A 119,299-nucleotide genomic window follows, 5' to 3' on the forward strand; every position below is an offset into this window, starting at 1 on the left:
CTGAACATGCATCAAAGGGACAACGTACAGCTGTCACTAAGAGAAGAGTGCTCAGAGACGCTTTTTCTCCTTCTTCTTGCATGTATCCTGGAGTACATGAACTTCCTTGCTAATTTATGTTGGGGATTGGTCTTCAAACAATGTGTCGTTTTCCTCTTCTGGAAAACTGCCTTGGTCTCAAATAAACCAGGGGCTGAATTTGGAGGAACTGAAGTCTCATGTGCATTTATAGTGAGTGTCACGGTTTAGCCCCATCTAGCTAAAAGTCAGCAGCCAAAAACTGTGAAGTTGAGCTTCCAAAATCCTGCCCCGCCCCCTGATGAAAAGGGAGAGGGAAATGAGAGGAAGAAGACTTATGGGTTGGAAACTAAAACTACAGCTTTAATGAAATTATAACAATAACTATAATATTATTAATAACAACAAAAATAATTAGAAAGTAATAAAATATACACAAATATATGACATAGCGCCCCTACTCAACACCTTAATGATTATACATCACAACAAATACTGCAGAGCAGACACAAGGGAATGGATCCATGGCTAGGAAGGAGCTGAACTCAGGAACTTGATTCAGGAACACACAGATCCAGGATCAGGAACAACCAGACAGACGAGGTCCTCACTGGATGTCAGCCATCACAGAAGAGCATGAGACCACCGTGATCTCTCAGTGAATATGACGAATATGGAATACTCTTGGTCAGTTTAGGGTCTCCTGTCTTGTTTGCTCCTCCTCGCAGGTGCGGTCCTTTTCCTGCCAGCTTGAGGATGGCCTTGGTGTAAGTATTGGCCGTTTTGTGTACCAATGCCCTGTATTATCACTTAAAAGAAGAACACTGTCTCAAAAACATGCAGCTAGTTTTCAGAGAAATTAAGTTACTTACAGCAACTGAATTAATCATGAAACTGACTCTAATGTACCTCAAACAGTGGGGCAGTCACTAAGCAGTAAAGCAAAATTTTATGCACTTAAAAGGCAAGATATCTCAGATGGTTTCTGGCTGGCCTTTTAAGACATTCAAATTGATACAACTCCTGCTGGAACAGCCCATCTTAAAGCCCGTTGTACCCAGGGACTGGTGCAAGGAACGTGTATTTATACCCTTGTCTCATGTTTGGAAGCACCAAACCAGGCTTCATTGGGAAGACTGGACTGTCATTTCAGATGAGATGGGTTGTTCAAAGCACAGCTTTGTTCTACTTACAAGGTAAATGCTGATGCAATGAATGGGCACTTTTTGATTCTTGAGCTGGGCAGGTCTTTCTCCATGATTTTCCTCAGTATTGAATGCAAAGAGAATTACTGGTTTCCTCGAAGGATGCTGGAAGCCAGTAATTAGAATACAAGCAGGACACAACAGCTTGAATAAGAGAAGACCAAAACAGTGCAACCTAAGTTTCTTTTCCTCATCATCTTAATGCAGCTGAGCATTGCCTGTTCACCCCTCTACCCCACTATGTACAATATGGCTGGAGTGTACACAGGGGCGGACATCCCACTGCTCTGCTGCCGTGCTCTCAGCAATGGAGCACGCATCGAATCAACTGAGACTGGTAATAAGCAGAGGCAAATTTTGTGTGGTGGGACAAATAAAGGACTTTCTGCTTTCTAAACCTGAAATAGGCAGCTTCCTCAGGAACATTTTAGAGCTTTGGGCAAACTAAGGAACAAATCTGGGCAATGTGCAACTTAAGTGCTCCAATTTTTTTTAGAAAAAAAAGCACAGTGTCTTTAGTCAACTGTTACGAATCCATTCAATTATTACCTGACTGCACACACAAATGCAGAAAGCCCGGGAATGAGCGCAGGTTAAAGCAGTGCCTAAGAGTACTCTGGTACCTGCACAAGTCTTGCAAAGAGAGGCCTTATCTATCTCCTCGGTGCATTAACTGTCAGCTTCCCTACAGGCAACACTACATGGAATAGTTCCTTAGTTGGAATTTTCTCAGAGAAAAAAGGAGGGCTTGAACTTGTTTGAGAAGCTGGTAAACACTAGTATAAACAATTGGGGAGAAAAAAAAAAGATGTAATACTTTCTGTTCATAACTTTTATTATAAACACATAGATTAAATATTAACATAGGAAGTAGGAGACATTACTAGTTAAGCCTTTAAAAGGTTAGATGTCCTAAACCAGCCCCAAAAGTCCATTTAACACAGTATCCACTGAGTTGGTAATCTCTGTAGAACCACTTCTGTGGTAACTGAAGCCTCCAAAACACTGGGATATATTCCCTGTCCTCTCATTCAAATACAGCAGCACTCTGCATAAGAAAACAGGTAGTTTGCACTTTTGTTTGCTGCGGTTCAGCCACAACAAATAAAATAGATCCATGTATACAAGTAAAGATACTCCAAGAATATCAGCTTGGTCCAGACCCTTTTTTTGTTTTACCCAACAAGCAAGGCTCACCCCAAGTGTCATAACTGGATGGAAGTTAATGCTGTCAGTCAAGGTCCACTGGCCTACTGGAAGCTTTGCAATGAGTGTCAGCTAGGAGTGATGTTTGTCCTCCAGGTAACACGCAAAAACTTTTTCAGTTCACTTATAAAAACTGGTCAAAATGCTGATTATGTAAGAGCCTGGGAAAATCCTTTTAGTTTGCCAATTTTTAAAATATTAAATTTCAACAACAAAAATCTGGATGGTTGAAGTTTTAAAAGCTTCAATTATCAGATGATTTAAAAAAAATAATGTAGGAGATTCTATTCCTTCCTGATGCTTACTCAAATACAAAAAAATTAAAGGTGCTCTGAACATACGGGGTGCTTTCCTGTTAAGAGTGTTTTCTCTGCTCCCCAGTGGTCCTTTGTCTTCCAGCAGCGAGTGCCCTCACTGCCACTCTAGTTCACGTCAGATGTCTGAAGAGGATCCAAGTTATAAAAAACATACAGTTATTCAGCATCTATACAAACTTACGTATTTGTACAGCCCAGGCAGCCAAGACTAAGTGTGTATTAGTGAATTTAATGGCATATACAAATATTTTAAATCCAGAAGTTAAAGTAGTGCAAAGAGGTATGAGCTTTATATATTATCAATCATATACATGGCATTTTCCCACCTTAAAAATATCTATGAATAAACCCCTGAAAACATGGAAACTAACAGAAAAAAAACCTTAAGATTTTGTAGTAAAAATACAATTTGCAATAAAAATAGGGTAATCTCTTCTTTCTAGAAACAAGTAACAAAAATATACTCCCACACATAATTTTTCAGCATCTCAGACATGTAACAAATACTTCTGCAATAGCAGCCCATTTTTTAAACAAAGTCCCTTACTGTGCTGCATTATAATTAATATCAAAAAGCACTCATGCCAGTAAATATTTGCTTACTCCTTCGTACATGTTAGTCTGGCTTTTAGCAATGTAAGCAAATGCTAGAACATTGTTGATTAGATAGGAAGTGGTTTATGTATAAGAATTCTACATAATAAAATAATTTATCTAAAAATATTGGCCCTGATCCTAGGCAGGGCCATTGACTCTTTGTATTGTTCCATTGATTCCAAACAGAATTCACCCAAATGGAGCGTGTCTGGAAGGTTCCACTTGCAAAGACCATACTTAGAGAAACTTTCATTCTCTCTGTTTAGAGAGAAGGATGGGAAAAACCTGCAGGTATGGGGAAGTCAAGGTACTGAACAACCCTTCACCAAAGATAGCAATTAGAAAAGCCTTTGGGTGTTGTCTTATTGTATTGTCCCCTTTATGCCTCCTTCTAAGCCTTAGCTTTCCAACTTGCTCAGGCATGTGCTACTCCGATGAAATGGTTTCAACGGGGGTGCACCCCAGAGACTCAGAGGTACCTAGGATCAAGCCACTGACCAGACTGATTCCCATAGAGTTTGGAGTCTGCCAAAGACAAGATTGCAGATAAGGATGACATCGGTGACTAGTGACAAAGATGCCAATTCAAGCTGCTTCTTTCCAAGACTGGATTTCTGTTATATATTTTTCAATGCGGATTATTAAAAAATCAAGTGAGCACTTTCTCCAGTTCCTAAGTCTTCCCCTTAATAATATTTAGCCAGTATTTCTCTTGGTGAAATGGAATTTTCCCAGTTTCCATGGAGGTGTGATGCAGCGGAGAACTTCTGAAGAACTTGTATAGTCAATATTTTTGCTTTTATTTACACTATTTTAAACATCATAGAAATATCTTTGTAGAAAAATCAGTCCTGAGTTTCATCTCCAATCTTCATGATGGACCAATTCTGTACCACTTAACAACAACTTTTTCAGGGTTGGCAATAGTATCTTTCCACTGCTCTACTGCTTCACTGTTACTGCTGTCAGAACCTATCCAGATCTGCAGTAAGAGACAAAAAGAAAAATAAAATTGAGTTTACCTGATATAACACAGAAGCCCAGTCTTTATTAGCTCCAAATAAATACCACAGAGGTATAGAATGAGATACTACGTGTAGACTGTGACCAAAGCACCACAGCAGCAAATACAGTTCTGTTAGGACTAACATAACTTGGCTTTCAGCTAGGAACACAGGGAGTTTGGATTTAAATTTACCCTCTAAATAAACAGTTTAGAGAACTCACTACATATGAATATCTACTTAATAAGATGTATTTAGTCAAGCATTCCTTGCTCCATTCTAATACACATGCTGGGGGTCAACGGTTCATTAGGGCCAGTGATGGCTTTATGGATTCAAACTCCAGTTGGCTGCAAGCCACCTGGCACCATGGGATAGCTGTCCAGCATCTTCATGAGCATTTAAAATTGCATGCTCCAACAAAGAGGGCCAAACCTGCATTCCACAGAGGTTACTAATATGCCCGTACCACACAAAGTAAGGCAGTAAGAGTGCATTTTTCTCAGTATTCAATTAATTGATAGTGGTCATTAAATGAGGAAATGAGGTACAAATAGGCAATTTCCCCCCTGAACATTATCACCAGCCTCTTTTGCCAAAAGTATCCTGCTTAAGTAAGTAGGTATCATTGTTTACAGGACTCTATTTCCTCAAGTCTTCCAAGAATAAGTCCTTTTAAGACTTCTCAGAAACTTTCACCGTAAAGTACATTTAGCCTACACTGCTGAGGTGCGAGTCCTCAAGAAGTGTGAATAATGCCTTCCAGAATACCACAGACAGCTTATGTGTCATCCACAGAGATGCAATATACACCTTGCTCATGATTAAAGACATGCCTGTAAAAGCAGCCTAATCTAAGTATTGTCTGCTTAGAACAGCATCCAATTAAACATCATTCTCTGAAGAACAAAGTTAATAAATCCAGCTATATTCATCTTTTTTCCAGCTACCCAGCCAATTGCTTAAAGTACATTTTTTCCCTGAGCCATATTTTATGTTTTCATGTGTTATGTGGCGATGCCTGCATGCATGAGCTAAACCAACTTTTTCCAAATAACCTCAGAAGAGCAGAAGTACCTCATTTCCCCTCCCCAAAAATAAGATCCGTGATTAAATGTAACTCGTCAGATTGAGATGACCTAACATATGGCTAAGTGACTGCAAAACCTTACCCAGTTATTTCTGCCCCAAGGGAGCACAACTAGAAAGAACATTTTTTTTTCTTTTCCTCTTCCAAATCCAATTATCCAATTCTACCAACAGGAATCACAGGATGATGGAACACATGGGACACGACGCCCCACAAAATGGAGGAACTTCACATAACTCTTGCTGGCACATCATTTCTACAGCGCATCATCATCTCCCATAACTGCATGTCTTCAGCAGGTCCAAGAAACATCACCAGAATAGGACAGTACCATTTTCTGTACCTTCATTTGACAGGGGACATTACAGCTGGGGTCTCAAAATCAACTCTACACTATTCATTTATGAATATTTTAAAATTCTACCACTAAATCTAGCTGGGTCAGGGAAAGCACAGAGCATTAAGAACAGCACTGGCATACTAGGAAAACAAGAAAAGACGAGAAAGAAGGGATGGCATGATGGTAAATTAGAACAACCACGGGAAGAGGACAGAGAGAATAAAAAGAGACCAGACTACCCAGTTTTATGATGGTTAAATAAGTATGATCACACAAATGCTTTCAAAGAGATGCTCTGAAGTTCCAGCTGAAATGAAAAAAAAAGAGAGAAGAGAGAGGAAAAAAAGAACACTCAACTAAAATATAGAAAATAATTTGGTGTTTGTTCACCTATGTTATCACTTGACCATACATATTTAAAGCATTGTGCTGATTTCAGCATAGTTTTACCCAGGAAGGCAGTCTGATATTGTAGTGGTTGATACTTCCTTTTACGCACACCTGTTTTTAAGTGTGTTGGTATGGGGAGCCAACACACTCCCCCTTTCTGTACAGTGCACTGTCGGTTGGGGAGCTCCTGTGAGCACTGTGTTTGTTTTCTTTAGAAAGCCTAGAGGCAAGGAGGAGATCATATGTCTGTCTGTAGGAAGGAATCTTTCACTTAGTAATACTCCATACAAAAATGACAGAAGAATTTATTTTTAAAAACAAAATAAAATGTCAAGTCCCATTCTGATGTCAGTGCATGTTTAAAAGTCCCATACTATTCTTCCTTGGGTTACATCCAGAAGAGTTTATTAGAATTTACTATTTTGTTATAACCCACTTTGGTTAAAGCATTTTAAACTCACACCAAGAAACCTGTGGAACTGGATTTTAAATAAAGGATATCATGTTAGTTAGCAGAAACCAACCTGTCCTAGGAAGTGTTTTCTTCTCACTGAGCTTCTGCTGTAGAGCTTGATAAGAAAGCTAATTCCTTGTTCAGCCTGGCTAACTGGAAAAATCATCATTTCTCCCCACTTCACTTGACCATTAGTGGACTTCAGAAGACGAGTCTTCTTCTTATAGATCAGCCCTTCTGTACTAAACATTCCAACTTTCACAAAGAAATCTAGCACAAAAGGGAGGGAAAAAGACATAGCACACAAAGGGTTACTCACAAACACACCCAAAAAGGAACTGACAAGATCCACATGTATGGTTCAAATTGCAACAATTTCCCAAAAGTCTGGCCAAAAGAACTTTACAATAGCTTTCCCGACTAGTCACACAAAGGGAGTATGTTCAATAATATTGAATTGATTAACACAATATCCAAACAGCAAGTGCAAGCTAATGCTCTTGTATGTCAGGATTAATACTGGGATAAAAATCTTCCAAAATACATAAACATGTAGCTTCAAACCAAATAAAAAGTAATTAAGTATGACATCTGTGGAAACAAGCCTTGGCAATGGAAATCTACTGCACAATATGTTAGTCTGAGGTTCGTAAGGAATGTTATAAACTGCCAACCCATTTGAGCAGCAGTTTACCTGTTACAAATGCTTCTAGACAGCAGGCATGAGACAGTTGATGTAACTTACTTGAAGACAGCGGTGTAGACGAAGCTGGAAGGTTCTGTGCTTCAAGTATCTGTAACTGAATCCTCCTGTTTATTGCTTGAAAACAAGTTCCTACTTGAAGTTCTGCACAGCACACCTACAAGCAGAAGAATGTTGTCATAACATCTGGATTAAGTTGCTTACAAACTCAGGAAACACAGGAATTCTGTCATATGTTGGGCTCCCACAGTTCTATCTGGGATTTCCTGGACAGAAATATAAGCATGTGTTGTATACACAACCTGCAGATGCACTGTAAGTGTATTTGCACTTGTTAAAGCTGCAGTACATGTGCTCCTCGGAGGGATTGCTATGTGTGGGGCACGGATGGCCCTCATGGGCTGCAGCCAGAGATACTGGACAAGTAAAACAGTCCTTGGTTTTCAGCTTGGAAAGATTCCTTTATAGTAAGAGCAGACAAACACAAGGAGAACAGGGCATGCAGTTGTAGCTCTACTAAATGCAGGGCGTGGAAATGAGAGACCAGGTATGCTCCACAAACACAAAATCCTTTGGAGTTCTCCCACACCTTTGAATTTTGCAATATGGAGATACAAGCAATGCTTTCCTCTAGATATAAGGCCCCATCACTTAACGTCATGAACAGTTAGGGTGACTGCATGCTGTGGAGTTTTTACGTGCCTAAATAGCACGCCCCCCGCCCCCGACTCTGAACATACTGAGATATCCAGTCCTCTTTTTTTTCTTTTGAGTTTTGGCTAGTGGAAACATTGCACTATCTCACCCTCATTACTCTCCTGTCAGATGCTAACATAGCCTGAACACTGTAAGAACAGCAGGAGAAGGCCAGTGGAGACGCAGCTTTCCTGACAGCCTACATTTAAAAGGACTTTGCTAGTCCTGTTTCCCTTCAAGTTTTAACAAACTTCAGTGATTCAAAATGCACCAAGCAAGACATCAACAGGTAAAATAATCACAGAATCACAAGAATTGTTTAGATTGGAAAAGACACTTAAGATCAAAGTCCAGCCATAAACCTAACACTGCCAAGTCCATCACTAAACCATGTCCCTAAGCGCCACATCTACACGTCTTTCAAATACCTCCAGGGATGGTGACTCAACCACACCCCTGGGCAGCCTGTTTCAGTGCTTGACAAGCCTTTCAGTGAAGGAATACTTCCTAATATATAGTTTAAACCTCCCCTGGCACAACTTGAGGCCATTTCCTCTTGTTCTATCACTTGTTACTTAGGAGGAGAGATTGACACCCACCTCACTACAATCTCTGTTCAGGTAGTTGCAGAGAGTCATAAGGTCTCCCCTCAGCCTCCTCTGTCCAGGCTAAATGGTCCCAGTTCCCTCAGCCTCTCCTTGTAAGACTTGTGCTCCAGACCCTTCTCCAGCTTTGTTGCTCTTCTGTGGATGTGCTCCAGACCCTCAGTGTCTTTCAGTGGGGTAAGGGTCCCAAAACTGAGCACAGTATTCAAGGTGTGGCCTCCCTAGAGCTGAGTGTACATGGGAATAATCACTTCTCTATTCCCGCTGACCATACCATTTCTGTTACAATCTTTGAGGCCATTGGACTTCTTGGCCACCTGAGCACACTGTTGGCTCATATTCAGTTGGCCATTGACCAACACCCCCAGGTCCTTTTCCTCCAGGCACCTTTCCAGCCATCAGTCCCCAAGTCTATAGTGTTGCACAGGGTGGTTGTGATTCAAACGCAGGTCCTGGTACTCAGCCTTGTTGAGCCTCATACAATTGCCCACTGATCCAGCCTGTCCAGATCACTCTGTAGAGCAAGAGAAATCAGGCTCCAGTTCATCAGAGACCCAAATCCTCTTTGCAGCTCAGTCACAAAATTTCTGTGTAACCCTGAGAGGAAAGCCACTTACACAGCTCTGAGCTTTGGCTCTCTATTGGTAAGTGAGGGCAGTTTGCTGCCACACAGGGTAGTACAGAGCTGAATTCCAGCAGAGTCTGGAGGGCTCTCAGATATAACTATGAATAAAGCCAGTGCAGAGAGAGAAACTACGAGATGATTCAGTATTTACACTGGGATGAAGCAGTTTCTAAACGAGCTTCCTCTTTCACTTAATCTTATTGCTTTTGCAGCAATATGTTTATTCTTGTTAGAACTGAAAAATGTCAAGTGTAACATGTTAGAAATCAAGAGTATCATTTATATTGCTCAGATACACTTAGATAAAATTTGCTTTAGAATTGCTAATTCAAGTTTAATTTGTTGAAAATACAAATGTCTAGACAAAATCTGTAAAAGAAACAAACAAAGTGAGGGTGGGGGAAAAGAAATCCCACTGCGAAAACCACCTGCTTCTCATTATGCTAATGGAAATGAACTGTCTGAATTATTACTTCACAGCATGCAGCCTGAACATTAAATATATAACTATCTCTGCAGTTTCAAGCCACTGAAGATCTTAGCAGTTTTATTCCACAATAAAAACAGATTCAATTTACTCTGAGCTCTTGCTGCGAGTCCTAAGGATCTTCTGATGCTTTTTTGGTCAGAAAAGGCAGTTACCCAGTGTCCTTTGCTGAATGTTTCCCCAGAATGTCCCTCCCTCAAGCTGTGGGCCATGGTGTGGAAGAGCTTGCTCTAGCTCTTTTCCCAGAAACAGCTGCAGTTTATGACCAGAACAACTGTGTGCACAGTTCAAAAATCTGCATTTTTTTCCCCATCAAAATGTCTCTCCCCGAGAAAGTGGGGGAAAAGAAAACGAAAATCCCTGTTTATCCTTAACATTGAATTAGTACCAAGTTATATTACTTCCATTTCTAGCAACTCTTTCTAGGTGATACAACAACATACTTTTGCAGCATTGGCACTTACAGGTGCTTTGGAAGGTGGAGATATATCCAGCCAGTGACTTGACTCCTCTGAGCTGAGCTCCCGCAGTGCCAAGGAGCACTCTCCAATTGTTTTTTTCCTGGGAGTCTGTGTCTGGAGTTTAAATACCAATCTGACAGCCTGAAGGCTTTGCAGTTTAATAGCAAATACAAAAGTTTCCATAAATTCAATGTCCTAGAAAGAAAAACAGAGGGATAACATCATGATTATAAGAAAGTCACACAGAGCCTGAAACATTGAAACAAAGGCTTCCTGATATCATTTTAGGTTGCCATGGAAAAGTGTGCTTTTACAGTGGTAAGCCCCTCCAGAATTGCCACCTCACTGTCACACCCTAGCAGGGACAATGCTCTGGATTATTTTTCACTACCAGAATGAGTTGAGGCCATCTCTTCTGGAGCTTTACAACAGGATACACACATTCTCATAGCAAATTCTCTTGTGGGCTTTTGCTTCAGTGCCTCCTACTAATTTTATTTTCTTTCACCTTTGATTCACATTATGGAAGGTTTACCTTCCACCCCTCAATATTTCTTTACTGACAGGAGTCTTGTCCCATGCAACCAATTCTTACTACTTTCTGCAGAGAGGAAGCACGATTGTTGTCTCCTATCCTAGTGAGAGGCAGTAACATCCGCCTTCCCTGGGCTGTATGTGCACCTACAGGTACGCCCAGGCTTCCTCCAGTCCCCCACCCACCACTGAGTTGCCAAGGTCAGCAGCTCATGACTGAGTCCCCTGTGAGCATATCTGTTCTGCAGCCTTGGGAGAAAAGGAAGTCAACTGTACAATGCAAGAGAGGATAGAGGGGGACGAAGTGTAACGAGGCTTTTAATAGAATTTTGAGAATTTAGAGGAAAAAAACAACCCAATGACCTGAACCTGAGCTACCATAGCAAATACGGCATAAAGGTGGACGTTTGGTCCATTTTAAGAGTCCATTTACATTTTGCTTTTTTTTTTTTTTTTTTGCTTTTTTTTTTTTGAGAAAGAAGATTTCTTCATGTTTTCCTTGCCTCTACTTACATTGCACCCTTCCCTGGCAGAAGACTTGAACTGCACTGGTTTGGGCAGTGTGAGAATTCCCTTGACATAGATACGAGGATTTTCCCCACAGCTAGAAGGCCAGCTCAGGTCTTTGCACTGCAACATTGAAAACACAGTCAGTTAGACAATGTAAGACTCTGGCCTTCAGACAACTTAGAAACAGGGTCTTCTACACTGGTCTAGAATTATGCATAATTCCTGTAATATTGACTATGAATCAGAGCCAGTGTAATGACTGTGTCACTTCAGATCATTTAATAATTAATTTTCACAATCAGAGGGCAAAAAGTTATTTTACAGATTTGAATTATTTCATTATGTGGCAATTCGACAGCAGATAAATCATGAAATCCCTTATGTAGTATTTATCATTTGACGCTGTTATGAGGTTTCTGACTACTCAAAGTTCCACTGCCTAAAAATTATTCACAGTTCCTGGAAGTGTGTAAATCAGCCAACACAACAGGATCACATTAGCTAACAAAAAAGCCACGAGAAGCTATATGTCCTCAAAGTGCTATTATGGTTCTGCCCTGAAAGAACTGTTAGATTTAAGTCAGTTAAATACTGCTTCTGAAGTTTGCTGCCTCCAGATTTCCACAGGAAAAATTCCCACAGCAGGACCAGCCTCAGCGTTCTTCTTTCTGCTGAGCAGTTCCTGCCTCCACAATCAGAAGATATATATAGCTACATAAAGGGTTATATACTACTTATTACTATTGACTGCAGTAGAGCAGAGATCGTGAAAAAAGAAGAAAAACGATATTTGAATGAAGGCCAGTATTACATTTCACTGGACTTTATTAATATTAATACTTAGAAGTAATTTTCTTTATCTCCTAAAACTATTCCTTAAAGTAACAAACAGCTAAATCTAATCAGAATTAACAATAAATAAAATAGTCCTTTGAGTAAATAATAATCAAATTATTTGTATTTGCTTACACGTAAAACTGTGATCCAAATCTGTTCTACAGAAGAAACATAACACAACTTCACATTCAGTCTTCCAAAGTCTCGTTCATCACCTGATAATGTAATAGTATCTATGGAAGAAAGCCAATTAGTGTTTTTCGAAGTAATGCAGTATCTTAAAAGTTCATTCCAAGAATAAGGGAACTCATTAGTAGGTGAACTGCCTGTCTTTGAAAACTTCTCTCAAAATAAGTTTGAAACATCTTAACACCTACATCTTCAGGTCAAATTATCTGTGAAGTCCTGTCGCCTGACCTTCTGTACAGCTAAAAGTCCTCATGTCTATCTCAGTTATCTCTATTGAATTGAATAACTTGTGTTGCACTCAGAACAAGAAAAAAAACATGTGCCTGAGACACCCAGGAAACATCTATAATCTATCACTTCCCTCAGATTAATCACTTTCACTGAGAAGTTTATAAATCAGCCTGCTTGTTATCTTTCTCAGACTTCAATTCCAACCTAGTAAACATTTTATACTATGCTTTTCTCCAAATCAGAAGAGCCATTTAATATCCTGGATTTCTCTGTCATGACTGAAACTAGGTCATCACCTCCCAGTCTTCTTTTTGAGGGGACTGGGTGAAATTCTGGCTTCCAGCAGAGGGACCTTCATGGGGGCTTGACTCACTTTTAAGAGTTTATTTTGCAGTACCTCCACTTCTTCAGCATTCTTTCATAAATAAGGATACTAGGTTTGCATGCAATGTTCTTGCCTAATTCTCAGTGTAATATGGGTATTGGGTTCCAGGCACTTCCCACAAAAAAATTCTGATAGCATGAAAAAGGACAAGGCTGTGACCAAGGTGCTGCATTCTATCCTAACAGAACATTTGTAATTTCTTAGTTCACAGGGGTAGTAAATCAAGGGAAGAATTCTTCAAAAGCACGAGAACTCCTCAAAGGCTCATTTGTTCAATCTCCTGATAACAGGAAGGCAAAAGCCCAAAATTCTTAATTTCCAATTACAAAATAATCTCCAAACTGATTTGCTAATCTGATTAATCTCAAATAAAAAAATATTAAAGAATCAGTAACAGTAGAGAGAGCTTAATGTTTTAAGTGCACAGGGAAATATTTAATCACAAGGTAAACAAAATAAAGCATTACCCAGACTCCTGTTACTGCCCTGCGAATCCTTCCTGGAAGAGGTACTGCTAGGTACACTAGAGAGTGAATCATATCTCTGTGGGGGCAAAAAAGAAGTCACTTCATTCAGAGCAACAGTTGCAAAAAGGTAGAGAGATCCTACCATCAGACAAGACAGGATGAAAACAAAACAACATGCAATTTCAAGTAATTGTCTCCTTCCCTACTAATCTCTTGATCCAGCAGCACGGAATTACTAGTTTGACGCAAAGAGCTGATACAGGACACATATGGCCATCACAGATTTTGTGGCTTACTGATATACATGCAACTTCATCTCTATGGAAAAGATGATTATTCAGAAAAAAAAGAAAAAGGCAGTATTTTTTTCATCTATGGAAACTTCTAGTGTTCCGCTATTTAACTGATGAAGAAACCACAAGATGATAAGTTACGATCTCGTCTGTCTTGTCCTGCCTAACAGCCTACTCAGGTTTCCAAACAGCCCAGCCAGCCTAGCAGGAGTCAGAGGAAGCATCAGGAAATAACCTCTTGAAGTTGGTCAAGACATCAAACTTTTCCCTCTAGTCCTTCCAGTCCACAGTAAAATGCCCTTCAGTGTTTACTTTGAAAATACATGACAGGAACAGATACACCAAGTAAGCTGAGTTTTCAGGGCAACTCACCTTCATGAATCGATGAGGTGGGCTTCTTAGATCGAACATTGAACGGCTGACATAAAATGAGCCAGGCAAAGCACTAGGTCTTAAATCACTAACTAAAGAGACAAAGAGAACAATACAAACATGTAAGTATCTTTGTTTAAAAAAATAATTTAAAAGCTTTTTTAAAAAATTTAAGTAGACCTATGGCAGTATTGAAATCTAGCTAAATACCATCTAAGGAAGGATGTCAGCACCCTTCCCAAAACACTCTCCTGAAATGACAAAATGAAGAACAAGCCATTAAAATATCTTCATCAATGCCATCTTTGAAATAGTTCAAACTTACTTGGTCACACTGGTAGGACTGGTAGAATGGGGAGCCTGCCTCAAGGTTATTTTCACGAGGGAAATGTTTTTTTAGCAGATGGTTTAGCGAAACAGAAAAGCTTTGCTTTAAATCCAGTCAGCCAGAACTGGGATGTTGTCCGGTCTCCTTTTTAAAAATTTTCCACAAATTTTGCCCAGCGGTAAAACCACGCTGCCTGCTGAACTTGGCCTCGTCTCCCTGGCGTTACTGATCACGGTGTCAAACAACCATACTCTGCACCCTTACTAGATCTCAGAAAAAGTAAGTCTTAACTCTAAGGTGACACATACTTGTTACTAGCACAAAAGCAAGACCTTAATTTTGTAGAAGGGTAGTTTCCACAGCAGTTCAGGGTGGTTAGTAGATTCTATCAGCTTTCACTTGACCTTGAAGCAGTGCAGAGCTAAAGAACATTGTTTAAGCATGTTATGCAGCAACAGCAGAAAATGAGAGCTGAACTAATGCCACTATTTCAGGAATCTTTGTTCACTCCAGTAATATTCAAGGGGTTTTTAAAGCCTCCTGACTTCAAAACTGACCCATACTGAAATGAATCAAAGCAGCATGGTTTAACCTTGAGGACTATATGATGCAACAGATTACTTTTTGTTGCAGTGCTGTGTTATGGTATTTCAGATGACTTCCATTACAATTCACTGATCATATCTTAATAGAATTACATCACTTGTTACTGACTATTTCCTTTTAATTGCTATCGAAAGAAATAGCCAATTATGCTTATTGTCAGATGTGACAACAAAGAATAATTCTTTCCTTTTCCCTACGAAAAAAAGAGAAAAAATGATGAAGAATGTTTCAACAGCCCGTGGGAGGGAAAGGAAAGTAACAACATCATTTAGATAAAATTTAATGAAGGTCTGTATGTCTGGCGTGAGTTCTAAATTCTCTCTTGTGCAGACACAAAAGGGCTGAGCTCTTCACTGAGTCTGGTACAGAAATACCATTATAATGTCATATGAGGCCTAGAAAGTTTGTTTGATGTAATGGTAGCAAACAGAAGAGACCTTCCCATTGCTTGACTTGAAATTGATTATGTTGGAAAGTAATTCCATATTCTGTACTCATGACCTTCACAAACCACTGGGAAACATCCACTCTATACTAGAGGTTACAAGTCACCAAAATGCTTTAAAGGCAGTCTGACCAGCTGTTCCTAATAAAGCTGTCTAAAATATTCAAAGAACATGGGGACAGTGAGGGGAAGAGATGGTGTCTTTTTCAAAAACTTTTGTTTTCATTGGAAAAATATTACAGTTTTTACACCGAGAAAGCTGTCTGTAAATGATAAAAAAGCGGAAAAATTTTACCCAAAATTATATGTTGCTTATGAATAATAATCAGAATTTTGGAAAAATATTAATCAATTTATTTTTCAAGTTTTGTGTTCTGGTTTTGTTCTTATTTTGTTGGTTTTTTTTGTTTTTAAGTAAAGAGGAGTGCCTTCACATGAAAACTCAAGAATTTCCCTTCATACCTTCCAAATAAACATTTTCTATAGTTCTAAACCCGTATACATGAAAAGTATCCTTGCACTTGCTGCAACAAAATAAGAGTTTTGCTTAAATAATCTGTAGAAACACATAAAGAGAATCATCCAGCTTTTGCGACAGCTGTCAAAAATTCTGAAGGAAGATGGCATTTTAGAACTGTACTCTAGACACACCTAAGTGACATTCATGTGTTTAAGCTTACTAAGACATAACTAGTGCATGTTTACTTAGCTTGAAGATAAATGGAAAAAGAGATGATGAACTGAAGGGAAGATGTTCAAGTTTTATTAAACCCATTTGGCTCCCATCACAGGTGTTTACAAAGCCTAGCAAAACCATATGCATTAAAGGCTGCTAAAATTCTACATGTGGTTTTTTTCCTCTTAAAAAAATATGTATGGTACTAGTGTTTTCATGTAGTTTCTATGGTGATTCAAAATTATTTTTATAAGAGTACACGTACTGAGACTTTTCCCCAGCTGTAAAATAAGCACTCTATACCATTCTAAATAAAACATCTTCAAAAATGCATGCTGTTGCCAGCTTCCGATTCAACAGAGGTGTTTACATGTCTCAGTATATGAGTCTTCTGAATGTGTTTGCCTTAGCAATCACTTACAGCAAGCAACACTTAGTCACCTACTACACTCTAAACAATGTTCATTATGGGATACATACAGCAATGAACAGCCAGAAGAAAATTTTTATTAATACCTCTGTAGCCAACACTTTCTATCTACACTTTTACTATCTCCCAGCCTTCGCCATTCTTAAACACATAATGAGAAATGGGAACATTTCTGCACATCCAAAAGCAAACTACAAAAAAGCTGGCATATAGCATCACTTCTCACGTTCCATCTCCTTATTATCATCTGCTCCTGAAGGCTTTTTGGTGCTTGTTCCTCTCTCTATATGTATACTCCTCAGGCACTCCTCCACTCAACATACTGCCTGACTTCCCTTTTCCATTTCCCTCAAAAACTCCTGTTACTGCTAGCTGGAATCGTGAGTCCCGCAGCCTGTATTGGATTTCAGGCAGCTCCACTAGCTTGCTTTGCCAATTTGCTTTACCTTCGTGTGATGCAAGCAAGTCCCCAAAGACAGAAAGGAACAGCACAGCTGGAAATCAAGTAGAGCTGTCTCTACAGACTGATTCGCTAACCAAGCATACAGACCAGTTTGAGAACTGCTACACTCAAAACACATCTTCCGTAGAATTTTCTTGGCTTTCTTCTCTTACCTATAAATTTGAGAAAAGAAGGAAGACAGAAAAGTAAGGGTGTGGTCCTTCTCACCTGATCCATACAATTTCCCATTATCAGACTTTGCTTGGAAGCGCCTAATCAGATCTGGCGAAATCCGATGCTCCAAATAGAATGGGTTGTACACGTCATAGCTGGGCCATTGGTACATGCCATGCATTTCTGCTTTCCGGTCACCCAATGAGGCTCTGGCAGATTCTGCGGAGCACAAGTAAACATCAAATGCAAAAGTTTCAGACATAACACATGCTGGCTGGCTTCATAAGGCAGGCAGAATGCCTTCAGGGCAAAGGACAAAATATTTCAATATTATCTACTTCAGGAAAAGGAAAAAAAAAAGAAAAAGCAAAGAAAACATACATATGCATTATCTCAGATTTCCAGAGTGTGCTAGCAAATGCTGGAATTAAACTGGCCATAAAAAGCTATGCATACTCTCTCTTGGAGTTCCACAATAAATGCCGAACTAGTTAAAAATACAGAAGGATAGACAGCAAGACAGAAATGAACATGAAAAGTAAGGCCATGTGTACAGAAAACCTCTGACTTATTTGGCTACCTACCCCCACAACATTCCCACTCAGCTCATGGGCCCCTAGACCTTCAGGAGGGTCTTGTATGGAAAGATAATGCAACTTGTGACTGCAGTCTCCTTGTCATCCAGTTTCCACAGCAAATCTGTCAGTGGTATAATCACTGGTCCAAATGACTTGAATTGTTGGCTGGGGCACAAGTAGACAGATCTGAGAATGCTTGAATCCCAGCCCTTTTACTCAGCCCAATATAGCACAGCTGCCCTATTTGCCTTGCCTTTACTTACAATTATTTGACAAAAAAACATAACTCATCTTGGTCAGCAGAACAGTAAAGAACATTTCTGTAGTGCTTCACTTTGTCTGGAGCGAAAATAAGCCATATATAGCAGTACAGTGGAGAATGAGGATAGATGACATGAACTCTGCCAAGCTCTGACATTTGCATTCTTCACTTCACGTCCCTAGATTTCAATCTATCTGTTAAAAAGTTCTTTTAAAGAGCATTCAGCTCTGCAAGTGTGTTGTACCAGAAGAGAGAAGCTATTGCTGCTGTAAAATCCTTTCCTCCAGGTATTAGTAGAGTAAATAAAAAAGAATAACTAAAACAGTAAGATAGAAAATTGCTACACAGCAGATGATGGAAAACCTAGTGTTCCAGACCAGGAGCACACTCCTTCCTGCTAGCTTACTTTAGCGAGAGCATGAGACACGCTGCAGTAAGCATTGACGACAAAGGCTGCCAGAACTTAACTGCTTTCAGAAGGGATGCCAAGAGCTAATACTGAGCATGTCCCGTTTCACTAGAGGAACATGGTCAGACATGCACAGAAAATGGAGTGGAACTGAGAGCAGAACTTGGACTTCTACAGATACTTAACAACAGTCTAGGAAGCAAATACTATAAATATATTTTTTTAATACGCTTCAGCTAATGTGAAGAAGGAATGACAACACACTCAATGCTTACAGTAAATCTCCCTAAAAAGCTAACTTTGCATTTTTAAACATAACTTTAAAGAAGCTTAAAAAGATGTACTTTAAAAAAAAAATTATTTATATTTGGAAAGAGAAATGGAAATCACTTACTGGACATGAGTCACTTTTCAAATGTTTGTTCAAGAATTTAAACTATTTGCTCAAGAGAGACAATTATGAAGAGTCAGGTCATCCTGCCAGAAGAGCTACCAGCTTTACAGCCTAAGGGCCACCTGTTCACCAGGTCCTTCAGAAATGATGATGAAGCAGATTTCCCAAGGAAGTCAAATCACTGGTTTATAAGTCACTGACTGTAAGATTGTGTAGAACAGTATGAACAAAGAAAACATTTATCTGAAGTTTGTTAGACACATCTTCCTTGTTCCTGGAGAACATTCATGCCTCGGAGTCTCTGATGCACTACTCTGTACAGTACCTTGAGGATGACGTAGGACAAAGTAAGGTAGAGTCTGAACACAGACCTAGGGAGAAAGGGGATTGCCAGCATAACGTCCTGCATTTCCATACCTTGTCCAAGTACACACTTATAAGAACTAGTTACTGAAGTAGCAGGGAAGTGGGGAGGCTGAAAGAGATCACGCTTCGAGATGAGTAAGGCCTCATATGTTCTACTTTCAACTGTTAGGTTGCCTGACCATGTTTGGTGAGGTGGACACCACAAATACACTAAAATGATTGGACACAGAATGACCAATCTGTTCTGAAAAGCCCTGCTAGCCTGATTAGCCTGGCTCTGGGGCAGTGTTACCAGCAGGGGCTTTTGAGGGTCAAGAGGAAGTTTGGTAATAGGCATGCAGGAGGAGGAAAGAAGCCACAGCAAGAACCTGGGGAGAAGAGAGAAGGCTGGGAATAAAACCATACACACACAAAAACTGTTAGGTAGTTCTGCATCGGTTATTACGCAACCTGTGGCTGACTTTTTTCAGTTATTAAGCCTTCCACCCTCAGAAAAGAAATGCAGCCACTAAAAGAATATTATCAGCTTATCATGTCCTTGAGTCAAAGCAACTCTACAGAAAATAACTGTTCAAGTATGCCCCTGTGCCAAAACCTTCCCTTATCTGATTCTAGGCATCTCCTGGCAGGACCAAGAGCCTAGGGACAGCATATGCTCTGTAACTTATGGTGCTGGGCCAGGCTCCTATTCATTTAAAATGCCACTGTGCCTACATTACATGTACATCATTGTGGCAGTCTGAGCATGGGACTATGTGGCAGAGGCTGAAGTACAAGATTATTGTGAGGCAAAGAATCACAGTATTGTGTGCAGCTTTATACCACTGAGATCTGTGATCCCTCGCCTCCCAAAGAGCAGCAAAAAGAGCAGGAAACGGTAGGAGAATAAAATTCCATGATGCACTAGCACATACTATCTACTGGTGAAATTTGAAAAGAAAACTGTGTTAGCATGTTAAAACCTGTCAGTACATTAAATATGAAAGCCAGACCATACTCCTTCTTTAATTGAATGATCCAGAAGCTGAAGATGTGTTAGGTCTTTCCTTGCGTTTCCTTTAAGTGTCTTCCATTACTTTTGAGTATGAGTACTGGTGTTTAATCCTCCCTTCCACTTTTATTCATGCAACATCACCAAGATGCATACTAGGATGACATCCTTCACAAAACTTCTCTGGATATTCAGAGAGAAAATAAACAAGACCAGGCTTCTAGTAAAGTTCTGCAAATATATATTTTCAGTAGGAACACCTGACAACTTTCAAGGAGTAGCAGAAGATAAACAAATATTTCAGCAATGCTGTTTACCTTGAATACCTCCAGCATGTGAGATACTAGGAAGGTTCTTTGGCTGTACATAAGCCAATCTGAACGGAGGGACCACAAAAGGTACTTCCTGACCATCCAGGGGCAGTTTAGACAGCAGATAATCCTCTGAACAGCCAACTTGACGCTTCACTGACACAGAAGACAATGGAGGCTTCTCTACAATAGTTGGCTTGCTTGCAGCTCCTGCTTCAGATCCCGGCACCATGGAAACTGCTACAAATAAAGAAAAACAGATAGTCCGTATGTGCCTTAAGTTTTGAACAATACTACGAAAAGACTTCTTTCATTTAATAGTATCTGTGCTTGATATATTACCTAATGGCTCCTAGTATTCAGTTTTACCAGCATTCAGGACTAGCACCTGGAAAAAGTATTAATCCTCATGACACCTGTACTGATCCAAACTCTTTGTTGCTTAAGCTTCTATATTTATAGCTACCTTCCTCTTAAGTGAATTTTAACAAGAGGTAGACTTGTCTCATAGAATAGCTCTTCAAACAACTAAGACACCAAAGAAAATCCTAACAGCAAATCCACAGGGAGTTAAAAAAAAATTAAAAAAAAAAAAAAAGTGTTCACTCTTAAGATTTTGAAAGATACAAAACCTTTACACAGACTTGGGTAAAAAAGTTGGCTTTTTTTGGACAGCATTCCAGGCTGCAAGGAGCAGACTTCAGATAACTGTATTTTTCAGTTCCAATTCCAATTCATAATACTAACAAGCATATGTTCAGTCTCCAAGTGGAGGCATGGAAAGAATTTTGGATGTTGTAAAAGAATTCAAGATTATCAGAGGTGACACAGTCATTTTATTAATGGGAAATCTCATCATTAATGAAGCCAGAACAGCAACCTCCTTAGTTGATGTCATTATGTAGGAACTTACAATCTTTCATTCCTCTATCCATGCAGAAACACCGTTTACAGCAGTTTTTTATGCATTCTGTTGCCATTGTTTTCAGTTGCAATTTAGAGGATACCACAATCAAAGATCCAATGTAGCCATCAGACCTGAAAAGCACAACAAAATAAACCATATTAGATGGGAATAACTGAAATAAAAATGCAGTATCATCTATTTAATAAAAGACTGATTATTGGACACAGTCCCAGGGTCAATGAGAGCATTACTTCAGTCATAAAAGTGTTAGAGCCATCAAATTTCTTTCACTGAGACAAATAATTTTTTATATAAAAGCATGAAACACGAGCAAATAATTTTAAAGTAGAGTATCCAAGTAATTCAGTGTCCCACTCAGGTCCCCGTCTTTCAGGAACACTGAAATTCTCCTCATATTTGTGTGTGTCACTGGGCTTTGGAGTTTGCTCAGCTTTACAGCTGTTTGGATGTGGTCTTGTCAAGTAATTTGCAAGATATGTTTTTTATCCAATTTCCCTTGTTCGTGTTTCTCCTGTTCTCTTTTACTCAGGCACTATTTTCATATACGTCCATATGCGTTTACATATTTCACTCAACATGCTCCCTACTTTACACTTAAAAACACTCTTCATGAATGATGCCAAAATTGCTGCCTTTGAGGAACTACTGCTTTCTCATAATTGTACACACATGAAACCAAAGACCTGCTTTATTATATAATTGTCTGCTATGCATACAGAGAGTGCTGACTTCCAGCAAAATAAGAGGCATGTAATCTACTAAACAATGAGAACAAGTCTATAACAGCTGGTTAACATTAAAAGAACTTTATGACAATTCTAACTGGCCTCATTTAAATGTCTTTATCCATATCCTTCTGTTCTCTTTTCAGAGAGACAGACAGCTGTGTTGCCTCATGTCCAAAACATTAGTTGTCTAAGTCTAGTCCTTTTACATGTACCTAAAGTACACAAGGTTCTTTGTAGAACATACCAAGACATGATTCCAGCTCCACAAAGGTTAGAAGATGATACCAAACAGAGCATGAACATAAGTTGAAGGGATGGGAAAGGCAGCAAATGAGAGAAAGGAAGAAGGCACAGAGAGATGAAAATTACACAAAAATGGACACGTTTTAGTCATTATCTCAATTGCAAGAAATTGCTGAAAGCTTCTGTGCTCCAGCACAGAAGCCATTCCCACCTGCAGCTTGAACAGTGCCATCATTTTCTTTGTATGTATATTCAAAGACAGCTAGGGAACCACGTGAAAACTGTTAATAGAAATAACATTAATATCAAAAAAAACTTCCCTTTCAAAAACCCCTCAAAACTGTGATGGATGCCAGGTAGAGATATTAAGCTCCATCACTAATTTAGAAAACATGCTTTCTTGTTGTAGTATTACTTATTTCCACAGGTAGGGTACAACTGAAAGTTATCAACAGACATCTCGCTTTGCAAATACTGACCAAAACCAGCACATATTTACCAACTGGCTCTTTTGCACTCTACAGTACCTCAGCACTGCTACTTACATTTAAAGTTATGGGTTTTGCAAAGTCACTGAGAGCACATGGCTTCATGAGGAAGCCTTGAATTGACTTGCTATGTTTAAAATACAAGTGTGAAATACAATGAAGATGTATTAACGAAGATTTCAGTTACAACTACATAACTGTTCCTGAAGTATTCTTAATCATGAGCTATCTGAGAACTGATTAGAAGGAAATTCTTAAAATATATTTCCATTAGATCTAAATCTAAGTAAGCCACAACAAGGACCTAAGGGAGTATTTGGTTTAATACAATTTCACTGAATAATTTTTTGCTGGTTTTACCACTAAGTGACATTAATTATTTCCTCTAATTTTATACTGCTTTTTGTGCTCAGTAGATAAAAATTAACAAAATGCAAGTGACCTCTCAGAAGTACCCAAATAGTGGCATAGAGATTACAGCGTAGTCTCTAATCAGACAGAGGAGGGGTGCAACACCTTGATTTAAAAGGGACACCACTACTCTGCACAGAATCCATAACTCACTACTTGCCCTGATCTCAATACTGCCTGTGAGCGTAATACAGTATGCAATCTGCATCAAAAAATCTTCAGAGGTGATGCTACTGACTCCAGAACCTGCTCTGGATCTTTACAGAAGCACAAAGAGACACACAGGAATTTCTCATTACATTCTCCACATTTCTAAGGATCAAATTTTCACCGCTGCTCCTCCCTCAGTTGCACACTCATGATAGCCAGGCTTGCTAGAATTCGAAGTTTACTTGAAGGCTTCCTTACAGTGATTTTCCTTCCCAGCTGTTATCAGTACACAGCTGGAGTTAATATGATTTACTCTTGTTCACCACATTTAAACTGGGCTGAAACAGCTGCTTTATTTGCTCTAAGCTTTGCAACAATGGTATCAGCCTCAATGGCAGTTTCTGCAGGCGGAAAAGTCTTTTATCTCAAAATGTCCAGATTAAATTTATTCCCTACTGCTAGAGAAGAAACCAAAATATTAGTAACTGCCCTGCTTTACAGCTTCATGAAGTGGGAAAATTAGTTTTTCTGCATCAGAGAAATTTCAGTTCATGGTAGTTATTTCCTTCCTCAGAACTTTAGCTGGAACCATTAATGTGACCAAGTAAGCAAATGTAAATCATCTGTCACAAGCAGCGGCCTTTCCATGACAATACTGAATGCTTTATTTAGAAAGAAAGGGCTACATATGGGTATTGAGGATCTAACAGTAATAATGCAATTCTACATTTTTTGCACTTCTAGCATTAAAAAAAGATGTTTTTCACAGTGAGACCAAGTAACCTGTGGTGGTCTTTGACCATTATCTTCCTCCCACCCTGGCCATTTATCAACATGCAAACATTTTTTGTCTATCTAAAGACAAATACAAGTGCATACGCTATTTAGAGATAATTTTTTTTGTAGGCAAGGTAGTTATCAGTAGCCAATGCCAACGTATATAGAATCATAGCTTAGTGTTTCCAACTCAGTTTGAGCTTAAATACAGTATTTTGAAAATAAAGTTCCAAGAGTAATACTTTCCACTTTTTTATGGTTAAAAATGTACTGGTTTCAGTGGTAAAATTTGCATTTGTGTTCCTAGACCTATACAACAACCACGTTACAAAGAAATGACAGCATTTGCTGAAGGACAGATCGATTTGATGCAGATTTCTGCTTAGAGCACTTTGTTTTGTTCATGAAATCATAAATAGGATGGTCTCAATTACTTTATAAGGATTTATTTCACCTAATTAAGCTACAGAGATAAGTATATTTAGTTTTTCCAGTTCAGAAGAGCAATCCTGGCAGTAAATTAGATGTCTTGGCTCCTAGTTCACTTATTTTCTCATATCTGTATTTCCCAAGCTGTCTATGGTTTACACAACTTTCACAGTATGCAAAAGTTTTGTCTGAACCATGTGGGACAGACAGAGATGTAGCAGGTTCTATTATATATTTTATTTACTACAAATTAATTAAAATCTTGTGGACAATTAAGCAAGTACTTTGTGATCTTGACAGAAGCTGACATTTCTACGAAAGACTAAACTTCTCCAACATGCTAGAACCTTTTGCTGGTGTTAGCTACACAAAAATCCTCAGTATATTATTTAACAGTTGCTGAAAGGTTGTAATAACATACATTGTTCTGGGAGTAAATTTACCAAATAGACCTGAACCACACAAGATGTTTGTTAGATGGACTACCAAATTCCAAAGTAGTACTGACTTCCCAGCAATGCCATCCATCTTAACAAAACGTTAGGATTCCTTGACTCTAACTTTTGGGGGTCAGTTTTTGTTAGACAAAATGCATACGTCAGAGACACTCTCCAGTTTGGAGATATTAGACTAAGAATAGGACAGAGGAACAGCAGAATTATCCTCCATTTGCATATCACAAACATGAGATAAATTAAATCACTTGCATCAAAAGAGGGAGCTGAACACAGATCTTGTCACTGTCTCAGATTCTGTCTCTTTCTTGGTGTTTTGTACCAGTTTCAGTGAGTTTTTTCATTTCTCTCTTCCCAGTATCATGGCAAAATAAAATAATCAAATGTAACGCAGCAACAGTCTTTCCCCACTAAGGCAGAAGGAGAGCCAAGGTTATTAGAACATCCTGGAACCAAAGTTTAAAAACCAACCACACACACACACACACAGAGCCTAGAGAATTACAATCACTACTATTTTAATGGGTCTAGATGGAGAACATAAATTATCTCAATGATTTCCAGATTACTTTGATAGAAATTTTGAATGAGCTAAAATCAGATAAACAGAGTATCAAAGATGTCAGTTCCAGATGCCTCCAGAATGACTACAAGACAGAGATGTTTGGAGAAGAAAGTAAATATTTTCAACAACTCATTAAATAAAAAGAACATGATAGAAAACGGATGATCACATTGCTAAATATGAAAAGCTGAAAGCTGTCTGAAATGTCAGGTCTTTGCTGCCTTATGATGAAAGGGTGTGTTTTGCAATTAGTCTGTAGGCTGTCAATGTATTTTACTGCATTTAGGAGTATGCTCCATAGGAGTTGGTCAGATAACACATTTAGAACTAGGCAACAGACACAAAGGTGAAATAGCTGATCTCAAACCAGGCAAGCTGGCTAAACCACAGCTTTCAAGTGTTATGAGATTTATTGCCAGCTATAAATGTATAAAGCACATTCTCAGATCTGTGTTCCAGAAACACGTCATGGCAAAATTTCTAGTAGCAATAGGCCTCACAAAGTGGGAGGTGTAAAATAAAATATCCAGGAACAGGGATTATTGGTTGTTATTAAGCATCTGGGACAGATTCTCCAATGACATTAAGAGTCTACAGCTCCAGTAGCCCCAGTGGAGCCATGACTTGTCCTGTGGAGAAAGCGAGCTCAAGCTTGCCGGGTCACACCTCAGCCAAGAACCACATTTATCCTACCTCTGTGCCTTTCTGCCTTTCAGGTCCGGGAGATGCAGTCGATCCCAGTCATAGAAATCCTTCAAAGAGTATTACAATCCTACCACAGGTCTCCAGACACAAAACCACAGCACAGCAAAAGCTGCTTCTGCTGCAGGTCAGATGGATTCTCTTTTGATGGTGGAGATGCTGCAAAAGTTTTAACTTCCACAGCCAGCAGTTTTGTAGTTTTGTTTCTAGAAGCTGTGCACCAGTTGGAGCACAGCTCTTTGTCTGAAGAGGGGTCACTTGTGAGCACTGCATCTCAAAAACAGCAAGCACTAGTAAAACACCTTAAATAGTTTGCAGTAATTTGCCTCCAGGTACTTTGCTATGGTAGCAGCAAGGACAGCACATGCACCCACCTACACCAAAGTGCCCTATAGGGGCATACACTTGCCGAAGTCCACAGTGTTAAAAAAAAAATGCCCTGTTTTTTTGGGAACTGTAGGCAGGTCTGATTTGTGCCACCCATACAGGATAGAAAGGCAATTCAAGTGGGTCCGAGCATGTGAAAACACAGGACACAAGCTTTTGTTCCTATTCATTATAAACCTAGGCAGCAGTAGCATGTCTGGAGGAAGAGAACAAGAAAAAAGGAAACAAAAAATGTCACGTGAATACATACCTATCATGTGCATGATAAATGGCTCCTATCTATGCCTGTTTCAGGAGAACCTCACAACAGTGGTATTTGCAGTAACCAGTGGGTGGGTGGTGTATATACATTCCTTCTCTGTTTGCAATCACAGCTCTGGGGAAAGCATGAAAGCTCTGAGAATCTGCACACAGAGATTATTCCAGTTCTTCTGCCATCCAAGGAAATGAAGAAAACATTCTTTTGTGCCTGGAAAGAGAAGAGATTTCACCCTGAATGCAGCAGATTACAAAGGAGATGCTGAAATAACACAACAGAAAAGGAGAAATTAAGAGAAGGCTTTTGAAGGACACAGCCAGAAAGGCATTCTGGTGAGAGACTTACAGTTTGACAGAAACAGGATGAAGAGATGCAAAGCCCTCCCAGTGCAGCAAATAAATGAAGAAAAACTGTAATTACATACTTAAAACTGCAAAAACAGACTATGCATCATTAACCTAGTTTAGACGCTAGGGTTTTATAATGGACCGTTGCATATCTTTCCTGGGGCAAAGAGTCATGGTGGTGTTTAAGTAGCTACACAGTTAAACCTGGTAACAGAAATAGATGGTAAAAGTTGCTGCGAATGTCACGCTTCGTGATGCAAACAAACCACTAACTGCCTAGGCACAGGAAGCACCTTCCTGCACTGGTAAACGATGGCACAACAGCCCTTCAGGGAAGCCCTATGGGTTTCTCTCACTGATCCCAGAAACAGGAAACAGAACTGAATGGACCATTGGTCCAAACCAGCGCAGTCCTTTCCAGGAGCAAACTCCTCTCAATCATTTACAGTTTGCTAAAGCAGAATCTTACTTTTGAAGACCAGAAGGCCCATTAAGCTGAACAACAGTGTACGTCCCAAACAGAGCAACTTAAGTAGGAAGGTATTTGGGTTTTATATCAGAAAATATTCCAATAGACGATGCCTTTCACTTTTAAGATTTTAACTCTATTTCCAATGCAAGTTTTAATGCCTTGGCTATATTAAGAGTGTTCATTATCAGTAGTAGTCTTCTCTTCATTCAGATCTTGAAAGATTAGAATCTGACTTTTTCTTATATTTCTGTTCAGTAAGCTAAGCGGACCAAAGCAAGCCATGCAGACAAGTTTAAACCTGTAGGTTTTAATCATCTGAGTCTATTTTGTACAGTTCTTCTCAAAACATTATCCTACTTCTCTGACCAGTTTTATTCAGGCTGATACCACAACTGAACTATGCACCTCAGACTCAATGTCACAGGATAATCTAAGGTGAGAACGTATTTCATCAATTAACACTTGTAAGGGCAAGATTGCTTTCATTGCCACAGTACTGTATTGAGATCCCACACTGCTACTGGTCCACCATTGCCTCTGCATTCTCCTGAATACACTCTGCATGAGCGGAGAAGAGGAGGAGGATGGGAGCCTGTAGAGAACATCTCCACAGTCCCTCTGGTCATTGCTGCAGCATTCAGATTAGATACCGTTTACTGGGCTCTCCTAGAGGTAATGGCAGCACGTAAAGTTTAAAAAACCTGTAATCAGCAGGGGTGCTCAATACTTCACTACTATCAGTCAGGATGTGATAACTGTACAAAAATATTACTCATTCACCTTTAGCAGGCTTCTCCTGAGGCAAAGAAACCACCTCGGAAGTCAATGCTTTGCCGAACTGTTCTCATAACGGTAAAGCAGAGCTTACTATGATCCCATGATCTGCTTTGTATGCTGTTCTGCCGAGAAAGTCTAGCTCTACTGAATCAGGAACAGCCACGTCTTCCTAAATGCAGTTGTGAGAGACCATGCTGCATCCCAGTGCAATTTTCCCTTCTCCCTCCAGCTTCTCTGCCCAGGCGAAGATGATCTAATATATGTCTCTCTTTGTGCAGGCCCTGAGATGAACCCTATGGAAAGAGCATTTGTGCAATCTAGCTGTGGACTCCTTCAGCTCAGCAGCTGCTTCTTCCCAGGACTCCAGACTGGAGGAGGCCAAATGGCCTTCAGCACATCCGCACACGCAGCCCAGGCACAGACCACCAGACAGAATACGTCATGAAGAACTAATTGCTCTTGCCTACTTCCCTGAAGAAAAATAAAGCTGAGCAGGTGTGTGTGCTGGAGCTATTGCACTAGAGGAACAACTGCCTCTGCTTTCCAGGCACCCCTTGGAGAAGGGGAACAAGCCCTGGCATGAGTACATGATCCAAAGTCGTCCTACTAACACGGCCCCCAGGGACACCCTGACTCTGGCTTAGGCTTGCACCTGCAGCCCTGAAATGCAGACTTAATCCAAGCCTGCCCCAGTACGCAGAAGATTAATAACATCATTTACAAGGGCCAAAAGAACAATTTTCATAAATCTGAGCCAATTTTTCTCATGCAAGATTTATATTTGAATTAAGAAGGGAACGTTATAAATCTATCCCATGATAAATCTTAAAACTTGGGATTTTAATATGCTGAATCCCCTATGCTCTAGGCTGTAAAAGTTGATAGTGTTTCTTCCTAATGCTGCACTAGGCAAGTAACCAATTCATTCAATTACCGAACTGACAACACTGTTCCTGCAAAATGCAGATAAATTCACTGACTTGGACAGAGATGTACAATATGGTATGTATTGGGGCAGTAAACACAAAAGAATAAATCCATTATGTTGGACTACAGATCATTTTGGACTCAGATGGAAAACAGCAAAGCAAGAGTTGAAGTCAGGACACCAGAAAAGAAAATTTAAGAGACTAAAGTCTCTGTAAAAAGAACTTGGCTTTTGATGAGAACATGGAAAGAATTCCATGTAAGATAAGTCCTTTGCTCTAAGCAGATTAGGAAAAAATCATGACAATCACCGACGGTTACTTTATAATCTAACTTAAAACGTAAGACTTCCTTTATGTATTCTGTATCAGGTTTTAATCCATTTTTTTCCTCCTTCTGCAGTAACGCCAGGAAGCCACAAAAATAGAACTTTCAGCAGTCCCTCTATAGCCCTGATACCAAAGAGAACTGGAAACATCTGGATGCATTTTTCAACAGGACAGCCAAGAAGAAGGTATTTTAGGCAAAAGCATCTGCCTGTGCTGTGGGGTTGCCTAACATGGTTAAACATGTCTAGCTTTGAAAAGATGGGCCTTGGAAACCAACTCAATGCAACACTGAGAACACTGAATGGCATCCAGGATTTCTCAGCCTCTGCCATGACCACAGAGCCACACAGAAAACACATGGGTAGACAAGTAATATCCATATGGCTGATGAAAAATAGCTCTTCCTGTATACATGAAAAAAGAAGAAAACCCAAACAGTTTTTCATGGAAAAATACAGTTGCATTACCATTAAAAGAATTTTATAGTAACCCTGTTGGCCTACAAGAGTCAGGATGGAGTATTTCTTTATATATACATGCACACAAACATCTCCTGCTCTATTTTGGGTAAAAAAGGTTTTTATTAGTTATTTTACATTAATAATTTGTTATTTTACATATCGTTATTCTCCTGTTTCATGATGAAAACAAAAACCTTATTTTATGGAGTTTCCACAAAATGAGTATTCCCTGTTCAGCAGTTCTGCCCTTCATTGTCACACTTTGTAACCGGTTGCAACATTGTGGGGAATAAAAGGAAATAAAAGTAGTATTAAAAAAAGGCTAAGAGACTATGGCTGAGATTAGGCAAGGAAACAGGTGACTCCAGCATATTTGATACATAAAAACAGATTAAATGAATGACTCGAGAACAGGAAATGAGAAGTAATCTTAATTAATTCAAACCCAACCCAGACTGGGAGTATGGCTCTGCAGTGCATGTGCACTGAGCTCAACAAGCTACCTAAACACACTTCAAAATAAAGGCAGGAGGATCCTCCCTTTATAAGGCATAACTATTTATTATTTTTTTGCTTTAAATTGATGAAGCCATGTTTAACAGCGCCAGCAGTACCCCTCAAAAAGCTGTACTGGCTGGAGCAGCTGGCAGGTGCCCAAGTGAGTAAATGGTGAACAGGCACTGCATAAAAGAATTATTTGTAAATAATTCTGTGTATACATTGGGAGAAAGAAGAAGAAATCAGAAGTGTCTCAACTTTCTGGGAACATCTAACATCCCAATTATTATTGGCCAAATGCTGCTACAACTATGGGGCACAGTGATAAGGCTCCACGCCCTTCTGAGAAGACAGAGGTCCCTAGAGCAGCAGTTGGCAACATAAGCTTATCATTCTCTTTTCCCCCACTCAGGACAGATTTGCTTAAAAAAACCTCAATACCTACACCATGAATGTATGGAGAAGGGGTGTGTTATCCTACTGAGTTGAAATCAACACTCTTTGCAGGAGATTTCTGACTCATGATCTAAAACATCGGTGAGATGAAATCTGGAAGTACATGTACCACTGAACTGAATGAAAGCCAGGAGAACACAGGGAAATGTTCTGGGTTTGATCGAGGTTTTATAGAGGGAATTTTAGCTACTCCAGTCACTGCTTAGCAAAGAACCTAAATGAGAGACTGACAGATAGTTCTCAATCTAGAGGCCAAAAATCCCATTTTGCAGAAGTTAATTGGAATAAAAACCCCAAACCTAAACCAGAACTAAGAGGTTTTGAATTCTCCTCTATTGTGAAATTAAACTGGTCTTGAGAATACTTTGTCGTGACCTAGTCTTAAACAACATTCTAGTTCAGTCTTAAACAACATTCTATGCATCTCTGATGCAGGAAGCACAACTAGTTTTTGTACCAGTTCACTGCTAACCACAAAAGCACTGCTGGCTCAAGCTACTTTCAAACCTCCTTCTGACCAACCCTGCTCTCTGCAGTATGGCAGGTGCTTTACTCATTGGAAGAGTTACATACACAGTGGACTGGATGGCTTAATTTTGCAAAGACAACCCTTTCTTAGCCCCCATTTACCAGCCTCCTCCAGCCTCTGCCAAGCCCAGGTCCAGGGCTGGGCCATTTCTGGGCTGCATGGACAACCTGATGCTGTGCACACTAGTCTAGCTTCAATGAGCATGGTGGACAGGCTCACATCAAGCCCCCTCCGCCCGGAGGCAGGAGGGCTCCCTGTGAGCAACAGGTTGCATTCCTGCAGGTGGAAGACACCCTCCCACCGCTCTGGTGATGAGGCTGTCCTGCAAATTCCAAGCAGCCTTCCAGCTCTCCATGCTTCAGATGAAGCTGAGGTGCTGCACGTGCGCATCCCAAGCACGCTGTGCCAATGAGGCTACGTGGGCTCCAGGGCCTGGCTCACCATGCTCTGCCTTGCCCTTTGCTCCAGAAAGCTGAGCAGGGAGCCAGGCACCCATCTGCCCAGGCTGGAGTGCACCGTATATGCCAGGTTAATTTAAGAGTCCAATACGCTTTGAGGCCATTAGGTCATGGTCCTTTCAGATTGCTTTCTTGGATGCAATTCTTTTTTCAAAGATGGTTTAATTGCCAAAGCAGCACCTCTAGAACTTGCTCTTCAGGCCAGATCCAAAGCTCATTGCAATGTCCACAACCCCCCCCTCCAAATACCAAGGGCCTTCATCTGAGACCTAATTATCTTTTCTCTCCACTTTAAGCATGGCTATTAGATCACTGAAAAACAAAGCTTCAAAACAAAATCATCGGGGTACAATTGACAGGAAAGATAAGCATCAGAATTCTGACATAATTTTTTAGGGGAGTATTGAATTAATGTGGAGAGAGGCAAACAAACACTTGTACTGAGCTTAAGAAAAGTGTCCTCACTAATACTACATGGATTGATGTATTAACGTAGTAAGAGATATGGTACAATACAGATGATTTCAAACCAAACCCAGAATTTGAACCTTTTCCCATATAAGGCTCCTCGGTTTAGGTCTGAAGATTCATCCCAGCTGCAAAAGGTTATCAACATCATTTTTCTCTGCATAAGAAATTTTGCTGAAGGAGCCTGCACAGCATTATTAGCCAGAATGACAACATGGCTTAACCCAAACTCAGCCTGTCCTACATAACGTCAGAGCCTTTGCCTTTTGCTTTAAAAAGATGAGATCCTAGGTTCTCTGCTGACAGAGATTGGGTGTTGTCCTACTTAGATTAGAGAGAGAATATTTACCAGATTTAAGGTATCTTGGGAGATAGCAATTCAGAGTAAACAAAGACTTTTTTATAAATTGAAACAAAAGTCCAAAGTGGGGAGTGTTAGGTCAGGATATGCATCACGCTAAATTCACTAAATGAAGTAACATTTTTATTCAAGCAATCAAGTTCAATAAATGTTCCACCAAAGTTGAAGGGTACTTCTGGTATAAGCCAGAGCAGGTAGGATTCACAGGGAGATGGCAGCTGAAGTCTAGCTTCCTAGTGGAGGCTGCTAAGGCTCTGCCCACCAAACATGGAGGCCGCATCCACCTCTCCTGAAATTCCCTGAAGGGCTCACTGCTTCTGAGAGAGGCAATTCGGCTCTCCCTTGCCAACAACTGTTCCTGTTGGAGCTAGTAAACATGCAGCTGCATGATGACTTGGCCTAGCTCACTGGTTAGATGAAAACTTAACCACTAAAATAAACAAACATTTTGTAAAAAAAAAAAAAAGTAGTTTTCCAACTCCCCTCATGACTGACTGCACCAGGTGGGGTCAGAACGCGCACTGGGGAACACGGTGGGGGGGCCATAGCAGGACTGCCCTTTTCACAGCCAACCCACAACTCTGGGGAGTGCATTTAGAGTAAGTACATCTGAAACTGAAAACATCTACCAGGACGATAAACAGAGGCTGAGCAAAAAGCAAGCCAGCTGATATGAAACACAAGTGACAGAACAAACAAGTAAAATCACTGAGCTGAATGATTAGGACAAAGAAAGAGAGACTAGAATTTAGGCTTTTCCTCTATCACTGTGAATTAATAGCCTACGCACAGAGGACTGACTGAACAGCCCTGCCCACAACATCCACCCATAGCATAAGAAGAAATAGGACTTAGTCACCTGTGGATCCATCACCTAAATTAAGTGTAGGGAAGGGCAATGGAATTGATGGGACTTCTGTGGAGTCCAACAAACCCTCTGCAGTGTTTTTAGTAGGTTTGACTTTTATAAGTATTTGCAAGTATCAAGGAACACTGTAATAATATTTTGTTTTCCCTTGAAATTAAATCTTGCTTAACCACATTCATTCTGCAAATATATTTTTAATGCTTAATATGCAGCAGGAATAAGAACTAGAAATCAAAATTCCCCACTCCTGGATTCATGAGCTAGCCACTGAATTGTAGGATCGCATCTCACCCAATGAATATTTCTGTATTGAAGGCAAGGCGAAACAGTTTCATAAGTAAGGAGGCAGAGACCACCAGCCCAGAACAACACACAAGATTATGGCTTTAGCACTCTCTTGAGAAATGAAAGATGTAAATTGAGACCTTGGCTCTTCACATCTGAGTAACAGCTCTAGACAACACCTAGGAACAATACACGCTCTGGAGCCTGTCCAGAGAAGAGCAACAAAGCTGGTGAGGGGGCTGGAGAACAAGTCTTACGAGGAGCAGCTGAGAGAGCTGGGGTTGTTTAGCCTGGAGAAGAGGAGGCTGAGGGGAGACCTTATTACTCTCTACAACTACCTGAAAGGAGGTTGTGGAGAGGAGGGAGCTGGCCTTTTCTCCCAAGTGACAGGGGACAGGACAAGGGGGAATGGCCTCAAGCTCCCCTAGGGAGCTGGATATCAGAAAAAAATTCTTCACAGCAAGAATCATCAGGCACTGGAACAGGCTGCCCAGGGAGGTGGTGGAGACACCTTCCCTGGAGGTGTTTAAGGAACGGGTGGATGAAGTGCTTAGGGACATGGTTTAAGGGATTGTTAGGAATGGTTGGACTCAATGATCCAGTGGGTCCTTTCCAACCTGGTGATTCTATGATTCTGTGAATAATAATAAAGAAAAAAAAAAAGGCAAAATACTCCCCGCATACTAAACGGTTCTGATCATCTACAAGTGATCTGAAGACACTTGTGCTCCCTAAGAGCAACTTGTCAAGGAACACCTCACTTCTGCATCCCTGGACAGCTGGGGCAGCTAACTAATCAATACTGTAAAAACTAAAGGCCCACCGAGCAGCAGACCTCAATGCATCCAGCGAATATTACTGGGGAAAATACTGATTGTGCATAGATCAGGGACTGAGGGTTAGAACTGCAAGGATCTAACTCCGAGGAGCAGGTGCCCATGGGACCATTTAGATGCCCAAGCACTTCACGCCTGCAGCCTAGTGTATGTCCCTTGAGATCTAGTTCTCATCCTGCACAATTACAATGGCACTGACTGGAAGTGTACATTGTGGGAATGGCCCCGATATTGACCTTCCCATTCTAGAGGAATGCATCACCTGAGACATTGGGTACATTTCCACATCAAAGGAAAGTTACAAGACCAGCTTAATTTAAGGTAATATTTATTTCAGACTTCTGTTTAATAACTAGAGTGATCTGAACCACCCAGGAATCCAGCTGTAAGATATGCATTAAAAAAGTACACTGTGGCTTTTGAACCAGACAGTCTGAAACTGCTAATGATCGTTGCTGCTGCTTTCACAGTGCTCAAGGATACAGCAGGTTGTACCTTCAGTAAATATAATGTATTTACTAATGCTAAATTCACGCAGGACAGAGGAGAAACTGTCTAACTATATTCACAACTTCCTTCTGAGTTTTGGCTAAACCATATCTCTAATTACCTTAAATGCTCCTAGTGAAGGTGATCTCATTAATTATTTCTTGCCTGTGGTAACACTTAGATGTTAATTGACATAGAACATTTTGATATTACAAGGACAATTTTTTATAGCAATACCAGTTTGCGACTGTTTTAAGTACAGTTTAATCTATGGCCTAGGTTATATAAAAATTTAATTTTATAGTAGTTGAATAAAATTACTATTTTTCTACCTGCCTCCATTTCTCAACATCTGTCGCTTGGTAGAAAATATAGTCCCAAGCCAACTCGTGGAAGCACACTGTGAAATTACCACCCATACAGCCATAAACAAACCACACCAAGAACTGAAAGGTCTTCACTCTAAAACCCCTCCTGATCCTGTAGGGTGGTGGCGAGGCATTACGGGCATGCTGCATCACCCGTGACACAAACTGCTTGGTAACATGCTGCAAGTTTAAGCCTACTTACAAACACCAGGTAGATCAATTTGCTGGCATCGTTAACAAGTCCTGACCTTAAAAACGTGCCATCCCATTCGATATACCCATCAGAACGCACCACATGAAATAGCTTTTACAGGTTTGTAAAAGTGATCTTTAGGTTTTTTGTTTCCCAGGCAGAAAACAATACTTTCCAGACTGTGAAGGTACCGGCTGTGTGTTCACGTTTAAGTGCTCAAAGTATCAACACACAGGGTGATGATGTTCATCATCACAGGATCATCACAGAACCATAGAATACTCTGGGTTGTAAGGGGCCTTAAAGATCACCCAGTTCCAACCCATGGCAGGGACATCCCACCAGGCCAGGCTGCCCAAGGCCCCATCCAACCTGGCCTTGAACACCTCCAGGGATGGGGCAGCCACGACTTCCCTGGGCAACCTGTGCCAGTGCCTCACCACCCTCAGCATGAAAAAAATTCTTCCTTACGTCTAGCCTAAATCTGCCCTCTCCAGTTTATACCCATTGCCCCTCGTCCTATCACTACAGCCCTTTGTAAATAGGCCCTCCCCAGCCTTCTCGTAGCCCCTTCAGGTACTGGAAGGTCGCCATAAGGTCTCCTCGGAGCCTTCTCTTCTCCAGGCTGAACAACCCCAACTCTCTCAGCCCTAGGGAAAAGCAAGACAGCCCGACAGCAGGCAGCCTTCCTTGGGTTGGAACCGGATGATCTTTAAGGTCGCTTCCAACGCAAACTATCCTATGGTTCTCTGACTCAGACCCCGCCGGTCCCCCGCCGCGGAGCCGCCCCGCTCGCCCCCCGCTGCCCGTACCTGCTGCTGCCTCGGCGGCCGCCGCGCTGCCCCGCGCTCAGCCCCGGGCTCAGCCCCGCCCGCCAGGTGCACCGCCCGCTCGCCCAGCCCCAGCGTCCCCGCCCCGCCGGGAGGCTGCAAAAAGAGCTGCGGGGCTCTGCTCCTGCTCGGCTGGGAGCGAAACCGCCCGGGAGGTATTTTAGCAAGGAGAGAAAAGTGATTTTTTTAAAAATTTATTTTTATTTTTTAACTGGTCTTAGTAAATGGCACGTCCACCTGAAATCCCAGTTGTGGAATCCTCAGCATAAGAAGGATATGGAGCTGTTGGAGCGGGTCCAGAGGAGGCTACAAAGATGATCAGAGGGCTGGAGCACCTCCTGTACGAGGACAGGCTGAGAGAGTTGGGTTTATTCAGCCCGGAGAAGGCTCTGAGGAGACCTTATAGAGACCTTCCATTACCTGAAAGGGCTACAGGAAAGCTGGAGAGGGACTGTTTACAAAGGCTTGTAGTGATAGGACGAGGGGTGATGGGTATGAACTGGAGAGGGGCAGATTTAGACTAAATGTAAGGAAGAATTTCTTCACTCTGTGCCAGTGCCTCACCACTCTTAGGTTGTCCAGGGAAGCTGTGGATGCCCCATCCCTGGAGGTGTTCAAGGCCAGGTTGGATGGGGCCTTGGGCAGCCTGGCCTGGTGGGAGGTGTCCCTGCCCATGGCAGGGGGTTGGAACTGGATGATCTTTTAAGTTTCCTTCCAACCCAAACCATTCTATGGTTCTATTCTATGATTCAAGTTAGGTTTTATGTAGACACTTGAGAGAAAGCCCCTGCCATAGCGTGCCTGTTCTGTACGATAACTTATGGATCACACAGGGTGGATTGGTTCAGGAGTGTCAGCAGGAAATTCTGGCTCAGAAATTTCCCTGCAAGAAGCAAAGGTTTTGTGAGTCTCAAAGTGGTCACATCTCCATCTCCCTCTTTCCTCCCTAGTCAGGTCTCTGACAAAGAGCTGGAAGTGCTAAAATACCCCAGGAATCAAATGTGAGTAGGAAAGTGGACCTGCGTTTCTAGGAAAAAAGGAGTCTTTCCTCATAGAAATGCAGTATCCACTCTAGGAGTTCTAAAATTTCCAGCCAGTGTTTTGCATGGTTGTCCTGATAGCTCTGGAACTCCAGCCTTTTGTGAACTCCCCATCCACCAAGACTGTAGTTTTTCTATGATGATGTTTTTTACTTTAAATTTAATAGCTAACTTAGACTTTCACTCCTGTCATCATGCAGTGTCATGCAGCTACTTTGAGCTCCAGAGCCTCTGTAAAGGGAAACTCTGCCAAAAGCACAGACTCGTAATACCTGAGCTAACAAAGCATCTCTGTTCATCTTTGCACAGAGCCAGTCGCACAGTGTTGGAGTATGACATAGCAGAGCAGCTCTGATTCCTGCTAATGGAGCTCATGAGATTATGCGTGATCTCTGTTTTAAAGAAATACCAGTAGTCTGGTATGCTTCCAACATTGTCTGAGCTGTCCTGAGGTGCTCATTAAGCACACATTTCAAAGCTTCTCACTGAATTAATTTACATAATCAAACAGCTTTGTTTTCACTCTTTGGAGAAGTGTACTGTTTGACTACCTATAAGGTCCCTGCATGAAAGTCACTGTTATTGGGTTATGTCAGCGTTTTCATGCTCAGGGTTTTTTCAGGCTCTTCAGCAACTTCCAGTTCTGCCTGAGTGGCTCTCTGGCTGCTGGAATCAGCAGTTTGGTGACATCCAGCCTCTGGCACTGCCGGTTGCCTCTCTGATGAAGGAAAAGACATTATACGTAGTATTTTTGACAAGGCAGTAAAAGGCAAAAAACAGTTTGCAAGACCACCTTCCTTCCTTCTTAAGGCAAGGTTATCCTCTGTAATTTGAGGGTGCCTCTTCTCACATCCTCGGGGCTCTTTTGACTCTAGCAATTGCTGATCTCTCCATAACTGAACCTTGCTGAAGAAACCTGCTGATATTCCCATGCCTTCCTGACACCAGCTCTCAGACCCTCTCTCCTGTGTCTATCCCAGACTGTCAATGCAACCACTTGTCCCCACTAGTTCCCAGTGTTCTGCAGCAGCTCTTTCCTCCTCATGTTGCTTCTGCTTAGAACATCCCAGGTGCTAGGACAAGGCTAATAAACCAGGCTGGCTCTGGCTGGCTGTGCCAAACCATGGTGCTCTCAGCTCCAGAAATGCAAGGCTGAGACACTTGAGCAGCCCTCGGCAAAGCCTACAGAGGAGAATTTATTAGTCTGAGCTACGCTTCACCTCTCATATCCGCCAGCAAGGCCTGTCTAATCTGTTTTGAACCTCTGCACAGCACACTTTTTCACTCGTTGTTGAGGCTGTTTATATTATTGGATTACAATTTCCCAGTATTGTTCTCGGTGAAAGAAGAGTAGCTAGAAGAGAAGACTGTAGAGTGTAGTTACAAGCAGGAGCTTATCATCTTTTGGCCTTGAACCTTTAGAAAGTAGACTTAAAGCAATAAAACCCCTATGTATAAATATTGGCACGGATGTTCTTGAGTAATTCTTTATATCTCCAAAAGTTTTCAGACAAAGACTCTTTTTTCTACTTTGTGCAAATACTCTGTTGAACAAGGTGTTAAGCAGGAATGCTGATGGAGGCTGCAGCTTTACATAAATCAAGCCTGAATTCTCCCTCGTGATCCTTTGCATCAGAAACCCGATCCCACTTGTGCACATTTAATGAATCATGCAAACTTCCATATTAAAAATCGAGCAGTTCAGAGGTTGAATCATGTTTTCCCAGAGCAGACTGAGATCTTCCAAGCAAAAAAGTAGAAAACATCATTTCTTAGTAGTTCTCGCCTAGTCTGCAGGAGATCAAATGTGATTAAGCAGTTGATTGCAAATAGTTTCCCCAGCTATTCTGAGAATCCATCAGAACAAGCAAGCATCTAACACTACTGCTTGTGAAATAGTTTAGTTTCAGAAACTAACACAAATTCATGTACTTATGAATAGACTTAAAATCCAGTGTATACTGCAATAGCCAAGTGATGAGCTTAGCTATTGCGACCTAAAAGCAGGGCGTTATCAGGACATGTCCAACACATAGTACACAGTGTCACACAGCCAGACTATTTGTGTAGACACTAAATTAAGTTTTCTCACTGAGAGACTTTTTGAGAGATAAAAAATGATTTTGCAAACTTAGATTTCATTGAGATATCGTAGTCAGGCTTCAGCTGAAGTCTCTAAGCAGTTAATACACCTTCATTGTAAACAACTTCTGCAGCCAGAGGCTTTTACTACCATAAAAGTTTTTTCAGCAATAATCTTTATTCCCTGAGGTTTCATTGGGAGAAACATGAAACCATTTCCTCATCCTCCCTGTCCTACTCTCAGCTGGAGCCTGGCTTTTTCCATTCCCATCATAACCTCTGGGTTTAGCAGACACCTTCCCTCTCTACTACAGATGCTGGGTGGGGTCCACACACTTCATTATAGAAAGCTGCTATAATTCAGTCTGACACTATTATTTTTTGTTTTCCCTTTTTTTCAAATGCATGGTTAATGTCATGCTTTCCTGACAACGCTTGCTGTAATTCTGTCCACCATCTGAGACTGCAGCCAGTTGCCTCCTCCCACAGTGCTGCAGAAGAACAGCTTTATTGCAAAATGTCTCGCATCTTTTGAAAATGTTCCTGGGATGCCTAGAGGAGCAATTGCGTGGAGATATTTTGTTGTCCAAATTAGACTCTCTCTTTATCTTAATTAGATTTGATGTACTGTGAATTTATAGAGATGTTCTGTCTTGTTATGTCTTGCCTTATGCTATAAGCCAGATTTTCTTTGTACACAAACACATTATTAATATACATTCTGAGGTGGGCTCACCCTTTGTACACCAGAACACTATGGTCCTGCATCTCCACAGCCAGTCCCACATGTGTGTGGACTGCAGCAATTGCTCCTGAGCTACTTGGCAGTCTTCAACCTTGTGAATGGCTGCTAACCCCAGACTTGTTCAAAGCAAGGTGAGGTTCCTGTAAGGGTAACCACTGAAGCACAGGGATTCTGTGCTAGGCCTAGGCTGGAGATTTCATGATATTAGCCTCAGCCTGGCGTGACAAAGAGGGGTGTCTATGGGTGCATATTTATGCAGGAGCAAAAGGTTCCTTGGGAGACATTTCTTGATGTTGCTACTGTCTAGGAATCTAAGACAACGAATCCAATAAACTCAGGAGGCATTATAAACCTTCCTGTACAGTTGACAAAAGGAGGAAACAGAGCCAAGGCATTCTCCTTCCAGTGATTTCCAATTGGATCCTTTTCTTGCCTGGCCTCATTAAGAGCACAGGTTTGGGAGTACATTGTCACACGGGCTGAAAAAAGATCATAGGGTTAGATATTATAAACATATTGACACCTTCGGACATTTTCTAGAAGTCTTATACCTGCAAGATTGTGGGTAGACAGTGCTACCTTGCCTTTAAAATGAGCATGCTACATGCAAAAATCACATTGCATATAAAATCTGTAGTTTGGATTCAAACAATTCCAGTAGTTTCCTATTTGATTTGGTGCTTTAAGCCAACATATTTAGTGTTTGTCTGGATCCATACAGTCTGCTGTTTGAAAACTGCATTTTCAGGGTAAAGGGTAAAAGAGGAAGGAAGAACCTGATCTGCTGCTGATTTCAGGAACGACTTGAAATCTGAGATATCTTGAAGTTCCTGTCTACCTCTCAGTGCAGTAGTTGGACTCAGTTCAATAACAGGGTTTCAAACTGTTCCCAAACCTTTATTGTTAGGGAAAGAAAACCCCAGCAAAACAGGAAAGACCTGTTTCAGGAAGACTGTATCACTGAAGAAGGTCCCACGGAGCACCTGACTCTGAAATACGCTTATTTATTATAAATAATTTCCATGGCGTCACATTAACAAACATACAAACATAAAAGGTCATGAACTCCTGTATTTGAAGCAAATGTGTTTGACATCTGGGATCTGGCAGAAGTTCCTCCTGTGGGATAGATTGTTTGCGCAGAGCTTTATTGAAGAATAATATTAAGAATGAATTACGAAATATTAGTGTAACCTAGTAAGAAATTATTATACTTTACAAGCCAGAGACATAATAGATCTCACAGAACTATTTTAGTTCCTCTGATTCGAAAGCAAATCAAGAAATGATAAGCTGCAACCAGCTTATAGTGAAAATCTGTGGGGTTTGAGCACTGTAAATGAGTTGCGAAGAGAGGTCCAAAAGCAGGCAGTCACTTAAATGCAGATCTGTAATTTTCCTGTATGAAGGGAGCGAGGAGGGAATTGGCAGAGAGCCTGGGTAGCTGGGGAAGCCAAGGGCTGAAGGAGAGGCCAGGCCACCCCTTTGCATCCCCAGCTGGGGAGCAGGATGGGCAGGCAGTCCCAGCCCTGGGCACCAGGCACCCCCCTAGGGCTGGGAATTACAGCAGGGCTGTGGGGAGCTGGAGACCATCACACCTAGTTTCTCTCTCTCTCTTTCTCCTCTCTTTTTCATGAGGCCAATGAAAACCTCATGGGACCAGCCTTTTCCCCAGACTCAAGGCATGCTCCCTGGGCTATTTGTAAAGCTCATATCTGCAGGAGGTGCTCTTGCTTGTGACACTGCCCAGAAATGCCTCTTTCAAGGTGGAAGAGGTGATGAGAGGCAACTCCTCAAGCCCTCCTATCTTCTTGGGGCCAAGCAAAGGGCAGAGCAGGCAGCCAACACGGGGACAGGAGATGTCCAAATGCCTACCTAGCTCCTTTCCTTTCTTTTTTGGGACCTCAGATGCCACTGTGCCCTGCCCTGTGCTTTCATGCTGTCATCTCCTTGGGGTCTGCTCAGGGCCCCAGAGCTGGCCTGTCTCCCAAAAAACCACACAGGCCTGCCCAGGATGAGCAGATGTTCACCTCCCCAGGACACAGAGGCCAGCCATGTGTCACCCGCACACAGAGCCAGGGCAACACACAGAAGGTCCTTCCTGAAAGGGACTGAGTCAAGAAACATGCCCAACCTTTGAAGCACAAAAAATTGCCTACTGTTTTCATTTGTAAAACTCTTCTTTTTTTTTTTTCCCTTCAGTTTTCAGAGGAAAGCAAACTTCATTTTCCTTGCTTAAAGGACATTAGGGCAAAAAGCCATCCCAGAAACCACAACACTTCAAAGTTTGCTTGCCCCATGGGCACAGGGGGAGCTGGGAAGAACACCCATGGAGGCCAGTAACCACTCACCCACAGAAGCTGGAGAGCTGTTCTTTCATCTAAAATTGTTTGGTCTGAAATGACAGCACACGGTGACCTAGCTAAAGCTTTGAGCTTGTCCCTCAGGGAAAGGCATGGAGGCAGAAACTGGCCAGTCTGGGTTGGTACTTAAGACCACTTAAAAAACAGTATAACTAGAAACAGGGGTTACAAGCCCACTCTACCCTAATTTTAACACTTTAATCCAGCTGCAAGGTGTTTGGCCAGGTTCCCAGACAAACAGAACAATATACAGCCAACCTGCTCCCCACTCCACTGGCCTTCACTTTGCAGCTCCACTGGCAGCATTGGCTGCTCCTCACCAGTGCACTCAGAATCACTGGGAAGCAAACACACTGCAGCCACACCCTTACTGATATCACTAGAGATTTTAAGGTAGGAAAAAGGATACGCTCTTACCCTGTGGCAGAGAATTATGCATATTTAGCTTATGTTTGGTTATACACATAAATATCCAGAGAGGGGAGAACATGCAGCTCTTCAGAGACTGCTCTGCGGAACAGATTGGAGTGGGTTACCTTCTTGGTACAACTTGATCATACAGCCAAGCTGAATGGCACAAGTGTCATGAACCTGTGTTTTAACAAAAAGTTTAACAGCTGTGAACTGCAGAATGTTTATTTTTCTGGACAGTATTTTCTTGACAGATTATTTTCAAGAATCCTCAGTCAGCAGTAATAAATATTAGTACAAGTATTTGTTTGCAGGACACAGTAGCTTTGACATGTTGTTTCTCTGTGCTCCCCAAACCAAAAAAATTTACAGTGTATGACTAAGGCTGGCCTTCCACGGTGAGCAAATATCCACTCGCCTCCAATATTCCTCTTAGCTCTGTAAAAACTACATCATATGGTAGCAAGGAATTCAAGGGTGAGGGGTTAATCATTTCACTGCAGCTCAGGGATTAACTGCACATTAAGAACACGTGCACTTGTATCCAAGTGATATAATGAGAAATGTGGTAGGAGATGGAAGGTGCACTCATTCAAGCAAGCAAGGATTTATTGTACTAGTTCTTCAAGATCCTAGGGAACCTAACTGAACATTTCTCAGCCAATGCGCTGGCTGCTTCCTTGGTTAAACTGATATGGGGATCTCATGACTGAATAGGATTTTCATTGGCAGGCAGATGGAGGTTGTGTTTTAGTACTGGATCTTGGAAAGCCTTGGCAATCATACTGTAATGGTGTGGTGACTGAACTGTGTAAGGGCCCAGGAAAGGAGAAATAACACAGCTAGAAACAGAAAAAAAATGGAAATGCAGATGTACCATTAAAGATCAGCAATCAGCTGCCATTTGGGACAGTCCTTACTAACAGTGGCACAGACTATGAACCCTTGTATTGGTGTGAAAGAGCTGAGTTCACACATGCTGTCCTAATGAGTTACTGGTGTGCGAAAATGCTCACCTGTATGAGATGGGGAGCTGCCATCCAGCTTCCTGGAAAACCACAGAGGGCTCATTTTTTCCATCACTGATGTGGCTATGTGCAGGCTGATGTTGAGGACATTTTAACAGTGTTCAGCAACACCTGCAGGGCCAAGGAGTAACTGGTGCCACCAAAAACAGAAAGGGAAGGAGAAGGCAGGAGTTCTGGTACTTAGAATACAGCCCATGGGACTTCTCAAGGAAATATGATTCATAGCTCACCCTTAAGGAAGTGCAGCAGGAGTTTAAAACCCTGCAGGATATCAGTTTTACAGCCCAGCCAAACCCCATCTCTTCAGCAGCATTGTGTCCTTTACCAGCTGGCTGCACAGCACTGACAAAAGAGAAAGTACAACCTTTTTCTCCTGTCCACACTTATGAGTCAGCTCTGGAGTTACCATTGCCTTATCCGCAGGGCTTTTGCTGAACAAAGAGCCCCTTGGCTGGGAGGATACTATCAGAGCAGATTTTTCTTGCATTGTGAAAAGAGCAAAGAAGGGAAGGGAGGTCACACTATTCAGTCCCATGTGCAACCCCTTCTAAGACAAACAATGTCAGCATGTATGATAAGAGCAACCTGAAAAGTACACTGTAAGCAGATAAAGAAGGATGCAGTGGCTCAAGTCTGGAAACCTCAGAGTAGGCTGCTAGAGCTGTATACTAAGAGTTAGATTTGAACAACTTTATTCCCCAAATTGTCCATTATCCTCCAAAGTAAGAGGAAAGCCCAGCTGCTTGGTGGTTTCACTGGTCAGGCAGCTTCTACCAAAGCACCCTTTGTTAGAAGGGGTCACTGAAGAACCAGAATTCTTTGGTCATGGGTCACAGAGCTACTTTCTCATTTTATTTGAGCAGTTCTAGAGAGTGGTTTGCTTCTCCTGAAATTTTGCAGCCCAGCATCCCTGCACTTGGCCTCTTCTCATTTGCTTTGCATGTGTACCCGTTTCATTTCAGTGTAATTTTTGTTGAGCATGTGATTCAGTATTAATGCATTTGCAGCGTAGTGAAGGGAAATGACGTGTCCTTGTGATACTGTAAATGAGTAGCGGCAGTTCCTTTGAGTTCAAAACAACTATAAAGATCTTAATTGGCTTTCTGAGTGGATTGTAAATAATCACAAGCCCAGTGAATGGCGTATTACCTACCTCACCTCTACAGTGAGTTATTTGAGTGATAAGAATGTGAGAGAGCAAATGTGTGACAGCAAATGTGTACCTTAAGTTCATTCACTTCCCACAAAGCAAACCAGAGCCAGGCTTGGCTGCCCTTTCGATTTGCTGAAATAAGAATATTCCACCTGCGAAACACAAACTCAACCAACCAACAGCCAAACCCCATTAGGCATGGGTCATTGAGTATGGTGTGGGTGGAAAAACCTTTCTTGTACTAAAGTCACAAGCTATGTAGTGCATGTGGGAGTGAAAACTAGCTACTAGTTAATGATTTATGTATGAGGAAACCAGTTCAGTCTAAATTATCTTATATTAACATTGCCTGTTAAAGCCACAAATTTACTCTGCTAAGCTAAGCCAAATTCTGCCCATAGCCTTATGTTTACTGCACAAACCCTTGCCTTCACTGCTCCATGTTGTGCCTCCAAGACACAGAGCAGCCGAGGTGGGAGGGTGGCACTGCATCAGGCTGGAAGGAGGACTTGTTCCTGGGATCCTCTGGGAACACCTGCAAGGCTGCAGCGTGCAATCTGTCCATCCTCCCATACGACCTCCAAACGTGCTCAGTAAACATGACTGGTGCTTAAGGGCACTGGGTAAGGGAGCCATCCCCACCATCAGAAGCAATGACCTGCTCCAGCCTTCAGTGGAGTTGCACGGGAAAGCAATGCCTCAGATATTGTCAAGCTCCTGGTACAGATAAAGTAGTAGTACACAAAATGATAATTTCAGCCTTATTATGCATAAACCCAGCAGGCAATGAAGGTAAAAGACACACATGTACCTCCGAGTACGGACAAGCTTACAACATAAAAACTGTAAAAGAAAATTAGCCTCTTGAGAATTAATTGTATTTTGCTTTGAAGTTTTCTCTGATACTATATGTATGTTACTAGTGTTTATGACCAATGGGTATATTAGTATCATTGATCCTTGTTCAACTTGCTTTGCAAAGGGTTTATATGATTCTGGCATGAATTCTTGCAATGATCCCATATGATCACTACTAAATCAGGCAATCATAAAAATAAACTATAATTCAATTATAATTTTTGTTAGCAATGTATTTTTTTTTTATTTTAAAAAGCTTTAAAATTGACCCTGCTGGCATATTCAATGTAAATTGTTCACAAGTTGTAAAACAATACAGGAATTAAAACTTCATTTTCAGCTACAAATGAAGTAAAAGTTAAAGAGGCAGGATGAGGGACACCAAAACCATCCATTTTAAATTACAATGTTCATCTTTTGAAAAGAATGAAGACTACAAAATATAGCATGTTTATTATCTAGACAGCCTGAAAGTAAGGGTTAGGGAAATGTTTAAGCAGAAGTTCTGTGGAGTATCTGTCAAGCTGGGAAGTGACTCCTCCCTGAACCTGTACTGGTTGCAGGAGAAACTATTGGTATAAGGTGGTGCTATACATGTTATACGGTAAATTGCACTTATAGGCTTCCAGTGTCCAGTGCATCTCATTAGGTGACAGGTTGGCCAGGGCAGTGTGATTTTTTTCAAAAACTGGCGCCTCATTCAAACACATGAATGCTGCCCTCCCGTTTTTATTGCAGTGACTGTTACCACTTTTCTGTCTTTCACAGGCCCAAGCAAAGCTACAATGCTTTGTACAGCAAGAGAGAGACTTGTCCCAGAGATCCTGAACACTGAGAGCATTCCTTAGTACTTTTACGCACTCGTGGTTCATCCTTCCCTTCTCTCTGGCCATGCCTGCCTCTTCCTTGACCCATCTGTCAGCCAGCCATTGTGTCTGTACCCTGGTAAGGGTCAACCATGCTTAATCCTGCTAGTGGGAGACAGGGTTTCTGGAGGTCAAGGATTGAACTCTTCCTTTTCCAGGTGTTGCATGGGATGTCTTTGTTCCAGAGCTGTTTATAGGCTACATGGGCACTTATCTTTCTAAACAGATAATATTTTTAATATTTTTGGTGTCTGGTTGATGACTTTGTTCCATAGCAATGACATCATAACCAAGGCACTGAAGGTTAACTAACGAGCAAGTCCTTTTCTATTAAGTTTCTGGCTCAGCTGTAATTTTATCCCTCAGTAATTCTCTTTTTTTCTTCTATGGGAATGACTTTATGGTGGTGTAATCCAAGTGCTGTCACAGCATCGTAACACACCAAATAATCAGATTGGGTAATTCTAAGTGAGCATAACCCTGGGGAATGGCAGAGGAATGTGCTAGGTCTTACTGCAGGTAGTGTGCATGTGGTGGGTAACAGCTTGGTCCTGTTGTTTTAAATTTTCCATAGGTGTATAAGCACAATGAGAAATTTTATACACGTTATGAGGTAAGTGTCCACCTGACATCATTAAGAAGTCAATGAAGATATCTCTCCCCAAGGTGAGGGCATATTTCTATGAGTTTTGTGCCTTCCTCAGTGACCTGGGATGCAGACTTGGGCTCACAGGTCTTTCTGATCACTGTAGGAGCCCCAGGATCTCTGTAGAGCACCTGCTGTTGTTTTGGAAGCAGCCAGTTTTTCTGTCTCCCTTCCCTACCTGAATGGCATCAGATGTCAAAGGAATATTTTTAAAATATGAACTCAATTCAGGTTTTCTTGCGGATACTGATTTGAATAATAAGTCTGTGTAATCTTGGCAGGCCTTCTGTCTCTTTGTTTGCATTTCACAAGCAAAATGTTTCTTGAAAACAACGAGTTATTATGAATACTGGATAATTGGTGCTGGAGTTTTGAATTGTGCTTGCATTGAGTGTAGGCAGCCAGGAAACACCATATGTTTTGAGGATTTTGTCAAAACTAACTTTTGTAGTTATGATTCACATGTTGAATACAGAACATTTGCAGCAAGTTGCTGATGAAAAATCTCCAGATCAAGGTCCCAGTCTTGAAAAACACATGCACATGCATTACTTTGAACACTGCAAAATCTTAACAAAGTCAACATGATTCCTTTTAGGTTACAGAGAGCAGCAGTTTCTATGAATGATGCATAAGCCCCAACTCTGCAAAGGCCTGGGTATAGCTTGATGTTTTAAAACATGTAGAGTCAAGTGCCTGCATAGGTCTTTGAAGAAAAGTGGTGAAGAAGCATTAATGGAAACACATCAGTGAATAGCTTGAAATACCAGAGGAAATTTTGAAGTGTCAAAGACATCTCAGGAAATCTGAGAGTACCCAAAGATAGCGCTGATGGAGAAAGAGATAATGCAATCATACTACTATTTATTTACTGGAAACAATCTTTCAGCTCTACTGTAAAGTTAATACTTATCTGTTTACATTTATACCACTGACACTGAGATTTAAGACTTATAATAAAACAGCTAAACCTGGACCTGATGTGAGGTGGTTAGCAATCACTGACTTCAGCATAGTGGTGATCACATTGTACTCTCTCTGACTAGGCCAAGTACCTTGTTTGCAAACTGGGAAAACTTCATCCAAGATGTGAAGAGCTTAAGGATATGTTGTATAAGCGTGCCCTTATCAGCCTTCTTAAAAAGCCTTAAGACCATCAAGCCAGCAGGATACAGATGCAATTGCAGGAAAGAAGTTATTCCTCAGGTTCAAAAAGAACATATGCGGCAAGTTGCTGACGAAAAATCTCCAGATTAAGTTCCCAGTCTTGAAAAACACATGCATGTGCATTACTTTAACACTGCAGAATCCCAAGGAAGTCAACATAATCCCTTCAAACTTGGAGGGTTGTGGTTTTTCTTTAAAATCCTCTTCATAAAGCCAGGCTCTGCCAGCAGGCTAGACAGTCTCTTCAGCCATTCAGGCTTAATAGTTCGCTGTAAGGGTGCCTCCTGACAAAAGCAGCATGTGGGTCAACAACAGTGCCTGCATTTCCAGTGAAACACACGACGAACTTATACAGATGCTAGGTGCAAAGGAACCCAGCAGAGAAATAATGGTTGTCTCTTGGCTGTTGGAAAAGTAACTGAGGTCAGTCAGAACCTAGGAGAAACATATAGCCCACAGCTGATCTCCAAAAAAACAAGATGAAAAACGTTATGTAGTGCCACAGCAGGAGAGCTCACTCAACATGTGCTTGCATGCCTGACCATAACGAGACCACTTGTCCAGGACAAACTCAAAAGGGAGAATGAGTGACGACTGGGACCCAGGAGGGAATGAGAGATTGAATATTTCAGGAATTTGTGGTTGCTGAAATGTTTTCTGAAGATCGCTTTGCTACCCAGCTATGTTCCTCAATTCTTACACCAAGCTGGGTGCATCACTATTCTCTTGCAGGTGTAAAAACGTTACCTGCCTTGTACGCAAACTTTCCCTCATGTGATTTCACCAATATTAGTTGAGTTACACGGGGGTATCTGTCTGGCCAATGGAAACCACTAGAGGGGTCTCAGAAGTTTGAGCTAAGAACTGGAACAGGTGAGATTTCCACCTCTGATGTGAACACACTTATAAACATCAGACAGATGCAGTCTGCTCTGAAACAGGTGAGGATAAAGATCACTGAAGGATCAGATACATCCCTGCACAAATACCTCTGAATCATTACACTGCCTACAGGACTCACCCTTCAGCGCAGGTCACCTTTCTGGGCAGGCTTTCTGAAGAATCTCCAAAGCTCTAGTGATAATCAGCAGCCTTGGTCCTCATACATGGCACCCGCTTTGGGGTTGAGCTACTCGGAACTGGTTCAAAGACTTAAAACAACAAAATGTGATGGGTGTAAATCACTTTTCTGCACTCATGTTAGATGAGGAAATAAAATTTTCTTGTGCCATGTTATCTTACAACTCTTTGACTTCCAAGTGCAGAGCTGTGCTACCACAACTAGTTTTAGCTTCTGTAAATTTTCCTTGCATACAGATACATGCACAGCATTACACACACAAAAGGAAGATCCTAAGGATATTTTTTATCTTTTCATTAAAGAGCAGCAGCCATGCAAATTAACACCAGCTGAGGATTTTGTCCATCCAGGATAGAGATTTATTTTAACATTAGTGCCTGTCAGACTTGAATAAAGTTAGGGCATACTTCTATTCCTATTTTTTCCAAATCTTTGTGCTGTGGAATTTTCATTGGGTTCTAATGCAGCTACATATGATGGAAGAAACTTAGTACAATATTCTGTGAATAAAACAGACTGGAGAACTCGACTGACCACAAACTATGCTGATTGTATTGCTCTGTGTGCTCTAGACAGAGAAAAAGAATATGCAAGTTCTGCTAATGTTGATACCACGTTTATGAGATAATGAAAGTTGACTCTTGTAAAAGCTGAGCCAAAAAAAAAAAAAAAAAAGGTAAATATGAGTATAGACCCTAATTTGAAACAGAGAAAGCCCTATGTAAATGGCCCTGGACACTACAGTCAATGATGGTGTGTGAACAGGTACTCAAAGAAGCTTAATGGTTCTCAACAAAGTTATTATTGACAGAGCAGCATAAGTTGAAAAACAATTCTGCGGGATTCAGCAAACTTTTAGGTGAAATACCATTTTGTTGTGTGTCAAAAAAAGTCAGTCCCCTAAAAATATCTCAAAGTCATGTAAGACAGATCACAGATGATAGGACCCATTCAGCTCTACAGCACTGGATCATTCATCTCTTGCCATTCTTCTCCCTTTCACACCTAACCCAACTGCATGAACCACTCAGTTTGTTTATCAGAATAAATTCTCCTTCCCAGTCATTGTGATCTGTATCAAAGATGACTGCCATTTCTGCTTTTGTTTACTTTTATTTCAATTATTGCACTGGTAATAGGTGCTGTACAAACACAGAGTGAGAGACTGTCTTTCTCCTGGGGACCTTTATTTAAACTGACATGACAGGAAGATATGACAGGCAGAAGAGACAAAGAGCTGTCCCTCTCCAGCTCAGCCAGGGAATGGTTCTGCCATCCTGGTGAGAGGCAGAGGGAAGCCATGCATATGCAGAGCAGAGTCAGTGTCTTCTTCTGGTGCTGGCCAGAATATCATATATTAACCATATGGTAAAACACTTTGTCTTAGAAAATCCTCTGCAATAGATTGGAATAAAGAATACTTTTCTGACCTGGAATTCTATCTGCTTTTAGACAGGCCTGGCCTCAACGGAGAACATAAATATATGCAGCAGTTGCAAGTTTGCATTTTTAACTTTCATGCTGTAAAAACCTGACGAGCCTGTGATGGTCTATTGGAAACAGACCCCTGACTAGGAAATGGTGAGTTTAGATGTTATAAACTGCTAGTAATTTATTATTTTGAGATTGGCATATATTTTGGCAAAGTTAAAGTTGGCTGGAGTGATAGCGAGTGATGAAAGATGTTATGGCCATTGAGAAGTGGCTGAATTCCTTTGTTTCCAGACTTTCACTTTTTTTTAGGGCACAGAATGTTTATATAGAAAGTGCAATATTGTTTTATGAGTACTTGCTGGATCCTGCTAAAACCAAGCATTCAAGCTTTACTCTTTTAACAAAGTGTTTTGTTACAGAATGCCTCTGGGTTTTGATGTTTCTAAACTAGGGTTAAATCAGGTTGGTATGTGGGGGCCATGGGAGAATAGCCAAGAAGTGAGAAACTGTCTGATGTCTAACAGGGTGCGCTTCCTCTCCAGAAGGTGATGTGACAGCAGGAAGAGAGAGGACTCCTCCACTGGACATGAAGAAGACATAGCATAGGGGCACAAAAGGGGGAAAGAAGAGCCTTTTAGGCACTGGGGAAACTTTCAGCACGTTAAAAGTTCAACGTCTTTAATGCAAGACAATGTCTGCTCCTTGTCTGCTCTCTAGGCCACCAGAGCCTGCTTGTTTCCCACGTCTCAACTCCATCATCTGGGACACATGAGCACTTTTAGCCCCATGGTTATGAACTAGTTATGGTTATGACCTCCTTCCTGGTCATCTCTGTTTTCCCCTCCAAAGCTGTGGTACACCATGAACCATGATACAGTCAGGAAATACATTCTTGTTTCTGATACTTCTCTGCACATTTCCTCTACATTTATCTTCTCCAAGTCGGCTATTCAGAAAACTCATTGGCTTCCTGCCCTCAGCTTGGCCCACTGAACCCTGGAGTCAGGCTCCAGCCTTTTTGTTTTTACAACAAAGGACAGCCTGCGTACATAGTTCTGAGCTACAGGATCCCAGGACATTGTAGCAACATGGAGAAAAAATTAAATCGTTAAGAAATGGAAGCAGCTAAAGCACACTCAACTGAGCATTTTGTTGCTGTGAGCCATTGCATCAGAGTACAAGCTGAGTACAAGAAAAAGAGCAGAGTCTCCACTAAAACTAGGGGAAAACAACAGAAAAACAACAGAGTAACTCACAGAGCTTGTCAGGAACAAGACAGTCAATTTTCTAAATGTGTCATGCAGTCTGTTTTGTGATAACTATCTAAGTCTGTATTCACCCATTTAATACCCCACTTTAATGAAAACCTCACATAATGCTTCTACTCTTCTCCAGCCTGCTTGCATTACAATCTTCATAAACTCCTTTTCCAAAGTAGCATTAAACACTTTCAGCCCTCAAAAAGATGAAGTAAAGGTTATCTTTCCTGCCCCAGTGAAGCTGAAGAGCAAAAATGCGCCAATAAGGAAAAAGCAGAGCGAACAAGCAAAAGAGTTAGCTTCAGAGAAATTTAAGAACAAGGCATATGAACACTCATCCCTACTAAAATAAAAGACCAGAATGCCTGTGGCTTCATCAAGGTAAGCATTATATCCCCAAACTATGTTGCTTTTTCCCAAACTCCTAAGCTTATCTATAGATTTAGCTTAGCACTGTGAGGCCTCAGCTGGAATACTTTTCACAGTTTTGGGCACTGCACTTTAAGAAAGATGTGAACCAACTGGAGACAATCCAGACGAGAGCAACAAAAATGATCAAAGGTCCAGAAAATGTGATGTATGAGGAAAGACCAAAAGAATTGGGTTTGTTTAGACTAGAGAGAAACACTCTGAGGGGAAACATGACAACAGTCTTCAGACATGTTAAAGACTGCTGCAAAGGGCAAGACAAACTGTTCTTTATTTCTAGTCAAAGTAGGCTAAAAAGCAATAGACATATTACAATGGTGGAGATTCAGATTAGACTTTAGGAGAAATTTTCTATTGGTTACAGGAGTTACGCCTGAGAAGATACTGCCTATGGAAACTGTGGGACCTCATTGTTTGACGTCTAGTACGGGTATGGTGGGGTCTGCTTTGTGGCAGAGGCATGAACAGTAAAACTGGTCCAAATCCATTTCAGCTTATTTTCCCCAGTGTTAGGAATGGAGGAGAGATGCTGCACATAAACAGAACAATTCATTTTTTCTGAAGGAGCTTGGACGAGGCTGAGCTGAGTGGTCCTTGACCAGGAGACTATTTGCAGCCTTAAGTGCAGTTAGTATCACTACCTTATAACCATTACAAATTGTTCCCAATTACCTCAATCAGGAAAACGTGAAAAAATAAAGTTCTGATTCTTATCTGCTCTAAAATCCCTGGACACTATTCTGGCAGTGGAGGCCTGTGTTAAAGGGTCTGCGTGTAATTAACACCCTCAGCATTGTGAAACATACCAACCAGTGATAGATTCTATGAACTCTGTTATACAGAAAGATTTAATACAGGAAGGGACCCAAACATGTGACACTTGGTTAGAAAGTGGAAGATTACATAATACAACATGTATTTTGGAATGAATTTTAGCTATAAAATAGAATCAAAGAAAAAACAGGTGAAATTAAGACAAATGCAGGGTAAATTGAGACAAAGTGCCTGACTGATAATTCCAGAGATAACTGGGAATTTAAGTTAGCACTTCTGAGAGTCCTGGTTTCAATAGGTGGCTTTTTGTTTCTGTTTCTGCTTGTTTGTCTGCTTTCCATTTATAATGAGAAAAAAAAAAAAGGCAAGATTGCAAAAGCCAGCTTTTTCCTCAGTTCCTTTGGTGCTTTTTGCTAAGCAGCCTTGGAGCTACAAAGGTTCACAGTCTTTCAAACATAGACTCATACCCTAGAAGTGTTTACAATGGAAAGAAGAGTCCTTAAAATAGAAGACCACATAGAAAATCGTACAGGATCTGCTGCCAATACATCTTCAGATGTCTCCGTCCTGGTACGTACTGTGCATGGAGAGGTTTCCCTCCTCAGAGAGGCATAGGTCACCGGATGTGTAGAAATACTGGTTTGGTTTGGAGCTGCTATATGTACTGGCTTCTGAGGAGAGAGTTCTGCAGAGGAGGAACTGTCTCTTTTGTTTTAATGTTTCCAGGGGACAAACTCAAGGTTTAGAAGGAGTATTGTGATACGTATATCCTCAGTCGGATGACAGAGCTTCCTCTGAAGTTGATGACAGTGTTAACAGTGATCATTTCCAAGTCCAGCTCAACAGTACGGGGCCCCTTCACAGGGCGGGTCATCACCAGAGTAGCACTGATCGGTCCTGTTTGCTGTGCACAAAACAACAGAAAACAAGTAAGAGTTAAAACTATTATCTCAGGTGAGACCACATTATGGTTGTGGTCTTTTAGCAGTCAAAACAACACTGTTTGTTGCTGCATTGTTAGAAGCTACTGCAATTCATAGGAGAGACTGCTTCATTTGAGCATTTGGCTCCATGTCAGTATTTTGTACGAACCATCATCTCCCACAGTCTGTAAAGCCTTTGGGAGCCCTGCACATAAAGGAGATATTGAACATAGAAATTTGCTATTACCCAAATGGAAAAAGATTATAAAACATGGATTTATGGTATGCACAAGCACCAACACCGTTCTGCGCGTGTGTAAAGTATTATTGTGTTTGATGTAAAGTGCAGCGAACAATGAGAAAGGGCTGAGTGAACAGAGCCTGGAGAACAAATGTGATGTGAACAGGACCAGGGTTTGTTGTATTGATACCATGAAAAGCCAGACTCAATAATCTATGCCAATTTGATTATTAAGTAAGCTATCCTTTATTGCAACATCGGGCATTCAGGGCATAGCTCCACCTAATGTGCATGCAACTTCTAGCACAATACACAAAGTCTATATACAATCAAAGCATACATATTCATCACTTTTCCTGGAACACGTGTGTCTATTATAATAAGTTCCCGGAATTTCTTTCCATAAGGTTCCTCCCCTTAGCGCACACGCTCTGCCCTCTGGGGTTCTTGGGCTGGAGGCTTTTGGAGGAAGGCTTACAGTCTTCTTCACAGTGAACTTATCAATTCTCCTTCTTGCACATGCTCTTAGACACCTTGGGCACCTCTTCAAGATTGCACCTGGTCCTAGCTGGTTCTTCTTTCTCTTATCATTGCATTAGTCCTTGTTATCTGGCTTAATTAGATACAGTCACATACTTTCCCATTCTTTCTAATGGCAGCCTTGTTGAAATCCCTTATGTAAGCATAACTATCCAGGCACAGGCCAGCTAAAAGTTATTATTCAAGCTAATAGAATATTTTAGTTCTAGAATCATAGAGTCATAGAATCATAGAATGTTTTGGGTTGGAAGGGACCTTAAAGATCACCCAGTTCCAAACCCCCTGCCTTGGGCAGGGACACCTCCCACCACACCAGGCTGCCCAAGGCCCCATCCAACCTGACCTTGAACACCTCCAGGAATGGGGCATCCACAACTTACCTGGGCAACCTGTGCCAGTGCTTCACCTCTCTCATGGTGAAGAAATTGTTCCTTATATCAAGGCTAAATCTACCCCTCTACAGTTTATTTCCGTTCCCCCTCGTCCTATCACCACAAGCCTTTATGAATTCTTCTTCTCTAGCTTTCTTGTAGCCCCTTCAGGTACTGGAAGGTCGCTATAAGGTCTCCTTGGAGCCTTCTCTTCTCCAGGCTGAACAACTCTCTCCGCCTATCCTCACAGCAGAGGTGCTCCAGCTCTCTGATCATCTGTGTGGCCCTCTTCTGGATCCGTTCCAACAGCTCCATATCCTTCTTATGTTGAGGATTCCAGAACTGGACACAGTATTCCAGATGAGGTCTCACAGGAGAAGAAGAGAGGGGCAGAATCCCCTCCCTTGAGGGGATTCTTTTTTTGATGCAGCCCAGGATACAGTTGGCCTTCTGGGCTGCGAGCGCACATTGCGGCTCATATCAGCTCTCATTGACCAGCACCCACAAGTCCTCCTTCGCAGGGCTGCTCTCAATCACATCATCCCCCATTGTGTACTGAAATCAGAGATTACCCCGACCCAGGTGTGGGACTTTGCACTAGTCACAAAAACTATGCATACTATTCAAATATACAACAGGTTAGTAACTTAAAACAAATCATCTCTTCCTTCAGTACAATTGTGTACATTAACGTTGCAAAGCCTTAGCCTCTGAAGACAGCTTTAAATCTGTGAAGGCACTTCAGAAAAATCTGTCTTTTAGTAAGTGGAAGCAGACCTTTGAGATATCTGGCCAGAACAGTGGATTATGAGCATTTAAAAGCAGAGCTTCTGACGTTAAAACCAAGTGCACTTTGTTTGCCAGCTGAAACTGACGTACGCGGAGGAGGACGTGCCTTTTATCACGGGGCTGAGGTTTCGCGTTCCCCGTGCCCGGAGGAGCCCGAGGCCGCCTGCAGAGGGGCGGGCGCTCCTGCCTCAGCCCCGACCGCTCCGCTCCCTCTTCCCAAAGCAACCAAGAAGCACCCCCTGCTGGCTGCCGGCCGGGCAGGGAGCGGCACGTCGGGACAACGGGGGCCCGCAGGGTGGTTTAGGGGACACCCACGAGTCCTTGGGAGAGCTGGCAGATCTTTGAGAGGTCGTGGAGAACAAGAGAGGTGCTCGAGGAGCAAGTAACAAGTGGTAGGACGAGAGGAGATGGCCTCGGGTTGCACCAGGGGAGGTTTAGGCTGGATATTAGGGAAAATTTCAGTACTGAAAGAGTGGTGAAGCACTGGAAGAGGCTGCCTGGAGAAGTGGTGGAGTCACCATCCTTTGAGGTGTTCAAAAAACATGCAGATGTGGTGCTTTGGGTCACAGTTGAGTAGGCACGGCAGTTTTGGATGGAGTGCTGGGCCTCACAAACATAGAATCATAGAATTGTAGAATCATTAGGTTGGAAAAGACCTCTTAGATCATTGAGTGCACCCTCAGCAAATTTGCAGATGACACTAAGCTGGGTGGAAGTGTGGATCTGCTGGAGGGTAGGGAGGCTCTGCAAAGGGATCTGAACAGGCTGGACCACTGGGCTGAGACCAATGGCATGAGGTTCAACAAGGCCAAATGCCGGGTCCTGCACTTGGGGCACAACAACCCTATGCAGTGCTACAGACTGGGGGAAGAGTGGGTGGAGAGCTGCATGGAAGAGAAGGACCTGAGGATAAAGGTTGACAGCTGACTGAACATGAGCCAGCAGTGTGCCCAGGTGGCCAAGAAGGCCAATGGCATCTTGACTTGTATGACCAGCAACAGTGTGACCAGCAGGTCCCGGGAGGTTATTCTCCCTCTGTACTCAGCACTGGGGAGACCACACCTTGAGTACAGTGTTCGGTTCTGGGCCCCTCACCACAAGAAGGATTTTGAGGCTCTGGAGTGTGTCCAGAGAAGAGCAACGAAGCTGGTGAGGGGGCTGGAGAACAAGTCTTATGAGGAGCAGCTGAGAGAGCTGGAGTTGTTTAGCCTGGAGAAGAGGAGGCTGAGGGGAGACCTTATTGCTCTCTACGACTACCTAAAAGGAGGTTGTGGAGAGGAGGGAGCTGGCCTTTTCTCCCAAGTGACAGGGGACAGGACAAGGGGGAATGGCCTCAAGCTCTGCCAGGGGAGTTTCAGGCTGGATATCAGAAAAAAAAATTCTTTACGGAAAGAGTCATCGGGCACTGGAACAGGCTGCCCAGGGAGGTGGTGGAGACACCTTCCCTGGAGGTGTTTAAGGAACAGGTGGATGAAGTGCTTAGGGACATGGTTTAAGGGAGTTTTAGGAATGGTTGGACTCGATGATCCAGTGGGTCCTTTCCAACCTGGTGATTCTATGATTCTATGATTGAGTCCAACCATTCCTATCTGCCACTAAACCATGCCCTTGAGCACCTCATCTACCTATCTTTTAAACACCTCCAGGGATGATGACTCCACCACTTCCCTGGGCAGCCTCTGCCAGTGCCTGATGACCCTTTCAGTGAAAATTTTTTTCTTGATGTCTAGTCTGAACCTCCCCTGGCACAGCTTGAGGCCATTCCCTCTTGTCCTGTCCTCTGTCACTTGGGAGAAGAGGCCAGCACCCTCCTCTCTACAGCCCTTTTCAGGTAGTTGTAGAGAGCAATAACATCTCCCCTCAGCCTCCTCTTCTCGAGGCTAAACAACCCCAGTTCCCTCAGCCGCTCCTCGTAAGACTTGTTCTCCAGCCCCTTCACCAGCTTTGTTGCTCTTCTCTGGACACACTCCAATCCTAGAGATCTTTTCCAACCTAAATGATTCAATGGTTCTGTGACTGGAATCTTCACTAGGGCAAGAAGGAGGACTCAGGAAGCTTCAAGTCAGTCAGCCTGGCCTCCATCCCTAGAAAGGTGGTGAAACAACTCATTCTGGATGTCATCTCCAAGCATCTCTAGGAAAAGAAGGTTATCAGGAGTGTTCAACATGGGTTCACTAAGGGGATATCATGCTTGACCAATCTCCTCTGATGACATAACTGGCTGGGTAGATGAGAGGAGAGCAGCAGATGTTGTCCACCTTGACTTCAGCAAGGCTTTTGACACTGTCTCCCAGAACATCGTCATAAGTCACCTTAGGAAGTGTGGGTTGATTAGATGAGTGGACAGTGAGATAGACTGAGAACTGGCAGAGCCCAGAGGGTTGTGATTGGTGGCACAGAATCTAGCTGGAAGCCTGTAGCCAGCAGTATTCCCCATGGGTTGCTACTTGGCCCAGTCTTTTTCAATCTATTCATCAGTGACCCAGATTAGAGGATAGTGGGTGTCCTCAGCAAGCTTGCCAATGACACTAAACTGGGAGGAATGGCTGGTACACTGGAAGGCTCTGCTGCCATTCAGGTAGGCCTGGACAGACTGGAGAGCTGGATGGAGAAGAACCTAATTAGGTACAACAAAGACAAGTGTAGGGTTCTGCACCTAGGGAGGATCACCGGTACAAGGTTAGGGGCCGACCTGCTGGAAAGCAGTTCTGCAGAGAAAGACCTGAGAGCCCTGGTAGACAAATTAAGTAAGAGCCAGCAATGTGCCCTCATGATCAAGAAGGCCAGTGGTATCCTGAGGTGCATCAGGAAGAGTGTGGCTAGCAGGTCTAGGGAGATTCTCCTCCCCCTCTAATCTGTCCTAGTGAGGCCCTGTCTGGAGTACTGTGTCCAGTTCGATGCTCCCCAGCTCAAGAAAGACATGGCACTACTGGAGAGAGTCCAGCAGAGGGCCACAAAGATGATTAGGGGACCGGAGCACCTCTTTTATGAGGAGAGGCTGAGTGGGCTCGGTCTGTTTAGCCTGGAGAAGACTGAGAGAGAATCTTATCAATGCTTATAAATATCTAAAGGTTGGATGTCAAGAGGATAAGGTCAGGTGATTTTCAATGGTTCCATGTTGCAAAACAAGGAGCAGTGAGTACAAACTGGAACACAAGTAGTTACACCTGTACACGAGGCAAAACTTTACTGTGAGGGTGACAGAGCACTGGAAAAGGCTGCTCAGAGAGGTTGTTCTCTGGAGATATTCAAAACCTGCCTCGATACATTCCTGCTGCAGGTGAACTTGCTTTAGCTGGGGAGTTGGACTAGCTCATCTCCAGAGGTCCCTTCCAATCCAGACCATTCTGTGATTCTTTGACACAACAAATGGCTATGTGATAAATAAATAAAACTAGCAGACTCAAGCAACAATGCTGGTCACTGGAGCCTTAGCATATGTCGGATTGACCCAGATGAGTGGAAAATTGGGTAGGATCAATAACGACTTTGCAGCAGGAAAGATCTTGTGTGATGTAAGTGGTTATTCCTGGACCACTTGTTTTTTTGGGATTTTAAAACATTTTCCTTCTTTTAACAGTGGGAATCTGAGGCTCTCGGAAGAAATGCGTATTGGAATCTGTCAAAATCTCTCATGCACCAGTTTCTGTGATGTATGGGAACCATCAATAACTACTGGTCATAACAATGTGAATAGAAAAGGCAAGTTTTGCTTTGGGTTAAAAATCAAACTTCTGAATATCAAAGGGTGCGCCTCATGCTGTACAGACACTTCCCGTTGCCCCTGTGTGTCAGAGGTGCAGTGAAGATGACTAGGCAGCAGAGACGTCTTCTGAGGAAAATTCTGATTAAGCAAAAAGAAGTAGTTGTGTTTTCTCTAACAATGGCTACATAAAATGTGTGCTCTCAGTGAAGAAATATGTAACAAATAAAAGCAAATAATGCAGAAAGTAAATTCTTGGGACAGAGGGAGGATTTTCTGCTTACTTTTTTGTTTCCCAAGTTTTTGATTTCCAGTGAAATGTTTAAAAAAAAAATGAGAAATTGACTTTTTCTCAGCGACAAGTACTGATTGTCCATCAAATAAAAAAGATGTTTGGCACTATAGCTTCTCTTGAGCATGGGAGACATCAGCTATTTTTAAACATGGGTACAGCCCTGGACTTCCCTGAACCTAATGCCTCATAAAACAAGCATTTTTGCTTTGGGTAGGTTACCTTCCTGAAATAGCCAGCAGCCCCTTCAGGTTGGTATACCGCTCTGCATATCTGCATGTAAAAATGCCTCTACTTAAGGTTTAAAATTATATTCATTAAAAACTGAGTTCTGCTATCAGAAGAATATTCAGCTAATAAGAAGATACTCCACGTTTTTTCTCAATGAGCACCAGACTTACCCGCATGTAGAATTCCCTGCCTTCATTCCCTGATTTGATTTGGAAGATGTAATAGGCTCCAGGGTAACGAGTTGTTGCTTGCATCTGAAAGATGTCAGAAGGCACAGACCGTCCGGATACCATATCCATCACTCTGTACAAGATGGTGAATGGCTGATCTCTGCAACCGGCATTTTCAGCTGGACACATGCAGCGGCTAATTGTCAGAGATAGGATTGTCATCAGAGATTACAGATTGCTGTAATATTTGATTGTCTATATGCAAATACAGCTGCATAAATAAACAAACAACTAAAGTCATCAACCAGCCAGAAGAATCAATGACATTTGTAATGAATTTTCTCACTTTTAGTGTTCTCTGTACTGCTATTCTGGCCTACCTACATCCCTGCCCTCTTTTTCTTGTCTTTTAGGCCAAAATATCTTGGCATTCTTTGTCTCCTTAGATCACTCGAAAATCTGTACTTTCTTTAAAACAGGTCTGCAGCTGTAGTAGTACATGTTTGTTCTGGTAGTGATTTAAACTGAACTGTCCCCAAAATAACGTTAGTTGCTGGATCATTTCACTGATGGTACTGCATAAATGTTGTGTTCTTTGTTTAACAGTCTCCTACATGCTACATGAAAACATACAGTGAGACACCCTGGATCAAACCAAAGCTCTAGCATCAAATGCGGAGCTGTGAGGAAGAGCAGAATAGCAAGCCAAGCATATGGCACTTTCACCAACAGCCTCCAATTGTTTGGGATTCAGGAAGTTCTTGGAACAAAGCTGTCTTCTGTATATTCATCAGCCTTTAACGTGTTTCATATCCATCAGCTTGTTCAGCTTTTCCTTATCCCCAGAGGAATGTTTGGCAACCATGACTGCCTGTGGCCAGGAGCTCCACAGCCCCCTTCATCTCTCTCTGCGCTGAGCTTTGCTGACTTTGTCTGATGCTCCCAGCTTTTCTATCAAAAGGAGAGCAATCAGCCAATTCCTGCTTATCCTCTTTACAGAACTCATGGTTTCATGTTTCACCCTGTTCATGGCTGAAGAGTCCTAACTTAGTTGTTTCTCACAAGGAAGCTATTCCATATTTTTGATCTTTCTCATTGCTCTTTAGGAACCTTTGTCCAGTTATATTTCTTTTGAGAGGATGAGGGAGGAATTGCACAGTCTTGAGGAGATGAGTACACAATGGCATGTGCTCTAAGGATACTCTCTACCTATTAATACCTCAAATTCAGATTGCTCTTCTGACGTCTAGTAAGTACTGCAGATCATGGAACTATCTGTAACAACCATTAAACCTCATTTTAGATGGAATATGATCAGATGAGTGCTCTTTATTTAATTTGTGAATTTTGGATTGTCTTTTTACTTTACATTCATCTACACAGAATTTCATCTGCCATTTTTTATTGCACAGACTTTGAGGCTTTTTCTGCAATTCTTTTCTGCCCGCGCTTTTCTCTACTGTCCTCATACTCTTGCAGACATTGCCCATCTTATAGTTTATCCTTTTTCCAAGGCTGCTTATCAATACATTGGACAAAGTAGGTCTAGTTCAGACCTCTGCAGAACTTCACGGTGAAAGTTGACAATTTAATACTGTACTCTGTTTGGGTTTTATCTTTCAGCCTCTTATTATTCTGTGCCAGACAACTCTCTTACTTATGGCTGCTTAATGTTCACCATAACCTTATGTGAGATTCTTTTCTGAAGCCCTTGGAAACCCAAAGAGACTGCACCAGCCCATATGCCCTAGCCACATGCTGCTGATTTCTTCAGAGAACTTTATTAAAGTTGTGAGGCAGGGTGTCCCTTTATAAAAGCCATGTTGAGGACCTTACTGGAAAAGAATTGGGTCTTTTTGCCTGTTTTTTCTATAACCTCCACTGACACCCATTTCAGACAGTTCATCAGGCATGTGCCCCATAAAAAGGCTTTTGGCATTATAAGCACCCAATTCCTTCCACAGAAAACACAGATGCAAGGAATTCATTTGGCTGACCACTTCAAGACATATGCTACAAATTAAATGTAGTCACATCTAGACATGAGCCAAAGCCACCAAACACAAAGCTCAGAGATCAAGAGTTTGGATGCAATTTGACCTGCAGGGACTCTATAGTTAGAGTCTGGGAAATTTGGGTGCAGAGGCATCAGATAGTCCAACTTTCAGTATAAGACTGTACCACCACTGAAGGCAGGTGAACTCAGAACCAGAAGAACAGAATGATTCCTGTCCTCAGCTGCCCTAGTTCAGAAAGCAATGTAAAGACATGAATAATTATAATGGAAAGATGATTCTTCATCACTTGCCTTTCTGTAAAGGCTACCAAGCAATCCCCAGTAATTTGGTTCAGTGCAAACACTATGGATGAAATAATGTGGGAGGCAAATATAGAGATCTGTCTGGAGCTGAAATATTTTGAGCCCTAGGCAAGTGCCTATAAAAATGTAAGAAAAACAGGTAATTTTTAGAAATGTGGGGGTTTATTTTTTTTCTTGCTCAAATAATTCCAAATTTAGTAACAGTCTAATAGCCCAATCCAGAAATACCCAATTTCTGGACAAGGCAAAGAACTCTTTGGACTTTTTGGTACATTTAACCTTTAAGCAGTAGGAAACTACTTGCATCTTGCTATAACTATCATCTAATATTTTGAAGTAGGCAAGTTAATATTTACAGGAAATACTCATATGACAAAAAGGCAGCTTTTGAGCATATATGAAGTCAGTTATTAATGTAAGTAAATGTCTCTTACTACTTTACAAACCTTGCTATTTTTTCTACTCACTGATAAGTGTTTGTTCCAGTCTTACTTCCTACACATCTGAGTATCATATCATAATCTTCCTGGTAAACTGGTAAGAAATTGCAATTTATTATTTTTATAAAGCACACCAATGGTAAATGCAGCAACAGCATGTATGTATAGCTCTCTAGACACACTTCATGGCTGTGTTGTAAAAATGCAGCTTATTTAGTTCACTCTAGATATGCTTCGCACAGACAAAATTTGCTTTTGTGGCTGCGGGTATGTTACTCACTTCTCATTAATCTGGATATAAGGATCCTCGCATCTTACTGGGTCTAAACATTTATATTCTCCTGGGATATTGAAACATGTTTGCTGTGGAGTGCAGGTGAAGTTTCTGGTTTCACATTCATTGATATCTAAAACACAAGAAACAAGAGAAAGGCTAAAGCAGGGAAATATGTGCAAGACATCACTCTTACAAACTGGTTTCCATTGTAGGGAATAGCCCCAAAATGCATAGCAATCTTGCACATGAGAAGTCGCCTTTTGATAACTGGCCCCTCTTTTAAGATCAGTTTCTATCCATTCATTTCTGCTTATCAGAGTGTTCCTATATGCTAAGCGCATAGAAAAGAAGTTGACTGCTCAAGCTCTCTGACCTTAGACACTGGGAAAACTAGAGAGCAACATGCAGCAGAGAGAACATCTGAGGGCTTTCCTGTGTAGCTGTTTCCTGATCAGTAAAATCTTACTTACATTGATACACCAACTGACCTCAGAATCACAGAATCACAAGGTTGGAAAGGACCCATTGGATCATCGAGTCCAACCATTCCTAATACTCCCTAAACCATGTCCCTAAGCACTTCATCAAAGACCTCAGTGGGACTATTCATGTGATGATGTTCTTACCAGAATTACGTAATTGGCCCCTATGAGTCTTTCACTGTGCAGTGCCAAGACCAAGCATCTCAATTCTTGAAAACCTCATTCCAGACACAGAACCTATTTTCTAGGCCCCTTGGCTTCTAATTGGCACAGGAATGTTCTCACCTTGGCAGCTTCTACTATCGTCAAGCAAGTTGTAGCCCGAAGGACAGGTACAGTAGTAAGAACCAGGTGCATTCACACATTCATGCTGGCAGAGGAACTCTGAGAAGCTGCATTCATCCATATCTGCAGTGGTAAAACAATGTTTAATGTCTAGGGCTTTGGGGTCAAAAGAGCAATCCTGTAGAAGAGGCATGGCTATCCAGACAACGTGCCCACCCTCCAGCTCCCTAGAGCTCTGTAGCAACCTTGCAAAATGCTGTACAACAAGGTCTCAATTAAACATTTTCCTCCTCAGGAAACCAAAGCTGCTCTGGGGCTTTTATTTATTCATTTATTTATTTTATTTTCAAATACCTTTCACCAGTTGTCCATATATTCAGTTCTGTTTTACGTTAGAGATAGAGCTATTCCAACAACAAAGCTGTTACTGCAATTTGAAAGGAGACACTTTGCAGTGGTTTTCTTTTTTTTTTTTCTGGAGAGCAAATTTCCCTTTCCCAAGGCCACATGGGTCCCAGCATAACTCCTTGCAGCCAGCCGCGGCTGTTTGGTGCTTCTTAAGCCTCTAGACAGTTAGTTCCAAGGCATTCCAGCAAGACTGCAGAGCTCATTGCCGCTTGGGTCAGACCTACTGGAAGGCCTAGCTATCTCCCAGATAGCCAAGAAGCTAAGCAGTCTGTCAAATCTCTGATTGAAACCCAAAATTATACTCTTTTCCCTTCACACTTATGAATTTACCAGTCATTGTATTCTACAGAACTATGGTTAAGTGAGAAAGAGCTGCACATTGAGGCATGGCTGACTGAGGGGAAAACTCATGCAAAGGCACTAGAGGGGAAAACACATGTAAAGACTGAGGGAGGCTGCAGTTAATCATTTCCTTATTTCCCTGTCCAGAGGAAGAAAGAAACAAAGGCCAGAGCCGAAGCCAGGAACTCCCAAGTTCTTATTCCCAGCTCCTACATGCTTACTCTCCCGGGCAAATCACTTTTACTCCTCAGACTGAATTTCCCTTTCTTCTAAATTGGACTAAGTCCATTTGTCCACTTTTGGTGTTTTCTGAAGATAGATAGGAAAGTATTTGAAGTTCAAATATGTTAAAGTGGCTTTATGGGTGCAACCACATTGTCAAAAGAGAGATGAAAGGAATGCTACACCTGCATGGTCTTGTTATTGTGTGACTTGCCCCAGTGAGTTTGTTGAAAAAAAAACACCTTTCTGACAGAACAGGGCTGACTCTGTAAAGGAACTGAGATATCATCCACCCACTCAAGGTGTCCTAGCCCAGTGCTCCAACGCATCAGATTAATATAACCTGTGCTCAGGTGCTGCCAAGATCTCTAGGGACTTAAAGCCCCAAGGGTCCTACATTTCTGCTGCTGAGCTCACACAGGACAGACATATCTTTGCTGTTCCTAAACACTTCTGGCATTCTGCTGACTACTCTCAGAGGACAACATGGTTTGCATTTCAGAGCACACCTAATCAAGAGAGGAAGAGCTCTGTGACTGGAAAACAATGCCTGTGTTGGAAAAACCAGATTGAAATCTCTGGCTCTTTCCTTGAACCGAGACAGAGATGCCTCCCATGTTCAATGTAAGCTGACTGCTAGGCCACGGACTAATCCACTGGCTCTAGAACTATATCTGGATCCTGGGTGTCTCATAGGAGTGTCCTCCTAACCAGATATCACTTTGCAAGCCCCAGCGATGTCTAGTGGTTGCTTGTGAATTGGAAAAAAACTCATCCAGAGAAATCTGAACTGCTTTGACAAGCATTTTCTTGCACAGAATTGTCAAGAAAAGGTCGTCTGCTCTAAGTCTGGGTAGTGGAAAGTCCTTTTTGTCGTCTTAACTCTTAGACACGAATGAGGCTCAAGTACCACCTCCTCTGTCACCATTTTGTACTGGAAATGTTTGTGGGGCGTTGCATTGAACTTAACTGGTTCTGGCCCTCAAATATCTCAGGAGAACATAAAAAGGCATGGGAGTTTAACTTAGAAGTAGAAATTCCATTAGAAAGCAGAGAACTCAGGTGCTCTAGCTGTAAAAGTTAAAAGCATAAAGCACTTTCAAGATTTAAGACTTTGTTCTTTTCTGTATAATAAGGAGATTTGCAGGGAAGAACCACTTTTGAAACACTAATCTATACACTTACTGCGTAGCACATCTCTCGAAAACAGCATGTTACATCTGTTTACTGTAAATTAAAAAACAAGTATTTTCCAGTGTGTTTTTCCTTCCAAGAAATATTGGCTGCATTCTCTAATTTTGTCAGGCTGTAGGAACACTGGGCACAGAAATAATTTGTGCCTTCAATTAAAATAAAGCAATAAAATAAAAACAGAAACAAGAGAGGAAAAAGCACAATGACATAAGCACAGTTTCTTCTGCAATGTGCTGAACAGATTAGCAATTGCTGTTCTAAGAAACCATATATTTTTTTCTGAAGTGTAGCCAGAGCCATACAGGATAAAGTGAGGAAGGCTTCAGACAGAAGTGTGGAGTTGTAAAAGCAAGAGAAATACATGCATTCAACAGACAACTGGAGAAGTGCTTTATATAAAGTATTTCTTTAATCATGGAGGAATGTTCTAGGACAGTCCCTGCCCTATGTGCTTCAATAAAGCTTCCTGTTCAGCATTTAGAAGGCATTTTATTATATTTTGCTGTTATCACAGAGCTTTTTTATGTTTAGCTTATTTCTTTAAAACCATTTGCATCCCTCCTCCATTGTGCTTTTCTGGGTGTTTGCTGTGTGCTTTATCTGGAAAAATACAAGAGTTACAGCTATCCTGCTCTTAACCATGGACCAAGGCAAAATATCTTTTTTAAAAGCCTGTACAAAACAAAACATCGGAAGAAGAAAACTTAATAAAATTAAAGAAACTAAAACAGTAAATAACTAAAGACAGTTACCACTGCAGTTAATTCCATCAGCTTCTAGTTCATAGCCAGGTTCACAGCGGCAGAGAAAAGAGCCGTAGGTATTGACACAGGTCTGAGTGCAAGGATTTTCGCTTGTACATTCGTTCAGATCTACGGGAAACCAATGCCCAATGTATCAGTGACTTGCCTCCAAACTCTATTTTCAATTCATTACTGTAAAGCATTTCAAGGAGATTAGATGTGCAGCCAGAATGATTTTTTTCTGAAAAAATACAACCAAGTAAGCATTGTTTATTGGGACTCAGGCTGATGCCTAGAAATAGCTTGTTGGAACCAAAATGTGTGTAAGTGAAGCATTTTGGGAATGCCTTCAATCAAAAAAATAACATTGAAGATGGGGATTAAATATATTACAAATGCTTCTGTTTTCATCTTGCAGTTTTGAAACCATTGAACTGATTTTGTTGTAACAGACCTGAGGAAATATGCATCAGGATGTACTCAAGGAAGGTAATGCAATGAGGAACGGTCCATATGGAAACCTGGGGCTATGACTAAATCAATTTTTTTTTTCCCCTTTTAGGGCATTAGCATCTTCTGGAGAGTCCTCACATCATTATCACAGACCATTCCCTGCAGAATGTGGCAAGATGCTCTCTGCTTAGCTAGAGAGACGCTTTAGGAAGAGGTTGTGTTGACTTTGATTCGGGTAGCACATCACGGCAAAAGGTGGTCTAATGCTCAGGACACAAGTCTGGAGCCTGGGAGACTCAGATCTAATTTGCTGATCTGACAGAGTTTTTCCGTCTCAAGTGGGTCACACAGCCTCAGATTTTAAAAGTAACTTCAGTACCTAAACTCTCTGTAATTAAGGAGAATTGAGTAAATCTGTATTTTAGGGAACTTGGGCCTCTGTGCATATTTCTTCTGGTACACTGGTCGTGTTGCACCCGTACCCCTCCAAGGTACTGTGATGTTACAGAAATATCTTAGGCTGACAAACTTTCAATTGAGCACTTTCCAAAGCAATGTTGGAAAAGTTACTTTTATTTTAAAAACAAAGCAAGTTTTAAGGGGTTGTGATGAAAGATTTCAGTCACAGTTGACCATATACAGTACCTTGGCACGATCTTCCATCATCATTGAGGGTAAAGCCTGGGTTGCACGTACAGGAGTAGGAACCAGGCACGTTGGCACACAGCTGCTGGCAGTAGCCGTAGCGACATTCATCTATATCTACAGATGGGAAAGATGGAAAGCAGAGTTGTCTGCATTTTCACATGCAGGGACAAAGCAGCACACACATTGAGTTAACAGTACCAATAACAGCATATTGGTTGCAGATCTAACAGACAGTCTTTCCGGTGTTCAGACCCAGAGCTATACATTTCTACCCAAAATAATTCAGTAACATGTTTTTATCCACAGATGACACCTCTCAGTATGTCCTATGAACTTATTGTCATTGCTGCAGTCTTCAGTTTAATGTGATGTCATCAGGAAGCCCAGAGTCAGTCCCTTTGAGCAGTTACCTCAAAGCATACTTGACAGCTGGCACAGCCCATCAGCACAAGCACAGACAATACTGTGGCAAATATTTGTCAGAATCAAGGCAGAAATCTTTTTTCTTCCATTTATACTGAAGCTACTCACTAGAAGAGCAAGAAGTATTTGCTAATAAATTCTTCTTTTTTTACAGAGGATATTCTTTACAGACTTATTTTTTTCCCCCCAATATTCACATTCAGGTTTTATATGGATACTTAACTGACTCTAAAAAAATAGTACATTTACTGCCAAAATAACTGCTTGGGCTGAATTGTAGCAGTAAAAATACATGCAACTGTCTGTTGTAAGCACAAGAAAACACTGTAAGATAAGTATAAAATGCTGTAAGATATGTATATAGTGCTAGAAAAATTTTGCTCTTGGCCCAAGAACTGGAATGAAATGCCTGCAGCAGTTCTCCTTTCCAAGGCTTTATATTTCCTTTAGTATCAACTGGCTTTTGATTTTTGGAGATATTTTTATGGCTGCTTTCAAAGCTTTGCATCTTTCCAATGGTGCTTCTAAATATCAAGTTCATGTTTAGATTTTTCTCGTGGGCCAGTAAAGTAAGATTTCAGAGCAATTCTTACTGCTCCTTCAGTACTCATCCCAGCTGATCTGAAGAGCCATTGCAATGACAGCAGATGGGAGAGAAGGTACTGGAAGACACTCTCTGTATAAATGCTTGCTGTAAATATGGCCATGGTGGAACAGCTTGTTGAAACAGCATATTATTCTCTTTTTTTCCCAAAACCCCTTAAAACAGAACTATGTCTAGAAAAAAAATATCGTTATATAAAAGTCTGGGGACAAGTTGGAAAAATAACAATCCTATCTGACTAAAGACTCCCTCAAGGAGGGAGGGTTCTGAACATCCATCCCTAGGACTCTCAAGGGAGTATCAAGTAATAGCATTCAGTCAGCGAAATGATAACCCACGAAGATGAGATCATTCAAATAAATGATTCCTCAAGGGTCTGCTTTGAAAAAATGATGCCTGCACTCATTTTCAGCAATGTGGAGGACCTGCAGCTTCTATTGAGTTTACTGGAAATTGTGTGTGCTCCACACTGAAAGACAGCTTGTGCAGTTTCCCAAAACTTCAGAAAGCTGCAGTATCTGAATTAGATCTTCTACGATCTTCAAAATCTTCCCAGCAGGCCTGCAGAGTCCATTTCTGTTCCTGTTAAACTAGTCTTGTATGAGTGTAGTTTGATGCAGTTCTATAGATGTGGAGCTAAGTTTGTGCAGTAGAGGAACAAGTACATCATCTCCAGTCAGTTTGCTGAAAGGAGCAAAGCAGGGAGGCACAGGTTTCTGTGAAACGACCCCCACTGTAGGTTCCAACACATCTGAAAATAAAAATGAGAGGATTCTCCCTATGATTAACATGTATACAAATACATCTGCATGAATTTCAGTGGTTCATTGTTTGTTAGCTGGATTGGCTGCTGCCTATTCTAGTGGTAAATACTAAGAATATGTTGGGAAACTGATATCTGAAATGACTGGAACATTTACATGATGTGGTAATACCACAAAAATAACAATGTTGTGAATCTGCTGTATAAGTAGCTACATCCTGCAATTCAAGTTTATGTTGCTGGCCTCCTTGGCGAAGTTTTGCTATAGAAAGTCTCCGGAAACCATTCTGAAAACTTTAGGTCTTGTAAATACTCCATCTGTGTAAAATAGCAAGGATGTTGATACTCAGTTTTACAATTAAGAGCTTTTATTTCCCACTATATTCTAAATAGCAAAACAACTCAAAGGCCAGGATCAGCTACAGTATGTACACCAGCAGTAGGCTTGGCCCAAATCCTGCGAAATATGCCACTGATTTTAAGTAAATTAATATCTCATTTCACTGCCACACTACATTAAGTTCAACACATGCTTTGGCTTTTGCAGGACTGTTATCTCAAGAGTGCTACATTTTTAGGATAAGGACTTTCATAGAGCTGCTTCTTGTGGGTAGGCCATGTAGACTGGCTCCTCCTGTATAATTTTACTGGGGTAATTACAATAAATAGAAACGTAGCTTTTTGTAACTGTCCTTTAGTAACTGCACCAAAAAGCCTGTCTCTAAAAACCCAGCCCTCTGATTACATTACGTGGTCTTAGCAAAAGTCACTTCTCCAAGGCCAGTGGAAAGTACAGAAAGCTGAGACTTCTGGCACTTAGGGAAAAACGTAGTGACTCTAAATGCAATTTGCTTTTAGCTTTTTGCATTGCCTTTTAATAATCCACCCCATGGTTATTAAAGTGGGCAACACTGGGATGTCATTGCCTGTTTTAAACGGTATAAGCAGATACTCAAATCAGTTCAGCAATGCAGCCTCTTCAGTTCTCTGAAAGCAGTAAAGTTCTTTAAATCCACGTCCAAATCCTGAATGCTGCACTCAACCCTTTAGTCTGAGCTATAACTGGGAGAAGTGGATGGGTAACACAACAGACAGTGTAGAGCAGAATCCCCCTCCCTGCCCTCCCTCATCCCCACTCAATCACGTATGCCTATACAACCACTGGCAGAAACTTTTTTTCCCCAAGAGAATAGGAATTGTCAGAGATTTTGGAACAAGGGGCTTGGAGACGTCATATCCCAGGGGAGCTATGAGACAGTGACTCCCCAAAGCAGCTGTGGCTGCACAGATGAGGCTCAGCTCTGTCCCTGCCAGGTGAGTTACACAGCAGCCGTTTGCAGTAGTTTGGAAAGCAGCCCTGAGTCAGTCCTTCACTGGAATTGGTACTTGGGAGGAGAAGGCTGGAAAAGAACTGGAGAAGTTCCATGGATGAATGGGCAGGGAAAGCCCATTCTCCTTCCAGCAGAGGTGTTGTGACAGGATGGTTCAGCTCCACAGAGCTGGCAGGCAAACTGAGGCAAAAAAAGAAATGAGCAAACATTTAAAAAACACAGTTGTAGCCTATCTGCTAGGTCCTATCTGTGCACCCAAAATTAACATCTACTTCATCATCCCATGGGCATGTCACAAGAGGCTGGAGGAGGGGGGAGCTGGAAGGTTTTTCTGTGCTGTTTGTTAAAGGATGTCTGAGCTAAAGGAAAACCAGACATTGCTGCAAGGAAAATAATAATAACGAAATAAAACTATTTGGAAGCTACCGAAATGGCACCCAGTTCAGAGGTAGTTTTTTTTCACCCCTAGGCAAAAGGATTGGTTGAATCCAGGGATTTACTGGCCTGTTTCTTGGTATCAAATACCGATCCCTTTGGATCCAGACTGTCACGATATTGAGGCTCTGGAGCATGCCCAGAGAAGAGCAACAAAGCTGGTGAGGGGCTGGAGAACAAGTCTTACGGGGAGCGGCTGAGAGAGCTGGGGTTGTTTAGCCTTGAGGGGAGGAGGCTGAGGGGAGACCTTATTACTCTCTACAACTGCCTGAAAGGAGGTTGTGGAGAGGAGGGAGCTGGCCTCTTCTCCCATGTGACAGGGGACAGGACAAGGGGGAATGGCCTCAAGCTCCGCCAGGGGAGGTTCAGGCTGGACATCAGGAAAAAATTTTTCACTGAAGGGGTCATTGGGCCCTGGAACAGGCTGCCCAGGGAGGTGGTTGAGTTACCTTCCCTGGAGGTGTTTAAGGGACAGGTGGATGAGGTGCTGAGAGGCATGGTTTAAGGGATTGTTAGGAATGGTTGGACTCGATGATCCAGTGAGTCCTTTCCAACTTAGTGGTTCTATGATTCTATGATGTGGAAAGGACAGGTCTGTTTGGGAACAGATTTTTTTGTGCGCATGCCTGTGACTGATCTTATATGAAAGGAAGTCCTTCAGACTGGGAATATCAAAATCCCAGGGGTAACATGGATGTTAGTCATATGGCATTTACATCTACATTTTTGTTCCATGAGAGAGTGTCTCTGCCAAGCACACAGTTGGCACTCACAAAGATGAAAGACATTGGTTTCCATGTAGCTGAAGGCTTAACCATGTACCTGACAAAGATGCCCAGTGACGGTATTTCAGCTGTTCACAGGTACACACACAGACATACACAAATCTCATATTGCATGAGGTTTTTACCTAAACACTGGCCTTCTAGCAGCCAGTATCCTTCTGTGCAGGAACAAGTATAGCCCCCCTCAGTATTTATGCAGATCTGGGTGGGGTTACACTGGTGAGAATCTGAAGCACATTCATCCACATCTGCAAAACACAAATACAGCAAGAAAATATTAGAAATGGCAACAACAGAAAATTGCTCACTGGGACTTGCACTTACAATGTGTCCCCTGTCTCTGTGTGGTGGTTTAGAGAGAATAACCATAAACTGTAGCGAAGTTGGAAGAGTGAATATCTGAGGGTAGTGAGAACTGAGAGTTCTTATCAAGTCTCTCCCTTTTGCAGATGACAGTGTTTCTCAGAGCTCCTCAAGAAGGGGATTGCACTACCTCAAGTTTTTTATTAATTCCACATTTGCTTTGTCACCGAACTGCAATTTCCACACTACAGGGCAGTGTGCAGCCCTAGGGAAAGGCCGCTGGAAGTGGTACATAACCCCAGTGTGGAGTAAGAGATGAACAGGAGTTTGAGATGTATAAACACAACCCAGACATGAAAAATTTACTTCCTACCCCCACCAACACAGATTATCTCACTGTAATTTTTCTGACAGAATGTTGAACCAAAACCAACCTTTACCTGACAAAAAAAATGTATAGTTCCCTGGAATCAATTTCCTGATAATAAAACTCTTTTCTTCTTATTTTTTTTTTACCATCCTTACTATTTTTAATGTATCTGGCTTTTTATTACAACCCTTTAGGGTGTTTTTGTTGTGGGTTATTATTATTTTTTTTTTTGCAAGGGAGGTGAATAGCGTTCCTACATTTATATAAGCCAGGACACTGGAGCCTGACTAATTAAAAATTCCTTTCAGAGTCATAAGTTCAATTTGAATCCCTCCTTGCTCAATCTCTTCCCTGAGGTTTCTGGCATCGCAATTGCCTCTAGATGTCAGAAATGGAAATATCAAAAGATAAATTGTGTCATTTTTTCAACGAACACAGATTTCTATGTTTTATTTATTGACACCTAAATAATTTTTTATTCTAGCATACTGTGCACTGGCCTTTGTTGAAGTACTATGTCATCTGAGCAATGCCACTCCCTTGATCCCTCCTTGATTCTCATTAACCCAGACTTCATTGTGTCACAACTGAACCCTCTGGGCTGGAACAGGCAACAGAGGGCAGGAATTACACCTCAGTATCTGTCCCCGAGGCACCTAGAACAGCCAGTCAGCTGCAAAATCCCAGCAGTCATGAAATAACTGACCCAATCTACCACAGCAACATATCTAATATGTTTGGGTATGCAAACTGATAGATACATATTTTATGTATGGAGTGAGTTTAGAGTTCTTATCTTGCCAACGTCTGTACCAAAGCAATTTATGGTGAGTCAAAGGTGGTAAGATAACAAGAGTGACACAATTAGATGTAATTAACTCTGTCAGAAATTGTTTCTTATATATTTATAGGCCAGATGAATGTTGGCAAAATGGTTGGGGAAGTGGGAAAGGCGTAAGATAACAAGTCTAGACCATATAGGTACATAGACATGTTGTTCAGTCCAGCTAGTGCTTCTGTGCTTAGGCTAAAAATTCTGGATCCTCCCTTCATACAATGTAGCACACATAATTGGTAGTATTTGAACACAGATTTTATCTAATAATAAATTTAATAAGAATTACATTAACGTTTCCTAAATGATAAAAGCTTCCTATTTGTCATGTTTGCTTATTGTTTTAGGAGTCGACCTTGGGATCTGGCCAATTCTGTCATTTCTATCCTACCACAAGCTTAAAAAGATTTTAATTTTCCATGCTCCCTACTTCCTGTAATATTAAGAGGTGAAGCACAGTGGAGATAAAATGAGGGTTGGGGTCCTACCACCACATTTGGTAGCAATGCTGCTTGAGGACTGTAGATCCTCCACTCTCTTTATTGCTTCTTTCTTTCAGGGATACAACAAGCATCTTTCATTAAAAAGCAACAGGTGGCTACAGGATAAGTTTTGTTCCTGAGTCATCTTTATAGTAGTTACATGAGCGGTGGTACAATCACTCCGGAAAACTGAGACATTGATCCTCTTTTCTTTGCTATCTACCAAGCAGACTTCTTTGCTTTCTGTCTGTCTTCACCTTTTGTATTAGTATTGGAGACATACTTCCATTTTTACAATGAAGCCTACCAGTGGAGTTTCTGCCATCCTCAGAAAACCTGAACAGTCTGAAGTTGTTTGAGGAGAACACCTTTACTCCTTGCATTTTACACTGAATAAGACTTCACTGACTTCATCAATGAAGTTTAATGCAACCGTGAGTTATAAACAGCTTTACTGATAGCATCTAGTCTTTTTGCTCAGGCCTGAGAGCGCACACCTGGTTCTACACCACATGTCTCTGTCTTTCTCTTAAATTGCACATTACCAGGATGCACCATTAAACTCTGACAGACCCAGCCAATGCAATCAAATCAATTATTTTTGGCAAGCAGCCTTCTCAGTTCAAAGAGGTAGTATGATCTCAGTCTGTCTGGCAGGGGTCGTTTACATTACATGGGCTCACTAAGTGAAAACTGGTATTTACACACTGAGAAAAATGTTGGTGCAACATTTGGCTAACCATTAGGTACCCTCTTGAAGACTACCAGAGCTCAAAGACAGAGGGTGCCTTGCCCAGCCCATTTACACAGTGTGACATACAGTAAGAACTGGTGTGATTGATAAGTCAAAGCTAGATGTTTTACAGGCAAAGGAAAAAAAAAAAAACAAACCCTAGATTATTTCCACTCAGGAGAAAACTAGCCGTAAAACTTTGAGAGACTGCCTTTAATGGATTCACTAGACTTAAGTGCCAGCAGAAATTATATAAAAACACTCCCAAGCATTTTGGTTGAGTGGAAAATTGCAAGTGGAAACAACCTGACAGCTAGTCAATAATGCATTATTCATTTCTTGTTCTGCTTGCACAGCTCATTTCTGTCCTGTTCAATTGCAAATCTTAAGTGTGTTAATGCCCTGGGAATATTACTTCAAAGCTCATTCATACCACCTCTGCCCTTGTGATGGGTCATACACAATACTAGATCAAAACTGTGATGATAAATGTGCATTATACTAAATTGTAAATGCTTTTTAGGTTCAAAGCAGATAAAACAAAATCAGAGAATAAAAAATTGTAAGGACTTCTCCATACAAGGATAGCACATGTGGCTAGGAAGTCCCTGAGATGCGGTTTTCTGGAGCCTGGAGTAGTGCCTCTGGCCCAACAAAACTTTTCTTTCCAAAAAATACCTTCATGAGTTCTGAGACCCAAAGTAAAACCTAATCAGCTGGAGAGCAAAAGCATTATTAAAGTGAAGCAACAAACAGCTAGAACCCTAGAAACTCCACTGTCCCCCACTGAAGATATTACTAGATTGTGATGTTTGATGATTTTGGCATCAGTGCCATGAAAGCATCAGATAGGGTCACCCATTACTAATAACTAAGGATGCTTTTTATTATACTGGACTTGCTTTTAGTACTTTTCACCAAGATCCTTACAAAACTTTACCTGCATGCCAAGAACAAGCCTAGGTTTTACTAATAGGTAGTGTCATTGAATAAATCTTCTGTGATTTGGGCTAGATTACTCAGCATGTGGCTACAAGAATTGCAATAAGGTGAACTAGAAAGCAAATATAAATTAGATTTATTCTCACTGAAAACAGATTAGTTACTGTTGTAGTTACTGTGCAGCACGAAGAACAAGCACAGTGGCAGTGACCACACTGTAACTCACGTGATGAGAATTTACCCTCTGAGAACTCATCCTTGGCTCTTCATCTTCCACTGCCCTGCTTCCTATTTGAAAAGTGGGAATAACAATATTGTAGTCTGGTCTCTGTCACTGTTTAGCATCTAAAACTGTTCAGGGCAAGGCCTGTCCTCTTGTATTCAAAGCCGATTCACAGTTAGACCATTTTAATTTGAAGCCTTCCAATCCTAGTACAAATGAAACTGTGCTATGAAGCCCTGCTATGTCCCACTTGGTGATAAATAAAAGTGCGCTTGGATTTTAACCAGGAAATTCAAGACTGAGAGTTAAAGGACTAGCTTGTGACCACTCAACAAGACAAAAGCAAGAACAGGTCACAGACATTTCTAACTTCCTGTAGCCCAGTACAACCTGCTCCTATTACATGAACACTTAAAGATGCAGCTTTTTATGAAATTTGTGCAGCCTTTACATTGGCTAATGAGATTGAAGTAAAAGATTAACCATCATTCTGAAAACATTATGTTCTACTAGGAGAAGTCAGAGGCATTAAAGACTCTTTCAGTTAAACTCTGTGCTACTCAGAATGTTACTTTTCTATCCTAATGGTAGATTCCAGTAGTTACTGAAAGATTCCAGTAGGTACTGAAAGAGAAAGAGTATTGACACAGTCTGTGACAAAATGAGTGATCTGGCTACCACACCTCTTCTTGCCCTTACAAACAGGATTGGGATTGATCCTGTGAAATTACATGTAAAAACAAGAGGAAGCTAAAAATCATCATACCTAATAATTTGGAATAAGTCCAAGTTTTTCCTAGTGACTCTTGGCAACTCTTTAGAGGTTCCTGATTTTGAGAGAACAGCCATTCAGCACTTAAAACCACATTTAAGAATGAAGGTAGGTCAGGATGGATTTCTGTTCAAAACTTCTTTTGCCAAGGAGCGCTGGGCCAACACTGGCCCTGGATATCTCTGCGCCTAACTATGCTGGTGTGTGCTATCAAATTAGAAGCCATCTATATTCTCTCATCCATCCTTCCAGTTGTTGCGTTTGGACAGAAGTCCAGACTGAAATTAAAGTTTAACCTGAAGTGGGAAGAATTCAATGTGTTACTTCCCAACCAAGTACTGAGAACAACCACATGGCCTATCCAGACCACTGCCTTCTGCCTCCTGAGAAATACCACCTAGAATGAATACAGTGTTTCATGGCTTTTAAAGATCTTTGGTTTACTGAATAAAAGAGAGTATAAGTAAGTAGGTGGCATCTCCATATACATTAGTCAGGAAGTCCTTGCTCCAAGAGCCTGAGCTGAATACTGCAAATTTAACCACATCCCTCTCTCCACATCCCTCTCTCTTAGCTCAGCGTGTCTGCCTTAAAAATTTATGGCTATGGTGGTTTGGTCTAGCAACCCTGGGGTGTGATGTTCTGTTTACTTGACATTTTGACAGAGTTGAGGTGGATGGGGCAATGGGCTTTCATTTGGGGATTGGAAGGGTGGAGAAAGTGTTTTTTTATGTTTCTGGCTGACTGGTTGCCTTTTGTGGGATGTGATGTGCTGGTGCTTTGTTTTTATTGGTACAGATCTTGTTTTTAATGGATGGCAAAATGCCTGGTGACTGGATAGATATCATTTACGATGTCAAAATAAATAAATGAACTAATTGTGTTTAGCATGCAAATTACTATCTTTGTGTTTTATTATCTGTAAAAGCTAGCAGTAATCTTCCTGAATTCTGTAGAATTTAGCCACATCATAGAACAATGAATGAAATTTTTAATTCACTGCCCATAAATTTTTTAAAAATGGAATAACTTAAAAGCCATGCATGCAAAAAAAAGGAGCAGCATATTAATGTAGTCAGAAAGAAAACCTAAATGTCAAACTGCAGCACAACACCACATCTCACAAGGGAAGCTAATACTTATCAGAAGGCGTAGTAATCTTTTATACTGACTCATGTGCACAATGAATGCAGGACTGAGGCTGTTCTCATTTGTATCAATAATATTGCAAGAAATCACAGCATACAAAGAAAAAAAATACTCTAATCCATTGAATTAAGAGCAGACATATTCAATACCGCCCAAATCAAAGAGGCTAAACTAGGAGATCAGAAATATCAAGAGAGAATCATCAATATGGAATCATGCTATGAGCATCTACAGGATCCTAAGGATCTGATTTTGTTCTGCTATTTTCCACATTTGGGGTAAAATGCAGAGGATCACAAGCTGGTGAAGCTAAGAACTAAAAAGTGAACAGAACCTTACATAAAAGTAATTTGCTAGGTGCTCTGGGCATGTTTGAAAGTGCCTTTCAAGGCAGACAAATGCAAGGTCATATCAAGAGTAAAAAAGTGTTTGTCATGAGAAGAGCTCTGGGGTCATTAAAGATAATCACTTGAACATGAACTTCTCCTGACACAGTGCTGCTGAAAGGACAAGTGTAAATTTGAAAACACCAAGTAGATACAGGAAATTGTTCTTACCACTGTATATTGCATTAGTAAACATAATTACTGAAATACATTTCTAGTGTAAACACTTCAAAAAGTGATATTGCAAAGAGATCAGGAAATCTCCAAGGAGTAATTTCAAGTTATGGAAATTTGTCTCAGAGCAAGATAATGCTCCATTTAATAATACGTTTAAGAAAAGATTCAAGGTGTATTTGCCTGTGATCTATAAACACCTTCATGCAAGTAAAGTTTTTGGATGGAGATGGTCACTAAAGCTAGCAAAAGACAATGGGATGAAATTCAGAGTTTAGAAGACAAATTCAAAATAAAAATAAGGCACAAACTTTAATAGCACTACTGATTAACCATGTGAAAAACGTAATAAAGCACATTCTAGATATTCCCTTACTTTAGAGCCTTATACCTGAGCAGTATTTCTTGTTTGAAATTTGCTGTAGCAAAAACTTCGTGCTTGAAACACCAATTACTAGGTGAAGTTCCATGTCCTGTGTCACAAAAAATAAGGATTATGTGATCAAAGCACTGTTTTAAAGTCTTCACGGAATGATTTAGCATTATTCAATGTTTAGTTATTTTTATCCCTATCCATAACCATCACACCTGAGATTTTCTGCTTACCTTACACCTTTTTTTTCATTTCCTAGGCCACTAGGAGACCTTGGCCAGTGAAACTACTGAAAATGGAGATAGGGATTTGTAAAGTTCTTCCAAGTGGTTTCTCTTTTGCAAAGATTTAAACGTATGCATGTGCAATTTTTACTTTCTTGTTTGTACTTTTATCAATAAATTTGATTTTCAGTGAGAGATATCATACCTCTAATGTTTGTAATAACTGCAGAAAAAACATGGAAAACTTAGAAAATGTTAATAACATCCTTACACTAGAGGATACTGAATCATCAGCCTAAAGAAGTTGGGTGTGCCAGCCACCTTCCTGTCAAGACACACAGAATTGTTATATCTTTATGAAGCATGAAGCAAGATAATGAGGAAGAGTGCAAGTTATTGCCACAGATAATCTGCTGAATCAAAGAGTCCAGAGAAGACTAAACTACAGATTAGAGGAAGTGGACATGCAGGAAGCAGGAGATTGTTTGGCAAGCTAAGTGGCTTTAAGAGCCGAAAAGCCAGGGGAGAAAACCAGCAGGCAACAGGAAAAGGAGAGAGGTGCCTATGAGCAGGAAACACCTGCCCGCTGGAAGGTAAGGTTAAAAAACTGCAAGCAAAGACAGTTTGCCTTTCTTTTACTTAGAAAGACAGGGCTTTGTGGATAAAGAGGACTTTATACATTAAAGAACACAGAGGGAAACAAAGTCCTTAAGATCAGCTCATCAGTTCAGAGACAGTATCAGAATTCTTCAGGAAAAGATTTTCTTGACAAAAAGCTACATTTAACAGAAAAAAAAAAAAGTTAAATAAATGTATTTATGAGTTTCATTTTGGCATTTATGAGCAGCATGTCTGTGGTTACATATTACATGACAGAGTGAACGCCTTGTGGAAAGTCTACCAAAGAAGCTCCATCTCATGGAGATGATTTTAACCTGCTACTATGGGAGCAATGGAGTCCACTGCCTTGTTAAGGCTGTCCACTGGTGTTGAATGTGGTGGGATCCATGGCCGCACTCATGCTCAGGATGCTGTGACTGTTTTACTCTCTCCATGACAGCTCCTTTCCTTGCTGGCTGACAAGGTCACAACACCCCTAGCAGAGAGCTATCATGGAAGAACATGGAATTATCATCTCTGGGCTAGAACCACATTCTTGGAGACTTTGGTGATTAGAAGAGAAACTTTGCTTGGACTCTGTATTAAAGGGAGAAGCCAATGTGGACAGCAGATTTCCAGGACGATATGCTTTTGGCAATGTACACTCTTTCACAGATGGACTGTTACATTTTGTTCTATTTGGAACATATTTAGCATGCATGACTTCCTTTCTTAAGTAATGAATTCTGATAATCATGCCACAAATTTCTGTGGGTCACAGTAGTAGCTATGACTGTGTTTCCTTCTTTTGATCAACCATTGATAAAAGTGGGTATGTTTTTGCCATCATGATTATTTGCGAGCTGTTAGCACCACGGGGTTCAGCGCAGTAAGGCTGAGGATTAATTTGGCAGTTGTGAGAGCACAGGTCTTGCAGATCAAAAGTAGTTTGCCATGGAAGAATTCTTCCCCCTTCTACTAGGAGGTGTGGATGATTTAGAAGCCCTATTTCTTTATTTTATTCTGTCTGTATTTTAGTCCCACCGTTATACCATCAGAACCCCAGGAGCTCACCCTGCTCTTAAGATACGAAGTTCTTGCAGAGAGGCTCAAGGCTACGAGCTTGTTCCAGAATTTCTGTCTGCTCAAACAATGAAGTTCGTTCAGTCATTTATGACCCTTGGGGCTCAGTTTTAAAATAATACAAAGACTGGATGTCTATTTTTTATAGGAATAATTGCAGGCCAGGACTAAACATCCGAGCTCAGTAATGTGGATATCAGTTCCAAGATTACTTGGAACAAAGCACTTACCCCAAATTTCTCCCCTACTCCTTATTTGGACACTGAGAAATAATTTCCTCAGTAGTAGATTTTTACTCAGTGAAATCACATGTTTTCTCAAAACTTTTTTTTCTCAAGATAATTACATTTGATAAGAAAAGGGGAGAAATAACAATGCCACATTCCTAAAGTGCAGACTGAAGCCAAATTCAAACTGGTGCTGTGTGGGGTCAGTGTTTTTTTCCAAGGACAACTGACCCTGCTAAGCTTGGATACAACCCAAGATCAACTCCTTAAACACCTGTTTAATTGCATATTTCAGTGTATAAGGGCTGACTATTGATTGCTTAATTAATTTTCTGTCTGCATCCCACATACATTATGTTATTGGTTGATTGCTAAATAAGGATTAAAGTGTTTTTCTCACATAGATGGTAAGCCTGGAACTGGATGCTAGATAGTGTGAGGCATGAATCTGTAATGCTACTCCTTCTGCCTGGTATGAAAATTACTCAACATGTGTCACAGGTTCTAGATGTTGTGCCAGCTATCTAAGACTTTTAAGCTGCCACGTTTTTAACATTACTCCAAGATGATAAACAACAGCTAAACTGCGAAAGGACTTTGCTCCCTGAGCACAATTCTAGTCCTGCTTTTGTGACTGAGTTTTATAGGACAGCCATACAGACAAGTGCATAGGAAGGGGCAGCAGCATCTTCCGATTCTGCTTGGAACAGACCTGTGGATCGTTCATATACTTGGCATCACCTGCATGACCACAGCTCCTGACCCCCACTGATTCCCAGGGCTCTCTGTTGGTGCGAGATTGCACCCGGTTGTGTGCAAGATTGCACCTGGACTATTCATGGTGTCCCAGGAGAGCTTTTGCACAAATGCACAGTCTGCATGTTAATGCTGGGATTTGAAATAAGACAAACTGCTGATTTCAGTTAAAGGCCTTGCTTAAACATGGAATTCCCATGGACTGGAGCATAACTGTGCCCTCTGGATTCATGATTCCTTGTTGCATGTTCTGCACAACTTATGAAATCCAGGGTCAGTGCACATGATTTGGGAATCTCAGTTATTTCCTCGCTGCACTTGCACTATTCCAAGGAGCTGTGGTACAGCAGAACAAGGGTGACAGAGCTGGAGTGGGGTAGAGATGTGTAAACATCCCACTGATGACACTGAACCTGCTGAATTAAGAGGTACCAACCAACATGGTTTCATCTTCATCAGCAGGAAACATGTTTTTTTGCTGAATAGGGTGTTACTGTTGTACTACCCATTTCTCAAAACTGCCTTTTTTGTCTGATCATATGATACACTGAGATTTGCTGGTAGGGTGGTGAGCGAAGCCTTACTGAGAATGCTTCCAGCTGCTGGGAGGTTATGTAAGTGACACTTCCTACTGCAATGGAAATGGAAAAGATGTGCTATCAGAGCCAGGAAATGCACAGTAAGAAATTAAAACATATTTCTAGCAAAAGGTCCTTACTGTCCTCCCTTTGCTGCATGATATGAAATATTTTCATGCAAGAGCCTCTAGAGAAGATTTATAAAATTTAACAGAAGAGGAGTAGAAATATTAACACTGAAAAAGTGAATTTTCTATGGCTGAATTGTATATTTTCTATGCAGTTCTATGGGATAGTTTAAAAAGACACTGTAGGAAGGAATACATTAAATATACAGGATTTTAAAGTGCTATTTATAAAGCTTTTGAACATGTCTGCGAAATCCTATTGACTTCTCCTCCAAAGAATTCTTTCAAAGACTTTTCTGTTACGGTACAGAGCATGAAACCAAAAGAAGAGAACTGCTATTCCCACTTTTGCTCCCTGGAGAGCTTTGAGAAATCACTAGCACAAATAGTCCAGCCAGCTGTTTTAGCCAATTGGTGGTCAGTTTACATTTCCTCTAATAAGTGAACCTCTTGACCGTACATTTTAACTGAGTCATTAAGACTTTCTTTTCCAAGTGTTTTGGCAGCCTAAAGAGATCTGAGACTGTGAGTAGACCACAATAACTAGTAAAGAGAACAGCCCTACTTTTAATACAGCAGAAGAAATTGATCCAAATGGATCCAGAAATTAAAGCCACAATGAAAAAAAAGGGATGCAAATATCCACCTGCAAGATATAACAGAAAATTTTATTGGAAGGGTTACATCTTCCATTAAAATGTAGCCACTTCTGACATGCGACATGACAAAAGCTTTAACTGTTGCTCAAGCATTTTGTGCAAACTGTGGGAATGAAGTATCGGAGACCTGAAAATACAGGAGAGATTCAGGGCATGTGATATGTACATACTCCTAGAGACAATTCATTATGGATGTTCCAGTTGATCTCACAGGATACTTTGAAGTCTTCAGTGTATATGAAAAAAAGAGGATCCCATACAGGTATGTAAACACAGGCTCATTATGGGGAACTGGAGTAGTAATATCAGATTCATCACTAATCACTTACAAAGCTTCAGCAATCATCATCAGCATCTCATTCAGGAATGGGCTGAATTCAAAACTGCTTGGCTTGAGCATGGAAGAAGGTTCCAGCCGGAGGTGGCATAGCTGTGGATTGCCTTTTGTCACTTGAACTGCATAAGTCAAACACATGTTCAATGGCGACTACGGTGCTTTGTCTTCCTCCAGGAATCTAAAACCTTATTTCCTGAACCTAAGTGATAAAACCAGATAAAAGGGCCTGGCTACACCCACAGTGCTTGCAGAACACGCTGTCTCTGGACAGTGGGGCAGCTTTATGTTTGCTTTAGAGGCTCTGTAGACCTGACCGGTTATCCATGACTCAGTTCTCACAACACAAATGTGCCCAGGCACAGCCACAAGCTCTGCAGGCAGCGGGAATTAGAAGTCCTTCCTAGGAAGGCAGAGCTGCAGATCTCTGCCCATGGCAGCAACCCTTGCCAGCTTCTCTAGGAGAAATTGTGATTGACTATGAAGAGACTGCTATGCTTGGCACTAAGGACAGTGGGGAGCTTGTAGGGGGAGAACGTTGTTTTTCACATTTCATCTGAGTTTCAAAGCTGTCTGTGTGTCAGCATGCTTTGTAACAATCTCAAAAGTGCCACAAAGCCTAGGTAATTCTTGTATAAATGTTATGGCCTTTTGAGCAATTTGGTAAGCAAAGAACGGGTAGTGGACAAAAGCCAGTGGAGAAGAAAAATCTTTGAGAATTATCCTTTGCAAACACTGGCTTCCAGGCCCAGACAGCTGTGTCCTCATTACTGCTAATAGCAAAGAGCTATGCATGTTGGGCAACATTCCCCTTTGAGTGTATACATAGCAAGCCATCTATTTATTTATTTCTGTGGTGGTGATCTTTGGAAAATGCCTATAATCTGTGCTCAAATAACCAGCTTTAACTCAGATTTGGCATTCACTGTTTTATAATGATGGAGCCACATTTGCTTGCAATGTTCCAAAAATTGGCGCCAGCCAACCGGGTTGCAAACCGTCCTGGAGAGATGAAAATTGTGTGGATATGGGAGGTTTACTTTGTTCCAATTAGCGTGTGATGTGAATGTCTACTGGCAATTCTCCTGTTCTGCTTACTCTCAGTTCATAGCTCCCTGGAAAAAAAGGTATTCCATCTCAAAGGGCTTTTCCCCTTTATTTTTGCCTTTCTTTTTTCTTCCTTTCTTCCTTTCTTTCTTTCTCTCACTCTCTCCCTGTTTTAAAACTCATTCAGTTACCTATAGTGTGTAAAATAAGACAAAAACTTCCAAGAATTGTTAAATCCTGAGATAACAAGTCCTCAAAGCAGATGTGCTAAGGCTTTAGAGACAAAAGTTGTGTTTCGTTCAGCCCCAAAACTATCAGTTTTGAGCAAGACCACAACAGGTTCTGGATGGTTGTGAAACTTCTAGGCAGGACCAGATGTGAAGCAACAATGAACATTTCTAATAAAAATTAACTAACACTTGCAGGAGTCCTGGCTCCTGCCTGTCAATCAACAAATCAATTGAGACAAGGACAGATCTTCTTCCCATGTGCTGATCCTGGAGGATCAGTTGATCTGGGTGGTCTTGACTGAATTTGCACTCCGTGAAACTTAAGATTCAGTTCACTGAAAAGCTGAGAGTAATTTCTTAATTTCTGATTGTTGCTTCTACTTCACCATGTTAGCTACTATCCAAAGATCGTACAGCACTTCAAAATCAATGCTAAAACTCGAAGTCTATGCAACAAAGAATATCACTTTAATTTTTGGGGAGCCATAGATAAAATAAAGACAAGAACTAGTGTCAGAGACAGATTCCTGCACTTCAGGCACTGCAGTCTCAGAACTATTGCACAAGGCATGTTGGAGTTAACCTCTGGAAATCATCAGGGGCAATTCAGTGAGGTTGCTCAAGGTCTTTTCCAGCTGTGGCTTGAGTTTCTCCAAGGATACAACCTGTAGCCACGGACTTTATTAATCTGTGTTCCAGTGTTTGACCACCTTCACAGTGATAACGCTTGTCCTTGTATCTTGTAAGAATTTTTCATGTTGAGACTTTTTACTATTCCTCTCCGTATGTACCTCTGGAATGAATCTGGCTTAATTTTCTCTATACGCTCACATTAGACAATTGAAGACAGCAGCAATACAATTGCCTCACCAGCCTTATCTTCTTAAGGCAAAGTAAATCCACTTCTCTCAACCTTTCCTTGTATTTATGTGTTCCCACTCTTTAACTACCATAGTGGTCCTTTGTTGGATGCCCTTCAGTATGTCCATATCTTTCTTATACCAACGAACCAGTATGACTGGGAGAATTGCATGCCTTTGAAGGCAACAGAAATCCACTGCACACTGAAACCTCTCCTGGAAGGAGATAAAAGAAAATACTTAGGATGTTTGTATTTACAGATTAGTTGTGAACCTTATTATCAGTGTGGTCCATCACAACAGCAATATTTCGTGAATCTCTGCTTCATTTTCTAGAAACTGTTGAAGTGGGAGAACTATTCCATTGGATGTTCTACAAACACAGCTAGAACAAGGACTACCCTACTTAGACACAGAGGTCTGCACATTTTTGTCCCCAAAGATTCAAGGGAACTCTACCTTCTTTGCTCCAGAATTCAGAAATTACTGACTAAAGGTTGAACATGTGGCCAGTCATATTACCAATGTCACAGTTATATTACCGATGTCACAATGTACCAGCTGTCACAGTAACTATGAAAGTTCAGAAAGACACATGTTCCTACTGAGCATTCCAAGCCAAATGGTTCCCCAAGTAGCTTGGCCTGAAAAAGCATATTCTTTTCAGGTAATTATAAAAAAAAAAAAAACAAAAAAAAAACCAAAGTAAAAAAAATAAACAAAGAAAGACAGCTTTCCTAGCCAGAAGGAACATTTAATGTCTGTGGTTACTCCTGGAGCAAACTCTTGGTCTTGCTCTACACATGGCACATCCCAGTCAACTTTCCATCACGTGAGTCTACACTAGTGAAAAGCTGAATTTCATGTTTTCCTGTATCATGGTATGTTTCTTTATTAGCTCCTTATTTCCACAAGGTGTCTGGTCACAGTTATACGAGAGAGCAAGCACATTTTAGAAGGGACTGTCTCCAGCACAGAAGCATGCCTGGCAAATCCCTCACATGATCAGTATTTTACCGTTTGTATTCTTTCTGATCATCTCCAATCAAATACTGCAGATAGTGCTTAATTCAGTGTTTCACGTCACTCTCCAGGTCAGGGAATGAACCATGGATAGATCATGTATTTCTGAGTTTCATGTCCCAAGCTTCTCACCACCAGCATGAAATTTTGGTGCAGCAGTGCGATGGTATTTTGTATCTTGTGGCAATATACATCCCTTACCAGCTTCAGACTGCACATGACCTAGTAGGCCGTTAATGGATATACTGCACATTGTCAGCTACTAATTATAATTAGAAGTATTCTCAAGTCTGTATAGGACACATCTATGCCTTAGGTCTCTGGTCTTAAATCTACACGCAAGTCTTCAAAACTGCCTGGGAATATGGAGATTAAATTTTCATTTTTTTCCAATTAAAATCATAAGTGGTGTTAGAAGTCTTATGTGTAACTTGTAAAAATAGTCATATTTTTTTCTTGCAACTTTTCATCTATGACTAGCTAAATATCCTGAAAATGTTAATGAGCCAAAAAAACCAAAACAAAACAAAAAATCTCCACTGATTTCATTAAGTATTTCATCCCAAAATTGAATGTACTACCTGAATGACATAATAAAGGATTAACAAAACCATATCTTCAAATAGCACTGATTTAGTAGGGAAGAACACCTGCTTCCTAAAGCTGGCATCCTACGATCTTTTGGGATGACTACATGAAACCAACTGATAGTTGTTAATGCAGACTTCTTGGCTATTTCATCACAAAGTCAACCTTGATTTTAACTAAAATAATTTCAATCTGCTTCTGAACTAAAGCTCCAGATGCAATGCTTAGTGATTTACTTGCAACAAGTGTTGTATATATTGCTACAATCTGCCTATGAAATATATGAGTATGATCCAAGGCTGCTCCAGACTATGCCTGGTCTTGGGCTGAACCACAGGGGTTGGGATAGTAGGAAATTAGCAGTGTGCTATAGATTTCGGACCACACTCCTCTACCTGGCCCAGTTCCTGCTTCAGGAGCAAGGAGCGGTAGTCTGGCAAACTGACCTTTGGAACGGGGGTGACAGGCTACCCATGCAAGCTATATGAGCTTTGCCTTGCTCCACCATAGTGACAATACCTGTTATTTAATGGGTGGAAGTTCTTACCCATGCTATGAACTTTTTCTGCAGTGTTGGATAAAGAAAATAGTTTTCTTTTGTGCCTCTATGCACACTGGAAGCTGGAAATACATCAAAGGACTCAAAAGTACAGCAGCTTAAAGACACCTGATAACATCTATTCCACCCTCAATTTGTACAAGACTCTTTCTTGCTAACTATGGTTTCAGATAGTTTTTAGATGCTTCGGCTGATATGTTTTGTGCTATTCCTGCACTACAACTCACCTAGTGTATTCCTGATGCACTGCGCTGTCATAAAGATCTTCAGTATGTTCAGTCTAAAAGCAATTTTCTCTCATTTCAGTAAATTATACCATGTTCAGCAATAATCATTCTTTTGCACCATACTTCTGTTTCTCTGACATTTACAGTTCCAATTTCTGTCATCTTATGCTAAGCTTTACAATCTACTTAACTCTTTTAATGAAAGTCAGCCTCAGTAATGCCCCCAATTTACTATTGCTCTATACCGAGATTTCCATAAACTTAACTACATTTATCTGGCAGTAAAGTACTGACACTTAAGGTCAGTAAGTTGGACCTGTTCTTGGCAGAATGTATCAAAAGACTATTCCCTCTCTGTTCTGGGATGAGAAGTCCTAACAACACTACCAGAAACTTCTTTTAATTTCCTGACCATGACTGTAGCTTTTCTAGACTTCCGCATATTACTGTTTGTACAACTTTCCCATTCAGTGTCATCTATAGATATGTCAGGGTTACACCATGAAACTAGTTAATGTCTTTGATCCAACCAGCCATTTACTGGCTCACCAGCTAAAGCTTCATTAAGCTCATGTTGCTGGCTGGAAAACAAGAATTTGACTTCACAAAAAAAAAGTAAATTAGAAAATGGAATCGAACTCCAAATATTAGAACAAAGCAGACTTCTTTTTTTTGGTGGAAAAACAAAACAAAACCCAAATCAAACACCACAGCTAGTGTCAGACCAAGCAGCAGACCATGGACTCATTCAGACCCTGCAAGTTTATGAGGCACTTCTTTCCCCGTTCTCCTAGACTGTCCCTGTTTAACTGAAGCACTTTTTGTATATTCAGTATCTGAATTCCTCATGAACACAAACAGCTTTATTCTTACTTCAGTGGCATATAGTTGATGTAGACGTGAGCCATAGAAAAGCTAAGGAAATTTTCCACAAGGACTTATGACTTGGTATATACACACTTGCAGGTGCTTAAATGAAGACACTGTACACACCTTGACTTTCAGAAAGGGCTGAATGCCTCTGCCTGAAAACCTAGACTCCTCAAGGGTTTCCAGCTGGTTGTTCAGAAATAGACATTGCTCAAATAAGTAGTCAATTCTGGAAACAATGTTGAGTACGCCAGTGCGAGGCCGTAGAAGCAGCCAGTGGCAAAGATTGCAGATCAAAGGGCATTTATGTACAAAACTTCCACTGACGATGAAGGTCAGTAAGTGGAAGGGACCTTAACCAAACTTTGGGGACCTGGGCTTTCATTTCAGCTGTCCTGTCACCTATACCACTGCCCCATCATCTGGCCCATTTCGCCCCTCACATTGCAGCGTATCCTTATACCCCAGGGTGCATGAAACCATGAGTGATGGTTTGAGAACAACTAAAAGCAGAGAGGATTTTTCTGGTGTTAAAGCTGAAGATGGACTTCAGCGCATTTTGTCATACCCAATGGGCAGCACATTCCAATCAAGAGGCAGAAGACCAAAAGTACTCCCCTGAACTAGGCTGGTGATCATAGAATCATAGAATCACCAGGTTGGAAGGGACCCACTGGATCATCGAGTCCAACCACTCCTAACAATCCCTAAACCATGCCCCTCGGCACCTCATCCACCCGTCCTTTAAACACCTCCAGGGAAGGTGACTCAACCACCTCCCTGGGCAGCCTGTTCCAGTGCCCAATGACCCTTTCCATGAAAAACTTTTTTCTGACATCCAGCCTGAAGCTCCCCTGGTGGAACTTGAGGTCATTGCCCCTTGTCCTGTCCCCTGTCACTTGGGAGAAGAGGCCAGCTCCCTCCTCTCCACAACCTCCTTTCAGGTAGTTGTAGACAGCAATGAGGTCTCCCCTCAGACTCCTCTTCTCCAGGCTAAACAACCCCAGCTCTCTTAGCTGCTCCTCATAAGGCTTGTTCTCCAGCCCCTGCACCAGCTTCGTTACTCTTCTCTGGACATGCTCCCATGTGCAACTCCCATTCATCCTCTGGTGATCCTATTTTCTTTGAAAAATTCTCTCATCTCATTGAAGTACTAAAATGGGAAGCTAGTCAATCGGCTGATGAAGGGGTCGGAGCATGTCAAACTCCACACAACATCAGGCAGCTCTTCTGTTTCTGCACGGCAGTTCTGTCATGGGTCTCGTGTCTTAGGGACAAGACAAAGGAGCAAAGCCAGCACGTTACCTCTGCCTATAGAGTCTGACAAAACATGCAGTCCATCTGGCTCATTTAGATTGGCAAAGGAGCCAATTCATATTTTCTATATATTTTGGCTTAACAACTTGATTGTGACATGCAACCATGGCAAATTTCAGGCTGGAACCAAGCGAAAAGAAACGAAGCTTACCCAAAAAATATAAGGGAGAGGCCAAGAAAAATGGTGACTTTTAAGTCATTGAGTATATTGCCATCTCTAGACACTGTGGATGCTGCAAATATATGAAAAAATTAACACATGCCTGAGCAGAGTGCTAGTGCTATGAAGGGCACTGAAAATAAATAAGCCTGCGAGGTAAGGAGAGACACTCTATCACATACTGAACTCTGCACGTTATGCCTCAGGGAGGTAAAGAAGGCATCACTCATGCAACTGAAGTCCCTGAGGGTCCCAGCAGAAAACTATGCATGGACACAGCCAAAACAGACACCCACAGGAAAATGAGAGAAGAACAAGCCACAGAGCCCATGGACTGGGGAAGGGTATTCATGAAGCCTGTCAGTCTTCCAGCACCGTCAAGTGACTTAATTTTCTTTTAAGTCCTTTGATTGTTTAGTTGGCAGGACCGTCTTGCATGACAGCTATCCCTGAAAGGAAAGCTTACAAAATCTGCTCCAGAGCAGACAGAGCTAATCGGTACATAGTGGCTTTAACTGATCTGGCACTGCTGAAATCCCTGGAAGTAAGACATAATAAAGGCAAGGCAGCCACAAAGCCCTATGTATCAAATCGCTGTTAGCAGTGAGTCTAAGGAATCATTCAGAGATTAACAGCAGGGGTGAGAGCCCTACCCTGGCCAGCACATGCCTGAGGATATGGCAGGCTGGGCACCATCACTGCTTCTCTGAAGTGAGTCAGACGTAACCTCCTGCCAACTAGCTCTTGCTAACAACTCAAGTCTGTGTATCATCTGACTCGGAGCCCAGTGACCAATAACCCCCATACAGACACCAAGCCTAACCAAGGCCACTAAACCAACCAAAACCCAGAGTATCAGTTAAACCTCTCTCTCTTGTGTACCCTTTCCCTCTGCAGTTTACAAAGCTCAAGGGAGGTGGGATTCCTGGGCCCTTGCCACCTTGTATACCAAAGTATCATATAATTCCAAGAAAGAGAGAAAACTGAAACACATAATGAAATAGAGACGTCACAATCTAGAGATATTTTAACCTTCCCGTGTCTGGACTGAGGCCTGCACATCTAACAAGACACAGACATTGTCCCCTCTGTGCTTATGCCCTTTTTCTGCTTACAAACCAGTTATGATTTGTAATGCGACATATTCTCATTCAGCTGTCCTGCCCCAAATGCCACTGTTCTTCCTTCTTTGCTCTCAGCCTCAGTACAGACAGAACCAAAAAACTTTTAATTTCCCCTAATAAGCAGGTGAAGACACTTCCACAGACAGAATCTATCTAGCTCAAGCTGAAGTTGAAGGCAAATTCAAATGCTTCTGGTGGCCACAGTTTTTAATCATAAGGTGATCTTCTGACCAGCTATCTATTCTTCCCTCACAATATATAGGAAATCTTTGTCATGGTATCAGGAGTCTGGCAGTAAGAAAACGTGGTACCAAACTCCCTGAGCATAAGCTACTTATGGTCAGTGGCTTAGGCACAAGACAGATTAATTTAAACCTAATAAATACACTGCAAGAACTTCTGCTCCAAGACCTCAAAATTTTCACTAAAGTCAGTGGGGACCGTAATCAGAGGTCTCACAATTTTGATCTCTGGTTCACCGCCCTCCTATCTACCAAAAGTATGACTATAGTTTAGTCAAGTTCAGCTGTGGCTGCAATTGTGTTTATTTTCCATTCTCACATGACCACACATAAATGTCAGTGACGCTTGAAAGGCACTGACATGCAGCATGATGGACTTGCCCCTACTATTATACTTTGCCATTCCCAGAAGCCTGCTGTTTTTAATTCCAGTACACAGAGATGCCAGTTTTCATAACATGCCAACCTTCTTGGCTTGCAAGTTACATTCTCTGGTTCAACTTTACTGATTTCTTTGTGAGTAGTAGAATCTTCACAAATAAACAAACCACTTGCTTGTGCTTTAACCACCAGACCGTACTCCTCCCACACTGTACTTAGTGAGGAATGAAAGAAGGAATAACCCACAGAAGGCTCAGTTTACCCTGGTAAAGACAGGTACACACAGCAGCCTTTCCTACCAAGTCAACTCCTCCACTATGAATGGATTCACCTCAGTGAAAAGGAGCATTTCTACCTTCATTCTCCTTGGTAAATTCTGCTGGGAGAGGATACATCTATTTATGGTCAGATTTCTGTAGGAATGACCCAAATGATGGACCCTACTGCACAGAGTAGTTGAATGTTGCCTTTCCTCAGACTGAGCCCATACTGTGAGTTATTCCCATGGTTTCTTGAGGGAGAAAGGAGCTCTGAGTGTTTTTGGACATACTTTTTTACCCATGAGTATTCTATGGTCAGCTCATGATTATCTTTATGAAGTTGTTGGGGTTGTGACTAGATTCAGGCCATCAGATCAGAAGCACTGAGGCTGGACCCAGAAGAATTATAGTTATGTTTGTCTGGAACTGTGCAATTTGAGTTTATCCAAAGCGAGAGCGATACATTAAGTTTGTCTGTACTCTACAATGCTAATAATTCTTCTTCTGTTAGTCCCCTGGCATGTGGTCTTCTGTCTTAATGTACAGTCTGTATTTTCCATGTTTCTATCACATTGGATAATTAGGTAATCAAGAGTCAATCATCTTGAATTGTTCTAAAACATGAAATGAGCAGAGCAAAATTAGATGGTGACTGAAAACAATAGGATCAAATGACCACTGAAAGCTTTTGTAGTGCAGTTATTGCTGAAGTAAATAGGAAAAACTGATAAAGTTCTGGATTTTCCTCTTTCCTCAATCTATGCAGAAACGAAAAAAAAAAAGTGCCCAGTGATTTTCAACCAGTTTAGCACACTAGGGAAGTAATCAAGTTCCACATGTCTCACTTTGAACTTTACTGTTGTAGGATTATTAAACTGGGTCTTTTTTTCTGCCCCTGTTTACATATTTTTACATTATACTTGTCAGAGAGTTATCTCAGTACCTACCATCTACTTCTAAAATTATTCTTGGTACAATCCTGAATATTAATTATTATTTCAGTTAGCACAGAATGAGCTGAAGCCCCAAAATACCCAGCACGTTTGTCTATGGCAAAGCCAGCAACTGAATGCAAGATCCTGCAAAGCAAGCCTCTGAATCATCTCAGGAGGCACCAACTACAGCTTCCTCCTGAGATGATTCAGAGGCAACTTTTCTGTTGCTATGGCAGTATGAGGTCCAAATTTATATTTCCTCATACAAAACTCTACAGGAAAATCATCTTAAGAGTGAAGGCTACACATCATGGCCCTTACTTTAATCAGAAGTTGGTATCAATTACACATCCATTCAGTAGGCTGCTCTCAGCCTCTTGCAGAACCCGTTTTCCTGCAATCTTCCCTTTTGATTTTGGTTAGTTTGGACATGACAGCAGTGCTGCCCTAACAGAAATCATGCATAGCCTTCAGGAACTGTCCCCATGGAATAGAAAAAGAGTTTGTCTAACAAACCAAATGAAAAAGGGAAAGACACAGGACTGAACAAAATAAGGTTAATAAAGGCAATGGAGGAGTTGATTCCATTTGTTTTTCCTTTAAACAGCCCCTTCCTGGGCATAATCTCCTTGCAGCATTCCCCTCCTTTTAGTCCTCCTGTTGCTTTATGGCCAAAGTGTTCACTTTAGAAAAGCCACTGTTAGGAGGCAGCCTACTTCAGTGGCTAAGCGACTGGATAAGGAATTCTGGGCTCTATCACCACCATAGCCATGGGCCTTTCACAAGATCTGAGCTTCCTCTCAGCTATTTGTATCTTCATTTCACTCCCTTTTCCCCAGTACAGCGACATCTTGTTCCTTTATTTTGCTTGAAAGCTCATCTAAGCATAGGTTGTCCTTAAGGGGGTTGCACACAGGGCAGGGCAGGTCAGTACGTTTGCAGGTTTGGATGTGGGTTTTAGGTATGCTTGCAATATAAATGATAATGATCTAAACACCATCTGTGTTAAAGTAATGTTTTGAAGGAAGAAATATCACTCCATGCATGTAGGACTGGGGAATTTTGGAGGTCCTGGCAGTCTTCAATAAGTGAGGAAAGGTGAAGCAATGACTACTTCACAGATGAGGCCTTGAAGAACAATTCTCTCTTACGCTTAGAAAGAACACCCTTACATTTCCCTCTGTTTTCATGCTTCTTCCTTTTATCTTTTGCTTAAAAGATAAAGATGCTGATTGGGGATTTTTATTGTTATTATACTGGGTTCATGTGGCAAGGTTTTGGTAGCGGGGCCCATTCCTCACCAGCTGTGTAGGAGGTAGAGAATTGAGGAGTAAGGATAATCCTGGGAGGAAGAGAGGGGAGGGGAAGGTGTATTAAGGTTTTGTGTTTATTTCTCATTATCCTACTCTGATTTGATTGGTAATAAATTAAATGAGTGTTCTTAAGCTGAGTCTCTTTAATGACAGTAATTTCTGAGTGACCTTCCTGTCCTTGTCTCAATCCACAAGTATTCTGTTACATATTCTTTCCTCTGCCCTGCTGAGGAGGGGAGCGATAGAGCAGCTTTGGTGGGCACCTGGCACCCAGCCAGGGTCAACTCACCACGTGTATTAACTCCTCTGGCCTCCTCCTTTTTTTCTGTCTCTAGGTCACTCTCATCTTGCCTTATGCTTGTACCTTTCCTAACATTTACTGCTCTGTCTTTGCTATCTCCGTTCTCTGATCCCTCCATTCAAACCTTCCTAGATGTCTCCCCGCTCCCGTCATCTCCTCTCATTGTGCACATGCATTAATAGGAGAGAAAGCAAAAATAAGAGCCCACCCATTACAGTTCTTTCCACAATGCCTAGAAGGATCTGTGTGTGAGGCATGTTTTATAGATCATTGTAAATTAGGAAACAGTAAGGTGGAGTGAAGGGAAATTGGAAAGAGCTCTTAGCTCATGCATACATAATGCAAGAACATGGGTCCTCGCTCCAGTTTATTCTTGCCAACAGTTACCAGAGCAAGTTCCTTGAACAGAAAGCCATTATTATGACTAACCATTCAGTATTTTTGGAGAAGTAACATTAGAAGACAAACAGTTCAAACAGAGCTCTTGCGCTAGATGTTCTTTGATTTTTCCTTTATGTGGTCTTTTATTCCAGTGTTAATTGTGGTAATAAATCATTCCCAACCTACTTTGGAGTGAGTTTACACAGACTTCATGCTGTTGAAAACACAGTACATTTACACATAGAAGATATAAAGCATTCAGCAACTCCAGGGGTAAAAATACCATATATCAGGAATCAAACACACAAAAGATTTAAAAAGTAATTATCACTAAAATATTTCCCTGACTGTTGCCACAAACGGCTACAGCCACTTCTGAAACATGCAGAGGACACTGGAGTGGGCAAAGTGGTCACCAACAGGTATCTATGGGAGGAACTTGTGCCAGGAAAACCTTTTTGTTTTCATGAAGGATGAGATCTGGAGATAAAAGTCTTGTTAAGATTGGGCGGTGAACAGAATGGGGAAAGGCGTGTGCACCTAACTCCTCTGTATGACCATCCAGGTGATAAAGGGTGATGCCAAAATGGCTTGAAAGGGAGAAGAATTGCTTATATTTATTTTTTTTTTGCTGTGTTGGAATATATCGGCCCGCACCTGGCATGGAGAATATTATTTGAACCACCTGGGGTGCACATTCCTCTGAGAGCCTTGGCAAACAGGCCATGTGCCAGACTGGGACAGAGCGACCCTCTCGCAGCCTTTCTACATGTATTTCAGCTCTAGCAAAGGGGAGGGAGGCTGATAAAAAAAGAAAGAGCTTGTTAAATCTCATGCAGCTTTCAGATCAAATTTTTATTCTGTTTCACTTTGGAATTCTCTTGAACAAGCTCAGTGCTTCAAAGCTGAGGCTGCAAATCTCCCAGGGAAGGTTTCTGTGTTTAATAAGCTGTTTTGACTGGAATTCAAAGAGAAAGTAAAGATTTCTGTTGGCCTAGCTGCAGAAAATGTGGCCCAGGCCTGTAACCCCATATCTGACCAGACAAAAATGTGTACTCTGTTAAAAATTGGAGATTTCTCAGAAATACTGGCCTTAGGATAGCTCTGGTTCCCCTGAAGTCAACAGCAAAAAGTCCCATCATCTGCAATGGAAATACCTGTGACTAATTGTATTTGGAAAGAAGGTGCTGGGAGGCTGTGCCAGAACACCAATACAGCAAACCTGTAAGTTATATAGCGGCTCAGCTACCGGGTAAAATAGCTTCCAGTTTACTCTTTTCAACCATTCCACCACAAAATTAACCCTTGAGGGGCTTTGTATCTTAAGAGCATGCTGAATGCTGACAAGGAGGGAAGAGCAGAGCAACTAAAATACTATTAAAGTGGTGCAATGCTTATGATTAACTTATAATAACATGGAGCCTTGACTCATGCAATTCAGACTTTCTTGAATGACCTGAGCAAAATTTTGGTGGTTTCTGAGGATCTTGTCAAGGTTCTCTGGTGCCTCATCTCCAAGACCTGCACGTTACCCCTGTTTACTGCACAAGAACTCCTGGAAACAGGGAACCAGTCCTTCCTGCCACCACTGCAGTGAGACACGTACTCATGACACTTCCCTTGGTGCTCATATTTTCCATCCTAAGGCACATAGACACAAAAATAAATCCTGCATCAAGACAGAGGGTGTCTCCAGAGGATTTCACTAAATGAAAAATGAAATCTAACCCCAGCAGAGACGCCCTCCTTCTGACAGGTCTAATTTCCTTTAAGTTTTCTTTTTCTTCCTCTAACACAAGTATGTTCCACCATCTGAACAAATTCAAACCTGATGTAGACTTTCAAAAACTGTTTCCAGCTAACTATGGTACTCAAATGGCAATTGGTCCTTTCCCATCTATTTTTTTTAATGCCTCTATTCACCAAACTTTCCCTCACAATAAAATTCCCATACTGGAAGTTAAAGTGACAGAAGTGAACAGCCCTGACTGAAGAAAGCATTAGTCCTCACATTTCTGCCAATGTAGGTAAGAACATATATGTCCTTTGCAGGCTGGAATATCCAATGTAAAAGTTTCCAAAATCCACCTGTTTTAATCAGTATGGTTTGCATGCAACCTGAAGAGAGTAAAATATAGAGCTTTCATTTCCCCTTTGATTTCAGAACTTCTTTTTCACTAACTGCCCCTTTTCCTGATTCATCCACGTCAAAGTTAACAGAAATAAAACACTTCTGGAAGCCTCGAGATCAGCAGGTAAAAAAACCCAGTGGTTGATCAGTTTGCTAAGATCAGAAGGACTAGTTGCTATTTCAAAGGACTGGACATGCTTATTTTTACAGGTAACTCATTCCTTATCCCAAGATTTCAAAACGCCTCATAAAAAAAAAAAAAAATTGTTTTTTTTTATTTTCTGGTAGGTATTACTACTACTGCTGGTTAGAGAAAACATTTTTCCATCCTTGGAACAAAATGATGGCAGTGATTCAAATACAGAAAAATGCACCCAAGAGTAGCTGAATTTAAATCTAGACTCTTGCAGCTCCCATGAAACATCATGGTCTCCTTACTAGGGAAGCAAAAAGAACATCATCTGAAACCAAGTTCTGCCAGAAATTTCAGACAATAGGGCAGAATTAGACCAAAGGTCAAGTCAGTTTTAGCTCTCGTGTTGTTCTGCAGCAGCATTCAAAAAAGAAGTGTTCTGAATTAAATGCAGTTCCTTAGTCTACGGACAGAAAAAATTCTCTATTGAAAGCTCATATCTTCTGTAGTTTGGTCTTCTTTTATTCTCAAGGGTCAGTCTTATTTCAAAAAAAGATTTTGATAAAAACCTTCAGACAATTAGCTACATATAATAAACAGATTTAAAAAGTCACTTTACCATTAGGACAACTGAGAGACAGATAAAAGTTGTGATTATAGATTAACTTTGTGGTAGAGCTGTGGGTTACATCTTCAGCATTTACCATGTGCAGCTTCTAATGATCAGTTTCATCTTGATCTCTTGATTCCTAGTTTGGCATCAGAATAAATATTTTGGCCAGTGGAGTTTATTTAATTCAGTTCAGAAGTTTTCTCTTCATTCCTTCATAACCTGATACTATCAAAAGCAAGCAAACCAAAGCAATATACTCTAAATCTCCCCTAAATTTGAGTGGCACAGGAGCAGCTTATATCCAAGTTAAGCACAGTATAAAATGAAGCAAATGGAATCAGAATCTAGCAAAAGATGCAAAAGTAGAAAAAATACCAACACAATTTTCGTAGGGTTGTATGTTTTTTTGTTTTGGAGACTAGGGAATATCAAGATGCTAAGATTACTGGGGCAGTGATACTTTCCCCCTGCATTTGCACAGCACCTCAAACAAGGGAGTTTCAGTTTCAGCTGAAGACTATAGTCATTAAAGCAATAGTAGCGCTAACAGTTGTGTACCACCCTCTAGATAAGCAACGTATGTTCTCCAAAGGGCTCACAGTCTAAGTGAAGAATGCGAAGCATGGGAGGAAACAACTCTTATTGATACCATTTAAAGGAAGAAGGCTGAGATTCAGGGGTCTGAACAAGGTCACATACTGCCAAGGACAGAATTCCCTGTCATCAGGTTGTTGTTTGTCTCATGAAAACATTACTTCTCTCATAAAAGTGGGTTTCCTAATAAAATAATATGACTAAATCATAGAATCATAGAATAATTAGGGTTGGAAGGGACCTTAAAGATCATCCCGTTCCAATCCCCCTTCCCATGGGCAGGGACATCCCACTAAAGCAGGCTGCCCAAGGCCCCATCCAACCTGGCCTTGAACACCTCCAGGGATGGGGCAGCCACAACTTCCCTTGGCAACCTGTTCCAGTGTCTCACCACTCTCATGGTGAAGAAATTCTTACTAATGTCCAGTCTAAATCATATCTTACATTGCATCAAATAGTTACTACATGAAATATAGAAATCACATCCTTTAAAAAAGAAGTTGAACTTCAAAAGACTGGGTTTGAGTGATGCAATAATTGCAGGACAACTGTTTCTTTCACGTCAGACAGCCTTGATATAAATAAAAATATAGAATAAAGATTTCTACTACTTACCAGCACACTGGTTGTTTTGATCCAACTGGTAACCAAATCGACACATCAGAGGTCTTGTAGCAGTAGGGTAGTTAGGAACTGGGCCTGGTGCTGGAGGCGGTGGATAAATATTTGAATAAGGATTCCGATATGGTGACCGATACACTGGGTTTGTTCGGGGTACACATAAATAGCCACCATTCTGGTTGACACACACCATATCTCCTCTGCAGGCCTCAGGAATAGTCCGACATTCATCGATATCTGGAAGGAAATTGTAAAAGTGAAAGGAGTGGTTGCTTCTTAATGGGACCTATCAAAAAAATAGTTAATATGTTTTTCTCAAGACTTCGCTAAAATATTTGATACTCTCCTTGAATGGAAAAGCTAATTCTTCCTTGTGAAGCCTTACTTTGAAGTTAGATTATACTAAAACAGGAAACATCCCATGTATTCAACATCGCCTGTGTTCTACTTGTTTTACTTCACTATTAGAGGGTAGAGAGAAAAGCCTGCTTTCTTATTCAATAAATGTTCAGTTTAAATACTGATTTACGCATAGCTGCAGCATGCTACTGCCTATTCCTGCTAGAAGGTCTGTCCAAACCACAACATGCAGATCAGGATTTCAAACACTGGTGGTTTGGTTTGCCCAGCTGTGAAATTTGGATCCCTATTTGGAACTTCCGAGTTCCCTCACACAGAAAAAGTTAGGAATGATCAGATCTAGGGACAAGGCTCAAGCCTCTTCCTTGCTCTGCTTGAGATTGTTGCTGAACTAATTTAGAAAGATACGAATGGTTTAGCCAAACTGAGAATTCACTTGGTTGTCAGAGCACAGAAGCAGTAGGTTTCTATGAAAGGGCAAGTAATCTGATGCTGGTTTTTCCCTTATTGTTTGAGTGACTTTGATGCACACAGAAGATGCTCTGGAGACTGAATGCCACTGATAAAAAGACGCTAAAGGGCAAAGTGTGTGTTTCCCTATATTGCCTCAAAAATTTACTTGGAGTTTCAATCTTGAGCAGTGGTAGACTTCATCTGAGTCTCCAGGCAGAGGCTGCCAACAAATGTAGTAAATAGTCTGGAGAAGAAGGATGAGAGTAAACACCCTTGTCATTTGGCAAGTAGACTGAGCTTCCAAACTCATCGCAATGCATCACAGCTATTTGAGAAGCACTGCTGGTATCTCAAAAATGTCAAAGATTGGTATATACTTGTGCTATGTAAATGCACACACATATTTATATATATGCCTATATACATTTTTGTATATACAAAAAGACACGTATCTGTCACACAGCAAGAACTTTTCAGCTAATACATGCCAACAGCAGCACAATGTTAATTCAATAAAGTCAAGATTTCTCAACCCAAATTTAAACGTGTTGATTTAATTAAAGTCCTACCTAAGCACTGCCCAGAGGCACGGTCCAGGTCAAACCCATTAGTGCATTGTTGCTAAAAATGAGAAAACAAAGGACACTCAGTGACTGTGAAATGCAGAGTCAAATGCTCATCTGGATCGTTATGCTTAGTACAATTGTTCAGCACTATATAATATAACACAACAAAATAAAGCCCCTTCCCCAAAGGACAGAGAGCAAAGCATGAAACTGAGACCTCAGCACATATGCCAGCCCCTTAACTCAGAAGGTAGTTTCCTCAGATGATGACAGTGTCAGGCTGTTCATCTCCCCAAGGGTAACCAACACGTAATGTTCGATGAGCACATTGTTCATGTTCAGAAAAGTAGTAAGTTGCAGATGAGAGGCTAGGGGTGAGATGGTTAAGTCAGTGGAAGTGGGAAGGAACATGAAGTGAAACACATGGCGCTATTTGGACTGCACCTGTCACTTGCACAGATGAACACACAAGACCACTATGAGAAGTGTCAAACAACTATGAAGGAATTCTGCCTTTATTTTGACACTCCAAGGTGTTTTGGTATCATGCTGTGGAAAGCCAAGATATTCTGATGGGAGAATGCATAATCGGCCTCATGTTTTAAAGAATGTATGGACCTTACTTTTTGTTCTTTTTTCTGTGCTGTGGTGTATACACTACACCTGGGTTAACAGGAAAATTTAAGATAGTTTTTAAAAAAATTGGTTTCTTTCAGACAGAAAGCAATGATTCAGAAACACCAAAACTACTGTAGAACTGACTTCAACAACTTTCTAGAACTTTATTCTAGAAAATATTCCAATATGGTTGCAATGGCCAGTTTTGATATCTTCAGAAAGTATTTGTTGCTGTCATCTTAGTACCAAGGTTATTTTTCACTTAGACCTCAAAATCAACTTACAGTATAATAAGTTTTTATAAAAATAACAATGGAAACAATATTTTTAAAACTATAAAAAACAACCTGTAAAGATATCTCAAAAATTCTCCAGGGGCATGAAAAGCATTTCCTATACAGATCCAATGTTCACAAAAATACCAATAAGCATGCCATGTGCAGGAAATTTTCAATGTAGTAGAAAAAAAAACAACTACATTTCTGAGACTTTTGGCAAAAGTATTTAGAAACAGAGTTTTGGACACTGAGTATATCTGGATTATCCACTAGGCATTCAAACTTAACCTGCATTTGGGAACTGTTTTTCCTAATTTAAAGTCCAGTTGGAGCTCAAGAACATGAAGAACTAATGCTTCTGCTATTTCAAGAACTGGACTGCTTTACTGCCTTCCACCCTCAGAAGCCCCGTCTCTTGAACAAAAATGGGTTTGGGCATAAAGTAAAATGAAAACTAGGATGCAGTCATTCATGATCACAGTCCAAAATTAAACAGTCTTACAACAAGATCCTGCTATATACAGAAAATCCTTCTTTATATGAGTAAAATTTCCAAATGTGGGTGCTTCCCACCACAGAACTGAGTTGTCCCTGCTCTTCTGGGATGGCTTTTCTTATTTTCTTTTCTAGAAGTGTTCAGTTCAGAGGCAGAATTAGGTTTTCAGTGAGGTCCAGGTTTCTATAGGGATATTTTGCTGAGCTGGCAAGGATGAGTCAATAAGCTCAGTCCATGTTCAGCTCCAGAATTCTTCTGGCTCCAAGTTCTCACCTCTAAACCCTTAGACCACACAACTTCCTTTTCATATAAACCCCAGACCACAGAGCTTCCTGTTCACCTGTTAGCCAGTTAAGTCTCATGCCATATAGTGCTTCGGTACAAAACAGTACATAGATGTCTGTGTGCACCTCTCACCTGTGCTTCTCCAGGGCTTGAAAGGCAGGCGGCCAGTGTGAAAGCAGTCAGTATCCTGTAATGTGCACAGAGAATAGGCTGAAAATCTTCTAGTATCCAGGCTCGTTATATTGAATTAAATACACATTGACAAATTAATTTCTAGCAACACTTCCGTATATTCCACAGAGGTTTGGTAACATGAGTTTGGCCTCTGGAGTGAGAGCAATTAAACTGTGGGCCAGATTCAGATATCGGAGTCACTGATTTTGCTACCGTTTTATGCAGTTGGGATAAGAATCAGACTGAAAATGTCAATTAACTAATCTATTTTTTACTATACACCCATGCAGCAGTTGCTTAATGAACAAGTGTGTAATATTCAATGAAGTATTTTTGCTCCTCCCTGATACATTTCTTTTAAGAATATTAAGGTTTTTCTTGCACATTATACACAGTTTACAGGTGGGTAAATCAGAGCACAGGCCCTGCTGAAGCTCACAGTGCAACGCATTGGCAGGGCTGCAGGATGTCATGTAGGAGGTCCTGAGTCCAAGTCAGTTGCTTAAACAACTGAACTGTATTTCATCCCCAGGAGAATATATTTAAGATTAATCCATTTGCTTTGGGCCAGATTCTGTCCCTCTGCTCAGACTTGAGCAATACATTGCTCTGCAAAGAGACACACTGTGCCAGGTCATCAGCCACTAGAACTTGCTATCTTCACTGGAGCCTTCCCCAGTTATATCATCTTGAGACCTAGTGGGACCTACTGGGTCTCTGAACTGCAAATGAAAGAAGAGTATCCTTCTTAACAGAGCTCTATGGCTACATTTGGAACTCCTTACCTGGAGCATGAAAATTCTGCTTGACTAAGATCCCACACCCAAGTATTTACTAATAGACAGAAAACCAGGAAAGACTGTGAGATATTTTTTCTATGTACTGTGGATTTCAGTGCTTTGCCACTGCCTTATATAAAACTTCTTCTCAATACAATTAGACCCACATCTTGCTTATCTTGGAATCTAGTTCTGAGTGGCAATTGTATAAAATACATTCCCACAAAACCAGCAGAGGAAGTAAGGGATATTTTAGGTAGCCTTAGTTCTGCTACCCAAGCCAGCTGCCAACTTTCTCTTTTAGAGCTGTCACTGTTTTCCAGTGCAAACTGAGTAGCTGAACAAGACCTACACACACATCAGACAAAAACACACACTGTGACTGACACATTTGAACAAGCTTATGTTAAATGAGGAGTCAGGCATAAGCTCTAAAAAGTAAATATAAACCCTAAAATGGTTGTTCCTAGTGCTATGGAGGCAGATTGTGCTTGTTGGCAGCTTTTGAGTGACAAGGAAAGGCAAATTCTGCACAGGCTTTTCCTTAGAGTCATATGCAAAGCATTCAAAATACAGTATTATCTGCTTAGACTTGCACTTTATTTATAAATTCCTCAGATCTTTTTGAAGAGATTTTAAAGCAGGCACAGATATAGAGACTGCATACTCACTATGCATATAGCAAGAATAGCTCCAGAAGGAAATACAACAGGTTATAGCTGAACATCAACATATCTAGCAATTGGGTTACACTCTATTGCAGAGCAGTGCACACTAACAAAATCCCCTGCTCAGATAAAACTAGACAGCCTTTAGTTTCCCTTGTTACAAGATGCTATATTCTTTCCTCTTAGTGGGGGGTGACTTTACTCCCTCATACTATCTCTCCCGTTGCAACACCATCTCCATTTGCTCGTTAGTTTAGATCTCAAATACCCTCAAGAATTATTAAGAGACATGCAGCATAACCTTTCAACACTGTATTCGGCTGGTGACAGTAGCTTGCCCATGAGGCAAAATATTTTAAACTAGTAATTAACTTCTGCAATAGTAACTAATTAGTTTCAAATCCACCACTGTAGCCAGTGGGATCGTTCGCTGTCACAGCACAGCACTCTCGCAGATGCAGAGGTTCTTAAAGTGCAGAATATAAGCACAGATCAAGAAGGAACTCGCCAGAGACAGTGTGGCTTTTGTAACAGGCAGATCATCTTTCCGCACCTCTGACTGCTGAGATCTCGTCCCGTCTCTTTGCAAATGGCTTTAGCAAGTGGATTGGCATACCAAATCCCTGCCACAGATATTTTCCACGAGTAGCTTTCCCTTCAGTAAGTAAAGAATTTTCATGCATACCACTTACCTTTTTAATCCTTGCATGTCCAAAACTGTTGGGGGAAGGTGGAAAAAAACCAGAGTCTGTGCTGATGAATATCTAGAAAGTTTTCCCAAACATTACCCTCTGCTAGCACTTCAGTTCCTCAGTCATTTATAGTCCAAAGAATGAAATAGTAAGTAATGGAGAAGATCAGGAGCTGTCTGTACCTCCTCAGACACTGGAGAGAATACAGAGAAAGCACCTGGTTTTGCTTAGTTCTCTTCTGTAATTCAGCATTAAACCAATTGGAGGAGGAATGTTAAAAATGAACACTTCATTTTCTAAGTATGTTAAACAATGCAAATGGGGGCCTCAGCCTGGGACAGCTGGTTTAGATTACAAAGCTCACCAACTGGCTAGACTCCTCACAACAACCTCGAGGAGCCTGCCAGGATAAAACACTAACAGCTTGAAGGAAAGCCTCTCCCGCTGCAAACTTCACAGTTAAATGTGCCTCAGAGCAGAGAGCACCGTTATTGGACAGAAACCCTTATCAAGGGACGGGAGAAGGGAAGAGATTGTTTTCCCTGCTCTGAGAACAAAAAAAAAGAAGTCAGGGTTTTTGGGGGCCCTCTAGCCAGTGTCTCTGGCAATGAATATGCAACACTTGTTACTTCGTGCCAATGGCATACTGATGAAAGGTCTGACCCTCTGGGAGCTGAATAACTTGAATTCATGACAATCTCAGCTACAGGAACTATATTGCTTGGGGATTATTTGAAAACAGGAATAAACAAATTAAACATTCAAAGGAAAACATATGGCTTGTCTACAAACACTGGCCCTTTTTAAACTAACCCCACACTTAAGGGAGTGGTTTGTGAAATGAAATATTTCTCAGGAAAGACATATCTTGCAGCTCTTCAGCTATGATTGAAGAGGAAGGAAATACAGTACTTTTTCAGGTGTTCTGCAATTTTGCCACAGGCAGAGCTTTAGTAGGTCAAGCAGAACATCTATGAGATGTGAGAGGTAAGCAATCATATGCTGCAGAGATTATGCTAAATCCACAGATGAAGACAGAAATTAAATACAGACACAGGAAAAAAATGAATAATTTAAATGTCTTTGGAGTCTTCCATCTATGGAAACCCTTGATTTCTAAGGAACATGAAATGTCCAACAAGATAGAAACCTCTCATATATCTTTCTGTAGAAGACAGTGAAACAGAGTTACTATAACAGAAACTAATAAAACTGGCCTGGAAGCATGAAAACTTGGGTATAGAGACAAAGATAGAGCTGTTTCAGGGTGACTGAGCAACCACAGGTCATATCGGTCCCAATGGGAAGTGCAAGAGCTCTGCACCTCACTAGCTGCCTGTAATTGACCAAATCACTTTTCAAAAATGACAGCACCAGAAGCTCAGCGCTACTGGGAGCGGACCTCTTCTCCCAAGTGACGGGGACAGGACAAGAGGGAATGGCCTGAAGCTACGCCAGGGGAGGTTCAGACTGGACATCAGGAAAAAATTTTTTGCAGAAAGGGTCATTGGGCACTGGCAGAGGCTGCCCAGGGAGGTGGTGGAGTCACCATCCCTGGAGGTGTTTAAAAGGTGGTGCTCAGGGACGTGGTTTAGTGGCAGATAGGAACAGTTGGACTTGATGATCTAAGAGGTCTTTTCCAACCTAGTGATTCTATGATTCTATGATTCTGACAGTTTGTCTCTCAGTGACTTAATTACATCACTTGCTTTGCATGGAAAATTAAACACTGCCTAGAATTATTCAGTGTCAATCCATTTGGGGATAAACAAGAACCAAGTAACTTATTTTAAATAGATTTCCCAAAAGCTTTAAAAAAACTCATGCAACTGACTTCTGAAGAAACACTGAGCATGTTGTGGAGGCAAATTTTGCCACAAGTCAAGAAAAAAGCTACAAAGAGAAAGCAAAGACTGGATGAATTTTCATTGTGGCAGAATGTTAATAGCGAGTACTCTCATTACTCCGTAAGCCAAATGTTTCTTGATACATTCAACAGTCTGGAGAGTAAATAAACCTAAAAGTAGCAGTAGTTTATGTTAGGTGCATGAAGATCTACTGAAACTGTGAGAAACAGCTCTACAGCAAAGCAGATTCTCTAAGCATCTATATTTGTGGGAGAAGAGTTTGTTTCATACTTGCTGATAACTTCACTTGCTGATCACTCAATTTTCCTCACCATCACACAGAAAAATCATTGTATGCATGCCAGAATCACTCTATGAGGGCATCACCAGTCTAGTCTCAAAGAACTGCCTCAGACTAAAGAGTTCTGATTCATCAGCCAACTGGCAGAGATGCTCCAGCACTGGAGACAAGAGGTGAATCCAGACCTGACAACCTAAGAGGCTCCCTCTAAGAAAGGACACTGTACAAGTGTTTTGATTTTTCCTGTCTCCATCTGACAGCTGGAGTGGATAAAAACCAGAGTATACAAAGTGTACCAAACCACAAGTTGCGCTAATTTACAGTGTGGCGAGTTCTTTTTCCTAAATCAAAGGATTTGATATTATGACTTCGTGGAATTTCTGCAGTACCTTTCTGTAACTACCATCAGTCATAAAATAATGAGACGCAGCCTCACTCTTCTTACAGCTTTCTTTGTTATGAAGAGTTGCATAAAGGAAGACATTTGTGGTACATAAAAACTGTGCTGTTCACCCTGTAAAACATGGATAACTCCACATATCTTCCAACATCATCTTTGACATCATTACCATTTATGCTTAGGACGGTGGCTAAACTTTAGATCTACCAGCACTCTCCCTTCGATGGTCTCAACTATTCCCCCTTACTATAGAACTCATTTATTTATCTTACCTTGATGTTTTCTTTGTGTTCATGAGGAGGTGCAGAACTGCCCACAGAATGAAATAGGGCTCTGTTGAGTAACTGAATTTGTTCTTACAAGTTTGCTTTGTACATAGCTGGGATTGAAACCCTAAGTCTAACTGTGTTTAAGACTTGGATTTTGAAAATTGTGCAATATATAATCATAAGGGGCACATAAACTACATCATGTAACGTTAATTCTACCCTCCTTGGATGAGATGACCAAAGGTATGAATCACACCATGCTCCTGCAGATAATGCACAATGCTAGTTTAGCAGGGACCCACAACACTGGAGAACAATCTAGTGGCTTCTAAATGCTAAGACAAAAGTTGTAGTTAGGTCAAGGAACTCAGCAAGAGTTAACAATGCTCAGCACTCCTGAACAAAAAGTCTGCTTCACAAAAAAGAGTCCTCATCTACTAATCTTTATAACAATTCATCTCCCTTTTTAATTCTGAGATTACACTTATAGTTCTCCAGAGCTGTGTTGCCAAAGGCTCTTCTTAGATGTTCTTTTCATTTTTTAAAGAACATTCTTGTGGACATCGTCAAACTGCAGGAGCAGAGTCAAATTACACAGGTCTGGATGGAGGCACATGTGTGAGCCCAAAGTCACAGAAAGTGATGAGTCTTAGATATCTTTTGCATAGACACACAGACATGAATTCACTAAAGGACTGTGCCAATAACTGATACTTTAAGGGCCTATTTTCAAGGTTTAGATGATTAAAACATATATCTTGCTTCTACTAAACCTTACAGAACCAAATGTTTTACCAGCAAACTGAGTAAAACACTTAGGGCACAACTGCTGGGCATTTGTGGAAACAATTGCATTTTGATAGCACCTAAGAGAGATTTGTAGCACCTATGAGATACGCAGCCTGTGCTTTTGACTGACTGTGGAGACCGATCTAACTGTTCTTGGAGACCGCCAAATAAGCAAGCTTTCGGTATTGTCACATGTTGATATCATACATGACAGGCAGCAATTTGAACTACACACATCTCACCCTACCGACACATGAATAGCACTAAAGCACATGGCAAAATTTGTCTCAAACCCTAATTCTGCCTGAAAAAGAGTACGGCTTGTTTCTTCCACCTCCCAGGGAAGAATCTCAACTGCAGACTCTTGGTGCCTGGAGAGGATTCGCTCTCCTTTTTCAAAGATGGACTACCTTATAACTACCTGTTATCAGCTGAGGTCTGCTTTGTTCAGTGTCTGAACTGTAATTGCCATCTCATAATATGAACAATGTAATAACCTGTTCCAGATGGCTTTGGCCAGAAGCTCAAAAGCAACGTCCCACACATATTTAACTTTCCTAGCCAAACATAACATAAGCAAGAACTAACAGTGAAAATTAACATAATATGTAATTGTTAAAACATCACTAGTGCTAAATAAAATGTCCTGGGAACATAGAATCTGCTGATCTGTGGCTCATACAGCTATTCTTAGGAAGGAGACAGTGTTAAAGTTCCCGTTGTGCTGCTGTCTCTTGGGGCTCAGTTGCCTCAGCGTGGTACAGTTACCACCTGTGTGAGATATCTGCAGTAAAAGAGCCAATACAGCATCCCTTCTTTCCCTCCTGCATGAGGATGACACCCATATGTGTGAAGCATGAGTCCCTTTGGGATGACAATATTGCCTAAGGTACCACTGCTTCCCAAGAACAATAAGCAGAGTGCCCTTCTAATGATGTTCTCAGACTGCCCTACCAGAGGGACACATAATATAAAGGTTTTGTTTTGCTTTATCTAACTCCACACCTTACAGATGTTACTATCTTTACAGGTCTGTGGTCACTTTGATACTGGTTTCTAACAGCACCATTTTTTTTTAGTGAAGAGGTTATCAGTGGAAAACCCAGACACCACTGGATCCATTCTGAAATGTAACAATGCTAAACACGAACTAGCATATGACTCCACTTTATTGCTTTGAAAACATATTAATCATGCCCTTAAATAAAGAATTGTAGGACCTAGCGGGTATGTACGAAACTCAAATAGCTTAACTTAAATAAAGAATTGTAGGACCTAGCGGGTATGTACGAAACTCAAACAGCTTAACTTATGCCCAGTGAACTGCATCTGCCGTAAGATAAAACTGTTTCAGGGATATTACCTTTAATGAGATCCAATTTGATGTTCATGATCACCTGTTTAGTGTAGTGGTTTTTACGAAGTTCTAGGAAGGCTGCCTGAGGCAAAAAAGAGTAATATTCTTGGAAGACTATTTCCAGATGGTTCAGAGCTTTTGGGATTTTTCCCCAACAAAAGTAAGAGAAGGAAGCAAACAAAAAGCTTTCTATAACTTTCCCAGGAAAGCTACAGAATCTCTCACCGCATTTTTGGTGCATGTGACAGATCTCAGCAGGTCCCTTTGTGTTACTTTTAATTTGCAGGACTATACAACATTCTTTTTGATTTTTTAATCCTTAAATGACAGGTATCTATGCTTTTAAAACTGTTTTCCCTTAAAAAGACTATAGAATATTGTCCCATACCTAAAGGTGGAAGATGACATTGAGCACATACACCTCCCCCTTGAGCTGTTGTATCTGAGAACAGGATGTCCCAGCCACTGTTAATACTTTTACTTTTTTTTCTGTTGAATCCTATCCTTGAGCATAACTCTGGTAACTGCAATTCACATTTTGCCTGAAACTAGAGAGATATTTTGGTGCGTTTGTGTTTATTTTATGAGACTGACATGTACATAAGCTAGGCTGCAGTCTCTTCTCCTCTGCATTTTTGTCAGTCTGGACAGTGTGGTTGAAAACAATGCACTTTAATCTTGTGACAAGATGCTTAACAGCCCCTTTTAATAACAAGCGTAAATCCTTTCTGGCCAGTTTCAGCTGAGAATGACCTTCCATAAATAAAGACCTAAAACTCTTGACACTTCTGGACCAAGACTAAAGTCTATTTCACTATTGGAGCAAGCCAACACTCAGCCTTTGTAAGTGCCTGGGATACGTAAACCATAGGTCTCCGATTATGACCAGACAGATAGAAGTATGTACAAATCCTCTTTTAGAAACATTCAGAACCGATTTATTTTATGCTTAAATGCCTTAAGACTTCAGTGTCTTTTGCAGTTTTTCAAGTTCTTTAGTAAGTTGTGTACCACTCCATACACACCCGTCACATCTGGAACAACAGCGTTAGGCTGCAGTGGAGACAGTGGTTCACCCTTCCAAGTTAACCTGGCAGTGTTCCCTGTCTGCTGGGGCATGTGTGCTAATAAAGCATCAGTTTCTACTATGCTCCTTCTTCTCCCAGGTACACCACCTCCATCACATGGGATCTGCATTTTGAGTGGGTCATGTTCCTCCCCATCCCCCCCAATTTAGTTGAGCACCTTTTCTCTTTTTTTTTTTTTTTCTTGTAAGCATTTTAATCTGCTTAGGCAATTTACTTTGTTTCCATCCAGAGCAAAAGATTGCCCTTTGTAACATTAAGCATATTCTGCGTTTTCCATTAAAACACTTCGGGTTCTGAGCAAACCCAAACAAGTCTGTGGAAAGGCCATCTCTCAATGGGGTTGTTGAATGTTCACAAGTACATGCACTACTTTTCTAAGAGCACCTGCCAGAATCCTGCTGATAAATCCAGAGTAGAAAAATATTTCACACCACTCCTTTCTTCCAGAGCTTCTCTTTTCAAATTGTGGAAAACTTCCCCTTCTTAAACATGATTCACTCTTATACGTATCTGGCTTATTTTTTCCAATAGAACAATTACCAAAGATGCCTACACTTTTGGATCTTTCCCTTATTTTATGATTTCCAGTGTTACATGTTAGACAAAAACAGGAGTGTCAGAAAGTTTTCGTTGAAGAAGAGGGATAATTTTGGCTGTTTTGTACTTACACAACTGTTTTCCTTACCCCTGAATACATTTATGAACTTCCATTCCATTTAAAAACTATTATGCTTAACTTATCTGTTCCCATAGCAGGTACAGTACCATTCCACAATTTACCTGTGTACTTCTGGGGTTGTATAAGTTAACCATGCTGGTTGGAAATAAACTGGCTATGAATCTGCGTGGTAAAAGTAGTAAGTGTTATCTATTTAGTTTCAAACTCATTCACTGCTCAGCAGCACTGAGGGATCCTTTAAGGAAGAAATTTGGAATGCTATAGGTGCCAAGTCCACTGAGCTAGGGATGTGACTTCTGTTTGCTAACTCTGCTATACACACACTGCAATGCTTGCAAACTCTTGCAAAAGGATGCGGTTTTAAAAAACAACAAAAAAACCAAAATAAACAATTTGTGCCGTAATCTGGTGGCCTTTGCTTGGACTTGGCCTTTTTGCAGCAGACGGAGCTCAGCAGTACCAGGAGTTCCCCCCCCAGAAGCAGCCCGGCTGTTCCCAGGGCCTCCAGGTCCATTTGAGTGCTGTGGGGTGACCAGAACAGAGCCCATTGCTGGTGCCTGATAAAGAAATCGCTCCCTGTTTTGTCCACTGTTTCAAAGCAAAATTAAAGAAGCTGAAGTTGTGCCAGATAAAGAGAATAGAAAGGAAGAAAACCTCTGACAGATTAAATGTAAAAACCAGCAAAGCAGGCCAAGAAAGTTTGAGAAACAAATCATAAGAGGCATAAAAGCTAATAATAAATCCTTTTTCAGACACACCAAGTGCAGGAAAACTGCCAAATGGTTTGCAAACCCAACAGATGAACAAGGTATAGAAATAGTGCTGAGGAAACATAAAATAATGGTAGAAAGTTAAGTGATTCTTCATCACCTGCATCTGCTAGAGAAACTTCAAGAGGTTCCCATAGTGAAATAAAAAAACACAAGAGAGAAAACCGCCACCACCAAAGATCACACTTGGGAGGATCTTCCTGAAGTTGAAGAGTCAGCAGAAGAGGCTGTAGAATAAATGAATAAAATGAAGAGTAACAATTCATCAGAACTCACTTGACATTTAGAAAATGTGTTGCTACTGAATTAAATGTGATGGTAAAAAAACACCTGAATTATTTATCAAAAGTGCGACCTCTCACAAAATTGCCTTAATGCTAGACGAACAGAAGGCACCAAATAAAATACTGTACTAACAGGTTTCAATATAGTGCTTAATAAAATACAGAACAGTAAATCCGCTGTACCAGGTAAATCAGCAGCACAGCACAGGAGACTGTTATCTTTTAGGCCTATATTTTCTTGGAGAATATCCTTAACAACTGCATATCTTGGAAAAAATAGCTCTGATCCACAGTATATAGATATTTATATTTACTCCGTTATGTCATGCAACTGAAACGGGCTCCAGCCAGCTCCTAACTGCCACATGCAAATAGCAAACAGGAAATTTTCTCAGCAAAAACCTGGGAATTTAAGTATAATAGTTCTTGTTTCTTTCTAAAAAAGTTTTAATCTACAGTCTTTGTAATCACTTTTAGTGGCCCAAGAAAGGAACCATGGAACAGACACTGAGGTTGAGTTAGGTGTGGCCAAGACTTCCAGAGGTCTTCACGCTGGGAAATGCCATTAGGAAGTCTGTTGAGATACTTCTAGAAGACTAGGGAGGGGGAAAAGTAGGAAGGACTGAAAGTAAGTCAAACTGCTTTTTCAAATATAACTTCTCAGCACCAAGCCCATCTCTCCTCACCAGTCTATTTTTAGTAGCAGTCATAGATGTGTCAGTACCACGGGCAACCATGGGGTTCAGTGCCAAGCACAAAGTCAAGACAACGTCACTGTGACAGAGTATATGTAACCTTCTTTCTGGGAGCTACAGGCTCAATTCAGTCTCAGTTTAGCCTCTCACCTGGGTTTTGGTTATAGTTCCAGAACTGGAAGGTTGGCCCTTTGGGTTTCTATCAATTACCTTTTTAGTTTCTGATGGTAATCTGATTTCATATAACCAGATTACTAGTCACGTTTGACGCAGGCAGTGCAGGCTTCACAGTGTGACTATTAACAGTACCAGTACAAGGAAGTCAGAACCATTGACTGAGTTCAGACCAGCAAAGCCAGAGTGTTGAGGAGTCTTTGAATCCCCAGTCCAATCAGACAGGTTCTGGGCAGCACAGCATGGGCATCGTCTGTCAAAAGCCCAGTAAAGACATAGGTACTATCTACAAAAAAATAGGCATTACTACCTGCACGTGGCACTCTGCAGATCCTTGATCCTAAGTCCTCTGCATACAGCGTGCTATTCAGAGTCTGGGTTTGGGTCCAGACAGATCTGGCGAGTCTAGTTATGACTCATTCGTTTTCTTTAGAATCTTGTACTCCTCAGACTTTTGCAGTTTCATAATAAGCCTCTTCTAAGTTAGCTGAAAACTGTTAAACACATCTGTTCCTGCTCCTATTGTCAAAAATAAGGCAGTCTTCTGTTTGCCTTCATTTTTATTGGCACTCACTACTCAAGCATGCAGAACAAAGTGCAGTCTAAATATTTTCCAGTTCTATTTCCAGAAAAGGTTTCAGTTTTGATGACTATTTTTCAGGGCTCCAGTCTACCTTTTAAGTCACTTTCTTTACTACATTTTTATTCCTTGTACAATTTAGTGTTGGATGCATGGTACGGCATGTAAACCAAAACACACAGATGAACCAGAATCAACTAATATTTACTTGTAATCCTGAAAACACTCTTATTACAAACAAAAGCATTACTCAAGTTCTTGAATACCTTATAATAATAGAGAAAACTGTTTCAGGAGATGCGGAAACATTTTTCATAAAGGTCAATTTTACAACCAACATTTCATGTGGTTGGCTCCACCCATAACAAGCCAACTGCTGAGTCCTTTATTTCCCTTCCTATATGCTGTTTCTCAGACAATGGCACCTAAGAGTGTTCAGGATCACTCTCATGGCTGTTACCTCTTCTCTTGAGAAATGGTGTTTGCAGCTCTCATTTTTCACACGTGTTCCCATTTAGGAATTAATATTCTTATCCAACTCTCTTTTATTTGCTCAAAGCTGCTACTGCCTCCTATTGTTGCACTATTTATATCCAGTTGCCACATCATTGCTTGGGCTAAATATACTTTTATTGATAATATTCTACCCACTGTTCAGGAATCACATGGTTTCAGGGTATCTAATTTGTATAAAGCAGGGTACCTTTATTTAGTTGCATAAAACCAGTTGCTTCTGCTAAACTCAACATGGGCTTCTGTTTCTCTGGGCAGCATCGAAAGGTCAAATTCTCAAAACCTTAGCATGTCCTCAGCTTCCAAGTTCCTAATTTATCGTTTAGATTTGAAGCATCATAACTTCTTTCTGGAGGGTGATGTTCAGCAGTGCTTCCCATTCTCGGGAGTCAGGAGCTACCACTGGTCTGCTTCTACTAGGTCAGGATCAACCATCTGACTTTCCTCACCTGATAGAGCAGCCTGTGCGGAAGGCTGCCAAACAATAAAATACGTACCATTTAAAGTGTGTTATGTGAGGTTTTTTTCCCTTGATCCCTTGGGCCATTAATTATTCCACCAGCAAACATTAGATACAAAGTGGCTGCACTGCAGTAATGGACAATAGTTACCATTTCATAATGATGTAAAAGAAATAGCTCCTAGCTGCCTCAGATTTGTAAAACCTCTGGTCTGTGCCCCAAACTTGGCCGTGCTGCAATTCAATCCATCTTGGATGACCATCTTGAAATTCACTAGGGGGAAAATACAGGCAGCAGATGATGTTACAAATGAAAACCTTGGGGTTAAACATCAGAAGTGCTGCGAGACTCCTCTTACCTTGATGACATGAGTTGATACTCCAGCAATAGCCAGACCGAGGCAGGGTTCCGTTATATTAAGGAAGACAGAGAAATATTCTAGGCTGTTCACACTGCAACGGTCAGACTTGCTCACTTTGTTACCTTTGTTAGTAGTTTATTTCCCCAATACCATTGTTCTGCAGTCCGTCAGAGCTTGTTGAAAGGAAACATCTGACAGGGCCTCTATATTCTGCTCTGTCAATCACTGACAAAAGCATCTAGTTATAGTTGACCGTAACTCAAATATTATCATCTTTAACCACTCAGACTAATACTTTATAAACTGTTCTGTCATTAAAAGAAATGGTTAATTCCAAGTACTGAAAACTAAACTAAGTCATGGCCAATCATCATTTCTGATCTCTTTGCTGCAAAACTGCATACAAATTCTTTTGTTACAACTCCCACCTGGTACACAGGCAAAACTCTTTGCTGCTAACAAGTTCAGCAGCCACATGATGTACCAAGACTGCACTGCAACACAGCTTTCTTTGTAACAAGAATGGTCATCTCAAAGCCTGAGGCACGCTGTCCACACTGTTGAACAGTCCACTGGACTCTTTCCAGTAGTTCTACGTCGTTCTTGAGCTCAGGAGCCCGGAAGTGGACACGGTATTCCAGATGGGGCCACACGAGGGCAGAGTAGAGTGGGAGGACAACGACCCTCGACCCGCTTGCTACACTCTCCTTAATACACCCCAGGATACCATTGGCCCTTAACTTCAAAGAGCGAGATGTTTACACTCCCAACATTTGACAGCAGACTGACAGTTTGAGGAAGACCAGCGATGGGCAGTAGGATCTAAAGTCTGCCAGTCATTTCAGAAAATGGCAAGTTGTCTCTCCCTGTATAAATCAAAACACAAGGATCCAAGGGATCCTTTCACTATGAAACAAAAGCTCAGGCCACAGCTTCTGTTATTGAATGAGAAGCTACAGCCATCTTTTCCTTTCTTTATTGATTTACGACAAAATTCCAGCAAAATGGAACACTGCTGCAGAGCATTGTACAGTTACTACCACTGGTGGCCAGAAACCACCTGTTGAAAATGTGATTATCTGAGCTGCTCTCAGTTTCTGGGGCTCAGCTTCATTGGAGTGTGGCTGAAGGATCTTGAAGGCATGTTAGGTGTGAAGTTTCCTCTTTTGTGTATCCAGCAAAGAAAGCTTGAGAAGATGCCAAGTTTGACCTTTTCTCAAATGTGGCAAGGCTGCAATCCCTAACAACAGACACTGAATGTTTAAAATAGGAATTATTCTTTCATTTTATCTAAAGAAGCATGGCCAGCAGGTCGATGGAGGGTATTCTGCCCCTCTATTCCCTTCTTGTGAGACCTCATCTGGAGTACTGCGTCCAGTTTTGGAATCCTCAACATAAGAAGGATTTGGAGCTGTAGGAACAGGTCCAGAAGAGGGCTACAAAGATGATCAGAGGGCTGCAGCACCTTCCCTACGAGGACAGGCTGAGAGAGTTGGGGTTGTTCAGCCTGGAGAAGAGAATACTCCGAGGAGACCTTATAGCAACCTTCCAGTACCTGGAGGAGCTACAAGAAAGCTGGAGAGGGACTGTTTACAAAGGCTTGTAGTGACAGGACAAGGGGCAATGGGTATAAACTGGAGAGGGGCAGATTTAGACTAGACATAAGGAGGAATTTCTTCACTGTGAGAGTGAAGGGTCACTGGCACAGGTTGCCCAGGGAAGCTGTGGCTGCCCCATCCCTGGAGGTGTTCAAGGCCAGGTTGGATGGGGCCTTGGGCAGCCTGGTCAGCCGGAGGTGTCCCTGCCCATCACAGGAAGGTTGGAACTGGATGATCTTTACAGTCCCTTCCAACCCAAACTATTTTATGATTCTATGATCATGAGCATAATGAATGGGTTTGAATTTGTCAGGGTAATCAATATTAAATCTGATTAACATGCAAATGTATTAAATTTAACAGATTAATTTATTCTCACTTCCCTCCAAACCTAGCCTTCTGGGACCAAGCCACTACATTCAACAACCCTTGGTGTAAAAGAACTCAAACCAAAATGGCTACAATTGGAGAAAAAAAGAGGTGTTTTCACTCTGCTTAAGAGGCCGGGAAATGGTTTTGGTCTTACCAAAACAGATATTACCAAAAACAGATATTCACAGTAACAGTTATTAGCTGACTTTCACAGACCAGAAAAGGTTAACCTTTTCAAAGGCAATTCAACACAGACTGCCAGAAACTTGACTGCAAGTGATACTAATTTTAAAATCTAATCTGTGAGAAGCTGTTTACTGGCTATCTGAACACAAGAGCAGAGAAAGATTAACTCACTATCAGTGCTCAAGGGTGATGTAGAACATCTGTGAAAATTTAAAAGGAAATTAGATTTAATCAGCAATGCCACAAGCTCAATAAGAAGACACAGAATGACCCCAAATTACTTAACAGAGGCACTTACTAAATGAAGATCCT

At 41.2% G+C, this 119,299-nt stretch overlaps 2 protein-coding genes across 3 annotated transcripts; both read right to left on the minus strand.

Annotated features, from left to right (window-relative positions):
• Positions 1–449: 449 nt before the first annotated feature.
• On the minus strand, positions 450–36,937 carry TC2N (tandem C2 domains, nuclear). Of its 2 annotated transcripts, none has more exons than XM_054068790.1 (13): positions 36,885–36,937; positions 26,942–27,160; positions 21,342–21,466; positions 20,435–20,668; positions 17,172–17,336; positions 14,017–14,108; positions 13,352–13,427; positions 12,212–12,312; positions 11,246–11,362; positions 10,202–10,393; positions 7,367–7,481; positions 6,692–6,891; positions 450–4,325 (listed from the first exon to the last, which is right to left on the minus strand). In XM_054068790.1, exons 3-13 carry the CDS (start codon positions 21,406–21,408, stop codon positions 4,215–4,217), a joined length of 1,470 nt encoding a protein of 489 aa, XP_053924765.1. In that variant the 5' UTR covers positions 21,409–21,466; positions 26,942–27,160; positions 36,885–36,937; the 3' UTR covers positions 450–4,214. The 2 variants fall into 2 exon arrangements, with proteins under 2 accessions (XP_053924765.1, XP_053924766.1); XM_054068791.1 differs by lacking the exon at positions 36,885–36,937 and adding an exon at positions 27,296–27,317.
• Positions 36,938–46,876: 9,939 nt separating this feature from the next.
• Positions 46,877–106,757, minus strand: FBLN5 (fibulin 5). Its single transcript, XM_009561596.2, has 11 exons — positions 106,264–106,757; positions 104,083–104,137; positions 102,277–102,328; positions 100,889–101,131; positions 73,779–73,901; positions 69,310–69,426; positions 68,221–68,340; positions 65,303–65,425; positions 64,539–64,665; positions 61,499–61,694; positions 46,877–55,142 (listed from the first exon to the last, which is right to left on the minus strand). Exons 1-11 carry the CDS (start codon positions 106,278–106,280, stop codon positions 54,981–54,983), a joined length of 1,335 nt encoding a protein of 444 aa, XP_009559891.2. The 5' UTR covers positions 106,281–106,757; the 3' UTR covers positions 46,877–54,980.
• Positions 106,758–119,299: the final 12,542 nt, after the last annotated feature.

Source organism: Cuculus canorus, chromosome 5, assembly GCF_017976375.1.
Source record: "Cuculus canorus isolate bCucCan1 chromosome 5, bCucCan1.pri, whole genome shotgun sequence".
Classification (NCBI taxonomy): Eukaryota; Metazoa; Chordata; class Aves; order Cuculiformes; family Cuculidae; genus Cuculus; species Cuculus canorus.

Excerpts from the sequence above, each read along its gene's own strand:
- TC2N (XM_054068790.1), bottom strand. The coding sequence starts at position 21,408 with ATGGCAACAGAATGCATAAAAAACTGCTGTAAACGGTGTTTCTGCATG. Across the intron at positions 6,892-7,366 it reads GTCTACACCGCTGTCTTCAA|ATTTCTTTGTGAAAGTTGGA; the intron begins GTAAGTTACATC and ends CTTTTGTGCTAG. Across the intron at positions 4,326-6,691 it reads GAAAACACTTCCTAGGACAG|ATCTGGATAGGTTCTGACAG; the intron begins GTTGGTTTCTGC and ends CTCTTACTGCAG.
- FBLN5 (XM_009561596.2), bottom strand. Across the intron at positions 101,132-102,276 it reads TGCCTCTGGGCAGTGCTTAG|ATATCGATGAATGTCGGACT; the intron begins GTAGGACTTTAA and ends ATTTCCTTCCAG. Across the intron at positions 65,426-68,220 it reads TGATGGAATTAACTGCAGTG|ATATGGATGAATGCAGCTTC; the intron begins GTAACTGTCTTT and ends TTACCACTGCAG.